Source organism: Eulemur rufifrons, chromosome 21, assembly GCF_041146395.1.
Source record: "Eulemur rufifrons isolate Redbay chromosome 21, OSU_ERuf_1, whole genome shotgun sequence".
NCBI lineage: Eukaryota > Metazoa > Chordata > Mammalia > Primates > Lemuridae > Eulemur > Eulemur rufifrons.
The window spans coordinates 20,033,389-20,177,567 of record NC_091003.1 but is presented as its reverse complement, the minus strand read 5'-3'; the positions used below and the strand labels follow the sequence as shown (position 1 = coordinate 20,177,567).

The 144,179-nt window shown below is 48.5% G+C and overlaps 1 protein-coding gene across 1 annotated transcript; it reads left to right on the top strand.

Annotated features, from left to right (window-relative positions):
- Positions 1-70,871: 70,871 nt before the first annotated feature.
- SEZ6L (seizure related 6 homolog like) lies at positions 70,872-143,923 on the top strand (the record flags this gene model as incomplete). The annotated part of the gene is made up of 16 exons (XM_069497279.1): positions 70,872-71,586; positions 72,360-72,493; positions 74,802-74,994; positions 76,937-77,122; positions 83,379-83,544; positions 87,138-87,304; positions 88,196-88,390; positions 89,844-89,982; positions 112,494-112,690; positions 117,854-118,048; positions 119,371-119,562; positions 131,554-131,748; positions 137,587-137,619; positions 139,637-139,748; positions 141,058-141,160; positions 143,894-143,923. Coding segments are annotated over 16 exons (2,952 nt in total), but the record flags the coding sequence as incomplete, so codon positions are not given.
- Between the last annotated feature and the right edge of the window lie 256 nt (positions 143,924-144,179).

The window sequence follows — 144,179 nt, the reverse complement described above, 5'->3', positions numbered from 1 at the left end:
AATTGCAGTGGCTGGCCAGGGATCACTTCGAATGCGTTCACCCCTGGGGGGAAAGGCCCGTGGGGCCTGGGGAGAGCAGGGATCCGAGGGACACGTCGGGCGTCTGGTCTGATTAGCTGAGCCTTATCTGCAGAGCGCCCGCACGGCCTCGTGCGATGAGCCGGCTTGTAAGGCGCTGAACTGTCCCCGCGTCTCGCTGACACAGGCAGAGCTGAGGTCCCGGCTGCTCCTTATCGCGCGACGGGAACACTTGGTGAAATTGGATTTGAGTGATTCCCGTCCTCCTCTCTCGCTGCCCCCAACCTCGAGCATTCCGAGCCTCCAGCGACCTTAAAGTGACAGCCCCTGTTGGAGACAAAGTGGAGAGGGGGGACACAGAGAAGCCGGGAGGGCCGGGGCCGTGCAGGGTCCCCCGCGGTCAGGGAGTGGAGGGGCTGGAAATGGAATCCGGCCCTTTTGGCTACATCAGTCCTTCCATGGAGTTGCCTTAAAATTCCTCCTGAGAAATCACTTTACCCCTCAGGGCACAGCTGACCTGTCCCCAAGGTCGAGGGTGTTTAATTTATTGTTCTAATTGTTCTAAAAAACGACCCAGCAGGTAGCGGCTCTGTCCTTATTATTATTATATGTGAATAAAACCCATTTGGCCACAATAATGATAATGATGGCCATCATTTAGCAGACTCCATGCTATTAATTTTCATTAAATCCATATAATCACCCCATTATCTATTTCCCTTTATTGCCCTCAGTTTGCATATGAAAAACCTGAGACTTGGACCCCAGATGTCCAGTGTCAACGCCGGAGCTCTTAACCACTGGGCTCTCCCGCCTCCCCGGAGGGTTAAATGGGCAGAACTGGGATTTGAACCCAGGACTCCTGGCTCTTCAGTGCTGTGCTGTTTTGACTAATGATGATAACAATAACTCATTAATTAATTATTATCTCATTTGTTCCACTCAACAGCTTTACACACTGGTGTGATGAGCCACACTTCCCCAGGGTCACACTTGGACTCAGAATAACCCATCCCTCCCTTCCCACCACTATGGTGATATTTCACCACTCATAACCCTCCCACCCTTAAAACCAAACCCAGCCTCCTCCTTGGAACTTACGAGACATGCGTGATCTGGCCCTTGCTGACTTCTGCGTCGCTAACATCCCCCCTTTGCTCTTTCTGCCACCCTGAACTTCCTGTGGCTCTGCCCACCACAGGGCCTTTGCACATCCTGTTCCCTCTTCCTTAGCATCTTTATAAAGCCCTCTCTGCCTTTTGGCCTAGTTAACTTCTACTTCTCTTTTAGCTCTCGGCGTTAAGTGTCACTTCCACAGACGGCTCTTTCTCTTCCTCTTGGGGTATCAATCCACTTGTGATTCCACATTAATGATATAATTATTTAATTAGGTGATTATTTAATGAGTTAATTAATGAAGTCCCTGCTCACCCAATTTCCATCTGCGTCGCCATGAGCAAGTCCTCTCTGCTCTCTGGGCCTCACTCCCCCAATCTGTGAAATGGTTGACTAAGCCCCAGGGTTCTTCCAAGGTGAGCTCCTGTGACTGCAAGTGGGCCTTGCAAACACAGTGTGATCTCCTGTGAGAATCCTCCTCCTCGAGAGATTTCCACTTAGTCCGGCCGCACAGCAGGTTCTAAAATCCTTTTGCCACCTGCTGCGATGGAAGGCGAGGCGCCTGGCTTTGTAAGAGGTGAATTGAATTTCGAAAGTAGATGACACTTCCGAGGCTGGTGTCGACAAGAAATGAACGTAGACGTTCGCTCCTTCTGCAGACAGTTCCTGGAGACCCTTCTCTGTCCTGTCAATCTCCCTGGGTGCTGGAGAGCAGAGGCAAATTGGATATTCTTCCTGCCTTTGATGAACACACAGTTGTGTAGGAAAATGGATGCGGGAATATCAACAACCAACAGGTAGAAAGAAAGAAAAACAACAGCAACGTTTCCCATTTATAGAGGGCGTGTTGTGTGTCAGGCTAGGGCTAAGTACTTTATCAATGCCATTTGCTGTCCCTTTTCAACCCCAACCAGAGCCCTCTGAATATTGTGTGTGTGTGTGTGTTTGTGTGTGTGTACACACTCATTACACATATGCAGCATCTGAAGCTTAAAGGGGTGAAGTAAGTGCCTGGTCTCTGTGAAGAGTAGTGGGCTTTTCTCTGTTTCTTTGCCCCAAATCATCCCCCATCCATAGCCAGAAAATTCTAGATTCAAGTCCTGGTTATGTCCCTAATTAGCACATCACTTCTTTAAGCCTCAGTTCAGCTGGCAGAGTAGGGATACCATCACCTTCCTCCCAGGGTGGTTGTAACATTTAAATAAAGCAAATTCTGTGACCATTCCCGGTTCCTCATCAGAGAAGATGCTCATGAAATACAAAGTTTTCCTCTCTCCTGGCAAACGTTAGTAGAAAAGCAAATAGGAAGGGAATATGCCCACAATGTAAACTTAAAATCAGCTAAGTCTGAGCCCTCTGTACCTTTTACATATAAATATATATATATATATACACACATACACATCCTGTTTATATCTTTTATACATAAAATCTGTTCCATATATGGACAGTTTGAAAGAATTAAGAAATTAGCCCAGCTACTTGGGAGGCTGAGGCAGGAGGATCACTTGAGCCTGGGAGTTTGAGGTTGCTGTGAGCTAGGCTGACGCCATGGCACTCTAGTCCAGGCAACAGAGCGAGACTCTGTCTCAAAAAAAGAAAAGAAAGAAAGAAAAGAAATTAGAAATTTTCACTGAGCAAATTCCAGCACTTGCGTCTTTATTTTCCGCATGGACTCCTGTCTGAGACTTTGAAAACCTGTTTGATGTGAATTCATCTCCTGAGCCGAGGGACCTACTTAAGCCAGTCAATTCACCACTTTCTAAAGCCATGTTTTTAAAACCTCATGCCATGAGGAAAAAAAAAAACAATAAAACGACTAAGAGGAGAAGTCCACGGAGGACCCATTAAAGCCGTGGCTATATGAATAGGGCAGATGTAGCCTCGGCAACAAAAGAGGGACATGCAATGCCCAGTGACAATTGTAATGAAAAGAGCAGTCCATCCAAGAGAGCACCAGGTAGGCGAAGAGGCATCTGGGGTGGTGGTACCAGGGAGCCTTGATGGTGGAATTCAGCCTCGCAGGAAGTGGAAAGACACAGATATTGGAGTCTCATCGCTCTGGTTAGAGCCCTGGGTCTACCACCTACTCACTGTGGGACCGTAGGCAAATGGCTCCACCTTTCTGGGCCACAGATGCCGTATCCGCAAAACAGCAATCATCATACATTCATCATCACCCACTGTGTACCAGGCACTGTTCTGGGCCCTGGGGCTACGTCGATGAGCAAGACTGACAAACGCCTGCCAGTGAAGCTGACATTTGCATAGGATGGTGAGTCAGCAACAGCAATAATTATTATTATTGCTCCCACGGACCTTCTCTCCTCTTCAATCCCCCCACATCCCTTCGAGGCAGGCAGAGCAGCTGCTGTGTCTCTGCCGTACAAATGAGGAGACGGAGATCCAGGAGGTACATTCAGCATTAGGTCACAGGGCTCCCGACTCTCCATTCAGGGCAGTTTCCATTCTGCCAGTCACCTCGGATGAACCAGGTCTCACTGCCGGTGAGATCATGGCACAGGAAGAAGCCTCAGTCTGGAGCTCATCCCCATGCTGCCCACCATAGGCAGCGCCTGCAGAATCTGCCATGGTAATTGCCATGTAGTTCCACAGTCCTCTGCCGGTCTCGCCCCCATTAGACTGTGAGCTCTTCCATGGCAGGCGCCATTGGGTATCCCCAGAGCTTAGCATGGGGTCTTCTACCCAGTAAGCACTCAGGGAACACATATTGAATAAAAGAATGGATGAATGAGGAAGGAAGAAAGGAAAGAAGAAGAGAGGGATGGAAGGAGATAGGGAGGAAGGGGGAATGTCTGGCTCATGTCGCACAAATATTGGATGCAGATGATGGATGGGTGGGTGGTTGAATAAGTGGATGCATGGATACATGGATGGATGGATGGATAAATGGATTGGTGAGTGGATGGAAAGATGGAAGGAAGGGTGTATGGATAAAAGAAGAAAGAAGAGAGGGAGAGGAAGAGGAAAGGAGTAGGAATATAGAGAGAGAGGGACAGGCAAGCTTCCTTCAGAAGAGTCAACGAATGTTGAACAAATAAAGAACAAAACACATCTCAGAGCCCTGCATTCACTCCCACAGCTTACCTCCCGCCCTTGCTCGTCTGACTCTACCCCCTGCCTTCAAGGTGCAATTAAACCTTACTTCCGTTGTCTGTTCCAGCCCTCAGAGACTGGTCTTTTTTTCTAACCTTGTAGTGTTTCCATTGTCTAATTGCCAATTAGCATCTTGGTTACACACTCTCACTTCCTTTAATTGACGCCAACCTTAGCACTTGTTAGCACTGGGCGGTGGTCACCATCACAGGGCTGTAGGAGGAAGACCAGCTGGGAGAATTCTGGCTCTGCCATTCCTAACAAAGTGACTCAGACAGTCACTCCAGCTCCCAGAGCCTCCATTGCCCCAAGTGAGAAATAGACATAGTCACTGCCTTGTAGGAGGGTTAGGAAGACTTACACCATGAGAAGGTGTGCTGTGAGTTTCGTACACACAGCAATTCCTGCACATAGCAATCACTCACTCATCTCAGTACTACCAGTATTATTATCGTTTGACCTGTGATTGTCTCTTCCACCTAACAACACTGTAAGGTTCCAAGAGGCAATCGCCATCTCTCCTCCCCAGTGTGCATGTGCAAACTCACACGCGTGCACAGACACACCCCTAGCATAGGACTGGGTATCCAGAATGTTCATTGATGGATGTTTGCCTGAACCCCAGCCCAAGAAGTTTCATTTCTAAAGATCTACGTTGGGTGAGATTCAATTGTCCCATGGTTTTGTTCAGGTCAACCTTTTAGAAATGACCTTATTGCAGGAAACCAGAGAAGAATGAAAGAGCAATCTAGGTGCAGGTTCTCAACAAGCTTGCGGGGAGCTATGATGCTATTTCCCTCTAGGGTAACCAGTAGGGTAGGAAAGAAGGCAGTATTTCCCAGAGCACAGTCCCAGTGTTCCCTGCATCAGAATCACCTGGGGTGGCGGTGTGTGACTGGTTAAAAATGAAGATTCTGAGGTTCAGCTCAGACGTAATCAGAAACTCTAGAGGCTAGGGTCTCGGGATCTACATTTTAAACCACTCCTTAGGGAACCACTGCCATGCCCAGTCTTGCAGAAACCTAGAATGTAGTACCTAGAGCACCTTTGGGAGTTTCTAGTCCAACTTCCTCACTTTACAGATGGGCAAGTGAGGCTCAGAGAGGGTAAGTGACTTATGCAAAGGCACACAGCAAGACAGAGACAGGGCTAGGACACAAACCAAAGGCCTCACTGCCCAGCTGGCTTTACTCCATTGCATCACCTGCCTCTTCCTCTGGAAGGAGTCCTTGCTGGATCTACAAGGGGAAGAAGGTGACTAGCATTTATTGAGCTCTTCCTGTGCTCTAAGCAGTTGACCTAGGACCTTCTCCCAGTCCTAAAGGCCGGGTACCATCATGCCCATCATTCTGGAGGAGGAAACTCGGAACTGGAGAGAGAAAGCATCATCTTCGCTGAACAGCAACACCTGCTGGTGTCTGAGACAAATCCCAATATCACAGGGGAACTAGAGGGGAGCCCTTGTATCGCTGGTTTACTATGTAAAAAATATATATTTTTTCATTCATGTAAACAGAGTACACTATATACTAGAGCCCAGTAGGAAATCACCCAGTGGCCCATGACTTCTTGTTGCCGTTAGAATTTTATCCACAAAATTTTTTTATCCCCAATTTTGCCCTCCAGTAGACATCTGACAATGTCTGCAGACGTCTTTGGTTGTCACAACAGGGAGGAACTACTGGTTTCTTCTGGGGAGAGGCCAGGGATGCTGCTCTACGTACTACGATGCACAGGACAGCCTTCCAGAACAAAGAGTTACGTGACCCAAAATGTCAACAGCACCTGGGTCGAGAAACCCTGATCTGTCAGATGTGAAGTTCTTACTTCCGTTGCGCTATCCTACGTGGCCACCTCTAGGAGGCAGTATAACCGCTAGTTCCCGGCAGCTCACCCTAAGACGTGACAGTCACAGGATTCTTGCCTTAGGTGTCCTGTCTTCCGTCTGCAAAATGGGCACATTACGATGGCGTTAGATCATGAGGGTGGAAGGAGAGGCAGAACGGCTCATACATGAACCAAGTCTCCTGTCAGAGATCGTGCTACTGCTAAGAAGTGGAATTAGACTTCAAATCCAGGCCTGATTCCGAAGTTAATGATATTTCAAGTATCGTCTCTTGGCTCATAGATGAATCCCACGTGGACTGAGATTTTGCAATATAAGCCACTAAATTCCTTTGCAGTGAGCACAATCTATTTTTAATTATATTGTAGAGTAAATTGAATTTCCCAAGTTTAATTTCGAGCACAACTTGTGGTTCCTCGGCCTCCCTTTCTGCGGGAGGAAGCATTGCTTAGGAGTTGAGAATGCAGGTTTAGGGTCAGCCTGAGTCTGAATCCTGGCGCTGTGGATTATTAGCTGCGCGACCCTGGGAAAGTTCCTTTGTTTCTCTAGGACTCAGTTTCCTCATCTGTAACATGGGGATAAAAACAGAGCCCACTTAAAAACATTATTGTGCATGTTAACTCAGATTAAGCTCTTAGCATAGTGTCTGGTACATGAATACCCTCAACAAATGTTGACAGTAATAATTATATCACCGCTATCATCATTGTCATTATAATTAAGGCCCCAGGATCCGGAGAAGGAGGAAAACTGAGAGTTTGGAGAATATTCAGCATTTGCAAAGCAAAGCTGGTGGAATCTAGGTCTGATAATTCATAGCTTTGACCTGTCTTTTCTGCTTTGAGCGAAAATATATTCAATATTGGAATTAATTACTATTAAAGTGGCCTTGTTATTGAGCATCAAGGGATCAATGGCAGACTCAATGGGTTCTCATCATTGAGTGAAATGTCTTGGAGGGGGGAAGGCTGAATTAATGCGCCATCCTGGATCCAATTGAAAAAATCCCCAATAGCACTGGCTGCTGTTGACAATTAATTCAAGGAGGCTGTAAATCATGAGAGAGCTGAGGGAAGTGATGAGGAATTAAACTTATCCTGGCTTTCTCAGAGGTTTCTAAATGGGTAGTGGTTCTGAAACAAAGGGGAGAGTTGGGGAGATTTGAGGACAGCTGTTACCCCAAGGAGGGGTCATTCTCTGGAGCAGAAAGAGAAGTGGACCAGGAGTCGGAATGGCAGGTGCTGGTCCAACATCTGCTCTCTGTGACCAGGTGTGGTGGTGGAGGGAGAAGAGACATATGACAGAGTAGAAAAGTGGGAGGGACCAGTTATCTAGCACCTTTGAACCCATGGCAAAGAGTCTGGGGTTGCTCTACATGTAATGGGAAGCAGGGAGTGGTTTCATATGATTGTTTAAAACTCACTCTGGCCACTGGCTAAGGGCAAAGTGGGAAACTGGTAGGAAGTTACTGCAGCTGTCTGGATGAGATGAGTGTCTACAGAGGCTTGACATAGGGTTAGGGTGGTGGCAGTGGTGGTGGAGAGAAGCACCCAGATACAAGGTATGTTTTGGAAGTGAAACTGGCAAGAGCTGCTGATGGATTGGATGTGGAGGGTAAAGGATAAGGTAGGCAATCCAGGATGGCTCCCTAGATTACAGCCTAAGTAGCTAGGTGGATATTGATGCCTGCATCAGTCAGCTATTGCCATGATAATGCTGCGTAACAAACCACCCCTCAACTCGAGGACTTAGATCTGCAACAGTATCAGTCTGCAGTCATCTTTAATTCAGCTGAGCTCAGATCCGGAAATCTATTTTAGACATGACACTAGCTATTATTACAAAAATTCTACAATGAACATGTTTTACTTTGGGATCTAAAAAAAAAAAGTTACTAAAACAAATAAGCTCCTCCAAACAAGCAGGGAAAAATCAATGGTTTGAAGAATTTGTGGTGTTATGATGCTAAAGTGACTTGAAAAGATTTGTCGCAGTCATCCTACAACTCACGGCATCTAGAGAGAGGATGTTCCAATTTCTCCCAGGCTCGAGCAATTTCAGTTTTCTGATTAGCTTTGTGCAGCTAGCGAGAACTCTGTCAGGCAGACATCTCGTCACTGGTCAGGAAGCCAACTCAGTCAGAGAGATTGGCTTGCCTCCCCCTAATCGATGCCATCCACATGACACTAAGAATCACAACCATCATCAAGCCAGTCCCTTTTCCTCCAGAACTGGTTTCAAGCAGCGGGATCACTCAGTCTGGCCCCAGCCATTAGACTCTGGGGCTGGCTGATTTTGAGAAGGAGGGTGGGGGTTCTTTTCAAGGACAAGCTGAACACATGGAAGGGAAAATTGACAATGGCCCTGCCCCAGTGTCGGTGGCTGAGGAATTAGATGACTCAAGGAAGGAAGACAACCAGCTTTGAGCCATGTTGGGGTAATGCATTGGGTTTCCTATGGAGAAGGAGGGATTAGGATGTGCTTGAGGAAAATTGTTGCCATCTCAAGTGGCGATTTGCAACCTGGACAGGACGTAAGTAAACAGGACTCCATGAGAAAGCTGAAGAAGCTGCATTTAGGAACAAATTGGGCTGACTGTGGCTGTCTGGAAGGTGAAGGTCTTTGCAAAGAAAGGATGACTCCTGATTCATCACGGCAGCAAACCTTCCCTTGGCTCACACCCCTCCACTCAAGATCCCCCATGCCAGAGACCGGGTCCTCTCTCTGGCATTTGCTGGCTTAGTGAACGCTGCCACCATATGTGTGGGTGAGCAAGACAAAAACTTGGAAGTTATCCGTTACTCCTTGCTCTCCCCCACTCCCCTTATCCATCCATCTCCAAGACCCGTTAATTTTGCCTCCTAGCTATTTCTTAAGGCAGCTCAATTTCCTCCTTCCCTGCTGTCACCAGCCTGATCTGAACCACCATCAGCTCTCATCTGGCCGACTGCAACAGTCCCTCACTGGTCCTCTGGCTTCCAGCTTGTCTTCCTTCCCATCCATTCTCCACACTGCTTACCATAGCGATCTTTTCAAAACCCTTCTGTTTTAAAACCCTTCTGTGGTTCCCCATGGCTTCCAGAATAAAGACCAAAATTATTAACATGATCCACTGTTCCCAGCATGCTCTGGTCCCCTGCCCACCTCTCACCGCTGTGCAAGCTGTTCCATCGGCCCGCGGCATACATCCCTCCAACTATCACCAAATTCGCTCAGTGGTGCCTCAAATTCCAGCTGAAGCATTCTGCATTCTGCAGAGCACCTCTCTGTGGCCCACCACCTGCCTTACATTGGAGACCAAAACCTTAAAATAGACTCAGAGAATCAAATTCTCATAGTTTTCTCTGATTGTTCTGTTTAAATCTGCCTTTTTTTTTTTTTAAGAGACAGGGTCTCACTCTGTCGCCCAAGCTGGAGTGCAGTGGCTCAGTCTAGTTGGAGTAACCTCCAACTCCTGGGCTCAAGCGACCCTCCTGCCTTGGCTTCCCCAAGTAGCTGGGACTACAGGTGTGCACCATCACACCAGGCTAATTTTTCTATTTTTGTAGAGATGGGGTCTTGCTATGTTGCCCAGCCTGACCTTGAACTCTTGGATTCAAGTGATCTTCCCACCTTGGCCTCCCAAAGTGCAGGGATTACAGGAGTGAGCCACCGTGCCTGGCTGAAATCTGTCTTTCTGAGAGCTCTATGGTGGAGACCACAGATGAGTCCCAACCCACTCCTGTCCACTCTAGCCTTTCTCTACTATGGCTGAATTCCCAGCCTTCCTTGCACCTAGGAATGGTCATGTGACACTGTCTGGCCAATGAGATGTAAGCAGAAGGTGCCACTGAGACTTGTGGGAAGGATGTTCAAAAGAAGACAGACTCAACTCGGATGCCCTTTGCCGTTCTGCCCCTTCCCTTTGTTCCTCTCTGAAATACAGAGACAATGCGGACAGCTGTAGCGGCCATCTTTCCACCATGAAGAGGGAAGCCACACGATAGGGAAGGCAGAGCAGAAGGAGGAGCTGTGGTCCTGTTGCCGCTGTTGGGTGACCCGGGCAGCTGTGGTCCACTTACCATGTATGTCTTGTTGCCACTGGTCAGGGTTTCCTGTTACTGGCGGCCGAGTTCAATTCTAACTGATACAAGCCCCACAGGGATGTGACTTGCGTCTATTTTTGCTCCCCTCGCATCCCCAGCACAGTGCCTGGCACATTGTATCTGCTCAGCAAACATCTGTTGAATGAGCAGCTCGAGAGAACACTGTCTTTGGAGTCCTTCAGATCCAGGCTCAGATTCCTGCTCTGCCGCTGATGGCTGTGTGGTCGCACAACCTCTCTGAGCCCTCATTTCCTCAGTGTAAAAACAGGCTAATAATAGCAAGCTCAGGGGATTACTCAGAGAGTGTAATGAGATGACACATAGAAAGTGCCAGTCCCTGACTAGAAGCTCAGCAAATAGTAGCTGTTGATATTATGATTGTTAATGATTGGATCTGTCACCTCCAACTACAGCTCTGAGTGCTTAACTATGTACAAGGGTTTTTGGCAGGCACAGGGTGCTGGGCGGCATCTGCCCTCCAGGACCAGGCAGCTCAGTTGGTGACCAAAGACTTGCGCAAATGGATGGAAAATTCACAACATCTCTCCGTAGAAATGTGCTCGTGGCCACAGAAAGGGGCACGGACCCCCGTGGGGAGTGAAGGAAAGACCCAAATCGTGTGCATATGTTAAGTTGCCCGTGGGGACAACGTGGGCACAGGGAGGCTACTGGCTCTCTGTTCACTTAGTTAACAAACACTTATCAGTCTCCTACCGTGGGGGGCTAAGTGCCAGGATAACAAGGGCTCGCTCCAACAGAGGTGCAGAAATGACGGCGTGAACATGCTTGCCTGCCTGCACAATGGAGTCAGGGAGCCAATGCTTGAATAAATGAACTTCTGAAGAGAGACGAATGAGCTGGAAAATAAAGGTGGGTGTTCCCAAGGAAATAACCATGCCCTGAAAAATGAGAGTCCGGGTCGATGGAGGGCGAGATCACAGTGGGGAAATGCGGGTGGGAAAGAAGGCCAGGGAAGGTGGGGGCTGGAGTCAGGATGGAAAGAGAAGCCTACCACCCACCCCCGGCCCCAATGTCCCGCATGTGATGATATGACATTTGCCATTCCCCCCACCATTTTTTCCGAAAGTCAAGTGAGTGGGCAGTGGGCACCCACTGGAGAAAAAGCAAAACCATTCAGCCTTTTGCGACCTCCCACCCTTCCCAAATCTCTCTCTCCCAGTTCTGCTTCCTCCTCTCAGCCTGCCATCAGGGTCTCGGAGATGACGGTGGATCTAATATCAATGGCAGTTGCCGCTGGTTGGGGCTTACTTAGGGCAAAGCGCTCTCCAAACATCTCCTTTAATGATCTCGATGACACCGTGGGTTAGGGCCATCACAATGAAGAACTGAGACTCAGAGAGGTGGAGCAACTTCCACGGAGCCCCCCAGCTAGCAAACGGCAGAAACCCACGTCTCTCTGAGGCCAAAGGCTGGTCTCTTGTTTACTGCGAGCCAGTGGAGCTCAAAGTTTAAGGTGCATCCAAGGACGCTCTTGGGTGGGGATGGATGTGTCCACTGTCATGACTGTAGTGATGGCGTCACGGTGTGTCAAGTCTCGTCAAACTGTCCTCTTTAAATGTGTAGTTTGTCATATGTCAGTAATACCTCCAATAAGCTATTTTTTTAAAGCAATCAAAATAATTAATGTGCGTAACGATCACCTAGGCTGCTTATTAGAAGATGTAGACTGTCGGGCCCCACTCCCTGCCAGTAGAGACATTGATTCCTGTGATTTAACAAATCTCCCCCAGGTGACACTGACCGTGCTGGCCCAGTGGCTGTGGAGCCAGTGGTCCTTAACGCAGCTGCACCTCTGCATCATTTGGGGGGCTTTTAAAAGGTACCACAGCCTGGAACCCACCCCAGATCGCTGAGACAGGCTCTCTGGGAATGCGAACTGGAAGCAGGTGTATTTGAAGCCTCCCCAGGTGATGTAAACGTGCATCTCGGGCTGAGAGCCACCACTGAGCTACGAAGTCACTTCGTCACATCAGGCTGGGGCTGTGCAAAGGCAGGTGCAGGTGATAATAAACACCCCTGCTCTGCCAGGAAAGGCAAGTCAGGCCCTGCAGATATTCCAGAAGAAATCAGAGGCTCAAACACTTTTTGCTAAATTCAGCCCTCTCTCTCTGCCCTGGAGTTGTTCTTAACACACACAGCACCGTGTTTGCCAGTAATCTGCCGGGCAGTGTCTGAGAAGCCGTGCACGAAGCCCTTGGCTGCCATGAAGACTTCTGCCGTGTAGGAGCTGAGGCTGAGCCGCGGTCCTGGCACTGGCGTCCCCAGGAACAGGCGTCCCCCGGCTCAGCTCACAGGCTGTAGAGCCACAGGTGACTGAGACAAGCAAACCTGCTGTTGCATGAAACCCGCAGGCAGAGCTAGGGGGGCCATGAGAAGGATCTCATTAATCCCACCCCTTTTAACTGGGGAAACTGGGGGAGAAAAATGGTAACCACCTGAGGGTGATTTTTTAATCACAAAGGTGGAAGGGATAGGCAAGATTTTCTCCCCCAGGCAGCCTGCCCTGATTGCACTGTCTCTCACATGCTGTAGGACCTTGGTCGGGTCGTTTAGTCATTCAACAAATACTTATTGAGCACTAACTCTGTGCCAGGCATAGAGCTGGGTGCTGGGATGACAGCTGTGAGCAAGACGAGCAAGGTTCCTGCCTTTATGGCCCATATATTCTAACTGGATAAGTCAGGTGATAAACAGGAAACAGCCAGATGAATAGAAAATGCCACTGGAACAAGGATTTAGAAGACAATCCTCAGGGAAGTGGACTGGAGACCAGTGACCAGAGTGGCCAGGGGAAGCTTCAGTGAGGAGGGGACATTTAAATGTAAGCAGAGGCCTGAGCAGCGGGAGGGAGGAAGCCTCGGGAAGAGCCAGGGAGAATGTTCCAGGGAAGGGAGCTTCAGATGCAAAAATCTTAAAGACGGGACAAGTCTGTTGTCCCCAAGGAGCTGAAAGAGGCCAGTGCAGCTGAAGCATGGTGAGCAATGGAGAGGCGGGTCATCGACGCAGCTGGCGAGGTGACCTAGACACAAGTCACCCAGGGCCTTACAGGCCACGGGGTAGGAGTTAGTTTTCTTCTGAGTACACTGGGAAGTCCATGCAGGGTTTGCTGCTTTTCAGGGGCTCTGCTGTCTGAACTGCAGGGAGACCAGCAGCCTTTGTCCAGTGAGACTATGCATTAGGGGCGCAGTTTCTACCCCACTAGAGAATGACCCTAGAAACAGACCAGTCACCCAGGTGGCATCTCTTCCCTGTTTGGTGCTGCCTTCAAGCTAAAGGCTCGGTGTCAAGGCCCGAGGGACAGGTCATTGATCACCTGCCCTTGGCAGAGACAGAAGCCACTTGGAGCTCCCTAGCCCACCCCCGTGGTGCAGAAACCCCCAGCCTGCTGTGGCTAAGCAAGTGACCGCCGCCGGTCAAAACCCATCCCAACCCAAGCTTTGGCCCCCAGCCCCCACCCTGCGCAGAGGACGACAGTGTGAGTGCCGGGGGCCAGAGCCTTGCTGAGCCAGTCCGTCGTCCTGCAAAGCGGGAGGGGCGATGCACGTGGAGAGGAAGACTGCCTGCCCGGGGTCCCCACACAGCACTCCCCGGGGCAGCGAACCAGCCCTGGGTTTGAATCCCAGCTCCTCCGGCTACTTGCTCCGTCACTCTGAGTGGTGACTTAGCCTCTCTAAGCCTCAGTTTCCTCAGCTATGAAATGGGGCTCCTGGTGCCTTCCTCCTCGTGGGGTGAAGGCCTAACACAGTGGCTGGCACCTAGTAGGAACTTATTCCACCAGCATCTCCATTCTTCTAATTTCAGTGGACGCGGGGTGCCAGGAGGATTCCTTCCCCGCCATGAGCCTCAGTTTCCCCATCTATGAAAGGAAGCAGCCACATGAGCTGACCTCTGAGGACCGCCCTGCCCTGAGAGTCATTAAGTCACACACGCACAAGCACACTTGCACGTGCAGAGAGAACGAGCTCTGAAAACAGGCCGACGTGAGTTCAGATCTCAACCTTCCCCTCCCTGACCGTGTGACCTTGCACAAAATACGGTCACACTCTGCGCAACCATGTTTCAGTCAATGACAGACAGTGTATATGATGGTGGTCTCGTAAGATTATAGTACCACGTTTGTTTTTAGAGACAGGGTCTTGCTCTGCCACCCAGGCTGGAGTGCAGTGGTGTGATCATTGCTCACCGCAGCCTCGAGCTCCTGGACTCAAGTGATCCTCCTGCCTCGGCCTCCCAAACTGCTGGGGTTGCAGGCATGAGCCGTCACTACAGTACCGTATTTTGACTGTACCTTTTCTCTGTTTAGAGATGTTTAGACACATAAATCCTTACAGTTGTGTTATCACTGCCTACAGTATTCAGCACAGTGACGGCTGTGCAGGTTTGCAGCATGGGAGCGATAGGCTGTACTACGCAGCCTAGCTGTGCAGGAGGCTCCGCCGCCTAGGTTTGTGTAAGTGCACTCCATGGTGTTTGCACAATGACGAAATCGTCTGACGACACATTTCTCAGAACACATCCCCGTCGCTAAGCGATGCATGACTGTACTTAACCCCTCTGAGCCTCGGTCTTCTCATCTGTAAAATGGGAACGGCTACGTCGCCTACATCAGAGAGTGGTCTGGGGCTTCCGATGGCTCCTGCAGGTAAGTCCTTGGCACAGAGGTTTTAGAAAAGCTCTACAAATGTCAGCTATCAGACTCTGTCCTCCACGACACAGACACACACACACACACACACACACACACTTGTGTAAGCAGCGGCGCGCCGCCATGGGTTAATCTGAGATCGAGGCAGAAACACAAATTTTCCATTCAAAACCCAAAGACCATTTTCGTTCGGTAATAGATTTAAACAAGGTTTTCTCTCACAGCGATCGTCCCTAATCTCCGATTGTTCCCTTTTTAGAAATGCAGTGTCCTTTCGCATTGCCTGGGGAATACAAATGAGATATTGTCTGAAGCCTTCCTTGTCGCCGGCAGCGTGGCTGCAACAGGAGCCTTTGCTCTCCCCAGAGCCTCCCACGCGCCTCCCCACCCCGTCGCGTATGGCGTGATTCTGCCGGGCACGTCCTTGCAGATGGAAGGTGGACATTTGTCCAGGATCGGGGGCTGAAAAGTGTCCTTCAGGGCCACCCCCCCCCCAAGTCTTCATTCTGCTCTTTCACACCCAGGAAGAAACGACAAACGAGGAGGGCTGCACTGTATTCACAGCACTCGAGCCTCCCAACACCACCACCAGGAAGGCACATCTCTTATGCCCATTTTACAGATGACGACCTGAGGCTCAGAGAAGTCAAGCATTTGGACCAAGGTCACACAGCTTTTCTCTAGTCCCTGATTCTCCAAGCATAGGGAGAATGTGCAAGATCAGAACCCCCATTCCTTCATTCCACGTGTGTTTATTGAGCACTTACTACATACAAGCCTCTTATCTAAACAGGGCACACAGATGACAAACAAGAAACCCCACAAATAAGCAAGGTGGTTTGAGATTGTGACCACTGCTGTGCAAGGGAGTGCCATCGTGAGTGTCAGGGGATGGGTAAATGTGGTCCCCTTGAGAGGAGGTTGGGGCCTCTTAGAAGGTGCCATTTGAGCTGAGACTTGGACCATGGAGAGCTGGGAGCACCGCGTTCCAGGCAAGGGGACACTCCAGAGCGAGGACCAGGCTTGCCCGGCCACTGTGGCTGGGTGTCGGGGAAGAAGACAGGAGTAGCAGGGAGTGAGGCTGGGAAGCCAGGAGGAGCCAGTCCACACGGGCTCTGATGCCAGGGTAGGAGTTTGATCTTATCCTCCATGTGACTGGAAGCCATGGCCACTTGACGATTCAGGGGACCCCTTTGACCACCTTGTGGAGACTGGAGCGTCAGAATCCGGGAGCAGGAGCAGAGAAGCCATTCCTGAGACGTCAAGCTTGTTCCCTGCCGCAACTCGGAGAGCTTCCAGGAAAGACAGGCTGGCCCTAGTGGAGGGAGGGAGTGCAGAGGTGGGGACAGGAGGACAGGAGGGCGGGCGCCTTCCAGGGACTTGTGACAAGGTGAAGGAGAGGCATTTGCAAGGTGTTCCAAGTGCCATGTGCCACAGGAGGCTGGAAGATGGACGTCCACAGTGATCAGTCCGGGCACCGGATAACTCCACTCTCAGTCCACTAATCAGCCAGGAGAGAGGGGACGCAGGCAGTGTGGGGTTGGCGGGGGCTCCATGAGGTATATCTGGGGTCAGGAGAGGCTGTGGGGAGAGCAGAGGCCTAGGGCAGTGGCCCCCAACCTTTTTGGCACCAGGGACCAGTTTCATGGAAGGCCATTTTTTCACGGACCAGGGGCTGGGATAGGCAGAACTCGGGTGACGCTGCGAGTGATGGGGAGCGGCTGTAAATACAGATGAAGCTCCCCCCACTCACCTGCTGCTCACCCCGTGCTGTGCAGCCCAGTTCCTAACAGGCCACGGACTGGTACGGATTGGGGACTGCAGGCTTAGGGGACCTGACTACCCTGTTCTTTTAGGGTTGCTATTCGGTCTCTCTGCTCCCCCTTCTCTCCCCTCCCTCCTCCCCCCCGCTTGCTGTCCCTCCCCCTTCTCCCCTCCCCTCCCCTCCTCCCCCTCCCTCCCCCTTTCCCTCTTGGACAGATAACATCAAACCACCGGAAGCCAAGTGTACAGTAGCCTGTGGATTGAGGGGTGGGGCCTATTGATCCCCACCTTCTGGGTTTGAATCCCAGCTCCACCACTTACTAGCTGGGTGACCCTAACCTCTCTGAGCCTCAGTTTACTCTTTTGTAAAATAGGGGTGCAACAGTATATAGCACAGAGAGGGTTTTTTTTTTAACAGCTTTATTAAGATATTCTTGGCTATCTCTAAACTGTACGTGTTTAAAATGTACAGTTTGATAAGTTTATATATATATGTGTGAAACCATCACCACAATCAGATACTGAACACATTCATTACCCTGGAAAGTGCTCACGCTCCTTTGTAATTCCTCCCTCTCCCCCCCTCCACTCCTCCGACCATCCCCAGGCTGCTGATGATTTGCCTGCCGTCACTATACATTAGTTTATATTTTCTAGAATTTTATATAAATGGAATCATGTAGAATGAACTCTGTTTTTTTTTGGTCTGGCGTCTTTCACTCAGTATAATATCTTTTGAGATTCATCCATGGTGTTGTGTGTGTCAAATAATTAACCTCTTTCTGTGGGTGGGATCTACCCCATGTGTGAACGTACCAGCATGTGTTCATGCACTTATCCATCGATGGACATTTGGGGTGTCCCCACTTTTTGGCTTATGAACAGAGCTGCTGTGAACGTTCCAGTCCAGTCTTCGTGGGGGTAAATGTTTTCCTTTCCATTAAGTAAATACCTAGGAGTAGAATTTCTCATAGATAAAAGTTTAACTTTTCGGGAAACTTTCAAATTGTTTTCCAAAGTGGTTGTAGCGTTGTACCTTCCCACCAGACACGAATGAGAGTTCCAGCTCTTCCTCATCCTCACCAGCACTTGCTATTGCCTGTCTTTTCAATTTTAGCCATTCCAACAGGTATGTCGGGGCGTCTCCTGGTGAGATTAATTTGCATTTCCCTAATGATCAGTGACACTGAGCACCTTTTCATGGACCTATTTGCCATGTATCTATCTTTTGGGAGCGGTGTCTCTTTAAATATCTTGCCCACTTTGGGGGGTTGCCTGTTTTGTTACTGACTTTGGGGAATTATCCATGTATTCTGGATACAAGTCTTCTATCAGCTATGAGATTTGCAAATACTTTCTCTCCATCTGTGGTTTGCCTTTTCATTTTCTTAACAGTGTCTTTCAAAGAGCAGAAGTTCTTAATTTTAATGAGGTTTGCTTTATTCATGCCTCCTTTTATGGGTGTTTCTTTTTCCTCGTAGGGTATTAAGACAATGCAGTAGTGCCTGGCACATTACTAAGCATGTGATAAACGGCAGATGCTATTGTTGTTACCATGAAGGAGAAAACACAGCACACCAAATGGGGTCTGGGCCTCTCCGCCTCGGTCTGGGGGGGCCAGCTGAGGTCCCTTCTCCTCTCTGGGCCTCAGTTTCCTCGTGCAGGCAGTGGGGGAGTTGCACGATGGGATGATGTTTGAGAACCCTTTATCTCCACCGGGTCATAGTGTTAATATTCCCAGGAGGAAAAGGGATTGGGATTGGGAGCGGGGGATGGGGAGGCTCCTTTGCAGGGATTTGAAGTCCTGCCTCCCTTTCGAATCACCCTGCAGGGTGATGTCAGTGATGCTCTTGTGGGCACCTGGGAGAGGGTAGAGTGGAAGGCACAGGAGAACCTCTCGCCCCAAAGGCCTACATGCTTCCTGAACTGCCCAGAAGCTGGGATTGTACAGGTGGAGGCGCTGAGGCTCCCAGACACAAGGTCAAGGCTACAAGGTCAAGGCTCCGAGAGACAAGGTCAAGAAGCAACAGAGCCAGATGAGAACCCAGGTCTTTGTGATCCCAAAGCCCACACACCCCTGGTTCCAACCAGGCTGGACCCCGGAGGAGGGAAATCATGGAGCAGGCAGCGAGAGGGGAACGTAAGCCAAAGAAATGTTCCATCTGAAAGTCACAGTGCATTCCCTCCCGAGCAGCTGCGAGTAAAAAATAGAGTGGGTTGGAATTAGCAGACCTTTTTTTTTTTTTTTTTTTTTTTTTTTCGCTTTTTAATTTATAGCTCGCTGGTTGACGTGCTCATTGGGAGAACGTCTTGCTCTCTGGCTTGGCAGCCAAGTCAATGACAAAGTACTGACAGCCCAGAACACCCTTCCTCCTCTGAGCGAGGTCACAGCTGAGGCCGGGGGCTCATCTTCGTGCCCGGGCATCTCGGCAGAAGTGGTCCTTACACAGGTGCTCCCCAGGTTCCAGAAGGGGGGGACCCAACTGTTGGCCTGACAGTCACAATAGCCACTATTTCTGATGTTCCTTTCCCCAAACATTTAGTAAACTGCTTACTATTCTCTAGGCGCTGGAGAAATAAAGACAAATTGAGCACAGCTTCTGTCCTCAAGTCTGGAGGGGAGACAGTCACATGTACAAGTAATCGCAGGACAGTGTGATGGAAACTGCAGTAGCAGAGAGAAGGGGAAGATTGAGCCTGGGTTGGGGCATCAAGGAAGCCTTCCTGGAGGAGGTGATATTTAAGCTGGGTCTTGAAGGATGAGTAGAAGGTCAACAGTGCCTGGTACTAGGGAGTGCTCATTAAATGTTAGCGTTCTGTTCTGTTTTCTAGTGTTTTCTCAGATGTTGCCTCACCAGATTTCATGCTGACTGGGAGGAGGAACTATGCCTTTGCCTTCTCGTCCATTCCCTTTGGCAGTGAACACAGAACCTAGTCACAGAACCAAGTCTCTCAACCTTGGCGCTATTGGCATGTTGGGTTGGATATTTCTTTATTTGAGGTCGGGTGGTGAGCGGCACATCCTGTTTGTTGCAGGCTGTTTAATAGCATCCCTGGCCTCTACTCTCCAGATGCCAGTAGCACCTCCCCACTTTTCCTAAACAAAAGGGTCTCCAAACAGGGCCAAATGTCCCCCTGGGGGCAAAATCACCCTTGGCAGAGAACCACTATCACAGGATATTCATGTGGTCATTCATTCATTTATTTAATATTTTTGTTCATACATTCAACAAACATTTACCGGATGCTCATTGCAAACCAGACACATCGCTAGGCAGTAGGAACATAACGATGTATAACATACAGCCACGGCGACTGCGCTCAGGGGAGTGCCAGGCGGGAGAGGTGAGGAGACAGACAAGAGGTGCCATGGGAGGCACTGAGTCCGTGAGAGCATGTAGGGTGGTGGACAGAGCTGAGAGATGGATGTATTCCAGGAAGGCTCCCTGGAGGAGGAGACAAACAGAAATTAGCCAGGGAAAAGAGAAGGCAGGCATCTAAGCCAAGGAAGAAAGAGAAGACATTCTAAGCCAAGAAAATGGCTTAGGCAGAGACCTCCAGACTTGGGCCAATGTGACCCTTCTGGGGGGTGGAGGGGGCAGGGCCAGCAATCTGCATGCCTGGAGCACGCATCTCCAGGGTGGCTACAAGGGTGGTAGAGAAGGCCTCTGGTGTCATTGAGAACAGTCTTTGCTTTATCCTGACGGCCATGAGGGAGCTATGGGAAGCTTCAAAGCAGAGAAAGAAGAAATACGATCAGCTCCAGTCAGAGCAATACTCTCAGGCTGCAAAGTGGCAGAGAGGCCCCATAACTGAGCTGCGTAAGTCACTGGGCTCGCGGCCTGCGAAGATGCTCTCAGAACATCAGAGGCACCTCCTGACCTTGGCCAGCCTCGGCCTGCCCTCTGGGCTGGCTCTCGCCCCCTGCCTTGGGCAGCTAGGCTGCATCTCAGACCGCCACCCCCGCGGAGGCCTTTTCCCCGTCCAGCGCTTTCTCAGCCTGACAGCCGTCCAGGCTGATGTGGGGAAGCGTTTTATCTGCGCGTGCCATTAACCCTGCCACTGAGCCCCGATTACGTCTGGACTTTGAAGGCGGACGCGGGTGCAGTGCGCAGCTCGGCGCCGCAGACTCGGAACCGCCGGCCCGTTAGGTCGCCCAGAGCTGAACAGAGAGGGACCGACCCTCTAATTGCTCGAGGACTTTGGTGTTATTGAAACCCCCTCATGCCTGAATGATGCATGACTCACAGCGCGGCTCGGGCATTTCCAGCGGCTCTCCAAAACACACCACGTCTCATTTCTTATTCCATTTATTTATGCGTTTGGTTGCTCTCTCTGGGAAGGAAGGTAAGTTTATTAAATATCGGGAATGGAAGTGGGAGATAGCGAAACTTTTTGAGCCTGCGGACTTGATTAATTCCGGTCGTGACATTAATTTCCAAAGGGCTCTTCAAAACGATAGTTATCCACGAAACCACCAGTTTCCCATCTGGGGTCCACCAATCCTAATAGTCTTTGAAAGGAGGGATGGGCTGGTGGGGAAGGGGGCTGAGAGAGAGGCCAGGGGGTTGAAAGCCCTAATGGGGAATTCTGCACTTAGCAGAACTAAGGCTGGAGCTGCGGACAGGTCAGCGTTTTCTAGCTTGAAATGTATCGGTTACACCTGCAGCATGATGTCCTCACTCTGGCCTCCGAGACCCAGGCTGGTGTGGTCACTGCCATCCTCCCCTCTGCCCTCTGGCCACGCAGAACCCCGGACACAACAGTCCTCCAAACACACCCGCCTCTTGCACATCCAGAACCCTCTAGCAGAATCCCTCTCTACTCCCCCCTCATTCTCTGCCTCACCTAGGACTCTGCCCGGCATCTCCCCTTCCAGAAGCTGCCATCGACCACCCAGGCGGGGCCGGCTGCCAGGGGCTCTCTAGGTGGTGGGATATGGAGTCACACAGACCTGGGCTAAAGTCCAGGCTTGGCCACTTAACTGGAGGCAAGACTTCACTTCCCTGAGCCTCAGTTTCTCCGTGTGTCAAACAAGGATAACCAGGTTTCTACCTTAGACGGCTGTCATGAGAATTCTCACTGCAAAGGCTCTTAGCACTGACTTCCCACCAGGTAAGTCCCAGTTCATAACAGGAGCTGTGTCATGTCTTCATTTGCATATCTGCTTCCTACAGCGTCTCAAAAAGGACAGGGACCCCGTCTTTCGTCCCTCATCCTCAGATGCTGATGCCACACCTCACAGATAGGACCCTCCCAGTGACCATTTGCGTGAGGGAGTGCGAAGAAGTCAGGGTGGGAGCCAGAGCCACCGACACGCTGGGTAAACCCGGGCAAGTTATTTCCCCTTTTCTGTGCCTCGGTTTCCTCATCTGTAAAATGGGTATCCTGAGAGTACCTACCTGTAGGGTCGCCGGGAGGATGAAATGAGTTCATCCTCCAATGAGCACATGCAAAGTGCGTGACACAAGGTAAACACTCCCTGAGTGTTACTCTTATTACTCGATTCATAAAACCAAGAAGCTGAATGATTTATTAGTTCGCCGATGCAGCGTGGAAGACAGAACACATTTCATTGTGCATCATGCAAGATGGGGGTGGAGGGGAGGCTATTAATGATGAAATGGCTACAGCCACTGAGGCAGCCTCATCTGCCACCCATCCCACCCCACCCGCTCTCGGGCCACCCCCAAGCCTGTGACAGTGGGGAATCATGATTTGGTTGCTTTTTTTTTTTTTTTTTTTTTCTTTTCCTAATCAGCAGAGTGCGGGCGTGCTATTTCACAGGCCGGCTGTTTAAGTGTATACCTAGTTACAGATGACTGCCTTGGATGATGGGTTCAGGGGGCTGAGTTTTCCGTGTGTCCCTAATCAATCTGGAAACTGAAAAGCAGCCAGAATATTCATTTTCCACCATCGGGCCCACACCCTGGGATTATCTTCACGGAGGAGCTGTCGGCCCGAGTGCCCGGGGGGAAGGTGAGAGGACAAAGGTCCACCTGGCATCCCAGGGCAGGAGACGGTGGGCAGAGCCCAGGGCTTGAGCAAACCATGTCCCCATGGTCCATAAAGAGCAGGACATTGTTCAGAGAGGCAGGAGGGGCTGGGGGCTGAGGAGCGGGTCCCATGAGGTCGATGCCAAGGTTGCGTCCTAGACCTGAGTTAGGCTGAAGGGCGGGGCAGGCATTCAGGCTGGTATTCCACAAGCACCTACTGTGTGTGAGCCGCCACGGGGCAGAGCACTCGGGAGGGGAAACACAGGCAGACGTGCGAGAGCTAAAAATACGCCTTCCATCTGGAAGAAGCTAAACGTCGGGGAACCGTGTTTATAACGATGGCCCCGTGACAAGATGGCATTCATTCATTCAGTCACCCCCTCATCCACTTCGAAACTGTTTATTAGCACCCACGACGAGCCAGGCATGGTTCCGCTCTCTCGCAGATGCCAACTAGGAGTAAAACGCAGGCCCTGCTTCCCAGGAGGCAGCCGCGTAAGGGGCCAGATAAAGAAAGCACGTAAATAACAACAGCACCAGCAATAGCAAGAACGGCAGAAAATAGCCATACCTGCTGTTTATTGGGCACCGGCAACGAGCCGGGCTGCGCATCCGTTATTTCGTTTAATTCTCACCATAGCTCAATGAGAAAATGGGTCCTATTTTTACGCTGGGTTTGCAGATGACGAGCCCCGGGCTCAGAGAGGGTGAGTCGCTTGACTTGGGCTCGTGTAGTTGGGAAGGAACCAAAATTCCAACCAGTTCCTTCCAACCCAAACCCCTGCTGGTAACCGCCAGGCTGCTCTGCCCCTTAAAATACCCGGAGCACAACATTCTGACGGCTGGGTCAGAGCCACAGAATGTCCAGGGGGACTTCTAGAAGTGGGACTGTCCACCCAGCTAGGGGGGTGGGGTGAGCCTCCGGCAGTGACTTTAGGTCCCCCACCCCCAGCTCATGCCTTAGCGTTTGCACACAGTAGGTGGTCAGCAAGCACTTGCTGGGTGACCGACAAGTTCTTCTCAAGCCTTTCCAAGCATCACCAGGCAGGTTCCTGCTCCCTCTTCCTTCGTGTCACTCACAGAGCATCATTTTGTCTGTTTTGTCCGTGAAAAGGGATCGTGCTAATCCTTATCTCGTAGAGGGGAAAACTAAAGCTCACGAGAAGTGAAATCCACACCTGAACCCAAGCCCCCTCCCAGACTCCGAAACTCCAGTTCTTCCCCTCAGTCTTAAGTCAGCAGGGGGACTGACTTAAGATGTGACCCCAGGCCCCCACCCACCCCAAATCCTTCTAGCTCCACGTCCTGCCTCTTTCTCAGATCCGAGGGGCAATTTATCTCGCTCTGGAGCCTTATCAGCATGCAATGGCTGTGGTTTTCGGACTCCTAGAGCCACTGGGGTTGTAAAACATTCTCTTTTCACTTTCCACGCTGGCAAAATGCATCCTGAACCTGCTGGTGTGACTTCGGGCTGCCGCGGGCAGACCCGAACACAAAGCCATTGATTTCACCTCATTCTCTACCCTCCCCAGCTCCCGACAGACCCCCGGCCCCCACCTACAGCCCATTCTCATCATAACTCAGGGAGTTCCGGTTTCCCCAGCCAGGCGAGGGCTGGGGCTTCTTGCTCCGCAAAGATTCATTAAATTGTGGAATTTGTTTTTCTTTTATCGTTCGCTGGGTGTTTCATGGGCACTGCTCCACCCCACCACCGCCACACACACACGCGCACACACACACACACACACACACCCTGCTCCCTCTCCAAGGCAGGGAAGCATCTCTTTGTGTTTTCTTCCCATTGCATCTTGCCCGGGGCTGGGCACATAGTAGATGCACAAGAAATACATCTAGACAACCCCACAGCTTTGCTCATGCTGTTCCTTCTGTCTCATACACCCTTTTCCCTTCTCTTGTGTTTGACTATTTTTTTTGCAAAGGCTCAAACCACGCAACTTCTCCTCTTTAAGGGAAGGGCAGTCCGTTTCCTCAGGTGCCTACTACGTTCAGGCACCAGGTGAACAGGGCTGCTCCTACATGGAGGGTGATGCAGAATCAGCCCCTTGCCTCTTGTCAACCGTAGGAACATGGGCAATGCACTTCACCTCCCTGAGCCTCCATCACATGGGAATGATAATAGTACCTGCCTTGCTCGGTTGTCGGGAGGACAAAGAGGGTAATTATTCAACAGCAGCTGGTCCTGATCACACCTGACAGACAGTAGACACTTAATTGCTTGAGGCGATTTAATAATAGATAATAACTTAGATGCTACCATTGATTGAGTTACTGCTGTGTCGTGGGCACTAGGCTAGGTCTTCTACCTACATCACTTGTTCACTATGAATTGAGCACCTACTGGGTGCCAGGCACTGTTCTGGACACTTGGGGTCCATCACTGAAAGAAAAAGGACAGGCCATAATTTCTTGCCCTCATGGAGCTTAAAATGTAATAAGAAGAGACAGATGATAGCAAAAATGCTCAACATCTCTGATCATCAGGGAAATGCAAATCAAAACCACAATGAGGTATCATTTAACTCCAGTGAGAATGGCCTTTATCAAAAAGTCCCAAAACAACACATGTTGGCACGGATGCGGAGAGACAGGAACACTCATACACTGCTGGTGGGACTGCAAACTAGTGCAACCCCTGTGGAAAGCAATGTGGAGATACCTTAAACAGATTCAAGTAGACCTGCCATTCGATCCAGCAATCCCATTATTGGGCATCTACCCAGAAGAACAAAAGTCATTCTGTAAAAAAGACACCTGCACCCGAATGTTTATAGCAGCACAATTCACAATTGCAAAGATGTGGAAACAACCCAAATGCCCATCAATTCATGAACGGATTAGTAAAATGTGGTATATGTATACCATGGAGTATTACTCAGCTATAAGAAATAACAGGGATACAGAATCCCTTTGGTTCTCCTGGAGAGAGTTGGAACCCATTCTATTAAGTGAAGTATCCCAAGAATGGAAAAATAAGCACCACATGTACTCACCAGCAAACTGGTTTCCCTGATCATCACCTAAGTGCACATTTGGGAATAACACCAATTGGGTATTGGACAGAGGTGGGGGGTGGGGGGAAGGGATGGGTGTATACCTACATGATGAGTGCAATGCGCACCGCACCGTCTGGGGAATGGACACGCTTGAAGCTCAGACTCCAGGGGATGGGGGGGCATGGGCAATATACATAACCTGAACTTTTGTACCGCCATAATAAGCTGAAATAAAAAAAAAAATACTATAAAAAAAAAGTAAGTTGCATAGAGTGTTCTGGAAGGTGTGAGGTGCTGTGGAAGAAACGTGGAATGTGTCAAGGCAGAGAGCAGGCAACAGGGTGGTCAGGGAAGGCTGGTGACATTTGACCTCGACGTCCACCAACTCGCAGAACAAAGGACTTGCCGGAGGCAGACAGGGGAGCTCGCCGTGTGGCAGGGGCCCACGCACCCACGCGAGGGAACAAGCCCTGTGGACACTTCAGAGAAGAGCATCCGGGCAGGGAACAGGCGTGTTCATTCATCTTTTCATCCTCTCGCGCTGGGTTGGGTATGGTCCTCCCCATTGGAGAGCTGATGAAGCTGAGACCAGAGAGGTTAAACTCCCATGTGAGGGTCACAGAGCTAGCAAGGGACGGTCCTGTCTGATTGCAAATCCAAGCAAAATATAAAACCTTGTCATGACTCGGGGGTTGGTGCCCCACGTGATAAGGAGCTTAAGAGGGACTGTCATGCCTCATTGCTGCCCCGGCCGGTTTCGCGACCTCCCATCAGCTCTGCCTCCAGGAATCTAGTGCTGATTGTGTCTCACCTGGCTTTGCCTGGTAGCCTCCAGGGGACCTGGCACTGGACAGAGGCGAAAGAAAGGGAAGCGTCACCTTGTCCTTCTGGGCTTGGCTCCTCCATCTCGGAAAGCGCGTCTCGGAACATCTGCTAAACCAAGCCCCGGCATATTAAACAGCCGCCGAAATGTATTGTTGCCACCTTCAATACATAGCAATTACATGGCGTGTTTTGCTCATTAGCGGGAAATTGACACAGAGGCAATCCTGCTTTTTAAATTACCACTAATCTCACTGCACCTGTTTGGGAAGACGGCAGGAGGAGAAAGAAAAAAAAAGTTGGTAATAGCCATTTCATGATATTTTAAAAACAAACACTTCTAGAACTCCCTTAAAAATAGCTTTTGGGCTTTTCGGGCTCCCGTCTTATTTTAGGAGGTGCCCCTTGGCCTCATGCCACAGGCTGGTGTGACTGTCATTGTCACAGGCTGGAATGGCACGTGTGTCCGGGCACGAGGGAGACCCAGGGACAGGCCAGGCTTCCTCAAGGGTTATTAAAAGTGAGATGCCGTGATTAACTATGCGTTATGAGACCTGGGGCATGTTGATGACAACCGTCACACCTAAGAGGCTGATGGAAAACTGACTTCTTTGGGGCATGGTGGGGGGTGTGGATGCCTTCACAGGTGTCCCCAAAGCTCAGAGAGAGAGAGTCACTTGGCCAAATCTCACAGCTCTCCCTGAAGCTGGCGTTCAGACTTGCTGCTCAAGCTGGTTGCTGGGACCACAATCCCTGTTCCCTTATTTCTGTCTCAGTACACAGGGCCACATGTTATGCCCACCTCAGCGGCTGGCTGCATACAGTAGTCACTCAATAAACACATCCTAACACTGCCTCTGTGTTGCTTCCTGAGACCCTCCTTCACTGACATCCTCTGGGTCTCAGGGTCTGACTCATTCTGTATGAAGCAGACTGCCCTGGGTTCAAGACCCTCTCCAGCTGGGTGATCTTGGACAAACCTCTCTACCTCTCTGAGCCTTCGCTTCCTTGTTTGGCTTGTGTTGTCTTGTTGGCAAGAGCCACATGTGATAATGGGGCTGAAAGTGCTTGAGGAGCTGGAAAAGTAGTTAAGGAACCACAACTGCTATTCTGAGTTGATCACCCCTTGGAGAAAGAGGTGCCACATCTTAACTCGATTACATCTGCAAAGACCCAATTTCCAAAAAAGGTCGCATTCATAGGTACAGGGAGTTAGGACTTGGACACATCTCTTTGAGGGAGGCAATTTGACCCACTACAAGGAGACATATGGTAAACAAATACCCACTGAATATTGGGTGGGTACCATGAAGAAAATTCAGCAGGGTTAAGAAGGATTCCAAATAATGAATGAGCAAGGAAGGTCTCTGGGAGGAGGTGACATTGAGCAGAGAGAGCTAAATGAATGAGATAAGTGGGGGGACAGCATTCAGGTTGCCAGAAGAGCACATGCAAAGGCCCTGAGGCAGTTCCTGAACTCCCAGGATGTTCCAGGGACAGCAAGGAGGCCATAGTGCTGGAGTGGGATAAGTGAGGGGAGGGAGGAGATGCTTCAGGATGATCATCTTAGAGGCTGAGGGTCTCTACCAGAGAGAGCATGCCAATGGAGGCTTCTGAGCCATAGAGTGACCTTATGCCTTACATTTTATAAAGATCACTCTCTCTGATGCATGGAGAATGGGTTGTAAAGAGGTCAAGAACGGGAGCAAGGAAGGGATCATCCAAGTTGCGTGTGCGTCGAAGCTGTGAACCTAGCAATACCATGAGCCCGCCTTAGAAGTCCTGGAATGATGGAAAATCACAGTGGCCTCTGATGCAAAAGAATTCGAAGCTTGTTTACTGAGAATGCCATAGTGTTCAGTCCTAGCCACTGGCGGGGCCAGGAGTGAAGAACACAGGCTCCCTACATTCCAGGGACTTACAGAGGAGAGGGAAAGGAGCTCTGTGCAGGCAGGGCTCAGCCACAGTGAGCTCTAGATCAGAGAGCATTTGTTCTAAATGGAGCATCTGCAAAGTCTTATGGGAGGAGGTGGCACCTGAGTTGGACCTTCTAAAGATGGGTAGGATTTGGCAGGAGGAGTTGAGGTTGTGCACCTACCTGGGCTTGGAGAGGCACCTTGAGGAAGGATGTCAGACTCCAATCTGTGTCCTGGGAATCTGAAGCAAAGGGTATATTGAGGGTAGGAAAAGTTGGCATTTTTCATTGCTCCCTTCTTTTCTTTTCTTTTCTTTATTTCCTTCCCCAGTGCCTGTTACGGGCTAGGAGCCGTGCCAGGCATCAGGGAAACAACGATGAAAAAGACCATCACATTCCCTCTGGGAGACCAGGGACTGGTGGGGTTTTCATGCCTGTGTGCAGCTGTATTAGGGAAGGGAGAGAAACTTAAATACCAGAACAAGGGGGCTGGGCTTACTCCTTCAGGCAATGGGGGGCCATGGAAGGTTTTGAGCAGGGGAATGACATGATTTGAACTGGACAAGAGACCATCATTTGCACAGCATGTAGAGGAGGGATTTGAAGGAGGCTGGAGGCAGGGGAGCAGGCTTGCATGCAAAGGAAGACCTGAGGTGCACCTGTCTTTGTTGGGGCTCTCTGGTCTCCCCTGCCCCTGTGCAGAGCGAGGCGGGGATAGAGCATGCATCAGAGGAGGGAAAGCAGGCTGCAGGTCTGGGAAGGGATGAAGGGTTTCCATGGCAACCTTTTGCTTGCTGGTAGCCAAGGTAGCTATGCAAATCCCCCAGGCACTGTTCCTGTGGACCTTGAAGCCCACATCCCTGGCAGCGGAGAGCCTGACTTTGGAAAGACGGGAATGTCACAGAATTGAATGGGAAGAAAGAGAGAGAGGAAATACAAAGCCGTTTTGCTGGAACAGGGGTGCAGGCTCCCAGGGAGCCCTTAGAACTCCCTCGTACCCGTTCTGCAGGCTCCTTCTCCCTCCTCCAGGCAGGGACTCCCCCAAGCCCACCCTTCCCGCCTTGGCATGCATCCCACACCACCACGGGGGCCTGGGCCATCTGGAAAATGGGCTGATCTGACGGTGCCTCTTCTCAGGGCTACCGTGATGACTTGCAATGTTGTTTGCCAAGCTCCCCACACAATGCCTGAGCCAGGGTAGGCAGGTCACAATGCCGTCCCTGTTACTGTTCTCTGTGGCATCGTTATGAAATAATGCTGGCTGGTCCTTAGAGCACCAGATCCTTCTTTCAGACTGGCTGCCGACTGGCATGTGACCTTGAGCTTGACCTTGACCTTCCCTTCTCCTTAATCTCCCTGTTCTTCCATGCGAGATGGGGCTGCTGGCCCCTCTCCAAAGCCCTGTGGGCTGTTTACACTTATCATTATTTTGTTGTTGCTGCCGCTGTCACCATTATTATCATAACTATTATTGCTGTTAGCATTACTACCATAACCCCGGTACGGTTGATCCTTGCTACAAAGGGCAAAGATGATGTGTCCTGTTAAATACTCCACTTAGTTGAGAACGTGAAACTATTGTACCAAAGAAGACAACGCCATGCCCTTCTTCTTCCCTTTTTCAGACATAGTTATACGAAAAGAATTCATGGAAATTAAATACTGTATTATGCATATAGGAAGACAGGATTTTTTTTGTGGGTGTTGAGACTTATTAGGCGAGCTAGTGCTTAAATGTTCACTTGTGTTACTTAGTCTTCATAACTGACTAAATCTCCTGTCCCTAAGTTCCCACATTGGATCGGGGTTGTACATCCATTTGCGTCCTCGATGACCCTAAGTTCAATTGAGAATCCTGAGTTCAGACCCTAATGAGACACAGCCCTTCCTCCTGTAGAAAGACACATTCACCTGGACTGGGTTTAGTTCACCACTGTGTTCCTAACCCAGTCTGAGTACTTGGCATGTAGTAGACACTCATATTTGTTGGAAGGAAAAAGAGGAGAGGAGGAAAGGGAGGGAGGGAAGGAAGAGAGGGGGCCACGTTGTTTTCTGAGCCCAACACCCCCCAGCCATTAATCTGGAGAAAAAGGTAGAAGCAGACCCTCTCATACTTGTGTAGTGGAATAGCCCACTTTTTCTCCTCTGGCCCCAGACATTCTCTCTTCCCTTTTACTCACCAATGTCCAAAGAAGAAAAAAATAATATTTCTAAGTTGCAAGAATAGCAGCCAAAGTTTCAAATCTGCTAGCGCTCTTCCTGACAACAGAGTCAATTAATCCCACAACATTTCTCCCGGGTTGCTGTCGTTAATTGAATTAAATGAGATGATATTTGCTGAGCACTTAGCACCGCGCCCGGAAATGTTTATTGCATAGCATTGAATCTGTAATGGGTAGCGACTATTAGTGTTGTTGTTGCTGCTCTTAATTAGGGTTATTAATAACCCCCTTCATTAGCAAAAAGTACTTTGGAACTTCTAGCAAATTTGCCAATGCATTCCCTCCTGACACCGTCTGGGTCTCAATTTTCCCATCGGACAAATGGGGGTGACAATGGGAACCAGGTGAAATTGTTGGGAGGCCGTTCACACCGTGCCGTGTGTGAATGTGCTTTGCAGACCCCGAAGAGCTTTGCAAACAGTGAGAATGTGCTATGTTATTGCTGTCTGAGTTGAGAGGTAGAGATAGGCTCTGTCTATAGGAAGACCCCAGATCTTCACCCTGTAGTGTGCAATGACTGCCTGTCTGTGCTCTTTTTGCCTATACCAGGCACACACAAGGCCCAGGTAACTATGGGGCATTTATAGGGCAGAGAGGCCCCAATTATGTTATTAGGGAAATCACTAAGGGCATAGACTCGGGCTTTACAGAAACTGGATTCAACTCTGAGCTCTGCTACTTCCTCAGACGAGTCCCTCCTCCTCCGTAAGGGATTGCATAGTGTCCCTCCCAAAATTCACATCTACACACACCCTCAGAATGTAACCTTATTTGGAAATAGGATCTTTGCAGATAGGATTGGTTGAGATGGGATCATTTTGGATTAGGGAGAGCCCTAGATCCCATAACTGGTTTCTTCCTAAGAAGGTCATGTGAAGATGCGGAGAGACACATTCAAGGAAGACTGCCGTGCTGCCGTGTGACAATGGGGGCAGAGACTGGAGTGATGCAGCTGCGAGGAACTTCAGGGAAGGCCAGGAGCCACCAGAGCTGGAAGAGGCAAGGAGGAAGTCCCCCTAGAGCCCTTGAGAGCGCACGACCCTGCTGACACCTTGATTTTGGACTTCCAGCCTCCAGAACTGTGCGAGAATAAATTTCTATTATTTAAACCCCCCAGTTGGCTGTTTTTTTGTTATGGCAGCCCTAAGAAACTAACACACCCTCTCGAGGCCTCCATTTCTATAAAATGGGGAGAATATAGTAGAAATCTCACATCTTGCTGGGAGGATTCTGTGAGATGATCCATGCAAAGCTCGTGGAACAGTGCTGGGGATATAAATGGTCTCCCAATGATCACATATTATTAACTCCATCCTCGGTAGGACCCAGGCTGACTTGGGCGTCTCTCCCATTGATGTCTCTGTCTCCTCTCAGCCTCCGTGGAGTGTCCAGACAGTCACCTGACTCCAATCACAAAGGCCAGAGCTCTGTCTGCACCTCCATCACAGAGCACCAGCCTGGACAGAAAGTTCCCTGTGCATTTGTGGAATTGCAGGGCAGGGACAAGGAGAAGCTGCAGTCCCAGCCCCTGAGGACTTCCCAGCATCAGGACCTACTGTTCACCGGGCACTTGGTAGAAGTCACACCAAATATTCAGAAGACCCTCCAGTGTCAATGTCACTGAACTACCTCCCTAATCACAACGTCTTCATCTGTAAAATGCGAGTGGTGACCTTCCCACATCACAGAGTCACGATGAGGATTAACGAAGGAAACATCATGCCTTGCCCATAAGTAGTTAATAAGTGGGGTCTGTTATTGGTATTTTGATCGTTACAATTTCCTCTGTTTCACAGTTGAGAAACTGAGGTACAGAGAGGTAAAGTAACTGGCCCATGGTTGCACAGCCATGAAGCACTTGATCCAGGACTTGGACCTGGGATTCTGATGCTGACCTCATGCAGCTCAGGTCCTCTGCAGAGGCAACCTCCTGGCGGCTTTGAGCAAGGAGGTGGGATGGTTGAACTGGAGGTGTGGTTTTCAACTCCGAAACGTTAGGCTGATGTTGCATAAAAGGCCGGCCCCATTTTACCTGGTGTAGAAGGAATCTGGTTTTGTGGCCAAGAAGCTCATGGGGTGGATCCTACTGCAAACTTGGTATGAGTTTGGTACACGTAGCAGTGGCAGAAGCTGCCATGTGAGGCCACCTCCTCTGGGGACCCTCTCCACGCCTCATGCATTTTTCTTTTTTTTTCCTCTTTTGATGAAAATTGTCTTTCAGTATTTTGGAATTATAAACCTAAAGTGGTAAGATTCAAAAAGAGTCATCTCCTGGATGCACCAAACTTTCTCTTTCCTAAAGTTTTTTTATTATGATTTTAATTGACACATAATTGTATATATTTATGGGGTATGTGTGATATTTCAATTCATGTATGCAATAGGTAATGATCAACTCAGGGTAATTAGCGTATCCATCATCTCAAACATTTATCATTTATTTGTGATGGGAACATTCAAAATCTGCTCTTCTAGCTATTTGAAAATATTCTTGTTAATTATAATCACCCTATAGTGCTATGGAACACTAGAACTTATTCTTCCTGTCTAGCTGTGATTTTGTGCCTGTTACCAACCTCTCACCATCTCCCTTCCCTCTTCCCTTCCTACCCTTTAGTAGCTACTATTCTACTCTCTGTACTTCTGTGAGATCAACATTTTTAGCTTTTGCAGATGAGTGAGAACATGTGGTATTTATCTTTCCGTGCCTGGCTTATTTCAGTTAATATAATGTCCTCCAGAATTATCCACGTTGCCTCAAATGACAAGATTTCATTCTTTCTTATGGCTGAATAGTATTCCATTTTGTGTACGTGACCTGTTTTCTTTATTCTTCCATTGATGGACATTTAGGTTGACTCCGTGTGTTGGCTATCGCGAATAATGCTGCAATAAACACAAGAGTGCAGACATCTCTTCAGCACGCTGATTTCCCTTCCTTTGGATATATACCTAGTAGTGGGATTGCTGGATCATATGGTAGTGCTAGTTTTAGCTTTCTGAGGGGCATCCATACTGTTTCCCATAAGGGATGTACTAATTTACATTCCTACTACCAGTCTATAGCAGTTCGTTCTCTGCATTCTCACCAGCATTTGTTACTTTTTGTCTTTTTGGCAGTAGCCATTCTAACCGGCATGAGATGATATCTCATGGTGGTTTCCATATGCATTTCCCTAATGGTTAGTGATGTTGAATATTTTTTTCATATATCTGTTGGCCAGTTGTATGTCTCCTGAGAGATGTCCATGCAGCTCATTTACCCATTGTCTAATAGGATTAGTTGTTTTGTTGCTGTAGAGTTGTTTGAGTTCCTTATACATTTGAGATATTAATCCCTTGTTGGATGAATACTTTGCAAATATTTTCTCCCATTTTGTAGGTTGTCTCTTCACTCTGTTGATTGTTTCCTTTGCTGTGAAGATTTTTAGTTGGATATCATCCCATTTGCCTATTTTTGCTTTTGTTGCCTGTGCTTTTGAGGTCTTACTCAAACAATCTTTGCCCAGACGAATATCCTAAGGCATTTTCCCTATGTTTTCTTCTAGTAGTTTTATAGTTTGGGGTCTTATATTCAAATCTTTAATCGCTTCTGAGTTGATTTTCATATATGGTGAGAGACAGGGGTCTAGTTTCATTTGGATATCCAGTTTTCCCGGCACCATTTATTGCTAAGACTATCTTTCTCCTCCCTCCCCAGTGAACGTTCACGGTGCCTTTGTGAAAAATTAGTTGGCTATAAATACATGGATTTATTCTGGGTTGTCTATTCTGTTCCATTGGCCTATGTATAATGTACCATGCTGTTTTGTTTACTATAGCTTTGTAGTATATTTTGAAGTCAAGTAATGTGGCGCCTCCAGCTTTGTTCTTTTTGCTCAGGATTGCTTTGGCTATTCAGGGTCTTTTGTGTTTCCATATAACTTTGGGGTTTTTTTTTTTTCTCATTTATGAAGAATGTCATTGGTATTTCATAGGAATTACATTAAATCTATAGATCACTTTTGGTAGTATGATACTGTTTATAATATTAACTCTTACAAGTAATTCATGACTATAGGATGTCTTTCCATTTTTTTTGTTTGTCCTCTTCAATTTCTTTCATCAGTGTTTTATAATTTTCCTTGTAGAGATCTTTCATCTCCTTGGTTAAATTTATTCCTAGGTATTTTATATATTATTTGTTGCTATTATACAAAACACAAATAACTATAAATGGCATTGCTTTCTTGATTTCTTTTTCAGCTAGTTTATTGTCAGTGTACAGAAACATTACTGATTTTTGTATGCTGATTTTGTATCCTGCAACTCCACCGAATTTGTTTCTCAGTTCTAAGAGTTGTTTTGTGGGGTTTTGGGGGTTTTCTATATATAAGATCACGTCATCAGGGACCGCTGGATGTCCTCCTTTCCAATTTGGATGCCCTTCCTTTCTTGCTTTTGCCTAATTGCTCTGGCTGGGACTTCTAATGCTATGTTGAATAAGAGCGGCGAGAGTGGGCACCCTTGTCTCATTCTAGTTCTTAGAGGAAAAGCTTTTAGCTTTTACCCACTCAGCGTGATGTTAGTTGTGTATGGCCTCTATTGTGTTGAGGTGTGTTACTTCTACACCTAATTTGTTGAAAGTTTTTTTTTCTTTTTGTCAAGAAGCGATGTTGAATTTTATCAAATGCTTTTGCTGCATCTGTTGAGATTATAATGAGATTTTTGTCCTTCGTTCTGTTGATGTGGTCTGTCACATTTATTGATTTGTGCATGTTGAATCATCAATGCTGCATCCCCCAGAAGCTACTTCAGGGCCTGCGAAGACCGGAGGGGGGGTGTCGAGGGTCAGGCATCCTGGGTGTGTGTGCTTGGGGGGTATCAGCTCTGCATTCAAGTCCCATCTCAGTTAGCTCAGGGCTGCTGCGTGGACCCTTGCTAAGGCAGCAAAGTGCCTGCACAGAGGCAATGTCCCCTGAAGAGGAACTGTCATTACAGGCACTGCTCAGTGGTGTTTGTGGAGTGGGAAAGCCTCCCCCCACAGCCAGGCAGACTCACAGCCCCTGGGCTAGAGTGGGCATCTGTCTCCCAGCACACATTCAGGTCTTGCCTGTTAGAGCAAATAGGTTAGACCGGGGTGGAGCCATTCATACCCCTGGCAGTAAGTGGGGATCTGCTGTCCGCTCCCGTTCATCTCCCTGGGAGATCACCTCTACCCCTGCCCACCCACCTCCCCCCGACCTAAACCCACCAGGACAGCATAACTCCAGGGTGATCTGTGCTAAGCAGCAGCATCACCTGGGAGCGCACTGTCTAGGGGATGGACACGTCTGAAGCTCTGACTCGGGGGGTCGGGGGGGGGGGCAAGGGCAATATACATAACCTAAACTTTTGCACCCCCACAATATGCTGAAATAAGAATAAGAAAAAAAGAAAGGCAGAATCTTGGACCCCGTCTTAGACCTACTGAGTCAGAATCTGCACTTCAGCAAGATCCCCAGGTGACTCATGGTGCACATCCAAGCTCAAGAAGCTGGGATAGAGAATAAAAAAGGAAAGGGTTGGTGAGAAAAGAACCCTGGGAAGGAAATAATTTATTTTTTCAGTGATTTATGCACTTATTTTTGGTTATCCATCTAAAGGTCACACTGTAACTGAGACCCTTGAAAAAACACTTTGGCAGAATCATCCCTCACCCCCAAATATCTGACAGCCTGCAGACAACTTCCTCAAGATAGGCAAAGTAATATCAATAATGATAGCAAACAGTCTTTGAGCCCTACCTCTGGGCCAGTACTGTGCTAAGAGTTCAGGGAGAATTATTTCATTTAATCCTCACCCCTGTTTGGAGAGGTGGGTGTCATTATTCTCCCTCATTTTTTCAGATTTAGAATCTGAAATAATGGGGCTGGCCCAGAGTCCCTGTGCAAGTAAATTACAGGTTTGGCTTTGAACCGGGTCTTCTGCTCCTAGACCCCCCTTTGGCCTCCAGGCTGCTGTTCCTTATGCACTAGAAGGACGTCCCCAGAATGGTCTTTGGCCTCAGCGCTCTGCTTCTGTGCAAAACACACCTGCTCACCCACTTCTTGCATTCTTTGTTGCTGCTGACCCGCTGCTATTGCTGCTCAGTGGGTTGTTTTAACTGTCCCCAGACCTCCCTTCAGGGTGGCCCCCGACTTGCAATGTCCTTTCTCAGCTTTCTCATCTGTCTGCATTAAAAGTGCCAGAAGAAAAGATATCAGGGCCCTGGACTGCTTCATTGTTTAATCTACAGGGTCTAGCTCATTGCTTGTACATAACAGATGCCCAGAAAACACTTGTCAAGTTACTTATTTGATTCAATCATCATTTAGTTCATTAGCATTAGCTCGTCATTACCTAGTTGGACTCTTCAGTTGAAATTAGTTTACTGCACACATTCTCAATGAGGGCAATACTGCCCCCCAAGGGGACCAAAATTGGTTCTTGGGTTCCTGTGTATGTATAAAGCACAGATCTACATATAGTGTGTAAATAGATACTTAGTATATCTGCAGTATTAAATTTTCATGAAAAAAAAATCTTAAAAGGCTCCTGGGATGGGTAACAACGAAAAAAAAAACACAAAAAACACAGATTTTATAAACATGGGTGTATCATATAATTCAATCAGAGTTTTAATTTTAAAGATCCTGACCACAAAAACACAAAGAGACAGAGTGCATAGTTAAATAATTCACCAAGGGTGAAACGCAAGTAGAAAACCCATGGGACACTGTTCATCCTTCACAGAAGTCAAGTGAATGCACCTACAAGTATCCTTGAGGGACCACATTAAACTAACTAAATTAGCTTAGAATGTTTAAACCAATAACACTCAGTGCTGGCAAGGTTATTGTAACATCAGTAAGCTTAGGTGTTTTGTAATTTGAAAGACCCCTTAGGAAAGCAATATGGCAATTCCATCCAGCTAGAGCTATAAAAATCTCCGTACCCTTTGACCAAAGGATTTCATTCCAGGTAATTTCTGCTGGAAGATAGATTTGATGGTCGAAAAAGTTGTATGCATGAGGTTGCTCATTAGCTATAGTTAGCACTGGGGAAAAAAAGAGGAAAGAACACAGGGAGGGAAGGGGCTACGTCCAATAAAATGAAGACATGTAAAACCCCCAGCAGAGTGCTGAGCTCTGGGTGAGTGCTCCGAAGATAACAGCATCCCTCTTAATTTTCCCTCTCAACTAGCAGCATGCTTAAAAGAATTGAGCATCTGTCTTGCACTGGGGGCTTCAGGAAAGAGGGTGAGTGTTGGGGTCATAATGAGAAAGGTCTAGAACACAACTCCCGAAAGCTAAGACAGTGAACTGCTAACGACGGAGGCGGGGCGGGGGGGGGGTGCGGAATCCTACACACCCCTCTTTGTCAGTGGGTGGGTGTTTCCAGGCATGAATTTGAGAGTTGTTTCCTGTTGTCGGAATTCTATTACTTGGTTCTAGCTCATTGCTGTTGGGAAAGCCAGTGCTTCTAGCTTCCATGGTTACCTTGCATTGGCTAAAGGGGCCTCCAATGGAACCAACCAACCAACTGTGCAGACCAGTTCTAAAGAATACTTCGGAATTCTCTGTCCTTGTTTAACCACTTGATTGAGGTATAACTGGCATACAAAAAGGTGTAGATACTTGACATACGCAACCGGTTGAATTTGGAGATGAGTATACACCCATGAAACCATCACCTCGAAGCCACCACTGCTCATTTCCCTCTGGCCTAGGGATGCGAAGGGACCCTAAGACTTACCCATCTAAGCCCAGGCTCCTGCATGTACGCACTTGCCCTTTGTTTCTCCTCAAGAGTCTGGCTAATGCTTTGAGTAGGTCTGGGCTAATTCCCTAAGTGTTCCCACTTGGGGAAGCCTTGACGGATAAGGAGATTGTTACCCAAAAAATGGAGGTTCCTTCGCTCGTTGAGTAACAAACAACTCTCCACCATACTGTGGGTCTTATTACTTGTAACAAGCGAGGAGCGCACCGGGAGTATTCTCCAAAGCGGTGTCTCCCAGAGGGAAAGTGCTGTAGAGGTTTTATGGAGCAACAGAGAAAGAAGAAGATGTATCATCACACGTAGGGGAGGGTTTCCACTTGCACGGGCATAGTGGGTCCTCGTGCTAGTGCATGCATCACATGTTATGGCGATGAAGCCATAGCCCCTGCTTGGGGTGGAGACTTTAGCATGGTAACGAGAAAAATTCACTCAAGATCATCTAGAAGCCGCCAGCATCTGCCAGGGGCTGGGTTTAGATGGCTGGGTGGCTGCAGGCCTCACAGCAATTCTGCAAAACAACAAGCTGCAACACAGGCTGATCGCTCAAACTGGTTGAATTCTCATAGTCCCCGGAGACTCTCCCTTCCTACTTACAAGATTACACACCCTCCACTGTGTAAATATTAGACAATTTGGGATTTCGAAGTTTGAATGGTGCCCCAGACAATAAAGATGGCTAACACCAACCTCCCTCCCCCCAGTACATGGATGACAAGGACTTTCTGGGGGGTTTGTGAGCCTGGGTCAAAATGCCAGCTCTTGAGGCCAGCCTGAGAATCAGTCATGACTACGGAGGATAACTTTTGCCAAGCTAGTGGGAATTAGATATTTCTCTGTACTGGAAAATCTCCGAATCCATCCCTGCCCATAATTGCTGGGGAAAGAGTCCTGGGACCGTCACCTCCATGGTCACCTGCCCCAGCACAGCCCCAGCAGCCCCAGAGGCAGACAAGGGAAGGTGAGCTGCAGCAGGTGTCTATGCAGCCTCGCCTGTCTATGAGCGCTGACTCCGGGCAGGCATCGTGCCCGTCACTGGGAATCCCATGAGAGTGACCGACAGGGCCTCTGCCCTCACGGAGCACAGTCACATGAGATGGACAAGCAGAAATCATCTCACATAAAAATCATTATACACTTACATCTGTGAGCTCTGGGCTGATGTAAGAGCACAGGAGGGGGTTTGAATCCATCTGGGAGATCGAGGGAGTGATGGTTAAGCTGAAGTTCCAAAAAGGATTAGGAGGGAAGGGAGAGGGGAGGAGAGGAGGGGAAGAGAGTTCCACCAGCAAAGTCCTGTTGTCTTAGTCAAGCTTCTCCTGCCCTCTCTGTGCACAAAAGGAGATGGGAAAATAAATGAGCAAAGATAAAAATGGGGAGGAGGATGAGCAAACAGGTGGAGACGCGAGGAAATGAAGAAGAGACCAGATGAGGGATGAGAAGCAGGGGAGCGAGTGGGGTATTCAGGGGTGAGAGGAGGAGCACGTGAAAGAATAAACTAACAAAGGACTGTGGGGACGAGGAATGAGCTGGCGAGTGAACAAAGGAAGTGGATAAGAGGCCACCTGAGTGAGGAGGAAACCAACAGCTGAAGGAAAGGTGGGCTTCCTCCATTCCAACATTCCCCCATGGCCGAGATGGTCTCAGGGCTCTTTCTGAATGAACAGAATGTAGAAAACACAGAAGTGACATTCATGGCTCTCTCTCTTTGCCATAGGATAGAGGTTCTCAGCCCTGTCTGCGATGTTGGAATCACCTAAAGAGCTTTAAAAGACGCTGGTCTCTTGGTGCCGCCCCAGAGAGGCTCACGTAGTGGGCTGGGCCATAGCCTGGACGTATAGGGGTTGTTAAAAGTTCCCCAGGTGACTCTTGTGGACTTCCAGGACTGGGAACCACTGCCATAGGGCCCTGGTTCCATAGTCTGGTGCCAGGACCAGCAGAACCAGTGTCACCTGGGCCCTTGTTAGAAATACGAAATCTTGGACCTTCCCCAGACCTCCGGAATCAGAAACTGTGGGGCAGGGCCAGGCAACCTGTGCCTTGACAAGCCCTCCCCGGGGGGTTCTGATACTCACTCAGGCCTGATAGCCAAAGCCATGGAGGGCGTTTGTCATCTGCTGAGATTCCTTCCAGGGGAAACCTGCTCCTGTTGCAGCAGAGGAGTTCAGGTTGGATGCAAAGAGGGACAAAGTCTAGGGTCCTTGGCATGATTATCAGACACGCCATGGTCTGGGACAGTGGTTCTCAATAGGGCTGGGGAGCAATTTTGCTCTCCAAGGGACATCTGGCAATGTCTGGAGACGTTTTGGGTTGTCACCACCCAGTGGGAGTGGAGTTACTACAGGCATCTAGTGGGTGGAGATCAAAGATGCTGTTAAACGTCCTACAACGCACAGGACAGTCCCCCATCACAAAGAATCATCCAGTCCAAATTTCAAGAGTGCTGGGGTTAAAGAACTCCAGTCTAGGTAGATGCCCCTGGCAAGGTTCTAGTCTTAGAAAAGAAGCACCCAATACTAAATGCTTTCTTCCTGATTTCATTTCGATAAGTTCATAGATAATGGGCCTGGAAGGAACCTTGCAAAAATCCCACTGAACTCCTTCATCTTACAGGACAGGAAATAAGCCAGAGAAACAAAGTTATCTCCTAAGGTCTTGCAACACTCTTAATTCCTACCGGTTCATTTGTTCCTTAACTATTCATTGAAGATGTATTGTGTGCCAGATACTATGTTGACTTGAAGGATACAATGACAGACTAGACAAGTGATTCCTGCCCTCATGGAGCGCATGGTAAACAAGGACATCAGTGACATTTACAGGACTTTTTAATTTAAGGTGGCTGGAGATGGCCCTTCTGAGGAGATGGCATTTATGCTGAGATCTGAGGGCTGAGGGGGGACAGCCATGGGCAGAGGGCACAGGTGGCACAGAGGCTGGCTCCTCTTAGTTATTCCAGTCTGCAAGGAAAACCTGGCTTTTTCCTGCAGCCGGGTGTCTGCTTGCTGCTGACTGATCTGGAGGGAGTTGCCAGAGCTCGGAGGAGAGCAGGCATTTAACTCCAGCCAGCATTCAGAGTCGTATAGAAACCCCAGGGAGTTTATCACATCTAAGACCCCGATAGCATCTGTATTAGAAACGAGAATCCAACCGGGCTGCTTATGAAAGATTAGCTTTAGTTCTTTCAGGAGAATAAATGGCTTATACCAACTCTGGCCGGCGTTATCTGCCTGCACCTGCCAGCCAGCCGCCCTCTCCCTCCATCAAGATGGCCACGCGAGGACTTCTGGAATGAGTCTGTCATTTCTAATTCACTCAAACTAAACAGGCTTTTGTGAGCATCCACTCAGCCCAGATCTGTGGAGGGGGAACCAGCAGAGAAGCTACGGCCTCTACCTTTGAAACACACAGGCTCACAGGAGAGTAAGTTTCTTGTAGATCCATTCATTCAGCAGGTGCTACTTGAGTGTAACCCCCTATGCCAGGCACTGTGCCCAGTGCTGAGGATGGAGGAAGGACAGACTCAACCCACACTCACAGGGTGTGTATCAGATGCACAAATGGCTACAGGGCAGTGTGAGAAGTGAGCAGGGAGTCATTAACCCAGCCCAAGAATCCAGAAGGGCTTCCTGGAGGAGGTCATGCCTGAACCGAGATTTGAAGAGGAGTTAGCAGTTAACCAGATGCAGAAGAGAGGCAAAAGCACCAGTATGAACCAAGCACAGATAAGACGGCACATTTGACAATAAGGAAAACGGCAGTATGTTAAGATTATTGTGTGAATTATCTCATTTACACTGCAACAACCTTTTCAAGTAGGCACTGCTATAGTTTTTTTTCCCGTGTTTAAATGAGAAAACTTGGGTACAAGGATGTTACATACAGTTAGAAAATTGTGGAACTGGATCCAAACTCAGGCAGTCTAACTTTTGGACTTATATTTCTAACTGCTATGCCGTATACCACATCTATCTAGAAAATGCTATGTAATTCTATATAATTGAATGGTTAGATTATAAAGGGTCTAGGGTAAGGAGGGGAGTGGGGAAATTGAGACTATAAATTTAGGCCTGGACTAGATTTGAAGAGCCTTATACACAATGTTTGAAAAAGTCAGACCTTATTCTAAGGGAAAAGTCTGAAGGATTTTAAGTTAGGGGAGTAATATGGTCATATTTGAATTTTGGAAAAATTGCCATGAGAGCGGGATCTTTTGGAGGGAGAGATTGGGGTCAGCGCAACCTCAGTGAGGAAGCTGTTGTGATCGTCTAAGGCAAGAGATGATTGTACCTTGGACCAGTAGGCACATCTTTCTGGGGGTAAAGGAAGTGATACAGTTAAAAGAATGAACAAAACCTTGTGATTGACTGGCTATGGAAGAAGAAGAAATGGGAGAATTTTAGATTTCCAGCTTGAGCTAGGACTACCACAAGAGCTGAAATGAGAAGAAAAAAAAAATTTATCCCAAATGAGAGAAAGAAAAGCACTTTGGAGTATGGTTGGTTTGAGAAGGTGAGGAAGAAATGGCTGGCACCAAGTGAGATAGGATATCGATTTGCCTATCTCTCTATCCTTGGCAATCTCAGAAAGAATTGAAGCAAATAGCATGCGTATGCCTACATTGATGATTTCAAAATAGAGTTTTGCCTTGAAGGACAATCTGGGGAGTAGATAAAGGTGAGGAACACAAGTAATTGCAGCTGGAACACTACTCTGCTTTCACTAGGTCTCCTTCTTAACTCAGCCTACCAGGAAAGAGCAAAAACACAGATCCAAAGCAGTCAGGAAGAGGAAAAGCTGAGTACAAATAATGAAACAGCAGGAGAGATCATGGGAGAATAAAGGGATCAGGAGGGCAGAGAGGAGACTAAACTTGGAGAGATACCCTGAGATGTCTTAACACAGATGTAGGAGCTCTTAAGGGCACAATCTCTTCAGGTAGCTATGCACCACAGAAATCACGCCAATGGAGATGCCCTTGTAGGCTGCTGTCCATAGTGCTGAAGTTCCATTGTGCTCCAGGCTGCTTACAGTGCCTTCTTCTATCCTAGAATGCTGGTCATATCTGTCATATCTCGCCCAGTGCTCATAGCATCTCTTAATTTCTTGATGAAAAGTTTGTGATTTATGTGCTATCAAAGAAGAAAATGAGCCATGGCTTATGTGTGACCATGTAGGTCTCTAATTTTATGAATGTCTGATTATGTTTTCAACAATTACAAAATGATTTTCCCTTGGGGAAATTGAGTGGGGAAATAATTACCCCTTTCCATATCCTGATTTGACGTACTTAAGTTTGTCATGAATCTAAGGGAGAGAATTATTGTGTAAATTATATACACTCCAAAGATAAACATCAGTTTGAGGCATGTTTTTGGTGTGTATACCCAACAAACATTTATTGAGCATTTACTATACTGCAAGGAATCAGGTTCAAGGGGTGTATTGATGAATCATGGTCCCCACCATTATGAAACTTACAATCTAACAGGGATGACTGACATCGAACAAGGAGTTCCAGAAGAAATGATTGTCACACATGGGAGACAGGTAGTGTGTGCCTACTGAGCATAAGGTATGGGTACTCTAAGAATACAAAGTTGGTCAAGGCAAGGTCTTCTGCCCTTCCAAAGAATACAGTTTGGAAGGTAGGGCAGGCACAGATAAAACAAGGATAAATAACAGACAGAGTGGTTCAGACAAAATGTATACAAGTATTTCAGAGAACTCAGATTGGAGTGGAGTGATTAGGAGTGGTTTTAAGGAGGAGGTAGGATTAGTCAAGAGGGAGCAATTGAGGGGGACTCATGGCCTTCAGAAGTGAGCATCTCACAGATGAAGAAGAGAGAGCCCACATGGTCAGGAATCAGAGAGATAAGGTTGCAGAGGTTAGTTTGATCCAGTCCTGGAGGGTCTTAAAAATCTAGTCAAATCATTTGGATTTTCTTTTGTTTCCAGGGCAGGAAGTGAGTTGTTCTAGATAAAAGAAGAATTCTGGGACTAATAGTCTGGTGGCCAGGTGTATCATAGAAGAGATATTAAAAAAAAAAAAGAAAGAAAGAAAGAAATCCACAATCCTTCTTGGGGGAAGAGGCACATGTGTGCTAGGGATGGGATTCAACCACACATCTCCTCGTGTCAATCTGCAGAGTTCCCCAGGGAAAGGGTAAAAAAGAGATGAATCCAGATGTGGTAAGGAACTAGGATGCAACACATAAACTCAATCATCCATTCATTCATTCAAGTGTTTATTCAGCCTCCTCTATATACCTATATCATAGCTGCTGGTACTAGTTTTACAAACACAGACATTATTGCCACACTCAGGCTTCCTTTCTAGTAGGAAGGACAGATTTAGATGGTACAAGCACAGGGAGATGAGGGAGCAGGTAATGGGAGAACTGAACTAGTCTAGAAAGCTGCGGAGGTGATGCTTAAGCCAAGAACCTGAAATCCAGGTAAGAAAGACTAGGCAATGGAGACAAGGAGGACCAACAGGTGCACAGGTTGGTGGGGGAGCTGCTGAAAGCCTAGGATGTGAAACCCAAAGTATTTATCAAGAGAAAGCTTGGTCCTTAAAGAGAGACCAACATGAGGTCACTAGAGTCTCAAAGCAAATCAAAAATAAGAGCAAATGGTTTGAGCATAAGATGGCGAACTTTGGTTTCTTTTCAATCCACAAATACTGACTAAGCTCATATTTTGGGCTGCCACATGCACTTTCCCTTCTTCCCATAGACCTGCCCTCCTAGACTGACTCCTATTCAGTCTTGGAATTGATGCCATCTCCTCCAGGAAGCCTCCCTGTTCCCCTAAATTCCTATAGAAAGGATTCTTGTACCACTCAGCACTTCCATGCTGCCCATGGTCTACTGGATGCCAAACATCACATTAGCTCTTCCCTTGGTCTCATTCCCACAACCAAGAGGCAGATGTTATTCCCTGGATACTATAATAATTGCAGAGTCCCCAGTCCTGTATTCTAAAGTCAGCCCACTGCTTGCTGTGCAACCTGGGGCAAGTATGTTTACCCCCCTCAGCTTCCTTGTCCTCATATGTAAAATAAGGCTGGCAGGAGTAGCCCCTACCTGTCGGAGGGCAAGGGAGGGTTAACGGAGACATGTGATTCAGTCACCTAGCACAGTGCCTGTTCATCCATGCCTCCATGTCACTGGATGAGGAGCCAAGACTTAGACAAGCAAAATAAGGCATCCAAGGTCACTTAGTGCATAAGTGACAAACCCTGGATTTGAACCGAAGTCTCTGACTCCAGAACCCACATTCTGTCCATCCTGCTGTGATGCCTTTGTTAGTATCATTTCATCTTCTTAAACCATACATTTATGGGACACAGACTATATGTTCAGCTCTGCACAAACATTATTTCACTTAATCCTTCCCAACAACCATCTGAGATAGACAGTTTCCGCTCTCTGCAGTGGCCTGTATGACAAATCTGATCTTCCCTCCCAAACTGGCCCTCACTCAGCATTTTCTATCTCAGGAAAGCTCCACTCCCTAGCTGGTTGCTCAAGCAGAAACGTGGTGTCGTCCTTGACCCTTCAGGCATTCTCAATCCACTCCCCTCACCATATCCAGTCCAATCCCAAGACCTCCTGACTCTAAATGGAATCTATCCTAAATCTTTTTTTTAATTTCTTTTTGTTTATTTTTTTATTTCAGAATATTATGGGGGTACAAATATTTAGGTTACATATATTGCCTTTGCCCCGCCTGAGTCAGAGCTTCAAGCATGCCCATCCCCCAGACAGTGTGCACTGCACCCATTAGGTGTGAATATACCCATCCCCTTCTCCCTCCTCAGCCTCCCAAAAGTGCCAGGATTACAAGAGCGAGACACTGCGCCTGCCAGCCTCCTTTCTTAGTGACGTCATGGACAGTGCAGCAGGGCCCCACAAGTTCCCCTCCCAGAAGCTCCCCCCTGTGGCTGGGTCCCCTGGAACCTTACCCTGGGAGGAGGTTAAGGGTGGTGTAGCTGGGGCGAGCTTCCCCTCAGATCACTCTTTGCACCCCTCTTGTTGACCCGAGTTGCCTTAGCTCACACTCTGTCCTAGTCCAGTAACCCGGAAAGGTCCTCTGAGCCTGATACGAATTCAGATCTGCCTTGCGTGAACAGAACCTCCCGCGTGTGAGTTCTGAGCCGGGAAGGAAATGAATGCTTGCACCAAATTAGGCCAAGTAATACCCGTCTCCTCTAGGGGGAAATTATTTAAATAGCATCCAAATCAATTTCCGTGCCATTAAATATTCTGGTCTGTGTTTTAATTGAGACGATTACATATTCCCCAAAAAGAGAAGAGCTATTTGAAGAATCCTGTCTTTTCTCTCTCCCTCTCCCTGGAACTGACAAGGAAAGCACCTCGGAGAGCCGCAGACCACCCGTCAGCCCGCCTCGGTTCCTATCCGTCTTCTTTAGCGCTAACCTGGTTTATCATTTTTCTTTAAGAAATAAAAACGGAGCTCTGGGAGGCACCCAGGGCACCGGGAACTCTGAGTTCTTCAAATAGAATAAACCAGGTCATTCTCTCTTCTCTTCCTTAAGGGCTCAGGCTTGCAGCTGGTGGCAAGTGGTAGCCGCCACTTTTCATGTCCCAGTAGCAGGCAGGTATGTTTGGTTAAGGGGGCCGGGGAGATGAGGGTCACCCTCAACCTTGGCTGCTCCCAGGCCCTCTCCCTAGGCATCAAACATTTCAGGAGCATCTTGTGTGATGCAGGCAGTCGCTCCGGCTCCCTGGAGGAGCTCCCCGCCTGGTGGGGAGATGTGCCTGAAAACAAGTCATTAAAATGCAACATACTAAGCTCTCCACCCTGCTGCCACCCACTCTGCCATCACGGACATGAGCCGTGCTCAGCCTCTCAAGCTGGCCGGGGTTACCAAAGTGCTGGGCAGGGCGGCCTGCAGAGACAGCGCACGCAGGTGTGCATGGAATTTATGGACGACACGAGCTGCTCCATCATCTGCAACGTGACAGGCCCCAAGTGAGTGGGCGATGTGCTTGCCCTGTCAGAGCCAGAGCGAGAGCGCAGAGACGGTGCTAAACTTGGCTTCTGAGTCCTAGATGTCAGGGTTGACCACTTCGCCCATGGGGATGACCTGTGACTATTAATAAAGCATTTGTATTTTATGTTAAAAAAAAAAAGCAACATAACCAGGAGCAAGAATAGAGACCAGGGCCCTGGGAAGTGTCCCCATAGATCTCATCCTGGTTGCAACAGTTCATTATCTGTGTCATTCTGGCTTTCATTCTAGACTTAGGCCAGGTCAGTCCTATTTCCACTGTGTCTCCAGTGCCTAGAAGAGTGGCCAGCACAGAGCAGGGGCTCAATCAAAACGAAATGAACAAAGCAATGAATTAATGAATCAATGCAAAGGTGCTACCAGAGCATGTGAAGATGGCTCTACAGAGTGGAGATGTCGGAATGGAGATGAGTAGAGGTTCACCAAATGCCCAGTGAGATGGACGGTCTTACCAGCAGAGGGAACCATGCATGTAAAGTCATAATAATATAATTAAATCAAAAGCTAACATTTATTGAGCATTTACTATGTTCTAGGCTCTTTATATGCACCTGCTCGCTGAATTCTCACAACTGCCGTATGAGGTGGTACTCTAATACCCATTTCGCAGGTGAGGAGACTGAGGCATGGAGGTGAACTCACTAAGCTCACGCTGCTAAAAAAAATGGCAAAAATGTGATCCAGTGGCTGTAGAGATTCTGCGACTCCAGGCTTGGCTGTAACCACTAGGTTTTCCTTCCTGCTCTTCCAAAACATGGGGCTTGGAAAATGTCAAGGGATTTCATATGGCTGTAGGGTGAGTGCTAGAAAGTAGGACATAAGGTTGGCAATACACTTCAGGAGAGCTTTAAATGCCAGGCTGAAGACTTTCCACTTCCTTTTATAGGTTGGTGTTCCCCAAGCTGGAATTCTGTGAAATGCTATTTTACAAGATATAAACAAGCGAGATGTGGCTAAAGGGAGGAGCAGGAGGGGAATTTATGTGCAAATGGTTTGGAAAACATGGTTTCCATCGAGCTGAACACATTTCCTTTTCGCTGCAGGGCTTGTCAGAGCCTTTACCATGAAGGTGGGCATTTTAATTGTGCAAGAGGAGCAATCATCTTCCAACTTACTTTTGTGGAGTATTTCCCAATAGCCCATAGAATGATGAACTTGGGGACTGCTGGCATGGATGACAGAGGTCCATGGAGAGAATTGAAGGGATGGGGTGGCATGGTCAGATGAGAGGGCTCCCTGTGACTTTAGGAGTTAGAGTTGGAGGGTTTGCTGAATTCAAGTCCCTCCCAGGCAGAATATGCTGAAGGCCATTGGGGTTGGGGGGACTCTGGACCCGCATCTGGCCCACTGACATCAAAGACCGGCTTCTACTCACAGTGGGTCCAGTGGGGAAGACGCTGAATTCATATACATGGCATTATCCAAACAAAGCCATGTTGCTTCTGTATAGAACAATGGGCTGGCTTTTCAGGGCAATTTAATGACTGTGGCAAATCACCCGGGCCATCAATTAAATTCCAATCCAATTTCCTTCCAAAGCACTCTCTGCCTTGGGAGTTCCTTTTTAACGTAGAACAAATCTGGCTGATGAAGCAGGAAGATGGATCGGCCAAGATACACGATGACTTTGTCTTCCACGAGGGCGGCCAGCCTCTCAGATCTCGTGTCTCGTCTTCCAAAGGAGGACGCCCAGTATGAACAGAAAATCAGATCGCAGAACATTTTTAAAGTGATGACAGGTGTCTCGTTTAGCCTAACTCCTACACGCATGTTGTCTCTAAGGGGAAACTGAGGCTCAGCAAGGAGGGGCAACATGGCCGAGGTCACCCAACTGTTAAATCAGCTTCCTAAACTGGTTTCCCAGTTTTACGCTTTCTCCAGTTAGTACACTCCCCGTTCAGCAGCCAGAGGTACCGGCCGTTTAATGCAATCGTGTGGATCCTTGTGCTAAAAACTCTCTAAGCATCCCGGTCAACTCAGAGTAAAATCTGACGGGTGGGAGCAGGGTGCTCATAGACCAAGGGTCTCCACCTCAGCACTGCTGACATTTGCACTGCTGAGTTCTCTGTTTCGGGGGGCAGGGGGGGATGCCTGTGCTGTGCACTGCAGGGTGTTCAGCAGCATCTGAGGCCTCTACCCGCTACGTGTCTATAGCCCCCCTGCCTCAGCTGTGACAACTAAAATTGTCCTCCAACATTGCCAAGTGTCCCCTGGGAGGGAGGGCGTGAGCAAAATTACCCCCAGTTGAGAACCACTGACCAAGGGAAAATTCTAAAAAGCAAGATGTGTTTAGAGGAGGGTTAGGGAATAAATGTGGGCTGGTTTGTTGACCGAATATGAGGCCTTTTGCACAGCGCTGTATCTTCCCCAAGCCTCAGTTTTCTCATCTATAAGATGGGAAGGATAATTTCTCTTCCAGAAGGTTTTTATTCCAGGGGGCACCATATGTGGGAAAGTGCTATAAAATATCACGTGATTAACTATTACGCGGTTCAATGCAATTGTACTGATGTAACGGCATAGTTGGGGGCCGGGGTGGATTCTGGGATATAATTTGCTCCATGCCCAGAACTCCCAAAGGCAGTGGTTCTTAAATGTCAGCAGGAGCTGGGCACAGTGGCTCATACCTGTAATCCCCACACTTCGGGAGGCTGAGGCAGAAGGATCGTTTGAGGCCAGGAAGCTTGAGACCAGCCTGGGCAATATAGTGAGATCCCATCTCTAAAAAAAAAAAAAAAAAAAAAATTAAGTCCATAGGCACATGACTCACCTGGAATACTTCATAAAAATGTAGACTCCTTGTTCTCATCTCCCAAAATTCTACTTCAAGGAGTCGAAATGAAGCCTAGGAATCTGCATTTTTAAAATCAGCCCGGGAGATTCTGCTGCAAGTGGTCTTTTGAAAAACACTGGTCTCGGGGAAATCTCCCCCAGAGCCTGCACAAGCTCTCTAGAGGCCCCTGAAATGCACACACAAACCTGCAGTATGGGGAGAAGAAGGTGTCACCCACACTGTCCCAGGGTCAGCACTGGACCCCCAACCTCACCATTTGGGGCTCTGATCATTCATTGCATTTCCTGTTTCCTCTTGGAAATTTGAGGTTAACATCAATGTCTCCTCTCCCCCCAGCCCCCACCATTGACTTTATTTTTCATTTGCTACTTACACAGCATGGCTGCCTCCCAAATGTATTGTGATGCTACCATCGCCCAGTCTCTGATCAAAAATTATGGCAAAACATTGTCTTGTCATGAGGCTAATAAAGCATGTTATCCTGCCCGTCACAGAAGCTACCTTACAGATGCTGTTTGCTGTCCGCCAGGGCCCTACATTAATCTCCCTTCTCTTCGGCTACAAGGAACAGAGTCTACCGTGGGAAGATCAATATTGCATTATCTCGGCCACCAGTGTTGTACCAGCTGTGGCAGATGAGTTGTCATTCTCGTGTTACAAGCCCAGGGCAAAAGGGGAGATGACCGGAAAAAAAGGGAAGAGAGACCATCCCAGTAGGGGACAAGAAAGATAGTATCGTGGAGAAAGAGCCAGAGGACCAAGGATGCAAGAAGTGATAAAGGCCACCTACCCTGGCATTGGACAGCTCCGGGGCAGTGCTGAGCCTGCTCTCAGAAGTTTCATGATGATGATTTCATTTTTCTGAACCTCAGTTTTCATATCTATAAAGTGGACCCCAAAAATAGCACCTGACACATGGCAGAATGTCTAGCCCAATTCATGGCACATTAGTAAGAGCTCAACTATTATTACTGAGATGTTACTCTCGTTAGTGTTGTCGTCATCTTCATTACTTCCTGGGTAACGCTGGACAAGTCACTTTCCCTCCCTAGAGCCTCAATTTCCCCAATTCTAAAATAAGAATTCTTTTGCATCTCTAAAAAAAAAAAAAAAACCCAAGAAACAAAAACAAAAGGCTTAAATTGTAATAGCACAATTATCAGAGATTTTGAAAGAGATGTTAGTGCTGACAGATGTGATGTGTGTCGTGTGTGTGTGTGTGTTTCTGAGTATCAGAGAGTTAAGCTGGTGGAAGAACCAGTATATGCAAAGATATGTTGGCAAAAAAGTAAGAGGTATATTTGTAGAACAGGAGTTATGGATGTGTCCTGGAGAGAGGATGTGGATACAGACCTTGTAGAGATTTAAATTCTGACTGTTGCAAAATTGCCCACTTCATTCTTTGTGCTTCTCTTTTATCTCTTCCTCATCAAGGTCAGGTTGGCGAGGGGAGGTTGCAGGACCCCCAGCTTAAAGGCTGGTTGCCTAAGTCTGGCTCCGTGGGAAAAGCCCTCCCTGATGTCTACAGGGACCCTTGTCTTTCCTCCCCTCTTCCCGGACTCCCGTCCGTGGGCAACCATATTGAAACCTCCTTACAGGGGCACCCAGGCCCCCAGGTTCATTTCATGCTTAGTTAAAGTAGGCGCTGTGAGAAGCAATCCCCACTCAAGGATGTAATGAGGTGTCCAGTAATGATCCCGACACCAAAATAAGGATGAAGCGTGGGCAGTCGACCCTTGGAAAATGACATTTTGTGTTGGAATAATGTCTGATTGGCCTCTTTGGATGTTCGTGGGTTTGCGATTGTTCATTGGTTTGCGGTTTTATCCAAGCTATTCATTTGGTGCTTAGCGCATACCTTCATCTCCAAGTCCTTGAAGGATAGGAACCATAGAACAGCAATGAAAATAGTAATTAGTATTTATATAAACAACATTAGGTTTCCGGCGGTCTGCTAGTTACTGCATCATAGGAAAGCAGCTGAATAGATTTTTTTTCTCAAAATTGGAAGATGTGCACTCAATCTTTGGCAGGATCTACTAAATATAAAACTGCCATATCCTGTGATGGGCATCCTGTTGGAAATATACCTAACAGAAATGGGTATACATGTACACCAAAACCATGCAATAAAATATCTACAGTTGTACTACTCCTGGTAGACAAATGCAACCCAAATGCCCATCAGCAGCAAGATGGATGAACTGTGGGGTGGTCACACAGTGGAATACCACGCAGCCGTATAAAAGGAATGAACTGCCACTGCACGCAACGCCATAGATAAATCTCACACATACAATGTTGAGCGAAAGAAGCAGGATACAAAAGGTAACATGTTGCATGATTATCCAATGCATTCATAAGTAGTCAAAACTAATCCTCAGCTATGGAATGCAAAACAAGGGTTACCCTCGAAGGGAGTGGACCAGAGGTAGAGTGTGTGCTGCAGTATTTTGCTTCCTGACCTGGCTGCTAGTTTCCCAGTTGTGTCCAGTTTGAGAAAGTTCTACTACGTGTATGTTTCGTTCAATAAAAGTTCGTGAAAAACATGAAAAGATACGTTTGGGACCAAGAGACTCTAAAGAGGGTCTGCATGACATTCCTTGCTTTGGGTGTTGGACACCCAAACATCGGGTTTGTGTTGGGGACACGGGAGACCTGAATTCTTCCCCAGTGCTCTTGTCATTGGGCCAGGCTGCATCTGGTTGCCGTGTGCTCAGCAGAAAACCCAGACCTTGCAGGCAGGGGTGAAGGACAAACTTTGGGGCACACCTTGCTCCTGGTTCCCCAGCCTCGGAGAGATCTGGTGCCTTACAGAGGGAAACAAAATGGCTCTGGAGTTAGCTCACCTTCGTTCCTTTCATTCCTCACCACCTGCCAAGAACAAATCTGTTTCCAACGTATCTTATACCTTCTTCCCCATTCCCTAACAAAGTGCCTGGCAGCCACTGGGTTCTCATTAAGTGTTTGTTGTATGACTATATGAATGTATGGATAAATGAATGAATTAGTGAGTGAATAAATGAGTGAATTTTCATTGTGAAAATTAAATAATGTACTTAGAATACTTTTAACAGCACCTAAAATCAAGTAGAGCTAGTAGCTAAGGGGCTCAGGGATCAGACAGTCCTGGGTGTGAGTCCCAGGCTCACTAACCTCTCCCATTGTGTTCATGGGTAAGTGAATTTTCCTCTCTGAGCCTCAGTTTCCACACCTGCAAAATGGAGAAAGTAATAATCTTCACATCACAGAGCAGCTTTGAGGATTTTTATTTTTATTTTTTTTTTTAAGGACAGGGTCTCGGTCTGTTGCCTGGGCTAAAGTGCAGTGGCATCATAGCTCACTGCAACCTCAAACTTCTGGGCTCAAGCAATCCTCCTGCCTCAGCCTCCTGAGTAGCTGGGACTACAGGTGTGCACCACCCACACCCAGCTAATTTTTCTATTTTTTGTAGAGACAGGACCTCGCTCTTGCTCACGCTGGTCTCAAACTCCTCCCGCCGCAGCCTCCCACAGTGGTAGGATTATAGGCACAAGCCACTGCTCCCGGCACAGTTTTGAGGATTATATGAGACAATGCCTGTAAAACACTCAGCACCATCATGAGGCTCAAAAAGTGGTAGCCACGATTGTCATCATGAAAAAGTTATTAGTGATGCTGTGAGTGAAGCCAGTCATTGCTCATGGGAAAGGGAGACAGGCGTCTTTGCTTCTCCGCCTTTCTGCGCCCCGGCCCCTTCTCTGTGTCACGAGCTGCATGTGTGCTGAGCCAACCTTGGCAGAGCTGGCTGCTCAGTCAATGAAAGGACATCCTTCCCCCGCCCCAGGGAGATGGCCTGGTGCCACCGTGTGTGGGCACCATGCCTGCGAAGGGGGCCAGGTGGGCGCCGGGGCACTGAGGCGCTCTGTGTAGCCCCCGCCAGGTGGGGGCTGACCATAGCCTCTGTGATGACCATCAGATCCGCCCCTCCTCTGCTCCCCCCAGGCCTTGTGCCCGGCACCTGCCCACTGGGCAGGCCCTCGAGTGAAGGCGGGCTCTGTGCACCGCCTCGGCCAGAGGCCCACGCACATCCGAGCCGTTGCTCCTGCTGGCTGCCCGAGCTCGTTAGGCTCTGGGCAGAGGCTAGCTGGACTTCAAGAGGCAGACATCAAGGCCCACAAGTCAGAGAATGGAGGAGCTGGGGCTTGGCATCCAGGATTGCCAGCCCCTCCCCAGCATGCACCGGGGCTCTGCTGTCTGGTGAGGATGCTGATGGGGGAGGCGGAGGGCAGAGGTGGTGTGTCGTGTGTCCCTGAGTCCGCCTAGCACAAGACAGTGCTCAGCACCTGATCAAGCGATGACTGGGCTGGGGTGAGATGGGGCGGAGTGGGATGCAGTGGAACAGAATGAAATAGACTCCAGACATTGACTTCTCCTGTTTGAGACCCAAGTCCTTGTCCTAACGCTGGCAGGTGTAGACCTGGGAGAGCAGGGAGAAGTGGAGATGAGCAGAAATGATTTCCCCCTCCAAGCCCCAGAATTCTCAGCCAGGGCCCCGAAAGAGAAATTGTACTTTCAAATTGCCTATCCGTAAGACATCAGGTCTGGAAGGCGTATTACAAACCATTCTGCCCAGGGCTTTTCAAAATATGTTCAAATCCCAGCCCCAACATCTGCTAGCTGTGTTGCTTTGAGCAAGTGACTAAACTTCTCTTGGCCTCCATTTCCTCGTCTGTAAAATGGGGGTAATAATATTATCTACCTCTCAGGGGTGGTGAGAGGAGTAAATGAGATGACCCATGGATCTAGAATCACGGATCTAGAACGACGGATATAGAACCACAGACCTAGAACCACAGATATAGGACGCAGGACCTGGCATGCGGTAGGCACTTATCATCATTAGCTTCCATCACCCCCCATCACCATCATCAAAGGTGACTCAGGTAAGAGGAAGATTTAGGGGGCAGCTCTCAGCCTTCTCCTGATTCAATCCATGTGCTCCCTTTTTTAAACCAATTATTGGGGTTCAATGGTCCCCAAGACCACCTCAGTTTCAATCATTTGCCAGGATCCACAGAACTCAGAAAAGCCACCAGAGTTATGGTTCGTTACAGGAAAAGGACTCAGAGTAACATCAGCAAGGGGAAGAGGCACACGGGCAGAGTCCAGGAGAGACGGGGCACAAGCTCCCGGTTGTTCTGTCCCCGCAGAGCCCTGTGGTCGGCGCTTCCTTCTCCCAGCACCCGTGTAGTGGCAACACCTGTAGAGTGCTACCAGCCAGGGAAACTTACCTGCCCCTTGGTGTCCAGGGTCTTTATTGAAGGTTGGTGACATAGCTATAACTGGCCATCCGTGTGGCTGACCTTGGTCTCCAGCCTCTCCAGAGGTCAATCTGATACCAAGTCCAAACCCCCCACCCACATAAATCACAATGTTAGCATCAAATATCTGGCATCGCCCATGGCCCCCAGGTAAAAAAAAAAAAAAAAAAAAAAGACACTTTTATCTGGCAGGGTATTCCAAGGGTTTTGAGGTTACCTCTCTGGAGCCAAGGTCAAGGGCCAAACCTTTCTTCAGAGTGTGCAGGGTGTGGACAACCCAGAGCTGCTGAGTTAACCCTTTACTGCACAGATATATACAGATGGTCCCCAACCTGCAATGGTTTGACTTACGATTTTTCAACTTTATGGTGGTACAAAAATGATACTCATTCAGTACTTCTAATTTTGAACTTTGATTCAAAATTCTTTATAGTAACTTTATTATATAGTAGGCTTTGTGTTAGATGATTTTGCCCAACTAATGTATTAATAAGTGTTCCGAGAGCATTTAAGGTAGGCGAGGCTAAGCTGTGAGAGGTTAGGTGTATTAAATGCATTTTCAACTTAAGTTATTTTCAACTTAAGATGGGTTTAGTGGGATTCAGAGGCCACGTGGAGGAGTGACAAGGAAAAAATACAGCCGTTTCCCTTGCCCCATGGGGGCATAGGTTTGGGGGTCTGACATCCTTGCTTCAAATCCTGCCTTTGCCACTTTCCAACGGCGGCACCTACCCCTGAGCCTCAGTTTTCTCACCATGAAAATGAAAATAACAATAGTTACTTCTCGGGAATGTTCTGCACGTCTCCAGCCAATAAAGCCACCGTTGTCCGTGTTATGTCTAAAGAGAGGACAGCTCCCATCTCTCAAATGGTGCAAATTTGTAAAACCGCTTCCAGCATCTTGAAAGTCAACCATACACGTAACCCCCCTTGCCTTGCCCCAGTTTTTGTTTCTTAAAGGTCGACCAGGCAAAGATGACTGTTGGAGCTTTGCAAAGTAAGAAAATGAGGCCTTGAGAGACAGGACTTACTCAAGGTCACATTGCGATTTAGGGGCAAAACCGGTGCTTGAACTCAGGTCTCTGGATTTCTCAAATCTTTTCCACCTCTGAGCATGCCCTTGGAAGCATCCTTAAAGACCGATCCCATCTTTATTCCTGTCTGTGAATCCGAGCAAACAGGTGAAGAGAAATTGTGAACTTACCCGTGATGTTTTTTACACTCACTGGCAAACTGGATTCACCCCCAAGTCTCGTATCTGTCTACATGAGCACATAGGTAATTGAATCTAGATGCATTTCCCACCCTGAGCTTCCTCTCTGGGCTGTCTGGTGCGTCAATGACTCACTGATTTTCTGTACACATATACATCACACTGCATTCCTCTCCCACTCGCTCGCTACCTGCAAGAATTCACAAAGTCGCACCAGGAGGTATGAAGGGAGCAGGGGTGCGTGGGGGTGGAGGGGGAGGCAGAGATGGAGGAGGGAAGGGAGAGGAGAGTTTAAATGCTAATCAGCTGGCGCTGATATCAGCCTCGGTCAATCAGATTGTTAAAGATACAAGGGCAAGATATACGCCCCTGCGCCAACGGCTCTCCCGGCTCATTCAGGGGAGATGGATGCAGCGTCCGGCCCACGCTCTGATGAGACGTAACTGGACATGAAAGGATGTTCAAGGCTTTCTGAAGCCAACACGAGTTACAAAGGAGGCCCATTTGTGGGAGAGAAGCCAGCTCACAAAAGATAATTATTGGATAATCACTCTTGCAGCGGAAACACTGATGAAAGAGTCTTCTCTTGCCCTTGGAAGCCCACTTAGCACCTGCTACACGCACCCCGTGGCCCCGGAATTCCTGCAGCAGACTCAGGAGGGGTCCGGGGTGCCGGTTCATGTGCTCATTTTGGTGCAATATTTGGGGTAGCAAAATCTCCCCTCCATCCATACGACCGTGGCATACGCCGGAAAATGAAGGCACCAACAAGCGAATTCTGCAGTTGGGCTTCTGTCTGCCCCCCTGGTACTAAAGCAAACCGTGTGGTTTAGGTGGATGGGCTGCTTTCATGCTTTCTGCTTGTAAACCAAAGCACATTTATCTAGGATTCGGTTGACCAAGGTTTAACCTTTGTAATGACCACTAGTGTAAACCATCCACAGATCTATAATCCGTCACTTAGAGCGGTGGGCTTTGCCTGACCCAGCGAGTCTCATTCTTAACACTGCAGACATAGTCACGATTCACTAAATAGATATTTATTGGGGGGGGGGGCGCTACAGTGTGTCAGATCCACAGCCACGGAGTAGGTTCTAGGGAGATGGTGATGGAGAAGAGATGTGATCCCCGTCCTCCAGAAACTTCCTCCTAGCAGGGAAGACAGGAGAAAAGCCAGGCAATTATGACAGTGCGATTAATGCCTGGACTTACCTCTCTGGTGTTGTTAAGGGTTAAGGAAGGAGAGTAAGTCCAAGTCCAAGCAGGGGTCACAGCGCATGCAGCTGTTGCAGACACTGGAGGGGCGGGAAGGAGGCAGACATTGATTGATCCAACTAAGCAGGACTGAAACAAGTTGGTTGCCATGGGGGGGGGCAGTGAGAAATAAGGACGGGGAAACTTTCTGGAACCTTCCAGGGAAAGGTAGGGAGCGTGAAGTTTATCAGACAGGTACACCAGCCACGGAGGAGGGGTGGTTTAAAGGGATCTCTCGGAGAGCTGCGGCTGGGATGAGCCGGGCAGCCCAGGGAGGGGCCCGCGCAGGTTATGGAGCAAAGCCCAGGTGAGCAGCAGGGCTTTCCTAGCAATGCTGCGGGGATGCTAGGAGACCTTTAAAAATGTCCTTTTAAGGTACAACTTCCCTTCCTTGCTTCTCGCACAACGGGACCCAGGGTCTTGGGTGGACCGTAAAAGTGAACAGCGGAACTCATCCCACTCCCCATCCAACTGCGTTGATTGGAACCCCCTGCCTCCACCTCCCGTGGCTTTGGCTGCCTTGGACACTACCGGTGCTCTGTCCGTGACCGCCACCACCCCGTAAGTGATTACCTCGGACAGTTTCTATCAGAGTGATGGGCCGAGCCTAGGGCGTGATCACTGGATGATCTCCTGGTGTAGGCAGATCCGGTATTGAGGGGGGTTGCCCGTCTCCCCGAATGTGATGGGCTTTGCTTCCGCCTCACTTTCCCATCCGGCCACCGGCTCTGAGAGTAGGAGGAGGGCTGGGCGGCTTGGGGTTTTCCTACGCCGTCGAATGGGGGTGTTGCTGAATCACAGGGAGTCAATCGATGATCCCAGTCCCCTCCTCTCTCCCATCTCTCATCTTACTGCCCGTGGGCTCCTCTCTGGGTGCAGGGAGAATGTGGGCTAGAGATCCGTCCACTGGAGTCCTGAGGAGCAAACTGGGTGGAAAGGGAGGAAGTTAGAACCACCGACCCGGGAGAAGCCCGAGGACCGGACTGTAGTAGCTTTCATGAGGACGGGGTCTGGGCACTCGGTCTTGTGAGTAATGTCTGCACTCGGCTCCCTGCCACCCAGGCACAGAATTATAGAATTTCTGGAAACCTCATTAGCTCCTCAGCATTTGCTAATCATCCTCAAATGCCCCTTCTCTCCCTTTCCTTCAATATTCCTTGGGTGTCTAGTGTGTGCTAGGCATTGTGGGAAATGCAAAGATGAATGATGTGTCTCCCGTCCTAACCTCCCTTCCATCCTTCCTCCCCCCCCCCCCGCCCCGTCCTCTGTTTTTCTCTCTCTCCTGCCTTCCTTCTCTGGTGAATTCAACAAATATTTATTGGATTTCTCAGACATGGAAGATATTATTGCAAGTGGTAGTAGATACAGCAGTGAACTAAATAAATAGAGTGTATCTACTTTTTTTTTATTCTTATTTCAGCATATTGTGGGGGTAAAAATGTTTGGGTTACATATATTGCCCTTGCTCCCCCACCCCCACCCCCGCGTCAGAGCTTCAAACGTGTCCATCCCCTAGACAGTGCGCATCGCACTCATTACTTGGATGGGAGTGTATCTGCTTTTACTTCCCACTCAGTAGTACCTTAACTTAGCTTTAAGAGAGGACCCGGGGCAGATTGCGATGCAGCATATTCAGGACAACAGCATAAGGGATCTTGAGCCTCCCAGACAGCTTCCAAACTTCCCGGTCATTCTGTGCTTGGGATACATGTGGTCATGAGAAGTGACACTGCATGGGTGAGGACAATCTTGTGGAGACAGGAGGTGAGGAAGGAAGCAAATCACCAAGATTAATTTTGATTGACATAAGGTCTTTGAAGGGAATGAGATAGCAAGTGACAAGGGTGATCTTGGAGGTGAATTGAGACCTGAAGGACCAGAAGGAGCCAGCCAAGCAAAGAGGTAAAGGGAGAAGAGTTCTGGACAAAGAGAGCAGCATGTGCAAAGGCCCTGGGGTGCAGAATGAATTCGAAAGGCTTAAGGGGCAAGAAGAAAAGCGTGTGTGATTGACTGGGGGTCAATTCTGGATATCTAGTGGGAAATCTGCAGGGCCTGGTGTCCCACCCATGTAGGAAGAGTCCCCCCTGTCTTGCCCGTGGTGGAGGACCATCAGAGGCCATTTGATGCAAGTGCAAAGTCAGTGCTCCCTGGAAGAGTGTGATGTGCCGGGTGAAATGCAGGTTACTCGTGCTTAACCTAAGCATAATAAACAAGACAACGAGCCCCATTTAGAAGTTCCCTTGATGCTCTGGGCTCTCCTTAGCCAGCTTTGGGATGGAAATGGTCATGATTCACCTCACTGGTCCTCACCTTTGATTTCAACCAGCTGAACCAGACAGGACCAGCTCTATTAGTGGTGATGAGGTGCTGCAGATCACAGCCGGACACCTGTGTGCTCCCCAGCTGACTTTGATTTGGGGACCCAGCCGCAAGCAGAGAAGCCTGGAACCTGGAGGCGGAGAGAGACAGAGAGAGAGACTGGTTCTCACACTGCCAACTTTTCCGTCCAGTGGCCCTGCCCTGGCAGTAGGATTCACAGTGGATACCAGCAACTCCCTGATCCCTGATCCCTCCAATCAGATAGTCCCTCCTTCCCCTGGGGAAGGGAAGGAGGGAGGGAGACAGGAAAGAGGCGTAGAGCAGTGTTGATTCTTGAGGACTCCCTGCTGGAGGAAAGCAGATTTTCCCACTCCCCATAGAAACGTGAGAGCAGTTAGAACCCCTGAAAAGGGCTGGGGTTTGTTCTGGGCTCTCCTCTGAAATCGGGGTCACAAAGGGAGTTAATTATTATTTTTTAATTATTGCTATAAAAATAGCACACACGTGGCAAAATTATCAAAGTGTATAAAATGATACACAATAAAAAGTGATTTTCTCTCTCTCCCACCCAAAACCTCAGTGCTACCCTGCTGAGACAATCCCCATGACCTGGTTCCAATGCACCCCTTTTATACACACGGGGGCTAGTACACACACCACTCTACCGCCATTGTTTCCACACCACACCGAACTGTGTTGGCGCATAGCTCTGCCAGTCTTTTTATTTTTCAACTTGTTACATAGTTTTTGAACAAGTAATGTCCTCTCTCTAGACACATACATATATACATACACATACGTATAAACATATGTGTACATACATGCATATACACATACATGTATACATACATATGTGTGCATACATAGGAAGATCTATAGGGAAATTTTTTCTTTCCACCTTTACTCCCCATCATCCTATTTCCAATGCCCCATCGCCTCTTCCACAAGCATAATTAGTTTCTTGTCTGTCCTTTCAAAGTCTCTCTATGCCCATATAAGCAAATGCAAATAGACATAGTCCCATTTCTCTTTCCTGTTTTTACATGAAAAGTACCACATCACACATTCTGCACACCATTCTCCAACTTGCTTTTTTTATTTAGGAAAAAGACGACTTCCTGATTGCTACTAGGACTGAGCAGCCAGATCGTTCATGTGGTCTGGAGACACCATTCCTAACACCTCCGCCCCTCCCCGCCCCACCCCTGCGAACACGGAGCTGTCATGACAGTTCATTTCCGAGTTACTCACCTTCCCTGCACCCGTATTGACATGGAGTTGGACCCAAGTGAAGCTTGGTGCTCAGAAAACTCATTTTTCTAATTTATTTAATTTTTAATTGGCAAACAAAATGTATAAATTTATCATACACAACATGATGTTTTAAAATATGTAGACCTTGTGGAATGGCTAAATCAAGCTAATTTGCATATGCATTATCCATCTACTTATTTTTTGTGGTCAGAACACTTATAATCTATTCTCTTGGCAATATTTAAGAAGATAAGGCATTGTTATTAACTACAGTCACCATGTTGTACGATAGATCTCTTGAACTTATTTATTCCTCCTGTGCTGTGGTTTGAGTATCTGTCCCCTCTAAAAGTCATGTTGAACTTTAATCCCCAATCTGGCCGTATTGAGAGGTGGGACCTCAAAGAGGCAATTGGATCACAGGGGCTCTGCCCTTATGGGCTAATCCATTCATGAACTGATGGATTAATGGGTTATCTTGGGAGTGAGACTCATGGCTTTATAGAAGAGGAAAAGAGATCTGCACCTGTTAGCAAGCTCATCCCTCTTGCCATGTGACGCCCTGTGCCACCTCGGGTCCCTGCGGAGTCCCCACCAGGAAGAAGGCCCTCACCCCGTGTCGAGTCATGCCCTTGGACTTCCCAGCCTCCAGAATTGTAAGAAATAAATTTCTTCCCTTTATAAATTACCCAGTTTCATGTGTTCTTTTATAACCAACAGAACACAAACTAAAAAATTCTTTCTAACTGGAATTGTATGACCAACATCTCCCTAACCCTTCCCCTCCCCCCAGTCCCTGGTAACCACCATTCTACTCTCTCCTTCCATGAACTCAACTTATTTAGATGCAACTTTTTAAGATTCAGCTTTTTGAGACTGCATCTTGTTTTTTAACATAACAGAAACCTTGGGCCTCTCGCCTCTTCAGTCCGTAGAGAGCTTCTTCTTGCTCTTCTCTAGCTTCATGGCACTCCGCCTGCATGTTCCATAATTGATTTCACCTTACTGATGGATACTTAATTTGTCTTCTCGTCTTTTGCTACTGCAAACAGCACTGCCTTGCTTAACCTTGTATACACATCATTTTGCACACGGGCAAATATCTCTCTGCAGGATAAATTCCCAGACATTTATGGACTCAGAAATGGACTTCTGAGTCAAAGGGGAGATGGACTTGTAATCTTGAAAGTTCTTGCCATGTCATACTCTATGTTATTCACCAGTGACTTCACCTCCTCCCTATAAACCCTGCATGTATTCCAGTGTGTGTTTCTACAATCATTTAACCAGTTCCGTGTAGATGGGCATGTAAGTTGTTTCTAGATTTTTGCTAATACAAACAATACTTGCACTGTGAACACTTTGCACCACCCTAGTGGGTGTCAGTGACCACAAAAGTCTCTGTGCTTTGGGACATGACCAGGCAGCCCATTTACCTAGAAATCTACTGCTGTTTAAATGAAGCTTCCTTTGCTCTCAGGCCAGTGAACCCACACTTTCTTCGTAGCCTTCATTTGCCACGAATCCCTAGTCCGGTCTGTTACATAAACTCTGGCTGACATGGGGTGACCCTGCAAAGCACCCTAGAATGGGTTTCCTGGCTGCTTTGGAGCAAAACGGGGGGCACTTATTAAAAGCGCACTGTGCCTACATCCAGCTGCCCTAGATTCCAATTTAGACGATCTAGTTAAAATCACCAGAAGTGAAGTGCTGACCTCACTGTGGAGAAGCCACAGCACTCTTGAGTAGAAGTGGCAGCAGGGTCGATAGGTTCAGATTATTCTGGAAGGCAATTCTTTCACGCCAATCAAAGTTTTAAATAGGTAAACCTTTTGGCTGAGCAATGCAACTTCTAGGGTACTTTCCTGAAGAGATTACCTGAACGTCTTCACAAAGATATGTATTAATTCCAGGGTTATTTGGAAGAAGAGGAATGGCAACAACCCAAATATGAACTGATAGGGGACTGGTTCAATAACATATATGTTTACATTTTAATGTAGCCATTTAGAAAAGATTGACGTGATATGCATGTGCTAACATGAAAAGATATCCGTGATGGCTGCTAAGTAAAAAGTTGGTAGTGGAATACAGATGTAGTGGAATACTATACAGCAGTGAAAATGAACCCATTAGAACCAAAGGTATCAACATGGACTACTCCCATAAAATGTTGAGCAAAAAATAAAAAACCAGGCCGGGCGCGGTGGCTCACGCCTGTAATCCTAGCACTCTGGGAGGCCGAGGCGGGTGGATGGTTTGAGCTCAGGAGTTCAAGATCAGCCTGAGCAAGAGCGAGACCCCCGTCTCTACTAAAAATAGAAAGAAACTATCTGGACAACTAAAAATATATAGAAAAAATTAGCCGGGCATGGTGGCGCATGCCTGTAGTCCCAGCTACTGGGGAAGCTGAGGCAGGAGGATCCCTTGAGCTCAGGAGTTTGAGGTTGCTGTGAGCTAGGCTGACGCCACGGCACTCTAGCCCGGGCAACAGAGTGAGACTCTGTCTCAAAAAAAAAAAAAACAGAAAAGAAAAAAAAACAGTTTGGAGGATAATTCATATGGCATGACAGCATTTATATAAAGTTTTAAAAGGTGCCACACAATGCCATGTATTGTTGGCAGAGAGTGATATCTATAATAAATAAATGCACACAATAAACAATACTAAAAGTACACGTAATAAACGAGAAAGCTATGTGCCAAATTCAGGACAATGGTTCCTTCTGGAGGGTGGAGAACGAGATGAAGCTAAGGGAAGAAGAAGAAACGGGGCTTGGGCTGCGTCAGGAGTGTTCTATTTCTCAGGAGGAAGGCGTACGTACCTGGGTATGGGTTGCTGTCTTTAACTCTTTATGAATGACTGAAATATTTCAAAATATGTTACTTAGTGAGTGACAGAGCAATCTATGCCATGTGCTCACTCCGTGAATGTTCAGATAGACAGAGAGTGACAGCGGTGCTGGTGACGGCTGACAGGCTGCTGGGGGAGCTCTGTGTTTTCCGGGCACGATTTCGTTTTACTCTCTAGGGACCCCAAGAGACGGAGCTGGTGTAGCCCAGCCCTTACAGGTGAGAGCAGCGAGCTCCAGGGAGGGGGAGGGGCCGGCCAGGGTTTTACCCGCAGTGAGCAGCGGGCTGAGTCCAGAACACAAACAGTTCTCACTCCCAGTCCCGCACTCCTAGGTGCTACTGCGCGTTTTAAAATAAAAATACTTTATTGTTTTTCTATCAATACATTTTAGTTAGAGATTAAAGACCCTATTAACACTGATTCCTTTTAGAAGACAGGCTTGGTGAATGGAGGGACTGCGTGTGTTTTGTACTTTTGATATTCTACCTTTTGGGTGTTCTTGCATTTTTTGAATACACTGTTGTATAGGAAAAAAATATCTGAAGATGAGGGAAAGAGGAGAGAGCACAAAAAACAATGTCAGAGAGCGTCTAACCCTACCCCAATTTGCTCTATGATCTTGGGCAAGTCGATTCCCCTCTCTAAGCCTTCATTTTTTTTCTTTTTTACCTATAAAATGGGGAAAACAAAATATCAACCTCACAGTATCATCTGTAGGTTAGAAGGAGGTCACAGGTAGGAATCCACTTTGTAGAGTGTACATCGCCCTCTGATACCGGTTTTATCGGCACAGGCACGCATGCAGAGAGCGACAACTGAGCCAGTAGATGAGACCCCTGCTGCCCCCAAGCCCACTCCCACCTCTGTCCTTTGTCTCAGAAAGTTTTCTCAGAGTCCAGATGGGATCAATGCCATGAATCTTTCCAAGGGTCCTCATTCCCACGGGACCAGGTGAGCCGGGTGAGCCGGGTCCTCTCTTGCTGCAAATAGCTGTGTGTCAGCTGTGGCCATTCACATCCAAGGCGGCCATCTGGGCGCCAGCACCTGTTGCCCGGCCCAGCGACTGGCACGTAGTAAGTGTGGAATGAAGGGATGAATGATTGGATAAATGCATGGATGGATACATGAATGAATAAAGCAATGAGCACATGTGAATGGGACAAGGAAACTCAGCCCTCACTCAATTCAACTTCCGTATCCATAAATTGGGAATTATGCAAAGACTTTCTCCAACCCTACAATTCAATGATACGAGCAAAAGAAAGCTGATCAGCTCTGGGAGTAGGAAGGAACATTGGCTCAGTTCTGAGCGCAGTGCCAGCTCACCTTTGTTTTGTTCACTGTGGTTAACCCCGTGGTCCTCAATCGAGGTGATTTTGCCACCCAGGGGACATCTGGCAATGTCTGGAATCGCTCTGGGTTGTCACACTGGGGGTTGGTGAGGGGGGAGGTTTGCTACTGGCATCTGGTGGGAAGAAGCCGGCCATGCTCAACTCCTACAACAGGACAGGCCCCTGCCCCCCAGCAAAAGGGACCCAGCCCAGCCACAGAAGGCTTGGAATTAACTGACAGTATTCAAAGTGGTCCAGATGATGCTGGTTTTGTTTGTTATTTTGTTTGATGTGCTTTAGTGTGGCCTTTCAAGCCTCAAATAGCCTTATTTTGTCACTGCTTACCGATGTGCTGTGTCACCCCGGGCAGCCAATTCTTCTCTCCAGACCTCAAGCTCCGTCTCTGGGCAGCTTGTAACCATAATCTCCAGGAGTCTTTTGATCTTTAAGACGTGATATTTCCTTTTTGGGTTTTGTCCCCATTGGGGTCAAACAAACCAACCAAGGTAGACTGGGTAAGTCCTCACTGTGGAGTCTGAAGGTACAAGGAATAACCACTCGATCGGGTGTTCATAATGATGATAAGATTAGGGACTGGTGTTTTTGTAGTACCTTTTACAAAAAATACACCCATCGATTCACCTGCCAGTCCTGCCTGACTACGAAGGTGGTCATTGGAAACAGTCCTATGAAGGGAAAATTAGCATCGCCCCTACCAGGAAACTGCATTCCAAAGCAGCCCCGTGACTCTGCCAGTCCACGAAATGCTTCCGGGATTACAAACGTGTCTCCGCCTTCCCTCGACCTCTCAACCACTAGGTGCCAGAGCCAGCGTCTAAACTCAGCTCTTTTTTCATTTAAGAAAGTACTAAATGCTTATTACACATATTTTTGGAAAATGCCCAAAAGTCGAGGGAATAAATAACATCACCCACAACGGTCCCCACGCCCAGAGCCCACCAGGGCCACCATCCCCGTGCCGCTCTTCAATTCGACACACGGCTCTCTGCGTTGCAATTTGTTTTCCTTGGTTGTTTCTAGCTGTTTTCATACACACCATATAATTTTATATCTCGCTCTTTTCGTTGAACATTATGGCAGACGCATTCCCCAGCTCTCGCTCCTTCCCTCGTGACGCACTGCGCCCGCGTGATCACAGGCTACTGCTTGCCACTCCGTGCCTTTCCCAGCCCTTGTGCTGCGGCTGGGCATTTCAGATAGAAACCTCCAGCCTCGGAACTCGAGCTTTCTGCACTTTCCTGGGATGCCCCCCAGTCTAATCTCCCATCATGCCATCCAAGCTACAAAAAAGGTAGAGAGCGAGAAAGAGAGAGAGATGTTGCCTCCCCAACTTGGATGGCAGAAGTGACGCTCAGGTGACTTCTGCGTGGCTGGGCTCTGTCCCTACAGAGAAGAGCGACATCAGGTTGCATTTAATTAAAGCTTTGTCTCTCCTGTTTGACTCTGTGTTTGGTTACCGGTGTGCGTCTGTTGTCCCAACTCCTTGAGGGCAAGAGCCAGGTCTCAGAGTGTTGACGCTCTCATGCTTGCTCAGTGTCAGCCAGAGAAGAAACTCAGCACCCAACACTGTCATTGATTGACTGGTTGACCGACTTTGAGTCGGGCGCTGAAGGTATGTGATAAAGGAAGCCTCGGCCAGATGGGACTACCGTGACTGAAATTTTTGAGTGCTCTGAGCAAAAGGAATTTATTTAACTCAGTGGTCATTGAAGTACCTAGAAAAAAATCATCCTGTTACAGCAAGTGATGATGTTGCTGGATCTCTGAGGCCCTGGAATCCCACTTTGACTCATGCTCGGCGGGATTGGGTTTTGCACGGCGCCCGCCTGACCGACGCCCTGTAAGGCCTGCGGGCTGCATACGTGGCAGGCCACAGATGCACGTTCATCTGGGTGGAACTTGGCCTTAAGTTTGGAGCCAGCCAGCAAGATCCCAGCTCCTATATGATCTGAGGAGGAGGGGACGGTGGGGACAAGGAGGGGACTTTATCTGGTGGATACAAAACTCTGCTTGACGGTCAGGTTTTCAGTAGGAAATGGCTAACTCTGAACCCAATGGGATTTACTTTCTCCGGTGCTTTGTAGCTGCTGCAGTGAGAACCCTTTCACCCTGTGGCCCCGGAGAGTGGGAGCAGCCACCGTGGAGAGGAAGCCGGTTAGGGAATCCCGTTTTCTTGCACTTCCTTCTGCCCCTGTTGGCTGTATTCGGGTCTTGGAGGGCAGGAATCACTAAGGAGATCACAGGCCTTGGAAAGAGTCAAAAGATCACCACCGGCTGCACAAACCCACACCTGTTTCCTGCCTCCTGCAACCTCAGGCACCTAGAAGGCAAAATGAATAAGGAACACGTAGAAAGTCAGGCAGGGTCACACATTCCCAAACTTCTCTGGTAACCCTGATAATAAAAGTCTCCGAAGGGGCTTTTCAGCTTCCCAAGACCCACCCCTGGAGACTCAGATGTGGTGGATCTGGGTTCAAGGTGTAGGAGTTTATCATCTGGTTAAGTTAGAAAGGCACTATAGCCCACCCGGCAGAAACACAAACCAAATGAGAGGGAAGGGGGAAGAGACGGCTTCAAGCTGAAGAGGCGGATGCCAAGGGACAGTGATGCCCCCTTTTCCTTAAGAGAACTAGTGGCATGCTCTTTGGGGTCAGGAAAACCTAGTTCTGAAACTCAGCTTTGCTGTGTGACCTTGAAAAGTTACTTACTATCCCAAAGCCTCAGTTTGCTCATCCATAAAATAGGAATAATCATTTCTACCTAATGAGGTTGAGAAAGAATTCAATGAATGCAAAGCACCTATTCAGCACTCAGCAAAGCCATCGAAAATGAAATGTGATAAATATCACTAGTATTATGGCCAAGGGGCATGGGTGTACTTTTTGTCTCCTCGCTCTGAGTAGACACTTGTTGCCCTAGTGTGCTTGCATGCGTGTTCTCTCTCTTTCTCTCTTTCTCTCTCTCTCTCTCCCCCTCATCCTCCCCGTGATCATGGGGCCATGTTTGTGAAGAGACCCTGGCTGACCGCAGGACCCAACAAAGCTCACCAGCCAGTGTCAGGATTTAGCTGTCACTTAGCCTTATTTAGCAAGGTTAACAAATGGCTCCAAGAATAATTGTCAATTACCTGCTCATTTCAAAAACCAACAGTGTCAGAGCCAGGGGGGCCCTTCCACCATGTCTAGTCCACCTGCCCATTTTGACACAGGGAGAGAGAAGACAGCAGAGGAGACCTGTGCAAAGGTATGACAGCGAGCAGTGGCCAAGATAGGACAACCACCCAGGTCCCCCACCCCCTGGCTGCGTCCAAGCTCGTTGCACCAAACCACAGCTGGGTCTCGGGAACTGGATGTCCCTACCCGTCACCCTCTGCTCTTTTTGTCCCATTCTCCTCTTCTCACTCTGCAGCCTACAAAGACGGTCGACATCAGTCATTTTATAAAAGTGACAGTGAGCATAGAATCCACGCTTTGGGGCAGATCCACATCTATCTGATCCTATGAGGGAGACAGAATATCTCTGTTATACGAAAGAGGCCGCGAAGCCTCAGTGAGGTTGATGGACTTGTTCAGGCTCACTCAGCTCGTAATGTAACAGCAGGATTTGAACCCGGGTCTACCTCTGAAGCCTCAGTGCTGCCCACCTTGCACCAGGAAACCCGAACGACCTTGACCTGCCCTTGGGTCATGCACATACCTGCTCCTCCCCGTACCCACTCCTGCCCCAGTGCCACCAGCGGCCTGGAAGGAACGCTGGCTGCTAATCGATGTTACACAACAGGAACATTTGTTGGCGCCAGTTGCAAACTGTTGCAGTCTATATAGATTAAGCCACTGCCACCAACTCCATGAAAGTAAATGAGCCTTTCCAACGGCTGCTGAAATAAATTTCAATGACAGCACTGAAGGGCCCGGAGACTGTGGCTGAGCAAGTGTCTCTCTGCAGAAAATCGACAAGGACAGCTATCAGTCTGAGCGCCTTTGTCCCCACGATGTCACTCCTCTCTATCTGGAGATCATCACCGGGGATGTTCAGACTGCTCCGGCTTCCCGTTGAGGGGCCATGATTGCAATGACGACAGTAAAAACCGTGACAGCAGCTGGCATGTACTGCGCACTCACTATGGGCGAGGCGCCGTCCTAAGTGCTTTGCGTACGTCAGCTTGGCGAGCGATGACAACCCTAGGAAACAGGGACGGACAGCCCCCTCCGACAGCTCAGGGAACTGAGGCTCAGACAGTGAAGCCGTTCACCAGCCATCAGCAGAACTGGGTCTTTAAAAAGTAGACAAAGCTGATTGCAGGCACCATTCTGCCAGACAGCTGCCTGGGCCGGCCCTTCTTTAAAATTGCTGGATGGTTCTATTTTCAAGACAAAAATAAGTCACAAGGAATCAGCAAGGTATAGGAGGCCTGGCCCTACCCCCCTACCTCCCCAGCTTTGTCCCTAAGCACCCCGCCTTGTGCTCCCTGCCCCCTCGCAATTTCTCTTTTGCACCTACTTCAGCCCAGCCTCCATAGGTCTTCACAGATTCCTCTGCTCCTGATCTGCCTCATGACTCTAAATCCTCAAATCTTTCTGTGTCTCTCACAAGGTCACTTTTACATTATTTTATTTATAAAAAAAAAAAAGTATCTGCCCCCCTCAAAAGCCCAGGACAATATAACCATGAGCCAGAGCACATGGCTTAAAGAAGAGAATGTGGCCTGGTTTACATCCTCACTCATTCTCTTAGCTGGATATCTTTGTATAATGAACAACCTGTGCAACTGTACGTGGCAGTCCTGTCCTGAACTGGGTTAGGGGCCCATCCTCTCTGTCCTGTTAGCACACAAGCCTTTCACTTTCCAAGCATTTATCATATCCAATAGGATTGTTTCTACTTTCCTGTCCCTGCCGCCCCACCCCTCACTGTACATATAAAACTGGACCTTGTGCCCTCGGCTTCTGTGGTCCTAATGCTTAGCTCAGCCCTGGCATGATCAACCCCAAGTCTTCAGGAAAAGGAAGGGAGGTAGGAAGGGAGGGCGGAAAGGTAAAGGGACTTAGAGTCCCGCCTGGCAAGCCGGGGCCACCCTGGAGTCTGGCAGAAGGTGGAGGTCCTAAACCCCCCAAGCTAACTGGTGTCTTCTCTCCTCTTCCAAGATGCCGGCCCCGAGGGAGACGCTGGCCCCTCCGGCCCTTACCTCCTGCCCTCGGGAGCGCTGGAGAGCAGCGGTCTGGGCCGAGAGAGCCCCAGAGAGAGAGTGGCGACGGCCCCCCCGCACCCCACGCAGTCGGGGGAAGAGCTGGGCCAGCCCGAGCTGGAAGGGACAGCCCACTCCGCGCACCACGAAGCCCCGGCCCTGTCGCCGCTGCTCCCAGAGGAGCCCAGCACCAAGCACACCTTGTCCCCCACGAAGAAGCCGCCTTCTCTCAAGCAGGTGAACTCGGCCAGGAAGCAGCTGAAGCCGAAAGCCACCTCCGCCGCCACCGCGGTCCAGACGGCGGGGTCCCAGCCAGCGCCCTCGGGCCTGGGTCTCCTCTCCTCGTCCACAGGGAAGCCCCGCCCCCCGGGGGACCCGGACCTTGTCGTCGCCTCCCAGGAGGCATCGGAGGTGCCCGTCTGGCCGGAGCAGGAGGGTGCGGCCCCCACGACGCCCGCGCCCCTGCAGATCGCCCCGTTCACCTCGCAGCCCTACGTGGCCCAGACCCTCCCCCAGGAGGCCCCCCCGGAGGACGCCAGCGCCATGACCCTGCCCGACAAAGGTGAGAACGAGCTGACCGGGTCCGCCTCGGAGGAGAGCCAGGAGACCACCACGTCCACCATCATCACCACCACGGTCATCACCACCGAGCAGGCCCCAGGTACGCACACCCCCTGCCAGCACCCCCCGGGCCTGGGCTTCCCCGCATTAGTTGCCACCTATTGAGCACTGACTATCGGCTTGGCTTGTGGCTCCGAATTAATATCCCCATTTTAGAGATGAGACAAGCGAGACCTTGAGACCCCAAGCAACCTGCCCAAGGCCACACAGCTAATAAGAGAGACCCTAAACCTTTTAATCTTGGAACAGAATGTTCACCTGCTTAGAAGGGACATGCCTTGTCAAAGTGCTTTGGCTTTTACCATGAGAGGTATTTCTCTAGACTTAATAAAACGCACTCCCGTGATCCAGTCTTTCTTCTCCTGTCTCCTGTCCCATCTTCAAATGTGACAGAGGGACCCCCGACAGTCAAGCATACATGGATTTTGGACAAATGCCATGTGGCCGCCCAGGAACGAACGTGAGGCCTGGGTCTGCGGCCCGCTCACTGTGTGACCTTGGCCCAGACGCCGCCCCTCTCTGGGCTTCCGTTTACCTCCCTCCGAAACGGGGATGAAACGCCAGTCCCGCAAGGACAGATGAGTCACCCCCATAGCCTGGCTAGAGGGTGCCTAGCAGGGCATAGTCAGGGATCATTCCGTGTCATTTGTTATTTTTATTATGTCGATTCTGGAGCTGAAGAATTAACAGCAGTGGGAGAAGCAGGGACAGGAAAGTACAGGTCCCCCTAGAGACCCCGTCCCGCCCTGCAGCCCACCTGCGAGCTTACCTCTGAGCTGTTCCCGGTGTCCTAATTAGAGTGCTTCCGTCCAGCTCCCTGCAGTGTGAGCTTCTCCGACCCCGAGGGCTACATCGACTCCAGCGACTACCCGCCGCTGCCCCTCAGCAACTTCCTGGAGTGCACGTACAACGTGACGGTCTACACTGGCTATGGGGTGGAGCTCCAGGTAACCCCGGGAAGGTGCCCCGCAGCGGTTGCCTCTCCCAGCAGGGAGCCTGTGGAGGATTGTCCGAGTCAGGCTTCCTGGGATCCTCCTAACCAGTTTGGTTTTCTCTTTTCTCTAACCAGGGCAATTTTAACTGGGTTTTGGTGTATGAGTAGGTGTTCCCGACTCAGTGCACCTCTGAAATAGCTTGGAATGCATGGAGGGGACATGTTGATAAATTGGGAGGCATTACACACAAGAGGAAGGTCCCTCGATGCCCTGCTTGTGTGTGTGTGTGTGTGTGTCTATCTCTCTCTCTCACACGCACACACACACACACACACACACTCGCACACACTCTAGGAAGCCCCACTTGGTTCATTTAATTCTTAAAATTTTGCCTGTAAGCTAAGAAAAAAAACAAAAAGCAGGGTGGCACGGCACTCACACATCTGGGTTTTAAGTCCTACCTCTTGCAGTTAAAGTTGCATGACTTTGAATAAGGAACTTCAACTCTCTGAGCCTCAGTTTCCCCATAAGTAAAACAGAAATAGTGTTACTACTTTAGAGTTCCAGGGAGCAAAAATACGACAGTGCAGAGAGCAGAGAACACCTGGCCAGCGCCCAGCAGAGCGAGAGAGCAAGCACTCCATGCATGTCACCAGTTACCCCAGCGAGCTAATCGCCCTAGTTCCGTCTTCCCCAACTGACCACCCCGTCTTTACAAGTCATTTTGACATGGACAAAGAAGACGCACCTGGGCGTGGGGAGCTCACTGTCCCACAGAGGAGGGGAGGGAGGTAAAGCTGGAAAAGGAGGCTGGTACCACGTAGTGTCAGATCCTTCTGGGCAAAGACCTAGATGTGTTCCTTTTTCTAATGAGCACCAAAGAGCCACCAAAAGTTTTTTGAGCTGGGACAGTATGACCTTACTGGAACTTTATTTATTTAAGAAAGTTTTTTTTTTTTTCTTACTTGTACAAGAAGGATTAAGCCCCTCAGCAGCAGAACCTGTGGTCTTTGCAGTCCCCCAAGCTATGCACAGTGGGTGGCACATCGTAGGTGCTTAATAAATGTTCACAGAATTAAAATAAACTGGAGAAAATTTGTAGTCCAACGGCTTCTGGTGCTTAATGAACCCTTTCCTCCATACCACGAAGAGACCTGCTATGTGTCTAACAGTGTAAGGAGCCCTTTATCAGACACAGTAGAATTCATTCATTGAACACTTACTACACACTAGGCAAAGCTGTCAACAGAGGGGGATACGGGTTGTGCAAAATGATGCAATGTCTTCCCTAAGAATTCACAGATCGAGACAGAAATACATAGGATGTTATTCGATAAGAACTCTAATAGGTGTTTATAGAGGAGGTTGTGGAATCACAGTGGAGGCATGGGCAAGCTCCTAGGAAGTCAGGGAAGATCTCACAGATGAGGGCAATTTGGGTGGGGCTTTGGCAAATGAATAGGAGTTTATCAAGGAGAAATGGAAGATGTGTGGCCTGAAAAGGGAAGGGCTGCAGGTGAGGCTTGCCCCACTTAGATGAGGGGCAGAGGGGATAGAATCCCAATCCCTACTCATAAAGGTATAAACCTTCAAATTGGACACCAGGAACTGACCAAGGACCACCATGCACACATACTCACTCCATTTGCTCAACCTCACTGTGTACAATTAAAGTATCTCCCTTCTTTCCTCTTCAAGCCTAGAGGGTGGAAATGGCAACGCCAGTGCCCAGTTCTTTGAAGAAAGGATGGATTGCTCTGGAGTTGTAGCCACCGTTTGGGAGGTTGACAGAGTGGCCCGAGAGTCCCCTAGAAGTGAAGCCCTCCCCCCCCCCCTTATCCGCCAGCTCATGCAGAAGGGGAAAGAATGCATTCAACCATTTTATAAACATTGACTGAGCACCTACTGTGTGCCAGACACTATGCCAGGCACAGGGGACACGGGATACCACGGAGCTTACACTCTGGTGGACTCCTTCTCCTGTCTCCTGCTTGGAGCTCAAGCCCAAGTGGAGCAGACCCCTGCCTCCACTCGCCAGCCCCAGGAGAACCTATCTCGACCACCACCAGCCAGAGCCTCTGTCGGGGGCCTCTCTCAGGGGTCACAGCTGCGGGGTCCGCACAGACTGCAGGCTCCTCGCAATGCCTACCCTGCAGCTTGGTTTCACCGTCCCCTCAGTCTTTGGAGGGATGACCTCCATGCTCTGAGGGCCCCCGGGTCCCACTGACAAGGGGCCGGTTGGCGGTGCTGCACTGGTGCCCTCGCGGCCTGGGAGGGCCCCGTCTCAAGCACGACTCAGAGCTCCTCCCTCTGTCCCCAGGTGAAGAGCGTGAACCTGTCCGAGGGGGAACTGCTCTCCATCCGCGGGGTGGACGGGCCCACCCTGACCGTCCTGGCCAACCAGACGCTGCTGGTGGAGGGACAGGTAATCCGAAGCCCCACCAACACCATCTCTGTCTACTTCCGGACCTTCCAGGACGACGGCCTTGGGACCTTCCAGCTGCACTACCAGGGTAGGCTCGGGCCAAGGCTTACGAGATAGAGGCGTTTGCCTCAGTTTCCCTCTGGAGCCAGCGATTCTCAAACTTTTGGTACCAGGGACCCCTCTGGCAGGTTGCTAAAACCTACGAATCCCCTTCTCAGAATAATGTTTTTAAAAGCATAAGATAAAATATACACAATTTTAAAAAGAAGCCAGTCATATGGAACTACAGTTGTCAAAATATTGTTCTAATCTAGGATCTCATAATCTATGTGCTTCCATATGAAGTCATTAAATAGTAATATCTCTTAGCAGTTCTGATAATTACTGTAATTTCAAAGCACTGACGAGCATAAGAAATATGTCAAGATATTCATTATGATATGGGAAATATCTGGGATTTTTCTCTTGGCGACAAAGTCGCAAGTTCTAGTAATATGCTGCAGTTTGGTGCCTGCATTCCTCATGGAAGGAAATACCATGGTTCAGTTGGAGGTTAATGACAATAAACCAGCCACGTGTCTGCAGTCAAGTTCACGGCCCCCGAATTCAGTGCGTGGATCCAGTGCGAGTTCATGGACGGAGGGCCTGACCCACTGGGGGCGTCCCCGTGTCCTTCCTCTGAAACGTTTCTTTCTTTTCTTTTAGTCTGTTTCTAAGTCTCCTCTGTTCTGCTTTCTGTTCATCCCTCTCTTCCCTCCTCTCTTCCCTCCTTTCTCCTTTCCTTCTCTCTGCCTCCCTCTTCCATGCTTCTTCTATTTCTTCCTCTGCTCCTCTTCCTCTCTTCCTTCCCACCCTCCATTCTCTCTTCCTTCCTCTTCCTTTTCCTTCCTCCTCTTCTTCTCCCTCCCTCCCCTTTCCTCGTGGGCAGATCTCAGGTCTCCCTTCCCCCAACCAGGAGTCCCCCCTCAGATACGCGCCAGCCGCCAAAATATCTGAATGGAGCGTGGAGGTGTGAGCCACACATCTGGATGCTGGGGACCATCACGCTGACGTCAAATTAACCAGACATCCGAAAAAACAAGTCATTTTTTAACTTCCCCTTCACCTGTTTCTGAAGCCGGTGGATGGCTGTAGGTGGCTGTGTCCACTTTGTCACGGCGTTTCACTATCGGGACTGCTCTAAATTTGCTGTTGTTGTAAATTTAAAAATGAAAAAATAATAACTTGTTGAACCACGGACTTGAATTTATTCCTCCTGATTAATCCCAGGTATACAGACATTCTAGGCTGCAGGAGGGGTCAGACCACGGTCTGGGGTGGGGCTAGGATGAATTTCACGACCCGCATCTAGTGGGCACCAGGGACGAGCCAGGCGTTGTGCGAGGAGGCACTTTCTCGGCATGACATCATTCGATTCCCAAAACCACCTGCCAGGTGGGGCCATTCTCAGCTCCGCCGAGAGATGAGGACAGCGACCTTCAGGGCGCTGAGCCCCTGTCTCAAGGTCGCATTGTCTCCAAGTGATAGAGAAAGAATGTCAGCTGACCTTGGTCCCCTCCGAAGCCCAAGCCTCACTCCCCCAGGCCAGTCGTTTTGAGCTTTCACGTCCCTGGGCATTTCCTGAAGAGCTGGCCCAAATGCCTGAATTTTTAACGAACACCCAAGACGTGCAAGCAGGTGGGGTTAACCTACTGGCGTGATCCTGCCCCTCCTGTTTCCAAAGAGAAGGCCATTCTATGTCCCTGTGGAGAGAGGCTCAAAAGAGGTTTGGGAACTCATTTTTCTCCCCAAACCTGCTATCCCTGGTTAGGCAGGGTGGGGAGTTTTGGACCTGGGGGAAGTGCTAACCGGGCAGCTTCAGCACCGTGTGATCAACGAGAGTCGCAAAAATTCCACCGCCCTCCAGCGCTCTGGAATCCCCGGGGGCCTCCTCTTTTCTCCCCAGCACAAACTGGCTCCCAGAATGTGGGCCACGTTCTCGATCTCATGCTCCGAGGGGTGACCCGGTCTGCCTTTGCGTTTCTCCCCAGCCTTCATGCTGAGCTGCAACTTTCCCCGCCGGCCCAACTCCGGGGATGTCACGGTGATGGACCTGCACTCGGGCGGGGTGGCCCACTTCCACTGCCACCTGGGCTACGAGCTCCAGGGCGCCAAGACGCTGACGTGCATCAACGCCTCCAAGCCCCACTGGAGCAGCCAGGAGCCCATCTGCTCAGGTATCCCCCAGCCTCGGCTGGACCAGGTTTGATGGTCCAACTGCTGGGGGAGAGACCAACCCCCAGGCCATCAGGAGTGACCCCAGGGAATGGCCCTCAGCCCAGGGGAAGAGACTGCTCCAAATACACATGACTGGTGCCATTGAAATATTTTGATTGGAGCAAAATACACGTACCATTAAACTGACCATTAGAGACATTTCATACATTCACAATAGTGGGCAACCAACACCACTGCTTGCTCTAGAATATCTTTATCACCCCAAACAGAAACCTTGTACCCACCTGCTTTCTGCCTCTTGGAATTTGCCTATGGTGCATTGCATGGAAATAGCATCATACAATATGTGAGTTTTATGTCAGCTTCTTTCACTTCCCATAATGTTTCCAAGGTTCATCCATGTTGCAGCATGTGTCAGTACTTAATTCCTTTTCGTGGCCGACTAATATTCTATTGTGCCACATTGTGTTTATCTGTTCATTCGTTGGTGGGCATTTGAGTCGTTTCTACTATTAAGCTTTGTGAACGGTACTGCTGGGAACACTCACATGCAAGTATTTGTGTGGGCAGAAGTTTTCATTTCTCTTAGGTGTATGGAATTGCTGGATCATCTGGTCATTCTGTGTTTAACTTTTTGAGGAACCATCAAAATGTTTTCCACAGCGGGTGCGCCATTTTATTTTCCCACCAGCAATGCACGAGAACACCGATTTCTCCACGTCCTTGCCAACACTTGCTATTTTCCATGTTGCTGTTTTCATTATAGCCATCCTAGTGGGTATGAAGGTGTCTCATTGTGGTTTTGATTTGCATTTCTCTGATGACTCACGATGTCAGGAGTCTTTTCACAGGCTTGTTGGCCATTTGTATGTCTTCTTTGCGGAAATGTCTATTCAAGTCCTTTGTCCATTTTTTGCATTGGGTTGTTTGTCTTTTCGTTGTTGGGTTGTAAACCTTCTTTACATATTCTGGACGATTTGCAAAGATTTTCACCCATTCTGTAGGTCGTCTTTTCACTTCTTGACAGTATCGTTTGATGCAAAAAGGTTTTAATTTTGATGAAATTAATGATTTTTTTTCTTATGTTTCTTGTGCTTTGGGTGTGACTGCTGCCATTGTCTGAGCCCAGCCAATATGTGCTGAGCACCATACTAGGGGCTGCACTTAATCCTCACAGCAATCCTATATGATGCGAGCCATTATCCCCATTTTACAGATGAGGCTCATGGAGGTAGAGTCACTTGCCCAAAGACTCCAGATAGAGATCACTGACAGTAGCCTGCTAACGCAGTCTGGTGCTCTCAGTAAAGACAAGTGGGCCTTCTGGACAGGCAGGTAGAATCTGAGACTTCAAGGACAGAGGGAATTTTAAGGGCCTGTTGGTGGTTCTTTGATATCAGAGCCTTTCCCGCCCGTGTAGGAAAATCCACTGGGTGACTGCCGTGTGCTGGGCCCTGCACGTGGTTCCACAGCTCCTGCAGGGACCCTGACCCGGTTCCTGCCCTCACGGAGTTTCTAGTCTAGGTGAGGACGCAGCGTGCAAATGAGTAAACAAGGAGGCAAATGTAACGCCAACAGACTGTGTTAAGTACCAGGAAAGAAATTCACAGGGCGGAACGCGGCAGCATACGGGGGCACGGAGGAGACATCCGTTGTGAGGCTGAGAGGTGTCGCAATGGAGAAAAGGTACACAGGGAAGTGTGACCGAGGACCTCACCTGGGACAAGGGCACGGACGGGTGAGGGGTCAGGGAAGGATGATCTGACGACAAGACTCTTAAACCAAGATCTGGAAGTTGAGTCAGAGATAATTAGACTGGACACCAGGTGCAGAATGGAAAAGAGTAATCCAGGCAGGAGAATGGCAGGCAGGAGGCTGGGGCGGTGGTCAGCAACCGTATTGCTGAAAGTCTTTAGGGCATGAGAAGGCGCGTGCAGCAGGCAGGAGACGTCTGTGACAATGTAGGCGCAGGAGTGACCGCTCCGGCTGCCACGTGGCAAACGAAGTGTTGGGGGTGGTCAGCATGGACCCACGGAAATCAGTTAGGGCAACGTCTGCTATTTCCCTGGAGCCCGGGAGGTAGGGTTACCATTTGACAGGCGAAGAGAATGAGGCTTAGAGAGAGGACGTCACATGCTTGAAGCGGCAGAACTCAGTCCCGAATCCTTGTGTCCTGAGTTCTTTCCCTCACACCTTCACTGCTCTGCGTGGTCCTCCCACCAGTGAGGTTATTAGAGATGCACAGTCCTAGCCCCCGTGAAAGACCAACTGAATTAGGCCACTTCATTTTATTTTATTTTATTTTATTTTATTTTATTTTATTTATTTTTAGAGACAGGGTCTTGCTCTGTCACCAAGGCTATAGTACGGTGGCAGGATCTGCAGCCTTGAACTCCTGGGCTCAAGCGAACCTCCTGCCTCGCCCTTCCGAGTAGCTGCGACTATAGGCACATGCCATCACTCCTGAATAATTTTTCTTATTTTTTTTTTTTAATTCTTTTTGAAGAGACAGAGTCTCGCTGTGTTGCCCAGGCTGGCCTGGAACCCCTGGCCTCAAGCAATCTTTCTGCCTCGGTCTCCCAAAGTGCTTCGATTCCAGACCTAAGCCACTGCGCCCAGCCGGGATATTTATTTGAACAAGCCCCTTGGATGATTCATGTGTACACTGCAGTTTGAGAAGCAGTGGGCTGTAGCAAACTATCCCTGCCCCAGTGGGCGCACCCTTGACCATCTTCAGCTATCAAGAGAGTAAAAACCCTTTTAGATTTTCAAAAGTCCTGATAGGTTGGGAGAATATAGGCTGCGCATATTAACTGAGCACCTACTATGTGCCAGGCTATGATGCACGTACAAAGAGAACACTGGAAACAATGAAACACGATTCCTGCCCTCCAGGCACTCACAGTCAGGTGGAATTCCAAAAGCAATGAGAGCTGATGATAAACTCTGAGATTTCACTGTTACAGTATCGTTTCCCCTAAGGTCCTTCAGAATTTTTCTTCTTTTTTTTTTAAACAAAAAAGCAAACGCAAACCATAGGGCAGTTGATCTCCACGCCTCTCTCACGCTAATTTTTATCTATGTGTGAAATCAGAGAGGAATTAAGCCTCAGTTTGTGCTAAGAAAGACGGATGGGGAGCCATGGCTTGCCAACCAGAGCCAGACAGAGCCATCAGTCGGCTTAATAAGGCAGAGAAGGGGAGCAGAAAGGCAGGATACGATCAGCAGCCGGGGAGGACAGATGGCTGGCACCCCCCACCAGGGACAGTGTCCTCCATCTTCAGCTCCCGAGCCACAGGGCGATGGTGCTGGCCGCAGTCTGAGCAGCTCCTCTGCGCCAGAAACGGCATCGAGCTCTCTCTTTGCACGTCGCTGCATTGATCTCTCGCTACAGTCCTGTAAGGAAGGTGGAATTACTACCACCATCTTACCCACTCAGAGAACAGGAGTGGCTTGTCCTGCAGCCACAGCAGATAACTGGCACGAGCAAGGCCTGAACCTAGAACCAGCTTACTCGAGAGGACAATCTCTCCGCCATAAGACAGAAAGCTGGGGTGAGGAGCTAACCTAGTGCCTCTGTCTGTGGTTCCGAAAGGAGTGTGGTGCTTCTTGGCAACGTCTTTGCTGTATGTCACAGCAGGGTTCTGAGCAGAGAGGACAGCTATCTACCCTTCCCTCCTACCACAAGTCCTATTCGGTCATATAGTCATTCAACAAACATTTAATGAGTACCTGCCGTGTGTCAAGCTTTGAGCTGATGCCAGAAATTAAAAAAAGGAAAAAAAATAATTCATTTTTTCAATCAGGAAACATTTATCAAACACCAGCTATGTTCCCTGCATCCTTCTGGATCAACAGAACATCATCATAAGACATAGGGTGGAGCAGAGGCCTCAACAGCAGATTCTGGAGTGAGACAGTCTGAGCTCAAGTCCCAACTGCTCCACTCATTCGCTGTGTGTCCTTGAGCAAGTGGCTTAACACCTCTGATCTTCTTTTTCCTCTTTTTTTCAAAATGAATGGTTTCTGTTTATTTAATAAGTATTTCCATATCACATACTATACACCAGGAGCTCTTCTGGTTGCTGGTGGTAGGATGAAAACACACAAAAAATAGTCCCAGCTCTGGCGGAACCCACAAACTCTTCAGCCCTCTGTGGGCTGACTCCAAACTACCTGCCCGACTTTTGCTTTCTGTCCTTCTATTCCTCTGAAAATGGAGGGGTACCCAAGGGACTTGTTTTGGGGCAGGAAAGATTGCTTAAGCTTCTTTGGTTTAAAAGATAGGAATGGCTCTCAAGACTTGGAATCCTGGTCTCGGTCTGGGGCTTTCCCCAATGATGACCCCCGGCTATACTGGACATCCCCCCTGGACTGATTGCCGACCTCTGTGAGGGTGTCTTGCTGCCCACCAGCTCTCCCCAGGTTCAGAAAATTCAGAATAGCTCCCCCAAACAGTGCGTGAGAAAACACTTTCCCAAGGACCAAATATCTCCTAAGAATACGACTAAGAACACCTCCTTATTTGTGAACTAGAAAGAGTGCTTTCCTGTGCACAAATCACTTTTTAATATTTCTTTATTAGATTTTTATGATAAAAGTAATATATGATTCTGGTAAAAAAATATTTTAAGAAATACAAAAGTGTAGAAGATAGAAACAAATCAGTTTTATATTCGTGGTCTCAACTGATCTTTGCAAACAGCGCATTAAAATAGGTATGACAGACCATTTTCTAACTTGCTTTTTTTTTTCACTTAAAAAATAGTGAACATGTTCCTATATTCTTTTTCTTTTTTTCTTTGACATTTTTCTTTGAGATTGAGTCTTAACTCTGTTGCCCAGGCTGGAGTTCAGTAGCACAACCGTAGCTCACTATAGCCTCGATCTCCTGGGCTCAAGCGATCCTCCTGTCTCAACCTCCAGAGTAGCTGGGACTACAGGCATGTCTCACCATGCCTGGCTAGTTTTTTGTTGGTTTTTTGTTGTTGTTGTTTTGGTTTGGTTTTTTTGGTTCTTGTTTTTGTTTTGTAGAGACAGGATCTCCCTATGTTTCCCAGCCTGCTCTTGAACTCCTGGTCTCAAGCAATCCTCCTGCCTTGGCCTTCCAAGGAATCCTATATTCTTAAGTATTCTTTGAGAACACAATCTTTAATAACTAAATGGGTGACATTATTTGCAGTTATGCATCATTTAACAGGGATGCATTCTGAGAAAAGTGTCCTTAGGCAATTTTGTCATTGTGCAAACATTGTAGAGTGCACTTACACAAACCTATATGGTATGGCCTACTACACACTTGGGCTATATAGCCTATGGCTCAAAGGCTACACACCTGTACAGCGTGTGACTGTACTGAATACTGTAGGTAGCTGTAACACAATGGTAAGTATTTGTGTATCTAAACATAGAAAAGGCACAGTAAAAGTACTCTATTTATAATCTTATGGGACCAGTGCTGTACATGGGGTCCGTCATTGACTGAAACATCATTATGTGTGCGTGACTATTTCACCAAACTTCTGGGAGCGGACGTTCATGTTGTTTCTCATTTTCTACTCTTGGAAACAAGATCGCAGTGAATATCCTCGTTGCTAAATCTTTGTGCAACTCCCTAAATCTTTTCTTAGGTTAAATTTCCAAAGCCATAATTACTAGGTCAACGTGTTTGAACGTATTTTCTAGACTTTTTCATGAAATAGCTCTCTTGAAAGCTCATGACAGTCTGCATTCTAACCAGTCGTGAACGAGAGAGAGCGTTTCCCGTCACTTTTACCATCTCCAGATTTTATTACTGCTTTCTACCTTGGCCAATTAGGTGGATAGAAGTAGAATGTAGTTTAGATTGGCATTTCTTTTATTACTAGCAAGGCTGAATTTTTTTAGTGCTTACTAAGTACTCAAAATATATTTCTTCTTTTGTGAACTGCCTATTTATATCCTTCTCAATTACCATTTTATAATTAAAGCCAGCGTCATGCCGGAGTCCTTAAGTGGCCGTCATTCCCCAACATGAAATGCACACGCTGATGTTTCCAATTGCGGAATGACAGCTTCTGTCAAACAGGGTGACTTCCTCCCAGGAGGACAGGGTCCTCCAAGCTTTCCTCTCCCAGCCCTGCTTTCTCCCACGGCCGGTCTCTGGTGTTCCAGTCTAGCTTAGGGGCAGGGGTGTGGGGCAGGGGAGAATGAAACACTAACTTGCCCTGTCTCTGCCCTCCCCCTCACGCTCCCACCCCTACTGGCTGGACCCAGCCCCTTGCGGAGGGGCAGTGTACAATGCCACCATCGGCCGCGTCCTCTCCCCAAGTTACCCCGGAAATTCCAACGGGAGCCAGTTCTGCGTGTGGACGATCGAAGCTCCGGAGGGCCAGAAGCTGCACCTGCACTTTGAGAGGCTGTCGCTGCGCGAGAAGGACAGGTAACCCTCCAAAGCTCTGCCCCCGCCCCACTCCCGCCCCGAGTGTTAGAATGCGGCCCGGGACTTGGAGTTCTGAAACGGCTGATGCTTTGACTCATGGAATTCAAGAAAGGAAGAGCTGGGGTGGATGGCAAGGACCTCAGAGACCACCAGCTTCAATCTCTTCTTTTCACAGATAAGGGAGCTAGGGCACACAGAGAGGGAAAGGGACTTGCCCAAGGTCACACAGCAGGGTGGGGGGAAAACCAGGAAGGGCATCCGGGCCCCGGATTGCACTGCCTGCTTCCTCCTCTTGCACGTCCCTGTCTGCGGGTGAACAAGGAGGAACTCTTTACTGATCCCTGCTCTGTGCCCAGCCCTGTGTTGGGCACCATGGAGAACAGGAGAGAATTAAAGAACATTGCTTCCTGGTATGACAGAAAGTTGAGATGGGAAAATTAGACAATGCGCGTGAAAGGACTAGAAAGAAGTTACAAGGCAACATCTAGGCAAGAGCATGTCTGTAGACCTAAGTAATAGGCATAGAATCCAGAATCTTAAAACGTTAATATTCTAGGACCTTATTCTGAGTAACGCATGCCTTCATAGACAGAGGGCTGGTGGGAAGGCTGGGGTTCTGTCCACTGGGGACCTCTGGGGGACTGTGTCGAGCACACCCCAGAGTGGTCTTATTGGGAGAGTGAGGGAGCTGGGGTATTTATCCACCAGCGATGGGTGAGGATGCTCCTGGGCACAGTAACTCCCCTACGTTGCCTGCCACCCTTTGAGCTGGCTGAGCAGCTGATCCTCGGACACTTGGGGTAGGAAGCCGGCAGAAAGTTTGGGAGCAGCAAGTGCTGAGGGGATCAGAGGGGTGGGGCACTGGCACCATTTATTACACCTCCAGGATGCCAGCACCCTAGAGTTCTGGAGTCCAACAAACTGTGATCCTAGAATTCTAGTGTTTTGGCTTCTTCGATGCTCCAAACCTAGACTATTAAGTCTTTCGGTTGGAAAGGATTCTTATTTTAAAAAAACACCAGACAACTAAATGATTTTTCTATCTCTTGGGTTCCCTTTTTTCTAAGTAGCCCAGCGATACCCACGACAACTCTGTTACCGATGAATCACTGTCTTAAAGTGTGAGGTATCAAACACAGGCTCCCAAAGGTGGCTTTGCAGTGGCACTAGAAAAACCCGGGTGACCCTTTAAAAACCAGATTCGCAATCCTTCCTTCTGGCAACTCCGAGAAGCCAGGTACGGGAACCGGCCAGGTGAGGGACACTTTGCAAATCTTAGAGATCGGGTCTCCCTCTTCCGAGTGGTGTTGGAGATGAAACTGGCTTAAGTTTACACCAGACAACAAGAGTGAGAAGAGAGCAGGGGGGAAAGTTAACCAAGAGGAGGATTTTTCTGAAGGGTATTGAAATTGCAATAGGTCCAACACGGGCTGTACCCGCTCGCGGTTTCTACGGGGCCCTGCAAAGGTCTCTGAAAGGTGTGCGTTGGCACTCCCCAGGGAAAACTCATTCTCAAGTGTGTCAGTAGGGAAAGAAGTTGGTAGCAGTTCATCAAGGTTAAAGGTCAACACAAAAGAAAGATAAGATATTCCCTTATCTTCTTGCTAAGAAGAGGAGAAAAATTAACTTTATCTGTCCCTTGCACTTTATTGAGGGAAAAACAGCAAAAAAACAAACAAAATAAAAAAAAAAAAAAAACGCAGTATGTCAGTTGCAAGAACTCAGAGCTAGACAAGACCGCACATAAGCGATGAGACTTTGATCTAAACCTTGGAAAGAGATTGGATAGTGGAGCCCAAAAATACAATGGGAGGAATATTCTAAGCCTGGGGAATTGGGGGTGATGGGTAGGCACCAAGATGTAGAGGAAAGAAGTAGCAAGCGAGCTGGGGGGCTGCCACAGAGGTTCTCATGGGGAACAGGAGGATATAAAGCTGGGAAGGTAAATTGGGGTCATATCCTGAAGGGCTTTGAATGCCAGGCTACTTATACAGGCAATAGACATGTAAGGTTGTTTTGTAAAGGAGAGACATGAAGAAAGCTCTTCTAAACTCCAGTCCCATAAGATGCAGCATAAAAGGTGGGTTCTCTGATCAGACGTGTTTAGGGACATGCCCTATCCTTGTCTTATAATATAGGTTAGCCAAAAAAGGCACTGACAAGTCCTACAGGGAAAAAAATTTAGTTTTTGTTTAACCCAGAATTTTCCAAACCCAGTGGACCACAGACTATGTAAGGATTTGAGATAAAACTTATTACCATTGTGGACATTCTAGAGAACATAGCTAGAAAATTGCTATTTTGAAAAGATTAATAGACGACAGAGATTTTGAGATCTTTGGGTTTTCCTCCAGAATGACCCTGTTTGCCGAAGCCTTCTGTTCTTTGAAAGAGGAGTCCTGGCACACAGCCCCCAAGACGTAACAGAGTCAGCTGGGATTAGAAGACTCCCCACGCTTGGGGTGGCCCCTGGCCTCCACTGCAGCCCCCCTCCTTGTCTCAGCTCCACTGGACACACGGCAGAATGAACAAACTGTTGCTCCAACATTTATGCATCTTGATGACATTAGAAATTGATCTGGGCAACATAAACCGTTTTTATGAGTCATAGTAAAAAGCTCAAAGGATTAAACATGTGTGTTTACGACTGCATAAAAGAAACTTCTCTAATTTGTGTACTATTTTTCTTCCTCGCTTTTGTATAATTTCTCTAAAAATACCAGGACTAGCAAGGAGTCAAGTATCAAATGGTTTTAATAACCATAAAAATAAATACCCAACATTTTGTCTAATAAATCTTATTTTTTTCAGGGCACTTTATTTTAAAATATTCTCAAAGCCTACCCATAAGATAGGTCAGAAAGACATTGTCATCTCTCCTTTCATGACTGGGGAAACTGAGGCCCGATGATGTTTTGAGACTTATGCAAACTCAGTGGATGGGGAGTTGGGGGCTGGAAATCAAGACTCCTGACTACTCCCCACACAGTGCTCTTAGGAAAACCAAAGTCAGGGCCTGCTAGGGATCAAATGCTCAGTAACTGTGACTTACATACCTCCTCTGTCCTGGACACTTCATATTCATGGTCTCTAATCCCCGCACTTGGATGTGAGTCTGATCGTGCTCGTTTTACAGATAAGTAAACAGAGGCTCAGAGAGGAGAATTTCTCTTCTCCAAAGTCACACAACTTGGATGTTACAGAATCGGGACTCAAGCCCAGGTCTGCCTGACTTATATATGCCACTGTTCCTGCAATGCTGTTTGTCCGTCAATCCCAACTTCTCAATAATAATTAAAAACATCCGTGGATTCGTTCATTAATTGGTTTATTACATCATACCCACGTCACTTTCCCTACAACCTCAGAGTAAATCCGTAAAGAATCCAGGGCGAGCATTTGTTCCCATTCTACAGAAGAGGAAACAGGTTCGCCAAGGTGACGCAGATCGTCTGGGCAAGGAAGGGGCAAAGTCAGGTTTCAGATCCGAGAATGAGACTCCGGAGGTGGCAGCGGCAGCACAGCCCTTTGTCTGCTGTGTCACTGGCCCAGGAAAGTGGCTCAGCGTCCACGCTCTCCTTTCCTCCTGCCAGGATGACGGTCCACAGCGGGCAGAGCAACAGGTCGGCGCTTCTCTACGACTCGCTTCAGACCGACAGCGTCCCCTTCGAGGGCCTCCTCAGCGAAGACAACACCATCCGCATCGAGTTCACGGCCAGCCAGGCCCGGGCGGCCTCCACCTTCAACATCCGATTTGAGGGTGAGGGTCCCTGGGGGCCTCCCCTTCTCTTGGGGTGGGGGTCTGGGGGCACGAGAAGCACAGGGTGGGCAGGGGCTGGGTCCTGGGAGGTAGAAACCTGGGCTGCTGAGGATGGGGGAGACCCAGTGGCCATAGGGATCCTTTAACCTCCAAAGACAGACTCGACTCCTGGTTTCATCAGTAACATCGCCTGCCATTTACCAAGTGCTTACTCTCTGCCTGGTGCCTTGTGTAGCTTGTCTGTTTGATCCCAACCACACTGAAATGTTAGAACTATTATTATTGCCGATTTTAGATGAGGAAACTGAGGATTAGGAAACTTGGGTCAATTGCCCAAGGCCACCAGTGAACAAGAATGGAGCTAAGATTTCAGTCCAGACTCAAGTTCTGCTCTATTCCACCCCGTGGACCTCTTAGAGTCCAGCCACCTCTTCCCCTAACAAGAATTAGCAAGGGCCTCTCCTGCTCAGACCGTGACGCTCTGAGAAAGGGCACTCTGGATGCTACATGTGTATTGGGGGACTTTCTGTTCTGGCATCCCCAAGAAAAGCTGACCATTATATCATAGACAAACTTATGGTTTCCGGTGGCAGAAAGCAGGACTTGAAGTTGCGGGAACCCTATGGGATATGGAAAGGAATTAAAACATGAAAACTCTGTAGGGTTGAGAAGGCAGAGATTCTTATAACCATTTTAGATATGAAAAAAATGAGGCCCCAAGGAGCCAAGTGGATGGTCCAAAGGTTCAGCTGGAACCAGGACACGTGGTCTGGTGCTTGTGTTCCTTGGGGCTTTTCTAAACAGCAAGAGGGGACCAGTCTTCTGGGATGCAGCATGTGGGGCGGCCCTGACTCACCTGAGAGGATGTCTCTCTCTGTACTCCCACCCCAGCATTTGAGAAAGGCCACTGCTACGAACCCTATATTCAGAATGGGAACTTCACCACATCTGACCCAACCTACAACATTGGGACCATAGTGGAGTTCACCTGCGACCCTGGCCACTCCCTGGAGCAGGGCCCGGCCATCATCGAGTGCATCAACGTGCGGGACCCTTACTGGAATGACACAGAGCCCCTGTGCAGAGGTGAGTGTGCAGCCTTCAGAGACGAAGACTAAAGCCCCAGCTTAGAGGCGTGTCCCAGTTTACACACCAGTATTAGGAATAGGACCCTTTCCAGGGCTCACTACCCGTTAGATCAGGGTTGCTGCTGGCCTCAAGAAAATCACAAAATGGATAAAATTTAAAAGGTGTCTCTTCCTCCAAGGATAGGCCCCATAGTGCACAGCTTGGTGAGGCAATCACTGCATGGATTTCAGCTCCTACATCCTCCCTCTTGCTATGCACACTTGTGCAGTGCACAACCCACCCAATGACCCTTGGCAGCCCTGAATCTCATTAATATTATAGTAATGATAATAATAGTTGTTAATTGGTGTGTAATAACTGCTATAGCCACTCTGCCAAGGGCTGTATGTGCATTATCTGATTTCATCCTCTCCAAACCATTAGAAAGCAGATATTATTAGCCCCATTTGCAGATGAGGGAACTGATGCTATGACGTAACCTGCCTGCGAACACACTGAGGTCATTGGCAGAGGCAGAAATGGGACTCGGGTCTCTTTGTTCTCAGAGAGCTGTGCTCTGGGCCCCTCTGGACGAGGTCGGCTGTGTAGAGCCCTTATCTACACAGGCTCCCAGCGTCCGGCCTGCCTGTGTGCCCACATTCAAGGCCACCGAGCTACCTCGAGCTTGGATCTCCCGGTGGCATATGGACTAAGGAAAGGTGCTCCCGCTCCTGGCAGCCACCACCTGGATGGCAGCTGGCGTGAAATCACAGCCTTGCCACGGTGAGGGATTGATCCCTATATTAAATGTGCTGGTTTAACAGAGTGGAATTTATTGGTGCTTTGGCCTCTGCCACGTTGAGAACTTTCCAAAGCAGTAAACACAAAATGGAATTTAAAGGGCACCAGCCATGGCCACATCTCTGCTTCCAGTAGGGCCGGAAACTGTCACAGTAAACTATTGAGCACCTGCCACGTGCCAGGCACTGTGCTGGACGTTTGACATTCGTGGACTCAGTCAAGCCTCAGAATAACCCAGTGACGTCAGCAGTTACCCCAATTTTATAGAGAAAGTGAGCCGAGGTTCCAGGAAGTTCCAAACCTTGGCCTACAGCCTACTGGTGGCAGAGACAAGACTGAACCCCGGCCCATCTGTCTCTTAGCCATTACTCGCCCTGCGCAAGGGCAGAGCTGTTGAGGATTCATTCCGACCTTTGTGCTCTGTCCTTGGTCCTGAAAGAGCCATGGCGCCCGTAGCCCAACTTCCCCCAACCCTCAGCGAAAGAGGAGGCAGGTGGCCGGCTCTCGTTTAATCATCCCACGCACACACGCTGACTGCCTGAAGTGAAAACACCTGTCCATACTATCCAGAGATCCATGGCGGTCCAACTTCATAGCCCACAACTCTGAGCCACTGTGCCATATTGGCTTCCTTATAAACAAAATCTGTCTGTCTGTCTTTCTTTTACAGCCATGTGTGGTGGGGAGCTCTCTGCTGTAGCTGGGGTGGTGCTGTCCCCAAACTGGCCGGAGCCTTACGTGGAAGGTGAAGATTGTATCTGGAAGATCCACGTGGGGGAAGAAAAACGGATCTTCTTAGACATCCAGTTGTGAGTGTTTACAATGGGTGACCCCCCAATCCAGCCAGATTTGGGAGATGGGGGAAGAAGTCACTCCTGCTTTATTTTTTCAACCAATATTATTTAATAATTAAGCATCTATAATGTGCCAGGGACTGTGCAAAGAACCGGTGTCCCCACGGTGAGACCAACACCAGCAGCTGCTGCTGGTGCAAACACATATACACAAAGTCCCTGTCTTTGAGAAATTCAGTCTACTAAGGAACCAGACATTAGATGAGGATATGCACAAATGATTTCATGCTGTAATTTTGATAAGCAACGTAAGGAAAGGTTTATGGTACTATGAGATTCTATATGGGGATTTGGAATTAAGAGGAAGATCAGAAAAGGCTTCCCAAGACCTGCTACTAAAGCTCAGAGCTAAAGGATGAGTTGGAGTGATGCATTTAAAAGGAACAGAATGTGCAAAGGCCCTGTGGCAAGAGCAAACACATCATTTTCAAAGGACTAAATGGCCAATGATGCTGGCGGGGGGGTGGGGTGGAGGGCACTATAACACATACTCACTGTGTTACCAGTAGTTTGTTTTCCTATTTGTCTCCCACGACTAGACCAGAAGTTTCTTGCTGTCAGGGTTTGGTCTGACTTACCCTCTGTTCTCAGGGTTTAACACAGAGCCTGATGCATAGGAGGCACTCAGAAAATGATTGCTGAATGAAAAAGTGTTTTAATGAATGGATGTACCTGGCTGTGTGGCTGTGTTTCCTGTACTCAGAGGGGTAACCATTAGATGCTCCATCCAGAACTTTCCCCCAGACGAACGACACTCACAGAAAGTACGGAAGCATCTGCTTCCGAATACAACAGTGACTGCTCTAAGCATTTATATCTTATGTAATTCTCACATAGGACCCTGCCTGGGAAGCAATTGTCCCCACGGTCTGGATAGGACAGCCCAAGTGCAGGGAGGCCACCCAGCTAGCCAGCCACAGAGCTGAAATCCAAGCTTTTGTGGCCTCTCAGCCATGCTCTTTCCACTGTCCCATGTGAGAAGAGGGTGAGAAGGGGACAAAGACAGATGGTGGCGTCTGGAGAAAGCAAAATAAACAGGCTTCCTGGCAGACCCAGGTGGCTGAGGGTGAGGCGGCAATGCCAAAACCCAGCAGGCTGGGAGCAGCAGAGGAGCCTTGAGAGAGAGAGGGAAGTTATTTGCAAATTATTAGTGACTGGCTTTTGAGGCTGTTTTTAGAGGCAGCAGAGGTGTTCTCCGAGGTGGTCCCAGAACCTCCTACTCCAGCTGAGTCAAAAACTTCCAGCTCCTGAACAATTGCTCCTGTGGACCTGGAGCCAGACCAACCTGGGAAAGAATCCCTTCACCTCCCAGCTGTGTGGCTTTGGCTTTGGGCTTCTCTCTGGGCCTCCGTTTTTCTCATCTACAATGGAGGTCTCGGAATGGCTGTGTTTTGTGGCTGCCAGAGACAGATTTTATGTGCCCCTACCCCCTGCCTCCGTCACTCACTCCTCAGTTAAAGCGCATCCTCTCTCCCCTGTTCCCTCCTCTCTGACTTCCAGAGTCTGGAAAAAGATGCTCCTTCTTCCATTCAAGACATATTCTTTGAGTGTCTGCTATGAGCCAAGCACAATTTTAGGTGCTGGAAAGGTTCTGTTAGTTGTCTCTTCAGCAGGAAAATCTATTTTGGCCAAGAATGTAACGGATCATCTCTCTTAACTCTAGAGGGGAAGACGGCTGTGTACCTACTGTGTGCCAGCACTAGGCTGGAGGCTGGAGATACAGCCTCCACCCTCTGTGTCTGGTGGGTGAGGCAGCTGTGATGGGGGGAGGACAGACAGCCGAGGGTGCCAGAGTGACATCGCGGGGAGGGACCATTCCAGGAGGAAGGGGCTTCTACTGTTTCCACTGCTAAGCACACATTAGAAGAGGTGACAATCTGGGAACCTTAAGCAATTACGGCTTCCCCAAAGCCAGGCCAGCAGCATTAGCATCAAGAAGGCAGAAAGGGAACGCTTGCAGAGGGCCGACTTTCTTCTGATCATTTTTGGCAACTTTAGATGTGAGCATTGACTGGGAGAGAGGAGCCCCCTCTCCATGCCCTCAGCAGCCCTGAACCCAACACTAGGCCTCTCCTCTGCAGAATGACAGCTGCCTTCAGCCAAGGGCAGTGCAAACTCTAACCCCTACAGAGCCAGGCAAGTAACAAACATGAGAATCGGGGCTGGTGTGAGACAATATGGATTGCAGCAGCCTGTGATGAACTGGGAAGTACATTCTCCACCTAAAACCATCTGCATTCAATTTTTTAAGATAACAGCCCCCCCCCCCAAAAAAGTGTCTACTGACTAGATTCAAGCTGAGGGCCACCAGTTTGCAACCCTTGCTCTAGGTAGCAATGAAGGTCCTTTCTCGTTGCAGTGATGAAGAAATTTACATTATTGAGCATTTACTATTGGCAAGGTCTTTACTAACATGAATTTTTTATTTTTATAAGTAAAAAATAAATTTTATTATTTGCTTTTCAGAATAATCCTATAAGGATTATGTTACTATTATTTTTTTTTTAATTTATAAAGAATAGAAATTTATTTCTCACAGTTCTAGAGGCTGGCAAGTCAAATTATATCCACTTGCTTCCTCGCCGCTCCACTTGGATGTCCAAGCATCATCTCAAACGAAATGCATCCAAAGTAAAACTCCTGGTTCTCCTCCTGTCTCATCTCAGCAAGGAGTAATCCACTCTACCAGCTGCTCAGGCAAAAAATAAATAAAAATTTAATTAAAAAATTTTTAGGCCGGGCGCGGTGGCTCACGCCTGTAATCCTAGCACTCTGGGAGGCCGAGGCGGGTGGATCGCTCAAGGTCAGGAGTTCGAGACCAGCCTGAGCAAGAGCGAGACCCCGTCTCTACTAAAAATAGAAAGAAATTATATGGACAGCTAAAAATATATATAGAAAAATTAGCCGGGCATAGTGGCGCATGCCTGTAGTCCCAGCTACTCGGGAGGCTGAGGCAATAGGATCGCTTAAGCCCAGGAGTCTGAGGTTGCTGTGAGCTAAGCTGACGCCACGGCACTCACTCTAGCCTGGGCAACAAAGTGAGACTCTGTCTCAAAAAAAAAAAAAAAAAAAAAAATTTTAAATAACACCTTGAAGTTACTCTGGCCCAGTGGGGTACTAGTAAAAGCTCAACACGTGGCTTTCTCAGCGAGAGGGGGAGGGGTGGGCCATTCCCTGATCTGTAGCCTTTGCCAATTTCCATGGTGTAAATGCTCCCACCATGGCCAATTTCAGGCTACCCACGTGATGACAATAGGCTCACCAAATGCCTAGACGTTAAATCAGCTCTCAAGCCAGTACGAGCTGGCTCCAGCACACTCACTTCGAACTGGATTTTTCTCTTTCTCTCACGCCCTGTATCCAAATCCTCAGTAAAGCCTGTGGATTCTACTCAAAAGTTAAAACATTCCCAGAGTCCCATTGCTTCTGGCACCTGCACTGCTGCCTCCAGGGTCCAAGACACCCCCGTTGTGACATCCTCCTCTCTGGGATCCCTGTTTCCACCTTTGCCCCCTTCGGGCTATTTTTAACCCAATACCATGAGGGATCCTGTTAAAACCTAAGTCAAATTGCATCATGGTCTGCTCAAAACTACAATAGCTCTGCATTTTATTCAAAGTTAGAGCCAAAATTCTTACAAAAGGCCCTACATGATCCGGCTCTCTCTCCTCCTTGCTCTCTTCATTTGACTACACTGGCCTCCTCACTGTTCCACAAACATACCTCAGGGCCTTTGCACTGCTGTCTCCTCTCCCTTGGAATGCTCTGCCCCAAATGCTGCATAGCTCACTTCCTATCTCTCCATTCTCTGAGCTCACCTCACACCTCCCATGGCTCTTCCCACCACCTGGCGCACTACATATCGCTGTATCTATTGAAGTGTTTTAACTCCTACCTCCTCCACTTGGAATGTCACCTCCATGAGGACAGAAGGAATTTTTTCTGCTCTATTCACTGCTGTAACCCCAGCATAGAGACAATTTCCTAGCCCATATTAGGTGCTCAATAAATAAAAGCCAATGAAATAAGGGTAGTGTGTCATGGTCACACAGCCACAAAGTTTCAAAGCCAGAATTTGAATGCAAATCCTTGTCCAGCTGGCTATAATGCACAAGGGTGGGGGAGGTCAGACAAATATGGGAAGCCCTTCTGGGGACATGGTCTCCATTTGTCAATAAACTCACACTTACTATACCATAAGAAACCTGGTTGATAAGAAATAACATCTTGGCTTAAAATTACCAGGTACAGTAACAGTAGTAGTGAGACCATCAAGAGAAGATTTTATCCTTATAGTATCAAAGGATTCACATCACGAACCTCAGAATTAGAATATCTAGTGTGGGAGGACTTCAGAGGTCCCCGAATCCAGTGATGCTCAAATCCGCTGGTAGAGTTTGGAAACCCAGTGGGGTGGAGTTTGGGGAGGTCACACTGCTCTTCTGGATGTTCTGGGCACAGAATGCCAAGCCAAGGTGAAAGTGGTGGTGGAACCACAGACAGGCTCAGGATGGGGCCAATGAGGAGGGCACTGCCCTCCCCAAGGAGAAGCAGCCAGCACAGTCCCAGAGCCTCGGGACTTGCAGTGACATCAGATCAATTCAGTCCCAGTTTCAATCATCATAGACAGGTTGTGAGGGCCATGATTTTTGTCATTAGGCAAGTTCAATTCTATTCCACAAATAATTTTGAGCACCCACTATGTGCATGAGAGCAGGCATCATGGGCAGGCTCTGGTGGTAAGCAAGGCACAGGCAGCCCGGCCCTGGGAGACCCACATTTTAAGCTGAAAAATGCCTGGGCTCTGTCCTTGGTCCTGAAACAGCTATGGCGCCCTTAGCCCAACTTTCACCAGCCCTCAGCTAAAGGGGAGGCAGGGGGCCAGCTCCCGTTTAAGCTCAAGGGCAAGGGGAAATACAGGGCCCTCGAGGCCCAGACAGGGGAAAGGTGAGCCTGGCAGAGAACACAAGACTTTCCTGAGAAAGCAATATCTACATCAGTGGCTCTTGATTTTGCCCCAGGGTCACTTGCCGATGTCTGAAGGCATTTCTGGTTGTGACAATTGGAGGATGGAGTAGAGGGTGCTCCTGGCATCTAGCAGGTAGAGGCCAGGGATGCCACTAAGCATCGAGCACTACACAGGACAGGCCCCACCACAAAGAATGAGCTGACCCAAAATTTCAACAGTGCTGAAGTAGAAAAACCCTGCTCTGTACTGAGACCTGAAAAATAGAGAGGAGATGGGCCAAGATGGAGGGGAACAGGGTTCTAGCCAAAAAGAATAGTATGTGCTAAGGTCCAGAGGCAGGAAAGCACAGCTTTCTTCTTATTTGTCTGTGACATTTAATGTTTGCTGACACTTAAGACATCCCAGGCACCTGCATCTTAGGCATCTTCACAGCAAGCACACACAGTGGGTTCTATTAATATTATCACCATTTTACAGATGAGTAAACTGAGGCTCAGGGAAGCTAGCAGAGCTTGGATTTGAACCCTGCTTGCTGTGTCCCCAGGGTCCTGTGTGTCTGGTGCTCGATGATGCATCAATGACACAGGACACCTGGGCAGTTAGTGGGATTCAGCGAGGCCTGGGAAGCCACATCAGGGAGTCTGGGCTTCCCCAAATTGGGCAGCAGGAAAAGGGTTTTAAGCACTTAAAGGGATTAAAGCTTTGCAAAAGGGAGCCGAGTCCTCTGGTCACCAGCCCGAGGCTGTCTCCGACAGGCTCTGGCACACACTTGGCATAGTGGCATCTGGACTTGGCACCTCCTCCCTCCCACAGAGGGAGTGAAAATAGCATCTCACCAGCCAAGGTTACGTGAGGCCCGAGAGCTGCTGGGTTTAATTTATCTTGCTTGGTTTCCACTGACAGTTTTAGTAAACCAACTTGGGTTTGATAGTAAAAATAATTCCGTCCTCCGGGCCCCTCAGCCTCCTAAGTGTTTGCAATTGTTATTTATCATGCCGACGAGGGGGAATGAGCTTGCACGGCAGGCTGAGCTGGGTAGGTGGCCCGTAGTAGGCGCTGGGCGACGTTTGCTGAGTCATAAATGAGGACGTGAGCCACGTGGGCCCGGGCAAAAGGGGCCCTTTTTCCCCTCCTCATCTACTGGGCAGTAGTCTGTTACTGCTGTGGGCATGAAAACAACCGTTCCAATTAGTCACCTTTTAAGAACTTACTATGTGCTGGGTCCTACCTAAGCTGTATAGGTTTATGTCCATGAGCAATAATGAATGTGAATATTATTATGTAGAGATAATAATTACATAAATTAGAGCTAATGTGAGTAGAGATAATTACAGAAGAGCAATTACCCAAATTAGAGATAATGTATGCAAAGCACATCGCCTGGTATCTGGCACGTAGTTGGTGCTTCATAAATGGAGACTACAATTATCAGGAATCCTCTGACAAGGAAGATATTATCGCTGCCACTTTATGGATTGGGGGGAGACAGCACAGAGAGGGTAAGCAGCTTCCTCGGGTCACACAGCCAGTAAAGGTTGAGCATACACCACAGCTTCCACTTTCATTGACTTGCACAGGCTTTGGGGGGGAACATCTGTACAACTCAGCAACAATGCAAGGAGGCTCAAAGCTCAGGAAGGGAAGCAGAGCCATGAATAGACAGCCTGGGAAAAACGTAAGCAAATTGCTGTGGCTTGGAGGGTGGGGTGGGGAGATAGAGAGGCACTGGACTTACCTGTGTGTGAAAATGTCACAGAGAGGGTGACATCCAGGCAAAATCTTGAAGAAAGTCAGCTGGCCAAGCTGTGATGGGGGAAGGGTATTCCAGGAGTGGGGGTGGGGGTGGAGGTGGGGAGGGTCATGTGAGCAAAGGATTCAGGCAGTGAAGACAGTGGTCATTAGGCATGGGATGGGTGCTCTGAATTGCAGCATTAATTAAGAACCAGCCACCTTGCATTGCTGGTGTGGGAGGTGAGAAGAGGGGATGTATAATCTTGAGATGAGTCAGGGACCCCCAGGCTAAACTTCCTTCACACCATAAATGATTTCCTAACCCATCCTGTACCCCCCAGCTTCATCAGCAGTCTGCCTCTTACCCTAAAAACACAACTGAACATAAGCCTTTTAAATCCTAAAGATATCTCTCTCTCTCTCTCTCTCTCTCTCTATATATATATATATATATATCTATATATATCTATATATATCTGTCTCCACTCTCCTCACCAAGAAAATAAATCATGGGAAGGAAAATAAGGAAACTAAGGAATTATTGGTGAAGGTATCATAGAATGGAAAAGCTAGGAGGGGCCCAGAGAGGGGAGGTAACTTGCCAAGCATCACACAGAAAGAGTTAGGACCCAAAAGACGACCTGTACGTGGCTGCAAGAGCTCAGCACAGGGGCCACAACCTTGAAGACGCCATGTGGCAGAAGAGACATAAAAGCTTCTAGAGTCAAAAAGAGCTGCATGTAAATCCTTATCCTACTACTCGCCAGCTCTGTGGCTTTGGTCACGTTATTGACAGCGGGTAAGGCCTGCCTCACAATGGGGTATTTTGCTCACTTTATCCCCAGTGTTTGGTACATAGAAAAGGCTCAATCCATACGTGTCAAAAGAGAGAGAGAGAGTATGTAAATTAATTAAATAATATAAAATTAAATAACATAAAAAACTAAAATAGCATAAAAAGCATAAGGTTTCTGGCATAAAACAGGCAGATAATAATCAGCTAAAACTATCTTCACCCCTACTATATGCCAGGCTCTATGCTACATATTTGGCAAACATCATCTCATTGATAAAAGTCAATGTCTAACATTCATTGAGCACTTACAATGTGCCAGGCACTAAGTGCTTCACCTATATTAACTCCTTTAACTCTCCAGTGCGACATCAGTACCCTATGTATTATCTATGTAATATCAGTCTGACTACCCCTTTTTACAGAGGAGGAAGTGGAGGCTGAGAGAGACGAAATTGCTTGTCCAAGGCCACACAGCTAGGAAGTGGCCACGAACCCAGGTGTCCAAGGCCAAAGCCAGTGTTACCACACAGTAAATGGTAGTGAGGTGCTCCACAAGGGAAAAATTCCTAGCCTCGTCTTACAGAAGAAGAAATTGAGGCTCACAGAGGTGCCCCCTCCCATTTCCTGGGAATTTACTGCAAACATACCTATATCTCTAAAGAGTCTGGACCGAGCTCCAGCCTTCCTTGGCTCTGATGCAGAGCCTTAGCCCCAACATCGCTTCCCAGTTAGGGGCCCCAGCACAAATCTCTAGCCAGGAAATGAAAGGACCTAATAACAAACCCCAGTAACCCTATGATTGATAGCTTCAGAATATTTCCCTTCAGCTGCTGCCAACCTGTTCTGTGCTAAGTTAATTCCAAGCCCTAAAAATTAAGTGCCTTGTCCAGAGGCACTTCAGTTCTTCAAACAGAGATACAGCTGCTCTAGGGCTGCAAGAATTCTACCTGAGAGCCAGGCAAGCAGAAGGGAGATTCAAGAGCTGAGGGCAGCATTGGCCCCGAGAGAACAGATTTCCAGATATCAGCAGAAATTATGGGAGAAATGGCCACGATAAAAGTAAAACTGGCTGAACCCAGATTTCCAGCCCGTTAGTGGAGAGAGACAGGATTTCCCCAGAGTCAAAAGTTCTAAGGAGTTAGAGAAGGAACAGAAAAGTTCATGGAAACCCAATTCCATCATGTTGCAGATGAGGAAACTGAGGCCCAGAGATGGGAAGAGACTGCCCTAGCACCACTCTATCAGTCAGCTTTTGCTGCATAACAAACGATCCCAAATTCAATGGCATAAACAGCAAGTATGTGTCATTGCACACGAGTCTACAGGTCAGCATGGTTCTGCTCTCAGCTGGGCTCACTCAGGGGTCCGTGGCAGCTACTGGTTGGGTAGTTGGCTGTGCTGATCTTGGTTGGCCTTTCTCGTGCATTCGGGGGTAGGTTGTCTGTCAGGTGGTGCTAGCTTGGGCTTGTTCCCATGGTGACGCATTGAAGGTTTCTTGAGCCTAGACTAGGAACTAGCACAGCATCGTGTCTGCCACACCCTACAGCAAGTCACAAAGCAAGGGCCAGCTCAGACGTATGGTGTGGATAAAGACAGGGGCCAAGCTTTGGGACCATTTTTGCCCTCGAGCTACAATAATCACAGAGAGTGAGGATTAGAAATCAGGTATCCTGGTTCTAGTTCAAGGCTCCAAATGACATCACTGTACGATGATCCTGTGAGATGGACATAATTATCCCCATTACACAGATGAGGAAACTGAGCCTCAGAGAGAGGAAGGAACTTGACTATGATCCCACAGCTAGGAAGAGGAAGAGGCAAGATCTGTACCTAGGGCTTGGTGCCTGGCATATAGAAGGCTCAGAAAATGTTTCTTCCTCTACACGACACCTTCAACATGTGGGAGACACTCTGGAAAGACACTGATTTTGCTCAGGGAGAGGAAATGGCCTTTGCCAACAGGAGGAAGCCTTGGGTTCAAGTCCCAAATCTTTCACTTATTGGCTGTGTGACCCTGGATAAGTTACTTGACTTCTCTGAACCTCAGTTTTTTGTCTTTCAAATGAAAATAATAATAGAACCCATCTCTTAAGAGTTCTTGAGAGGAGGAAATGAGGCCACGTGCAGAAGCACTCAGCAATTTAATTGGCAGCTGTCATGATGATGATGATTAATCCCTTCCACCACCCATGAGCTCCTTTACACAATCACAATCACACACACACTCACACATGCACAAAGGTTGATTCCTCTGAGCTTGCAGTTTGAGTGTGACTGTAGGAATGATTCATACACAGGTACTACCCGGGTACCCACCTGATACATTACCTGCCGCCTCCCCTACAATTTGCAGGGGATCGTGGTGGTAACTTGGAAACGCAAACACCAGGGAGAGGCCCTCCCCCAACACATGCCTGTTTTCCGCTCCTCTGCCACGCCACGCTCTTCTCAGCCTTGGTGATCACAACAGCAGCTGGGGGAGGGGCCCGCTGCCTGGCTGAGCTGGGACGTTGCCTTCCTGATGCACACCTACACGCTCCAGGCATTCGGATGCAATTAGACCTGACATCTTAGGGAGCCACCACTGCTTGTCTTATGAATCCCTGACATGCTCTGTGCTCGGGCACTTACTATTCAACAAGTGTTTATTACGGGCCCACCATGCGGCTATTACTGCATTCAATTATCAGAGGTCTAGAGATAACAATAACTCACAGGGATTACTACTGTGCAAAATACGAATGTGCCCTTGCTCCATGCCAGACTCTGCTCTAAGCACGTTACCTCTTGCAGCCTATTTAATTCTCAAAACAACCTAGGAGATTCACACTATTATGTTTGTTCCCCATGTTATGGATGAGGACAGAGATCATCTGAGGCCCACCCGTGGGACACAGGTTCAGACCTGGCTGTCTGACGCTGAGCCCATGCCCCTTGTCACCCCCAAGCCTCCTTCACTAAGTGGAACTGACTTTGTCCTGAGGGCAGCCAGCCTCCCCTGAGAGCTTTGAGCAGGTGAGCGGCGCGGGCAGACCCGTGGCTTAGACCCCCTGGCAAGAAGGCAGAGGGTGGGACGGAGGCGTCAGGAAGCCAGGCAGGAGGCAGAGGGACTGTGACTGAGGCCCTGGCCTTGGTCCTGTGACAGTCAAGGCCTGGGGAAGCCCCTGGACGCCCCCCGGGGGCCTCCCAGAGAGAGCTCTGCATAAGCCGTCCAGGTTCCAAAGGGTTTGTTTTTCCCTAGAGGAGTTCTTACGCCAGGTCGGGGTGGACCCCTGGGTGGGCTCACTGGGAGGAGCCACACGGAGGCGCACAAGGTGAAGCCTTCAGGGACACACGTCACTGTGGGGACGCTGAGGACAGGAGTCACAGACACAGCTGTCGGCCTCTGAGCCCTGGGCCCCACCTCTGCACACGTGCTGGGGGGGGGGCACACGCTCAGATATCACACACACATCACACCACCACACACACATCACACCACCACACACACACACACCACACACACATCACACCACACACACACACCACACCACCCCACACACACACCACACCACATACCACACCACAGCACACCACACCACACCATATACAGACACACACCACACACACACATCACACACACATCCCACACCACAGCACACCACATACACACCACATAAACACAGACACACACCACACACACCACACACACATTACACATACATCACACCACACCACACACACATCATGCCACACCACGCACACATCACATACCACACACACACCACAGCACACATATACAGACACACACACCACACACACATCACACCGCACCACGCACACACCACATACACACATACACACAGACACACACCACACACACACATATCACACCACACCACACACACCCCCCACACCACATACCACACCACACCATATACACACAGACACACACCACACACACACGGACACATGTACCACACTCACATACATGATGCCACACCCACACACCACAGCACACTCACACACACCACTGCACACTCACACACCACACACACAGCCATACAGAACGCACACCACACAAACGCACACATACACACCACGATACGCAAACCCAGCTTCACCCTCTGGTCATGCTTCCCTCGAGGTCAGCTCTGAGCTGGAGCCGGGTCGGGGGTGTGGAAAGCAGGGACAGTGTGAGCAGCCCGTGGGGTGGCCCCAGAGCGACGCATGCCCGGCCCGGAGTCTCCTCCCTGCTCTCTCTCCTTGGGAATTAGAGGGACATTGACTGAGAAGGGGAGACAGGTGGAGGCGGAGGAGAGAAGAAGGGAAGCAGGAGGGGACCGAGGTCCATCTGAAGTGGGGACCGGGTCCCACCCAGGCTGGAACTTCAGACAGCGGCTCTCGGTCCCGGCTGCCCGGCGGAGCCTCCTGGGGAGTTTTAAGTGACACCGATGCCTGTTCCCACCCCCAGACTGTCCGAGGGTCTGACCAGTCGGGGTGCAGTTTTTAAACATCCCCAGGGGTTCCGCTGTGCACCCGGTGCTGACTGAGAACCACCGGGCAGGGGTTCTGAGTGTGACACGGACACTTGGAAGAGAGGAAGGGAGGGAGGGAGGGAGGAAGGAAAGGAAGAAGGAAAGAACAAAGAAAGGAATTAGAAAACTGTTCATTTTTCATGTTTTCCTTTTAGGGAGCCACAGAGATTGGTTTTCTGTGTCCTCCCTGGAGCTGACATGGTTTCTTGTTCTTTCTGCCATTTTATCAAATTAAATTGAAACCAAATTAGCACTGGGCCAAAGGGCCCCTCGGCAGTTCCCCGGTGCCGAGAAGCGCCTGGTGCGGGCCGTGTGGCATCGCGAAGGAGCACAGAGGCCTCGGGGGCTGGGCCTTTGGGGGCTCAGTTCACCCCTCTGTAAAATGGGATTGACCAGGTTTTCTCTGATCACCGCACTATGCAGTTGAGGGGATCAGAGGAGAAAACTGATACACAGGAACGCTAAACGGGTCTTTTTTTTTTAAAGGCCTTCAAGAAAAAATATAAATGGTTTAGAAAAGTTTTATTGCACCTACAATTGCATTTATGAGTTTTGATTCGCTTTTTTCCCTTCTTTAAATCCAATGGTTTATTTAACCGTGACCTCTGCTGTCCCGGGAAGAGCCTGCCTTAAGTGCACGGCAGTGTTTTCTTGGCAAAGTCATTTAAGTCCTCTGAGCCTCAGCTTCCTCATCTGGAAAACGAAGATAAAGTCACCATAATCCATTCATTTAATGACATTGATTTCACCTGTGGCCAGCCCTGTGTGGGCTCCAGGGATTGTGGTGAAAAGCGTGTGTCCTCAGGCAGCCGACACAGGCAGATGGGGATTAGTGATTCATTCCTCAGCTTCTGTCTTCCAACCACAGGTCTGTGGATCCTGGCGCTCCTGTTTGGCCAGCTGTTTGAGCTTGAGCATGTTTCTTTGTCCCTGGGTGCCTCAGTTTGCTTATCTGTGAAATGGGGGAGAATAGCAGCATGTATAGGGTTAGTCTGAGAATAAGATGAAATCGTAGATTCAAAGGTGCTTAAACAGCTCCTGACATAGGGGAAGCCTTTCAAAAACCTTGGCTAATTATGTATACAGCCATAAATGCAGGGTGGAGTAGGGAGCACAGAGTGACCTTGAAGAATTAGTAAGATGTTGTCCAGCAGAGAAGAGAGGAGACGGAATTCCAGGTAGAAGGATCAGCGTGGGCTAAGGCTCAGAAGCACGGAGGCAGGTCTAGGAGCCACCACGGATACTGGACATTTGAGACAGCAAAGGGTGGGTTAGGACCCCCGCTGCAGACCTCCTGGAAGGAACCAGACTTTATTTTGTGAACTAAATGTTGCTATTTCCACAGTCTCATTCTGTTATCAGCTACTTCTTTTTTGTTGTTGTTCTTACTAGAACTACGTATAAATTGGCTTGCCTTTTTTCACTTGGCTTACGCTAAGCAAAATAATGTCCATGAAATTAGAAGTTTGATGTGCAAACCTTATGCTTATATGTTTTTCCAATTAGCATTTAAATAAATGCATAACCATTAGACATTTTAAAATATGTTTGTCTGCCTAGAATTATCTCGTGAATACCACTCGAGGAAGCCTCTTAAAGGCAAGATTTCTAAGCAAGGGTCAAATGTTTATTTAGAAAAGGATAAAGAAAAGCAAAGTAGTTCGCTCACCGTTTCTTTCTCCACCCTCTGTGGAATGTTGATTCCCGCTCAATAGTTACAAACCTCACCTACCTCCGTCTCCCCAAATCCTGATTGCTTGGGGTAAGGGCGCCTGCTGGGGTGATGGGGGGGGGCATCAGAGACCACGCTTAAGCATGCACTGCCCTCTGCTGGTGAGGAGAAGAACTACCAAACAGAAGAAGAGTTTGCTGGTCTGCGTCAGATTTTAATTTGCATTCTCTTCTCACCTCTTCCACTCTCTAGATCCCAGTGAAAGCAATAATGAGGGTCCCTTAGGCTGTTTTTATCCTTTTTGAAGAGGTAATACATTCACATAATTCAAATGCAAAGGTACGAAAGTGTCCACGGTGAAAATCGTTTCCCACCTTTCTCCAGCAAACAGCCCCCTCCCCGGAGGCAACACTGTAACCACTTTCTTATGTATCTTTCCCCAGCTCCTCCCGATATTTCAAAAACCATAACAGAAATCCCTTATCTACCAAAGTAAAGCCACCCAGACTAAGTAACAAGTTTAACACCGATTTTATTGCAGACTCTGCTATACGTGATCAATAATAACGAAAACAAAATGAAATAAATTTGTTACCGAGACATGTACAATGTTTAGGAGACAAGATCTTTTTAAAACAGGGAGTCTATAACACAAAATTACAGCTAGATAGGAGGAATCATTTCTGGTACTCTGTAACACCAAGAGGCGACTATGGTTTTTTGTGTACGTATATATAGAGAGAGAGAACAATAACTTGGTGTATATATATTTCCAAACAGCTAAAAGAGAGGATCTTGAATGTCCCCAACACAAAGAAATGGTAAATGTTTGAGGTGATGATAGGCTAATTACCCTGAATTGATCATTGCATATTGTACCCATATATCAAAAGATCACTTTGTACCCCGTAAGTATGTACAATTATTACGTGTCTACTAAAACTATAAATAAATAAATTTTTTAAAGAACTTAATTAAAAAATACAAAAAGAAACAAGGAGTCATAGAGAGAAGGAATATTACCTTGGTGGGGGGGAAAGAGAGTTGGAAATCACAGGTCAAACCAAATTGTTCGCAATGACGTCATAAGGACACCAGGCACGCCGGGATTGGATGGATGGTGAAATGGGGCGTTCTCATCCTGCAGATTTTATTTGTAATTTTTTATTCACATTTGCTAATACAGGACTGCACCCAGGCCAGACACAATTCTTGGAAACATGTATATGTGGCTTTCATAGGACTTCGTATAAAATAGTGGTTCAGATCTCAGGTTTGGGCATCGACAGACCTAGGTTTGAGTCTTGGGTTTGATTCCTATGTGACCTGGAACAAGTGGTTTGTCCTGGTTGAGCCTCAGTTTCCTTATCTGTAAAATGGAGACAATCGTAAGTCTCATTTTATGAAGCTGTTTGAATGTTTAATGCTTAGTGGGCAGCATGGTTGTTATTCAAAAGCTAAATGCGGGCCCCAGGAAATCCTGTCCCAGATATCTGATGGGACCGGTGTTTTCACTGCCCTGCGACAGGGAGGTGCTGAAAGGAGCAGCAGGTGGGGGAGCCCTGGGGAGCATGTCCACACATGGCGGCTCAGGCCCTCGAAGGGGCTGTGGGATGTGCCCAGAGAAGGATCAAGGTGGGGGAGGAGAGGAGGCTAGAGCCCAGGGGGAGAAGGCTCTGGGTTGGCCTTGGAGTGGCCTCTCAGTCGTGCAGGGGTGTCAGGTGGTATCAGACTTGACTCTGGTGACATGCGTGTCCAAGAAGAGCAGAGGGCATGGGCAACGGGAGCCCTGAGGCAGGCAGGGCAGAAATCGTTTGGGGCAGCCACCCTCCAGCACTGAGGTTTTCAACTTACCCCTTGGGGAGCGAGAGCTGAAAGCAGGCAGGGCACTGGATGAGCGGAGTCCCCCTCCCAAGGCTGGAGCAGGTGACAGTCCCGTCGAGGTCAGGGCCCCGTCTACTCTGAGTGGCAGCCGAGGCTGAGACCTGGCCACCTGCCGTGGGCTGGCACCCGGCACACACTCGGCACGGTGCGCAGGGCTGGGGATGCGGCAGTGAGTGAGACGGGGTTAGGGGTTGCACGGGGAGCTCCTGGTCTCAGGCAGACGCGTCCCCAGAAAGCTGGAGCACCGAGTGCTGAGCTCCACGTGAGCGGTGAGCACGGACAGGCTGTAGCCCAGACTCAGAGGGAACGATGGGGCCTCTGTGTGTGACCGAATCCTGGAAGACCGAGACCAAGGGACAGGCGGGAGCTACCCAGGTCTAGAGAAAGAAGGCTACGGCAGCTATTCAGGGTGGAGGGGAGGCATGCAGAAAGCTCCAGAGGTTTACAAAAGCATCATTCTTCGGAGAGATGGACAGGGAATGCAGTCTGGCTGGAGGTAAAATAGTGGCTTGGGAGGGAGAGTCAGAGATTGAGGCTGCAGGGAGATAAGGGGGTATGAAAGAGCTATACAGAGCCTTGAAGCCGGGATTAAAAGTTTGCACTCTACCCTGAGATGAGGTGGCGGTGGTTGTTTCTTTAACTGAGGTGAAATTCACATGACATACAGTTAGCCATTTTAACATAGACCATATGTGTGTGTGTATGTGTGTACTTAGTGCACTCACAATGTTGTGATCAACCAACACCTCTATCTAGTTCCAAAACATTTTCATCACCCCAAAAGAAAACTCCACACCCATTAAGCAGTCATCCCCCCAGTCTCCTCTGCCTCCAGCCCCTGGCCAGTGCCAATCTGCATTCTGTCTCTGTGGATTTACTTCTTCTGGACATTTGCTATAAGAGGAATTGTACAATACTGCATGGGACCTTTGGGGTCTGGCTTCTTTCACTGGGCATGTGTTTGGGGTTCACTGGTGTTGTGGCATGCATCTGTCCTTCATTCCTTTCTGTGGCTGAGTAATAGTCCATCGTATGGATGGACCCCATGGTAGTTACCATTCATCTGTTGAGCGAAGCGACCAGATTTAGGTTCTGCAAGGATTCGCCTGGCCGCAGAGAGGAGGCAGGCTTGGGGCCAGGCGAGGATGGAGTCAGAGGGCAGTGAGGTTCTGTGCAGCTGTCCAACTGAAAGATGAGAGTGATCTGAGCAGGTCTGGCGACAGTGACCAAGGAGAAAGGGGGCGTTGTAGAGGGAGACGTGGAAGCTGAGTCTCCTGAGAGCTCACGCCCTGTGCCTGTTGAACACCCTCACTCTGGCCACTGAGAGAGGCTGGAGCAGGCAGCGTCTGGCCTTGGAAAGCTCCCTTGCCCTGCAGAATCCTCCCTAAGGGGATCCCACTGTGCCCACGTCCAGTCGGACCAAAGCTGCCTGCCTGTCACCGCCTCCGTCTCCCCTCGTCCTGGAGTCAAACTGACATCCCCATTTCTCAGCGACGCCCTGGACTGGATCTGGGTGACATCTCAATTCAGACCTCAGCTGAAAGCCCAGTCTGCCCTGTGGCCAGACTCCCTTGTGGTCCATGCTCCACATTTTCGTCTCGGTGGCTCAGGATGGTCCAAAGCCAGGACCCTGAGTACACTCCGTGAATACAAGGGTGAGCAAGTGAAGAGGCGGGTTCGTCTCTGGATCGGGGGGATTAAAAACTAAATTGCCAGCATCCGTATATGTAATTTGGACCTGTCTGTCTAAAAGGCAGATTCGGAGGGATGCGGCGGAGAGTAACTTTGTTCATTCTCCCAACGCCCCTTGGGCATGTTCCCCGTCATTTCTCTTCTCGGGTGAAAGCCGCATTTTCATAGGTCTTCTGGTCACAAGACGTGCAGTTCAGCCTAATAATCATAGAACTCTAAGCTTTATCCATTTCAAAACTTCACCTCTTCCTTGGGGTTCCTCTGGCTGCGAATTTTGCTGTGAGGAAGGACCAGGGGGAAAGGGCAAGGGAGCCTAGATTGCCTGTGTTGTTGTGTTATGGAATGTATAGAATGCTGATTTCTTTCCCCTTTCACAAGGTACTAATTGTGGCCAAAGTCTCCTAAGCCTGTCTGCTCTTGACTTTCCCCCTTTGCTGGGTTCTTATCAGCGAAGTTCTATCTCTTCTGGGGTGCGGACACTTCTAAGGGGACCTATTGTTGTCTTCTGCCTACAGGGTACACAACCTGGGAAACAGGAATCTTTCCCCACCCTCATCCATCACAGAAAGCTTGCTCTCAATACCCTCTTTTTCTCTCTTTGCTCTGCTCCCAGGCAAGCAAGCAGAGCCCAATCTGATCTTCCTGTTACTCTTCTATTGGTGAGCATCAAATCCAGCCACTCTGCCCCAAGCCGCAAAGGAAAGACACCTGCCAGATCCCCAAAAGTTCCCTCGAAGCTCTCCTCTCTCTGCCTGAAGTGAGGATGATACACTTTCTCCCCTCCCTATGGTACCCACAGTGACAGCTCTTCCTTCCCCGCCAGGGCAGTCCTTCCTGCCAGCTTTCCCGACAGCCCAGTGGATTCTTTGCCTTCTCTCCTATGAGCTAGAGGTGGGGGAAGGGCTCAAACTGGAAGAGTTATGTAGATGGCGGTAGATGGTGCCATTGGTACCCTCTCCAAGGCCTGCAGCACTCGCCACTGTGTGCCCGTGATGACTTTCTGCTGCAAGCCCCTGCCCACCTCTTCACCTGAAGCCTTTCTCTGGCGCCACGTGGGCAGGCCAGAGTGCTGAAGATGCAATATACCTGGGGGCAGCCCTCAGCCAACAAGGGATGGGAGTTGGAGGATAAAAAGCCCAGCTCCCTCTCTCCCCAGGTGTGCTCTGCACTCTCTCTCTAAAAGTCCCTGCAGGACGGCACCCGGCATGCACGGTGAAGCCTTTCCCTCAATGCACTCGGCATCCATTCCTTCCCTTGCTCCTGCTTCACTTTCCCACCAGTGCAGCCTGGGGCCGCCTCCCAGACAAGCCAGACTTCAAGAGACACTCGTAGCTTTGCTTGGCCTCTACTTCTGCAGAATCCACTCTGAATCAACAGCCAAGTATCTCCCTTTAGAAAGCGGGAATGTTCAATGCCTATTGTCTGGTTCGTAGCTTAGGGGACCTCTGATGAAATCCCAGGACCACAAAAGAAGTCGAATTCAATCGTTTGTTGCACACTATTTACAAAGTGCATTTACGTAAGTCAGGGCTTCTCAGCCTTAGCACTAGTGACATGTTGCACTAGATATTTCTCTGGGGTGGGGGCTGTCTTGTGCAATGTACAATGTTTAACAGCATCTCTGGCTTCTACTCGTGAGGGGTACCCACCTAGTTGGGACAATCATGTCTCCAGACATTGCAGATGTCTCCTGGGGGGCAAAACTGCCCCTCGTTGGGAACCACTGATGTAAATCATCTGCCATCCTTTAGCGTAAACAGAAATCCAAAGAGAGAATGATGACGATGACGATGACGATGATGATGGTGGTGATGACGATGATGATGGTGGTGATGACAATAATGACGATGATGATGATGGTGATGACGATGATGATGATGGTGATGACGATGATGATGGTGGTGGTGACGATCATGACGATGATGATGGTGGTGATGACGATGATGATGGTGGTGATGATGATGACGACGATGATGATGATGGTGATGACGATGATGATGGTGGTGATGACGATGATGATGGTGGTGATGACAATGATGACGATGATGATGATGGTGATGATGATGATGATGGTGGTGATGATGATGACAGTGATGATGGTGGTGATGACGATGATGATGGTGGTGGTGATGATGATGGTGGTGATCGCGATGATGATGATGGTGATGATGATGATGATGGTGGTGATGACGATGATGATGGTGGTGGTGATGATGATGGTGGTGGTGATGACGATGATGATGATGGTGATGATGATGATGATGGTGGTGATGATGATGACAGTGATGATGGTGGTGATGACGATGATGATGATGGTGATGATGATGATGATGGTGGTGATGACGATGATGATGATGGTGATGATGATGATGATGGTGGTGATGACGATGATGATGGTGGTGGTGATGATGATGGTGGTGATCGCGATGCCCATAATGAAACTGGAACATAATGACCTAACATTCAAACCATGTGGCCAGACTTGCCCAGGTGCTGATGGTGGGCCTGGGATTTGATTCCAGACTTGACCTCATTCCCAAAGCTCATGACATAGACTAGAAACTTCAGAAAAACCACAGGCCCTCCCTGAAAGTGACAGAGCTGAGAATGAAACTGATCAGACCTTCCTGGTTTCCAAGCCAGGTGCCTTCCTAGTGCATCGCTCCTTCCTGCTTTGTGGAGAACGAAGGGCTGTGGGACGGTTTTTAAATGAAAGCTACTTGCACCCTTGAAGATGCTACTGTTGCATTTAGATCGCTGCAGTGAACGACAGAATAAAGCCGGGTTGTGCAGGGTCTGGAACCCGCCGTTGCCAGCGGATCGGCTTAAGGAGTAAACACCTGCCATCGACCACGTCTCACAGCAGCCCAGCCCGGGACGTGCAGGGACGACGGATGCTCTCGCGGTACTGAGAGCTAAAGCGGCTCTTCCCTACCACAGGTCAAGAGCTGACATCAGCCCCAGTATTTCTGCTGTCAAATAGACTCTCTGGCAGGTTCTTGCACACCGTAGCACGTACTGAGCACCTACTGTGTGCAAGAGAAAGTGGCAACTAGAGCATTTCAACATAGCAGGGATTTAGGGGCTCAGTGTAATTGGAAACCGGTAAGGGGCAGGCGGAGTTTGGGGGCTTTATCTTGAAGCCGTGTGTGAAAAGCAGGCAGACAGCTTTTATTAGGAAAGGCTGTTTGGGGGTGGTGAGGAAGAAACTGATGGAGATTATGGTGGGGGCATTTAAAGCTTTACATGAGGAAAAATGGGAGGTCCAAAGGGGTGAAGAAAATGCAGTCCCTGCCCTCCAGAGGCAAACCTTCGACAGCGTCCCTTGTGCTTCTGTGGTTTTGTTCTCACCACTTGAAACACCAACGTGGGTAGTTGGCGCTCCTCCTGCCCCTCCCAGACGAGCAGCACGTGCGGCTGGGCCTTGGATGAAGCTGTCAGTGGGGAGGGTGCTGTCAGCCGGAATCCGTTCCAGGAACTTCGCTCAGGGCCATTTCCTGGAATGCCTCTCCTCTGTCGCTGAATTGCTCAGTCATGCGGCTCCTTTTTAAAACACGTCCCTGTCGCTCTGTCTCCAGCAAAATGATGTCCAGACACCTAAGCTGGGCTCTTTGAGTCCTTCATGGTCTGGTCCCTGCAGAGCTCTGCAGCCTCGCGTGCCTATCCCCAACCCTGTGCACAGTGACCACCGGCCGAGTTCCTTCAGGAACCATAACCTCTCTCCCTTCTTCCCTCCGCCTCATGCTTTGCCTTCTCCTCACTCACTGTTTACCTGCCTCGAGCTCCTCTGCTCTTTCTTAAGGCTTCAGAGCAAGAAGCATCACCTCCTCCAGGGAGGCCTCCAGGATGCCGTCAGTCTGACTTTGACGTCCCTTCTCTGCACTTACCTTGATCATCATTCCTGCCACAATCTCTGGCTTACAAGTCTAGATATAGCACTACGCTGCAACTCCTCTGAGTGCAACACAATGACTGGCACATAGTAGGTGCTCAGGAAAAAAATGTTAGGGACAGGGAGTTATAAAGGAAGAGAAAGATGTAGAGAGAAAGAGAAGAAAGAGAAAGGGGGAACGAAGAAAGGAAAGAAAGGAGCACGAGTTAACAGCTGACCATGACTGACACCGCCCAAGCTGAACTGTCTGGCATTCTTTCACTCAGATCAATTTCATCCAGCACACCTAAGACGGCACGCGTTTCTGTGGTATATTGAAGTGCTGTCCAGATTATTAACTGTCCATTGTTGTCCAATTATTTAGTGTCAAGGTGCTTTCTTGCACTCAAGTCTTTGAAAATGTGTCATTCTTTAATGCTATGAACAGTGACAGCAGGTTTGAGCCTATTTCATGAATAAGGTACCTCTGTCCCACCCTCTGCCCGTCTTAAACGTACACGGTGACTCAGTCGACTTTGAGGAATTTGCAACATGATAAATGAAAAGATCATTTCGCCTTCCGTGAAAAGGCGAGCTATAATTAGCAAGCTGTCAGCATGTTCTGCATCGAAGAAGAATGAAAGGCCCATGTTACAAACCCAACACATAGTTGTCACCCAAGAAATGGTTGTTGATAACGGGGGTGTTAGCGCGATTCTTCCTACAATGCAGTGTCTGACTTTGCGATGGGTCCCGTGTAGGCAAGACCGTTTCATAAACGTATCTTCAAAAATTCGATTCATCAGCACATCTGTGTGTCGTGTCTGTAGGAAGGAACAGCATGTCCTGGTCACATTTGTAGTCTCAGCCTACCTCACTCCCAATTATGTGTTAGGCCTGGGAGCTAACACATAGTATATCTTAAGAAATTGTATGTTGGCCTGGCGCAGTGGCTCACACCTGTAATCCTAGCACTCTGGGAGGCCGAGGTGGGAGGATTGCTTGAGCTCAGGAGTTTGAGACCAGCCTGAGCAAGAGTGAGGCCCCACCTCTACTAAAAATAGAAAAATTAGCCACACGTGGTGGCACATGCCTGTAGTCCCAGTCATTTGGGAGGCTGAGGCAGGAGCACCACTTGAGCCCAGGAGTTTGAGGTTGCAGTGAGCTATGATGATGCCACTGCACTCTAGCCAGGGTGACAGAGTGAGACCCTGTCTGAAAAAAAAAAGAAAAGAAAAGAAATTATATGTTGCCTGAAAAAAAAAGAATCAAAGCCTTATTGAATGTCTATATTTTGTTTCATGTGACTCCTCCTTTTCTCCCTGCCCTCCAAGCTTGAACCTGAGCAACAGTGACATCTTAACCATCTATGACGGCGACGAGGTCATGCCTCACATCCTGGGGCAGTACCTCGGGAACAGTGGCCCCCAGAAGCTGTACTCCTCCACGCCGGACCTCACCATCCAGTTCCACTCGGACCCCGCCGGCCTCATCTTTGGAAAGGGCCAGGGATTTATCATGAACTACATAGGTAGGTGCCTTATCTCGTTGATTTCGTGTGTGTGTTTAGATACAGGTTAAGACTATTTCCTCTAGATGTGTCTATTTGGAGGTTTGGTGCTACACTGGCCTTTTTATGTATCGGTGCAGTTAACAGATGTGGTTTTTAAGTATCTGTGCTCTCTAGTTAGGAGGACCAGGGTTTGAGTCCTAGTACTGTCACCAATGGCTGTGTGACCTTGGGCAAGTCACTGAACTTCTCTGAGCCTTTTTTTTAACCATCTGTAAAATGGAAATAGTGAGATCTATTCCACAAGTTTGATATGAGGATTTAGTAGACGATATCTTTGAGATTCATCGTGTGTCCTTTGAAGTGAGCGGAGATTTTGTATCATCAACACACTCTCAAAGCGTGATCTTCCCCTTCTTGCCTGAACTGAAGCTCGGCTCTCTTTTGAGGACTTTTCTTTTCCTGTAGCCTCATCAAACAGGAACAGCTCCCACTGCGTGTACTTTAGGATTTACAGATACAAGAGATATCTTTTCTGATCCTCAATATGGCTGCCAAACCATTTCTCTCCTGCTCATCTTAAAATGAAACGAAACCTGCGCTTAAGTCCAGAGCTAAGTTCACACACTCCAATACCCACTCGTGCCTTCAGCCATTCACGTCCTTCCCTCCTCATTCCCCACCCCTGTAACTCTCCCTCATTCATCACTGGGTCTACCACCGTCGCCTAAGCTGCCAACGTCCCCAGCGCTCAGAGGGCTGGGACACCGTGAAGTCCCGCGGACCCCGGGAAGAGACTTGCACTAACAGAGCGTCTGGGGGAACCCTGTCGTATCACAGCAGAAGCAGCTCCGGCCCGGCAAGGAGGAGGGATTGCTCGGCGGCGGCAGAGCGGTGCTCACATCCAGGCTTCCTCACTTCCAGCTGCAAGCTCTCCTCCACCCCCAGTATTCTTGGCAGTAGCAGAGAACCCGGGAGACACAGGGGGGTGATTTCAGGGTTTCAATGGGCAGGATTCAGCCAGCAATTAGGGGATGTGCTTGCACTTCCCAGGAACTTGGCTGGCATCTTGACTTCTAGGATGGAGCAGGGAAAAGGAGGATTCATGCTACCAAGCCCTCCGTCACCGCCACCAAAGCCCCTCTGGCTACAGCAAGACTCCACGTCTTCTGTTCTTTCTTCCCCTTGGCTTGATGAATTACCTGCCTGTACCTAGTATAAATTGTCCTCTCTCTACCACCCCTTGCATCTAAAATACAAGCCACCCCTCAGACGATCAGCTGTCTCAAGAAGCCTCATGCGTGCTGAAATACGTTCCTTGCGTTTTTTTATTTCCAGCTGGTGAACATTTTTCATCCCTGCCTGCTGCATGTCCACCTCTCAGAGAAGCTAACCCAAGCATTGATCTTCTTTTTTTATGTTTCTCGGAGGCCTTTTTACCTTTGATTGCGCTGCTAAATATTTTCAGAGTGTTGTTGCTACGACTTTCTTTGGGTTCCCCATTCTTTACTGGGCAGTGTCCTCGCTGTCAGTGGATAACTCACGTTGTCTGTCTGGGCGAGGAGCCCTCCGGAGGTGGACGCCTTTGGGAGGACAGTTTCTGGTGGCATGGCTTCAGTCTCTCTCCTTGGACTTCCTCTCCCTCCCAGCTGAAAGATGAGGTCATAGTTTTGCTCATTTGTCTCCTCTGGTGTCGAAGTCAGTCTTCCAAAACTGCATTCAGCCCGATGACAAAAATCTGACTCTACGCAAGGCTGATCGAGGTTAACGGGAAAGTTTGGCCAATGTTCAGTTTGGCAACATCGTGAAGAAAGACGTGTTCTTGTTCATTGCACTTGAAACTTAGATTTGTGTGACCACGTGCAGTGGGCAAACACTGTTACATATGTTATTTTATTTCATCTGCAAATACATTAATTCTGTTTTCCAGAGACTGTGGTTCACAAAAATCTCTTGACACCTCCTATATGCCAGCCTGTGCACAGGGCACCAGGACACAGGAATGACTAGAATACTCTCCCCGCCCTTGAGCCTGGCCGGTGAAAATGGGACAGGCCAGTCCCATTGACAGACAAGGTCGGGATGACGTGCTGATGCTAGGGGAAAGGCAAGCACAGGATTGCAGAGAATGCTTCCCAGGAACACACAGCCTGGCTAGTTTGGATACCAAAAAAAAAAAGAGAACAGTTCCCATTTATTTCTGTTAAGGAAACACACAGTTAATTTTACAAGGATGGCAAATGGACCACTGTGTTTAATTTTGATGCAATCAATTGCTTTTGCCTACTTATGTTGAAGACCATGTTTAAAAAAACTCAGGCCAGGTGTGGTGGCTCACGCCTGTAATCCTAGCACTTTGGGAGGCTGAGGCGGGAGGATCACTTGAAGCCAGGAGTTCAAGACCAGCCTGAGCAAAAGCAAAACCTCTGTCTGACTCTACAAAAAATAGAAAAATTAACCGGGCATGGTGGCGCGTGCCTGTAGTCCCAGCTACTCAGGAGGCTGAGGCAGGAGGATCACTTAAGCCCAGGAGTTTGAGGTTGCAGTGAGCTATGATGAGGTCACTGTGAGATCCTGTCTCAAAGAAACAAAGAAACAAATAAAGGAAAAAACTCAGGAGAGGTCATGCCTGAAGTCAACAGAAAAGAATGTCATGATTTATTAGTGATGTCGCCATGGGCATGGGAGAGATATTTGCTCTTCTGAGTCTAGATTTTACCATATACTGATGTAACTTCCATTCAATGGAGGGATCAGATGGTAGGGTCAGGGGTTTCTGTGGTCATCTAGAGAATTCTGAGGCTCCTAGACTGACCTAAAGGCCTAAATCCAGCTCTGGAGGGTGGCCAAGGCTTACCTGCTATTCTTGCAGTCAGCGCCTTCCATGGGAAGACTCTGGGCCTATGTGGTTCTGACCTTCCAGAATTCTGCTTGGCTCAGAGAGATGCAAAGACCCATTGTCCTTGCTGCTTCCTGTGTCTTGCCCAGGGTTTGTGGCCACGTGCATGGGAAGGAAGGGATAAAAAAAACAAAACAGGGATGAACAAGCAGTGCCTTTTGAAGAGGTACTGGTCACTTGTTACGTGTTTATTCCTCTAATCCTAGGATAATAAACAAGCTCCAATAAAATAACAGCAGCTCCCTGGAGTGCTGTATTGAGAAGGATTGGGAGGTTTCGGCTGCAATCAAAGAAAGAGAGGGCTGTGATTGATTAGTGATGTCTGTCATGAGCATGAAACTGGTAGATGGTGGTGTGTATTCAGTGCGGTTGAGCATTTATTTTTCCCAAAATTTGGACTTCGGTGCTAATCTTGACTAAGAGACTGAGATCTTGACTTCAGATCCCTGTATTCCTGGTGTCTGCTAAGATCCTCACCAAACCTTAGTCAAACAAGTAAATGAATCCACCTAACTCATCTTAGTGTTCACACCACACCGTCACATCCCGCATATTAATTAGCTTTCACATTGCCCTTGGGGCTGGACAGGATTCTTGATCCTACTCCACAGATGAGGACAATCAGGCTTAGAGCAGTTAATTGACATGACTGGAGTCACACCGCTTCTTCAACAAAGAAAGAGGAGCAGAAGAGAAGTTGTCTGACTCCTAGGCCGGTTTACTCATTCTTGGCAAAGTTAACCAAGGCCCCTGGGGACAGATTATTCCAGAACCTCCACTTAGGGTGCTTTGTAAAAATGAACCAGGGTCTCCGGGGTACAGTCTGGGAACCAAAGAAAAGGAAGGTTAAGTGATTCAGCCAAGGCCACCCAGTTAGTGGACAGCGAGGACAAGATTCAAGCCGAGGCTCCGCTACCTGTGGGCAACGACTGAGTAATTACAAATGCAATGAGCAGCACAAAGGAGACAGGAGGTCCCGCGGGGGCTGTGCCGCCGGCTCGGCTCATATTGCAAAGCTGGACGAGCAGACCCTTCTCAGTCCCAGAGCATTCGGCACAAGGCAGACCACATCCCCAGTGCTTGCTGCCATTTCCCCGCTTTCATCTGTGGCTCGTGGATTTGCAGCTGCGTCCCAGATCCAGGGCTTGGCTGATTTTTTTTTTCAAAGGCCTAAAAATAGAGGCTCCTGCTCCCCACCAAGCAATTCCAGAAGCCATTTCCCTGCCCCTTCGTCTTGCAGACACCCATGAGATCTCCCTTCCCCAAATAAAATCATGATGAAATCCCGGGAAAAGCCATTGCTCGCTCCTCGGAACGGTTTTCCGACAGACAACGGAGGTGCTTTGCTTTCCCCAAAAGCACATAAGAGCTGCAGATTAATTATACGGCATAATTAGCTCTCTTCTCCAAATCTGTGCGGTGGGCACTTTGAAGCAAGAATAAGAACCGTGGGCTTTGGATTGCTACCTTAGTAACAAGACTTTGTGGGAGGAAAACAAATATGTCACAGAAAGACCCTGGCAGAAGCTGTGAGTAGCACTTTCTGGAGAATGGCTCGTGTTCACTGACAGCAAGCAATCGGGTTTGAAGAATAGACTGACGGTTATTTTCATTTTAATAGTTAATTGTTTATCTTAGTGTGTATTACAAATGTGTATATGACTAACTCACCGAACCCATGGATTTACAGATATTCTTAGAACGAGGCTGAGTGTATCATCTATTGCTGTGTAATAGATTACACCCCAAATCAGCAATAAACATTTATTATCTCACAGTTCCTGTGGGTCAGGAATTCAGAAGCCGCATTAGCTGGGTGGCTGTGTCCTGGGATCTATCTCGAGGTTGCAGTCAAGATATCCACTGGGGCTGCAGTTGTCTGATGGCTTGACTGGCACCAGGTGCTCCTCTTCCAAATGGCTCACACCTGTGACTGGCAAATCGATGCCAGCTGTTGATAAGAGGTCTCAGTTTCTCTGCATGCAGAGCTCGCCAGAGAGGGCTGCTTGAGCTTCCTTACAACATGGCTGCTGCCTCCTCCAGAGCAGGTGATCCAAGCGAGAGCAAGGACAGAGCCTCAGTGTTTTTATGGCATTGCGGCCCATTGAGAGAGGTAACTGTAAAATGTCGCCATAGAAGAGGTCTTGCCATTTAAAGGATTTCAGGAGTGTGTCACTTATTTCTGGAGGCTTTTCTTCTATTCGCTCTCTCCACGAGCGTTCCTAAAGGGACACCCGCACAAAAAGGCCACCTCCCCACCTAAGGATGATGTTTTTGTTTTAAAGAGGTGTCAAGGAACGACTCCTGCTCAGACTTGCCTGAGATCCAGAACGGGTGGAAAACCACTTCTCACACGGAGCTCGTGAGGGGAGCCAGAATCACCTACCAGTGTGACCCCGGCTATGACATCGTGGGGAGTGACACCCTCACCTGCCAGTGGGACCTCAGCTGGAGCAGCGACCCCCCGTTCTGTGAGAAAAGTAAGAATAGTCTCGTTTCCTCTCTCTAAGCCACTGGGTGGTGAATCCTCCCAGTGGCATCTTTTGGGCAGAAACAGTGGAGTTGTTTCACATAGACTCTGGCCTCCCCCCTCCCCCACCGACTCATTGGTTTTGTTCACAAGTGTCATTTTGTAGCGCTCAGTGGGATCTCAGACTCAAGTGCCTTCGGAAGCCTGGCAGATAATGTAAAGGAGTGAAAGAGGGTGAGTGTGAGACAATAGGGAGTGGTGTGGACTGTGGAGAATGGGAGTGTGTCAGTCACTGGGGGACATTAGCTCAGTGGCTCTGTCCTGGGAAAGAAAAAAGAACATTCAAAATTCATTTCTTTAAAATACCTGGCCGGGCGCGGTGGCTCACGCCTGTAGTCCCAGCACTCTGGGAGGCCAAGGCAGGTGGATCGTTTGAGCTCAGGAGTTTGAGACCAGCCTGAGCAAGAGTGAGACCCCGTCTCTACTAAAAATAGAAAGAAGTTAACTGGACAACTAAAAATATATAGAAAAAATTAGCCGGGCATGGTGGCACATGCCTGTAGTCCCAGCTACTTGGGAGGCTGAGGCAGAAGGATTGCTTGAGCCCAGGAGTTTGAGGTTGCTGTGAGCTAGGCTGACGCCATGGCACTCACTCTAGCCCAGGCAACAGAGTGAGACTCTGTCTCAAAAAAAAAAAAAAAAAAAGGAAAGAAAGAAAGAAAGAAAAGAAAAGAAATAGCTGCAGAGATAATTGACCACAGAAGGAGTTGTCTTTTTTTCCGACCCATAAATATTGACATCTTTTCATAGCACACATGTTGTCCACTTTTAATTGGTTCATTGCTTTCCTTTTATCTGTATTGATTTTTTGATTAAAAAAATAATAGAGGCTTGTTTTACTATATTCAAGCACTACATGGAAAGCAGTGGAGGCTGCTCGGTCTGGTGTCATCAGCAGTTGCTCGGGATGTTGCGGAATGGTTGTTCCACGATATTTAATTCTTCCCCCATTAAGGGATTTGCTGTTGAAGGATTTGCACTGTTCGCTTTACATTTTTCATTGTTACACATAATGGTGCGATATACAACCTTATACATAGGTCTTTGGACCCTGATGCAAATTCTCTGCGCACATTCCTAAAAGAGGAAATCAATTCGAGTCTCTTTCCCCCAGCCGATTCCCCAGCCACCTTTAATGAGCAAAAGATGCATTTTCTTCCAACAGGGAAAAGTACTGAGTTCAAAGACTTGCTAGATCATTCTCTAATTCTGAGCAAACCCATGATCATCAATACCTCTGACCCCCGCTTGGTCTGATCTCGTTCCGTGTAGTCATGTACTGCACCGACCCCGGAGAGGTGGACCACTCGACCCGCTTAATTTCGGACCCTGTGCTGCTGGTGGGGACCACCATCCAATACACCTGCAACTCCGGCTTTGTGCTCGAAGGGAGCTCTCTGCTGACCTGCTACAGCCGCGAGACGGGGACTCCCATCTGGACGTCTCGCCTGCCCCACTGTGTCTGTGAGTCCTGTTCACTGCCTTGGGCCCCCGGTGTAGACGCAGGCTCATGTCCTCCTGTTCACGTGCAGGGCTGAGCTGCTAGGAGGGGGGCGTTCTACTCTGGGGCGGTGCCTTTATTGTCCCTACTACCACGCAGCAATAGCTAACACTGATTGGGAGCACTGCTACTATAACATTTACGGTAAGTTTATCACGCATTGCGCTAAGTCCTTCACCAAATGGCCCTCGTCTCTTCCTCGAATACCCCTGGGAGCGTGTATATCATTGTCTTCATTTTAAAAAGAGGATACTGAAGTTCAGAGAGGTGAAATCACGGCCCGGGTCACACAGCTAGTTAGTGGCAGAGGCCTCATGCAAACCCAGGCCCTTTTAAAAGCCCCTGCCCCCAAGGGATTTGGATGTACAGCCAGGGTTCACAACCACTGCTTCAAGAAAGATGAGGTTATATGGAAAGAATGGAGCTTTCAACAGTATTCAGGGTTTGGAAACTGTCAGCTGCGCTCAGAGTTTAAATTAGTGTACCGTGAGCAGCTCCATCAGGGGCACAGCCAGCTCGAACTCCGGAAGCCACACTGAGGTCTTGACAGCGTTGGAGAATGAAGAGTTTCAGTTTAGGGAAAAAAAGAAATAGAATTGCAGGAGGTTTCTGGTACGTTCACCTGTGTCTGATATGAGTGACACCGAGTACGGTTTGTGGACTTGGCGTTCTCCCGCGGTGGCTGTTTCACACCTGCCCACACCTGCCCACGACGGGCTTCACAAACGTCGCTGGCGTCACGGACAGTGGGGCACCGTGGACATGGGCAAAAGCCACCATGGTTGGAAAGCAAGGAAGTCCTTGTCCTTTTCCATTAGGTAAGCTGGTACTTGCTGAGCACTTGCTGTATGCCAGACACATTGCTGAGCACATTCTATGCATTCATAAACATGTGTGTGCATGTATGCATATACACTTTTATGTGTATATATGCATATGTGTATATTAAGGAAACCAAGGTTCAGAGAGGAATATGGACGGCAACAGTTATTCACTGATTGTGTAAGACACACTTATAAAAACACAGTTTATATATCTGTGAACGTGTATATGTGTGTAGACACCATCTACAGCTATATCTATATTTAGTATAAACTGAGATTCAGAGAGAAATGTGATGTTGGTCACAACACTCCTTCGTGGACAGGACTAGGATTCAACCTTAGGATGAATCCAAGTCTCCAAGTCCACTGTCCCTATGCCAGCCACACCCCCACCATCATTTAAGCACTGGTGACAGGGTACAAACCCATACAGGGACACCCCAGTGGAATTTTAGCCTATGGCCCTGATCCCTTAACCACCGCGACGCCTGTCCCCAATCCCCAGACTCTGGGGCCGAGTCCACACTGGCTGGTTCCCGCTGTGGGTTGAATGATATTCCCAAAAGGGTATGTTGACGTCGTAACCTCCCCCCCCCCACTACCTGTAACTGTGACCCTGATTGGAAATAGGGTCTTTGCAGGGGCAACCAAGTTAAGATGAGGTCATGCTGGATTAAGATGACTGGTGTCTTTGCAAGAAGAGGGAAATCTGGGCACAGAGGGAGACACGGACGTAGGGAGAACGCCGGGAGATGACAGAGGCGCCTACTGCAGCCAGCAAGGCGCACCGTGGGTTGCTGGAAGGTTCTAGCACACCCCCGGATGGACGAGGGGAGGAAGGATCCTCCCCTACAGGCGCCAAAGGGAGTGTGGCCCTGCACCCGCCTTGTTTTTGGACTTGCAAGCCCTGGAACTGTGAGACAATAAGTTTCTGTTGTTCTAAGCCCCGCCCCCTCCCCAAATCCTTGTCCTGCGTTAATGGCAGCCTTAGGCAATGAGCAGAGTCCCCACCTCCTTCTGGTGACTGTGAGAGTGATCAGAGGCGGCTTTGGCAACTCCAGCTGCTAGAGACCCAGAGATGAAAAGCTAAAAATAAAAGCTTATCTAAAAATGCTGAAAGGTGGAGGTCTCATTTTTTAAAAAGAAAAGACACTTCACTAATGACGCACAGCCTCCGAAGACCCTCCGGGCTGCGGCAGCCGCCTGAAATCTCAGCGTTGGCTCTGCGGTGCTGAGCCGAGACGGCTTCCCTGACACCCATGCTAATGAGTTCACGAGCCAAGTGGCGTGTCAGGAGACACACGGGCCTCCCGAAAGCCGGGAGAAGAACCCGGCGTGTGGCTGTAGTGGCGTTACGAGCAGGCAAGGCTGATGGGAGACCACGCAGGGGACGCAGCATGGCACTCGAGTGAGAGGGAGGCTGCGGTGTGGGTTCAGAAGGTATTTTTAAGGATGAGGTTGTTAGGCATAAAACAGCTTTGAGATGTTTCGCCAACTGAACAAAGGAAACAGACCCCATTTGATGAGCGCCTTTGGTGTGCCAACCCTTCCCCAACATTTACATGCTCACCTTCACTAAACTACACAGGTGGCATGTGTATCCACTTAAAAGTAGGCAAAGAAGGCCCAGAGAGGGTGAGTAGCTTCCCTGAGGTCACACAGCACAAAAGAGGACCAGGATTCTAACTCAATCCTGATTAAACCCAAAAGCATCTTCCCACCCCATTACTTTGCAGTTCAGCTTTTGTGCAAAGCTCCGGGGCTTTACAGTTGGCAAAGATCTTCCACCCACAACTCATGAAACAGGCAGAAAATTGTGTAAGTTCTGGTTGTCTGCAGAGTGTTGCCCAGTCACTTGCCCAAGGCCATGCTTTGGCCACGCTGGGACTCAAGGCCATGTCTTTTCACTCCTAGTCCACTTCCCCCAGGGCGCTTCAAGAACAGACAGTTCAGTCTACGGCCGTACCACCCCGAACGCGCCCAATCTCACCTGATCTTGGAAGCTCAGCAGGGTCAGGCCTGGTCAGTACCAGGATGGGAAGAACAGACAGTTCAGGCATAGACAGACCTGTCTATGTCAGCACTGTCTGGGTTTCGCAGTCAGACACCCCCAGCTCTGCTGGGTGATCTTGGGCAAGTAACTTGCCCTCTCTGGGCCTCAGAGCCCTCATCTGTGAAAAGGAATGATGCTTTCTAGCAGGAAGGGTTGTTGAGCGCAACTCAGTCACTCAACAAGGCCTCCTATGGGCCAGCATGTGCTAGGACAGAAGTTCCCAAAGGTTCTCAACTCACGGCACCCAGATGTCCTACGCCAAAGTACCTAACACTTCCATTCATTAAACAGTTAGGTCCAAACAGCTTAATGAGCAGTTACATCTTGACAATTAGTAGCCGTTTGAAAAAGTAACGCATGTAAATGGAAAGAAAAATAATGTTTTTCATTCTTAACTACTGTGACTGCTCCAGGGATGTGTGTACCTGTTGAGCCAGGCAAAATCTCTCAAACTTTGGGGTCGGGTTGGACTCCTCCACCCTAATTTCCTGTTCCACGTTGATTTTGTCTCAATTCTTGCTTTTTAGCATAGCAACCACAGAAAACCCAGCTTGGCAAAGATGGGGCATCACTGGAAAAAAAAAAAAAAAAAAGATAGCTCTACTTAATGTTGAACCTGTGAACTATCTCAAGCTAGTAGTTCACAAGGGTCCAACAGATGTCACTGTGCTTCCTCAAAAGTTTTCAAAGTCCTGCAACACCTCTGTGAGTTCCTGGTGGCACCCTGGGGCATGTTGGTACACAGTTTGGGAACCATGTGGTAATCACTGGAAATACAGTAATGTATAAACAGATATGACTCACATTCTTGTGGAGCCTGGAGTCTATTGAGGAAGGGGTATGTGGGAAAGACGGGTCTAGGAAGGAAATAACAATGAATTTTCAGCATCACCTCCTCCAGGAAGTCCTCCCTGATTCCCTAGACTAGGTTGTGTTTCTCTTCCCAGAGTTCCCATGGAACCTAGAGTTCTATCCTTCACAGCACTCCCTGCAGCTGATTGAAATGATCTGTTTATATGTTCATAGAATCAAACACATAACTCACTTGCTAGAATTGTATCCAGTGGAGCTTTGAATCCCCCAGGCCCCAGCAGACTCCACAAATGACAGTATGTGTTACTGTTACTGTCATCGTTATTGTTAACAAAACCAATGTTGTCTTCACTGCAACCTCCCCACGTTGTTGCAACTTCCCCTCTTGCACGGTGGATGGTTCCTGAGGTTCCCATCCCGAAAACATAAACCACACCACCAAAAGGAATGAGAATGTGACAAAATCCAGTGGGGGGTTTACGGTTCGCTCTCCAGGGAGGCACTTACCTTGCTAAGGGACAGCGACTCCCTGAGAGGCCTGGCCCTTCACAGCGCGGTCCCCAGAACACCCCGGATATGAGACACAGGGATTTCCCAGCCCGGACAGAGCCCACGCACGCTTGTGGCCAGGTTGTGGCCGCGGTAAAAGCTTTGCTGATGAGCTATCCGCAGTGGCCACACCTGGGCCAGCACATCCGATTCTAGCTGCGTGCCCGTCCTCATTTAGAAATTCCTGTCTCCGAGAAAGCAATAGCTCAGAGAAATCCATGGTAGCCCCAAGGGATGTGGGTACAACAAGGGCCCTTGGATATAACAAGCATTAAACGCACAGGTCTCAGGCTCCAACGTGTCCAGGTTTGCGTCCCAGCCCTGTCGCTCAGCAGCACAATGACTTTGGACAAGCCAGTTTGCTCACCAAAAAGACTGAAAAATGAACGTGCCAACCATAAACATAAAAGCTTATAACGATGTGCCTGGCATATAGTAAGTGCTCAATTAAGGTTGGTGGCTGATTACTGCTCAGTGTCAATGCTCCGCCACTTGTGGGGTGTTTTAGGGAACCTGATTTTTGGCACTTCGCTCAAATGCATTCCATTAATGTACAAGGTTTTTCCTATGGTTAAAGAGAGCAGGAAAGTAGGGGGGGAAATAGAAATGAGGGTAGGTTTGGGATTATGTCTATAAGATCATCAGTCCAATTCACCTGAATTCCTGAGAGAGAAGAGGATGGAGTCACACCATTTGCAATCACCTTAGACCAGTGGTTTTCACCCAGGGGAGATTTTGTTCCCTTGGGGACATCTGTTAATACAATTTCTGGAGACATGATTGGTTGTCACAACTTGCGGAAGGTGCTACTGGCACCGAGTGGGGAGGGGCCGGAGATGCTACAAGGCGCAGGACGGCCTTCACCACAGCGCATTGCCCGGCCCAGATGGGAACAGCATGTGGGTTGAGATCACCTGAGTTAGAGGAACTTATTTCAAAGTATGACAACATGTCACTACGCAGCCACGTCTCAGCTCAGAACAGGTTCCTGGTCCAGCCCATTTACAGGCAGGAAAAATAAAGCCCAGAGACATAAGGTGATTCACCCAAGGTCACACAGCGACCCGAGCTTCCAGTTCCAAATTCAGGTCACTTTCCATATCACTCTCCTGCCATCTTCTGGGCACCGAAGAAACATACATAGGCCTTCCAAGGGCTGGTTCCTGCCAGGGAAAATTTCCATGAGACATTTTCTCAAACGCTTACGGATGGTGGGGTCAGCATTGAATCAGACTGACTTGATAGCCACAGAATCCTAAGCTCCCGTCACAGCTCAGCCATTGCCTTCTTGTGGGATTGTCACAGTAAGCTCGCCTGAGCCTCGGTTGCCCCATCTGCAAAATGGCTGCATGCGCGGTAGTTAGCACAGGGCTTGGACCACCTGGATCCGAATCCCACCTCTGCCACTCACTAGCTTGTGACCTTTGACAGATCACCCAGCAGTTTTGTGCTTCCTTTGTCTCAGACATAAGATGGGGTTGATGATGACATCTGTGTCTTGGGGGTGTTGTGATAATTAAACGAGTTCATGCAAATTCACACCATTCAAAACAGTATCTGGCTCAGAGGACGCTCTCAGTCAGTGTTGGCTATTTCGGTCATGACTGCTGTCACCTTCAAGGATTTGGGGAAGGATTAGAAATAATGTATGCAAATTATCTACCACAGAATGGCTGTTCAAATATTTTGGAAATTAATGAATTAAGCGATTAATTAATTTATTAACCATGCCAAGACACCCAAGCAGCGGTTCTGAGGCCAAGCTGAACTTTAGAATTTCCTGGAGAGTTTTAAACGCATACACTGGGGAACTAATTAAGTTAAAATACCTTAGGAGGGCAGGGCCAGGGCCCTACATACCCTAGGGGAATTCTAGCACCTGGCCCGGGGTCCCGTCGCCTCTTCCTAGACCTGCTGTCAACACCCTTCTTGACATACAGGTCTCATAATTCGTCCTTTGTCCCCTTTCTGTCTCCCCAGGGCCAGGACGGTGCCTGGCACAGGACTGGGGTGCCAGGAGATATTTGTGGCATACATGCATGAATAAATTGTGGTTAAGTTACTTGAAGGCAGGGACCATGTCAGTCTTGCTGCTCATTGTATGCCCAGGGCCAAGAACAGTGCTTGGCCCATGGAAGGTGCTCAATAAATATTCATGGTATTAATTAATCTGTTAATGTATGAAAGAAAATTTCAGGGAATCCTTCCCAGTCGCCACTGCCACCTGCTGGTCATTTTGCTGCACTGCAGGTACTACATGGGATTTGCGTTCCCTTAAGGGTCACTTTGAAGCCACCAAGTCCGTAATAGGAAACCTCCTCCGCCCAGGGGCAGGGAGGGGGAGGCTTCTCCTCTGTGCTCCTCCAGCACAGCTGTTGTCTCATTGGGCTGCCATGACCAGACAGCTGTTCTCTGTTCCCCACTGGACTGAGTTCTGGGAGAAGAGAAACTATGATTCTCAAGTTCACCACTCGATACCCAGCTCCTAGCACAGGCCTGGCGCAAAAGAGGTGCAGAGTCTACAGGACTGAAAAAAAAAAAAACCCAGACACTGAATTCTGGATACTGAGACTTCCTAAACTGTAAGTGCATGCACTGGGCTGCAGTTCCCAAAGAGCATTCATTATATCCACTACTGGGGGTACCCACCTGGCTTTAAACAGTGCCCAGATGATGTTACCTATGATTGTTAACTTTGTCTTGCCAGAAGATTCTCTGTTACTGTCTTTGGTGAAGCAGCTCTGTAGCTGCCCTGTGGAAAGGGCCACGTGGCAGGCAAGGAACTGAGGGTGGCTTCTGGCCACAGCTGGGCAGGAACTGAATCCTGAATACAACCAAGTGAGCCTGGAAGTGGATCCTTGCTTTCTTTGGCTAAGAAAATGAGAAAAATTAAGACTGACCATTGAAACCTGTGATTATAGAAGTATTATTATTTAGGGTGAGGCTAAATGATATAGCGCAATTTAAATGGAAGAACAAGTCAATAGAAATTTGTAAAAATTAAGGAAACAATAGTACGGGTGATAGGAGAATAAGACAAGAATTATAAAGGCCATAAAAATAATGAGCGCTTTCTGGGTACTCACTCCATGCTGCTTGTCTCACAGGCGTGAGCTTGTGTGAGCCCCATATCAGCCTTACGAGATAGCCCATTTTACAGGTGAGGAAGTTGAGGCTCAGAGAGGTCAGTTACGCTCGCAGACACACAACTAGGATATGAATCTTGAGCTCTTGGACCCTTGAGCCCAAGCACGTCTACTCTGTAACCTTCCTTTCATCAAAATGATATAAGTAAGGTCTTTCAAGAAACATATATTAGGCACCTACTAGGTACCGGGCTGCCAAGAGCGCAGCAGTGAGCTCAGCCGGGCTGAGGACCAAAGACTTTTCCGGAATATTTTCCAAGGAAGCATTTGAACACCATCAGCACTGGGTCCTGTTCACAATGCCATCCGTGTTTATTCTAAAAGGAATATAAGCCCACCCTGCTTAAAAAACCATATATCAAAACATAGGCTGGAAAAAAATAAAAGTGAAATTCTACCCTTCCCACAGCCCCTTCACCCCCAGGCACACTGTGCCGGTTAATTGTTCCAGCCCCCGAGGTCTCCTGCAGGAACACAGAGCAGGGCCCTGCCCTGCCAGGACCTGCACGACTGGTTTGAGGGAGGCCTGGTGATTCCATTCTGAGCTCAGATACAGCAGCCTTGGCGAATGTCCAGGCTGATCTGACATGCCAGGGGGTGAAGTTCAAGTACACGGATGGCCTTCATTAAACGGAAGGATTAGCCTTGGCCAAGTACCAGCTGAGCCACTTGGAGCCTCATATCTGGGAGTCGTGTGCAAAGGGAACCATACTCAACATCTCAGCCTGTCTTGCTCAACTATTCTAACAGCCCCTCCCCTCGGCTACATTAGGGGCCTCCTCCGGGCACCCGGGGTCCTCTGAGTTTCTTTCTCTGTAGCACCTGCCATTTTTAATTAAATGGCCCATTTACACATTCACTTGGCCCCCTAGAGCACCAGGCCGTGAGCTCTGGAGGGCAGCAGTGGTGTCTGATTCGCCTCCTGACCCTCCGCTGGACGCGCTGCAGTAGATTTTCTGAATAAATGCATGAGTGCCCGCCACAGCATATCTCTGTTGTCATAGAAGACACAACTCCAATGGAACGGTGACCTGGAAAGTTCCTTTCCACAGGGTAACTTCTGGGCTGGTTGGATTTCAAGGGTGGGAAGAAGATAGTTCTGAAGTCCGAGTGAAGACTGCTATTGCAGTACACGGGAAGATCCTTTAATCCCAAGAGCAGGAGGCAGGTTCCTACGGACCCCTCCATTGGAGGAGACCAAAGCCCACGTTCTTATCAGTGGTGATCACTTATACTAAAACATATTCATTCACTGATTCATTCATTTTTTTCATTGGAAAGGTGATACATTTAAATGCTTACCGGGCCAGGCAAGTGCTATGTGAAAGGCAATAGGGAGTGGTAGGGATTGTGGCTAAAATAAAATACAGCCCTAGTCTAAGGGGGATAGCCACTGCTCAACTCCAGCTGATCATTGCCATGTGACTATGTGACCACAGGATGGTCCAATCTTCCAGAGTCTCAAAAGAAGCCAGAAATATAGATTATTACATGAAATATCCTGATTTGCAAAAGCTCAGTAACTATTCTTTGTAATTTATATTGCACTAGCTAAATATATCATATTCACAGAGAAAAGAGTTCCAGTTGGGACCTCCATTATACTATGTTCCTCAAACCACGAGTTCAGTGGGGCCAGAGGTTATATCTGTATTATTCACCTCTGTGTCCTCGGTGCTACCTATGTCCTGGCACATAATAATTGCTCAATAAACATTTGTGGACTGAATCAATGAATGCTTCCTATGAATTGGGCATTGTGCTGGGCAGTGGGATTCCTGGCATGAGCATACAGTGAGTGCCCAACCTGGGAAAGAGGTGTGGAGGTGAGAACCAAACAATGCCAGAGAGGATTCTGAGACTGTAATCGAGGGATAGAGGTCTGTGCAGGTTGCAGAACACAGGTCCAAGGACAGAGGAATTCATGCCATTGGGGTCCAAGCTGGGTCTTGAGGAAATTCTTGAGATTCCTCCTGCAAAATAAGATGCTCCAAACTATATGTATTTATTATCTTACAGTTTCTGTGGTCAGGACGCTGGGCACACCTTAATTGGGTCCTCTGGTTGGAGATCTCCCATAAGACAGACCCTGGGGTTGGGGTCGCATCTGAAGGTTTGTCTGGGGAAGGATCCACTTCCAGGCTCACTTGGTTGTATTCAGGATTCGGTTCCTGCCCAGCTGTGGCCAGAAGCCACCCTCAGTTCCTTGCCTGCCACGTGGCCCTTTCCACGGGGCAGCTACAGAGCTGCTTCACCAAAGACAGTAACAGAGAATCTTCCGGCAAGACAAAGTTAACAATCGTACGTAACATCATCGCGGAAGTGACGTCCCGTCCCCTTTGCCGTATTCTGTTGCCTAGAAGCAAGTCACAGTTCCCGCCCACACTCAGAGAGAGGGAGTCCCAGGAGGTTATTAGGGGGTGTCTTAGAGTATGTCTACCACAGCCCCCATGAGATGAGAGGAGAAAGGACGTTCCAGGCAGAGGGAACAGCACAGACCAAAGCACCACGGTGAAACAGTGTCATCCACCTGGCAAAATGCAGTTAGTCCAACGTGCGTTAAGGATCCATCACGGAGGGAGGCAGGAGATGAAACAAAGCCTTCAAAGCCAAATCTGGAGAAACGGTGTCCCCTGAAGGCACATCGGAATCATCAGGCAAGATATCAGCCCCCCACCTGCTCCAAGCCCTGAACTGAGGATCTGCAGGGTCGAGACTCTGACAAGCTGGGAATGACACTAGTAAGTTGCAAAACGCCCTCAGACGTTGCAGGAATACTTCGGGTAAAAGACACAGCAGGCCAGATCTTCAGAGAGTTTTGCTAATCCAGCGGGTGTTGGAAGCTGAGGACGGGAAGCTCTTTGCATCTGGTGTCTCTGAGCCGCCGATGGCAGGTGCCGGATGTGATGTTTGAAGACCTGGAACTTCTTAAGCCAAAGCAAGGTCAACTGTTTTAGGATTCAATATAGAGCAGTTGGAACCCTGTGCACCGTTGGTGGGAATGGAAAATGGTGCAGCCATTGTGGAAAGCAACGTGGCAGGTTTTCAAAAATTTAAAAATGGAATTGCTATTAATATACGATCCAGCAAGTTCTCTTCTGGGTATATACACAAAAGAACTGAAATAAGGGTCTCGAAGAGAGACTTGTGCACCCACGTTCATAGCAGCCTTGTTCACAGTAGCCGAAAGGTGAAGCAACCCCAGTGTGCGTCGCTGGATGAATGGGAAAAGCAGTATGTGGCATAAACCCACAGTGGAATGTCGTTCTGCCTTAAAGAAGAAGGAAATTCAGACACATGCTACAACATGGATGAGCCTTAGAAACATTACGCTAAGCGACGTAAGCCAATCACAAAATGACAAATACTGTATGACTCCACCTTTGCTAGGTCTCTAGAGCAGCCAATTCGTGGAGACAGGAAGTAGGACGATGGCTGCCAGGGGCCGAGGGGAGGGGCAGATGCAAAGTTGTTTAACTCGTCTAGGGTTTCAGATCTGCAAGATGAAAGGAATTCTGGACATTGATTGCACAACAGTGTAAATGTGCATAATACTCTCGAACTGTCCACCTAAAACGGTTCAGATGGGAAATTTCATGTGACATGGATTTTACAATTTTTAAGTTTTCTAAAATTAATAAATTTTTTAGATGTTTTAGGATTTGTAGTCCTGTGCGCAAAGCAGTGTTTGCTGGCTGTCCATTCCAGCTGAGTACAGAAAAAGAACTAGATCCCATGCAGGGCCTGGAATGAGTTAAACCGGTAGGTTCGACTCTCCAATAGGTCTCCGGCTACCGGGAACTTTGTGCCTGCAGCTGAGTAGAGCAGCCACCAGATGGCAGTGTGGGCCAATTATAATAGTGGGGGGTATTTATTGTGCTGTTTGTTACTGTATCCCAAGCCCTGATCGTCAAGCTTGCCTTAACAGGCTCATCTCCAGTGAGTGAAACAAATATTTAATAGTTCAATACAATACAGTATGTGAAGTGCTGGTGTGGAGGAAGAACTTAAAAGGCTGGTGACTCAGTTGGTGGTAGGAGGCATCATGGTGGGCTTCCTGGAGGAGAAATAAGGACTGAGTATTGAAATACAAGCCCTACCAGGTTAGATGTAAGGTGGGACGCAGGAAGACTATTTGATAACTAAACACCACCACCATCCATCATTTACTGAGCATCTATGACATGCCATGAACATCCTAAGCATTCTCTTCTTTATTTTATTTAGCCTCCAAATCCCTATGAGATTGGTCCTATTATTCCTATTTTGCTGATGAAGCAACTGACACCCAGAGAGGTTATGCCACTTGCTGGCGGTCACACAGCTAATAAATAGCAGAACCCAGATTTTAACCCAGATTCCACAGCCCAGTTCCTTGTACCATGACCATGTATAATCTGCCCCCGAGATGGGAGAGAGAAAGGTGTGTTTGGGGAATGGCCATGAGTCCGAAGCCAGGTGGGGCTGTAGAGAGAGGAAACCGGCCAAAGCTAGACCAGACAGGCCACGAGTAGGAGCCCCCAGAGATTCGCATCATCTCACCAGAGCTCCTTTTGGCTTGGATTTCAGCGGAGGAGTCCCTGGCATGTGACAATCCAGGATTGCCTGAAAACGGATACCAAATCCTGTACAAGCGACTCTACCTGCCAGGGGAGTCCCTCACCTTCATGTGCTACGAAGGCTTCGAGCTCATGGGCGAAGTGACCATTCGCTGCATCCTGGGACAGCCGTCCCACTGGAACGGTCCACTGCCCGTCTGTAAAGGTAAAGAGACCTGCTGTCCCCGCGGGGTCCAAGGAGCCGGAGATGTCAGGACTGGCTCACAGGGATTCTAAACTTGCTCTGAAAAACTGGGCCACTGTACCTCCTTACAGCTAAGAGGCCACCATCACTTTATGCGCTACTGAAAAAGGACAAAATTACTGCCAGTTAAACTATGACACGATGTCTTCTCCTTGCTTAGCCTTTTTATTTTTACTTTCTAAAAGAGTTCTTTCGAGCTTAGATTTTTATCATCTATGACACTTTTGAAAATGTTAAAATGAAAATATGAGCGAAATCAGTTGGATCCGGTGTCTTTAAACTTCCCCACCTTCGGGGTCTGGCACTTTGGAATCGTTTGTGACTCAGAGTCTCCAGTGTCCTTCCATATCACCTCTGTCCCATCAAAAGCTTCAGAGATGCAGAATTCCTTAGGAGAGTCTGTTAAAAAAAAAACCTGAAGTCTTTGGTGCTAAGGGTTTGCAATTATGTAGAGGCGGAGCTGGGACTTGGGGAGGCAAGACAGGTGGCCAACCTTAAGAAAGAATCTCCTCTTTAACCCTTTGTGCCCTGGACGCCTGTTTTGCCTCACCGAGTACCGGCCCTGAGAGCCAGCCTGCTCTGACTCCAGCTTGGAGAACGTGGCGTAAACATTTCCCACCTCCTGCACCCACTTGCCACGACCACTCGTTCCCGTGCGTTACGAGCGCGCCCCTATAGCTGCAAGGTGCTCGCTCGCCCACGTTTGCGCGCACAGGGACTCATGCGCGCCACCTAGTGGCAGCGATTAGAACACACCATTGATTGACGACACGCCCCCATCTCTCAGATGGTAGAAAAGTAGGGAAATTGCACCTTAGAATCAATGAAATTAAGTCGTGACATCCCAAGTGGAATTTGGATCGGTTGATCTGGGCCTTTGCGGTGTAAAATCAATAATAATTATAATAGCGCGAATAGCGTCAATGTTTTAGACCAGTGGATCTTAACCTTCTATGGTGTGAATACACCTTTGAGAAACAGGCTTTTTGCTCTGAATTCACTTCCCAGGGGGGACAGAAACATGAAGTTTCACATTTCTTCTTGGGAATCCGTAACTTCAGTGGATCCCCAAATGCCTTATTCATGACCCGCAGCTTTAAGGCTTAAAAATGCTTTCTCACTGGCTTTTCCACGCCTAGGTGTATGTCCAAAAGAAATGAAAACAGGTATTCAAACACTCGTACAATAATGTTTATAGTAGCATCATTCATAACAGCCAGCAGATGGAAACATTCTAAATGTCCATCGGCTGAATGAGTAAGCAAAACTCTGGCGCATGCGTCCAATGGAAGATCATGCGGTCACAAAAAGAAATGAAGTACTGATACATGCTACAACATAGATGCACATCAAAAACTTTATGCTGAGTGAAAAAAGCCGGACACAAAAGGTCGTATGTCCATTATATGAAATATCCAGAATAGGTACATCCATAGAGTCGGCAAGCAAACTAGTGGTTGCCCCGGGCTGCGTAATGAGTACAGAGTTCCTTTGGGGGTGATGAACAGGTTTTGGAACTGTTCATAACATTGCGAATGTGCTCCATGCCACTGAATTGTAACATTTTTAAATGGTTAATTTCATGTTTTGTGAATTTTACCTATTCAAAAAAATTCCCCTGAATCACCTCATTTAAGCCTCATGATCACAGCCCACAGGTGGGTGAGACAGCCTACCCATTTTACAGATGTGGAAAGAGAAGCTCTGAGAAGTTAAATGACTTTTCCAAAGCCACACAGCTAGTATGAAACAAAGCTAGGATTTGAACTCACATCTTCTGACTGTACATCCCCTGCCTCTTCTACAGCAGGCTTACCTGCAGGTGGGCTTCAGGCTGTTAGGGAAGCCCCCAACCAGCCCGTCACCCCAGCATCAGAAGCACCCAGGATATTCATTAGAAACGTATCCCTGAGTCTGCCCCAGAATCCCCCCAGAGTAATTCTACAAAAGCAGAGTCATTGGCAGGAGGACCCTGGAATAAACATTCTAACAAGCTGTCGTTGTTCAAATGCCCTTTGACTTTGAGAACCATTTATGCGCTTTCCAAATATAGGATGCAAACATAAACAGAGTTCTGGGCACATTCCATAGAGATTCTGATTCACTGTGGCCAAGACAGGACCCAGAGACTAATCTAACTGGCACCACAGGTGTATCATGTCATCAGCCCACTGATATAAGGAATGCAATTTAATCTCATCTACCTGGTATTGAGCGAGGACTTACCATATGAATGACAATGGCTTGTACAAGCAGTCATTTTTTTTTTTTTTGAGACAGTGTCTTGCTCTATTACCCAGGCTAGAGTGCAGTGACATCATCAAAGCTCATGCAACCTCAAACTCCTGGACTCAAGCCATCCTCCTGCCTCAGCCTCCCAAGTAGCTGGGACTACAGGCATCCGCCACCATGCCCGGCTAATTTTTCTAGTTTTAGTAGAGGTGGGGTCTCACTCTTGCTCAGCCCGGTCTTGAACAAGCAGTTCTTTTTTTAATTATTATTTCAGCATATTATGGGAGGTACAAATGTTTAGGTTATGTATATTGCCCTTTCCCCTACTCCCCGCCCCCCAAGTCAGAGTTTCAAGCGTGTCCATCCTCCAGATGGTGCACATCGCACTCATTAGAATAAGCAGTTCTTAATAAGAGAACAAGAGGTCCTTTTGAAGAGCAGAGAACATTAAGAAAGCATGCGTTAGCATTTAAGACAGATGCCTTATTTTATTCCCCCATAATTTGATTAAGTCCAGCCCTATAATTGAATCTATTTTTGATGGCACAGGAAACCTACTTTGTAGAGTTAAAATATGGGGAAGCTTTCCTGAGTGAAGATTTCCTGTAAACCCTCTAACTGTTACATGGACGTTAATAGAAGTTAGTGTGATGTTGTCAGTAAGTTTCCTGTGGGGAAGAAAAATTAACAGCATTTGGTTTTTTAGAAAAATGTAAGTAAGGATACCATGAGAAGGGCCATTTTGTACTCTACATGTTTTATCTGCCCAATGACTTTTTTTGTTGTTGTTGTTGAGACAGAGTCTCACTTTGTTGCCCAGGCTAGGGTGAGTGCCGTGGCGTCAGCTTAGCTCACAGCAACCTCAAACTCCTGGGCTTAAGCGATCCTACTGCCTCAGCCTCCCGAGTAGCTGGGATTACAGGCATGCGCCACTATGCCCGGCTAATTTTTTCTATATAGATTTTTAGTTGTCCATATAATTTCTTTCTATTTTTAGTAGAGACGGGGTCTCGCTCTTGCTCTAGGCTGGTCTCGAACTCCTGACCTCAAGCGATCCACCCGCCTCGGCCTCCCAGAGAGCTAGGATTACAGGCGTGAGCCACCGCGCCCGCCCCTGCCCAATGACTTTTTAAATTCTTCTTGGATTAATTACAAAAGTATTGCACAGAACAAGTAGAAAAAAAAAATCAAGAGTTGCAAATAAAGCGTTAGAGAATTTTTCCTCCCTTCCTCCACCCCTTCCCTTCCTCTCTGGAAGCCAATACTAATCACCTGAGTTTCCAGTGTCATCTTTCCATGGATTTATACAAATAGACGTATTTGGAAAGAGGGGCAGGAGTTGTTTATCTTTTACAAAAAAAAAAAAGTCATGCCATACTATATTCTGTGTTTTGCTTTTACTCTGCTTGGCAGAGACATTTAAAAAATGTTTTTAAAAATGTAGCTCCATCTTAATTTTTTTTAATGACTCCCTATCATTTCACACTATGGTATGTTTCTTGATACATCAGTCTTTACTCTGTTGATGGAGCTACCAAATTTCTTCTGGGTGGTGTTTTTTTTTTTTTTTTTTTTTTTTTTGTCATGTTTTGTTTTGCTAAAAACATCCTTGCCCATGAATCCCTGGATGCTGGCACCTTTCATCCTGCAGAACAGATTCCTCAAAGTGGGATTGACGGTGTGGCAAGGATCTGTGGATGTTGAGCTGTTGTGGACGTTGCCACATTGTTTCCCAGAACTGGAGTCATCCACACTCCCCCGGTGATGTGTGATAATGCCCATTTCTCCACATCCTCGCCAGCACTGGATGTTATCGATTTATTTTTAGTGTTGCCCATCTGATAGGAAAATGCAACTACCGTCAGAAAATACACAAATGACCAAAAAACCGGAAAAGATTTAAAATGCTCAGTTTTGCAGGTTATTCCTGAAACCTCTATTTTCCATCTACTAGTATCCCTTGAAGCCCCACCAGGTGAATCAGCTCGCTGCCCCTCACCTTCTTCCACAAATACGGCAGAATTCCCAGCAGGAAAGGCTCTCGGGAGACCCCTGCACCTCTCTCCCCTGTCTGTTTCCACTCCTGGGATCCCCCTCTCCCACCACTGACTCTGCAAGGAAATAATAAGTCACTTCCTCTTCTGAAAAAAAGTGGAGTCCATGACTTTGTGGTCTGGAGTTGGGGACGCGGTTCACTGCCAATGTGAGGCCACCCGACTAGGACTCAGGGGCTCTGGACTCCAGCCTGGCTCTGCTGTGGACCATCTGTGTCACCTTGGGCGAGCCACTGTCCCTCTCTGACCTTGGTTTCCCTTTGTATGAAATAACTGGGAGAGTCCAGATCAGTGTTTCCAAGGAAGAATCAATAGACCTGCCTGCTTCATCAGAATCACTGGGGAGTGGGTGAGACCTGGAGGAGTCCACCCCAAAAAACGCCACCCTGGCAGGTCCCAGCAAGGGCTCAGGAATCTGCATTTTAACATGCTCCCCAGGGGACCGTGGACACAGGGCTCCAAGGGACGTAAGAGTCAATGCCTCCTTCTAGTCCTAAGATGCCTTGGATGGTCACGAGCTCCCAGACCCTCCACCGCGGTCCAGCTCCTGTCTTGGGTGGGCAGCATCTGCCTCAATCTTTCCATTTTCTTGATGTCAGAGCTCAGAGATGCCTGCACTCGGGTAGCCAGTCAGCTTTTCAACTGGTTTTATTGTCATCACATTATGGTGACATAGATCAGAGAATCACATTAACCAGGCACTAATTAGGAAGTCCTGGGGTTCCTGGAAGAAACACTCGTCCTTGTGAGTGTGTTTTAGTGCTCAGCCACTGAGATGACTGATGCAGGGGCTGCCAGCCCCCATCACTTGGAACCTCCAGAGAAGTTTTCCAGAAAATATAAATGAACGAACATAGTTTTACAGGCAACACAAAGAGCCTAGTCACATAAATATGGAATGAAAAGGAGATTAGAACGGTTTACATAAACATATACCTCGAAGTAGGAAAATAGTTTCACCTCTGGGTGAATTTTGTATAAAGGTCTTGAACCTCGTGCTTCATCATGAGGTTGGTCTGCACGACAACCTTGAAAAGACCCTAAGCACATAGTTCAGAGCAGAGAAAAGAGAGCGTGGAGAAGTCCCCATTTAAATCCTGCCTGCATCTAGAAGCTGTGTGATGTCAGAGAAGTCGCTTTACTTCTCTGAACCTCTGTTTGCTCATCTGTAAAATGGGGATGATAATAGCATCGCCCTAATGAGATCGTTGTGACGGTTAAAGGAGCGAATGTATATACCACTCGTGGCACGATATCGGACACATGGTGAGTGTTTAGTAACTATCTGCTAGCACTATTTTTACTCAGTTCGTCTTCTTTTGGGAACTTAGGAAGTGAACATGTCCAGGCATTTCCACCGGCTGCAGTAGCCCAAGATAAGCAAACACACAGCACTAACTTCAGCGAAGTGTGGCGCGGGTTTTCACATCCACACTGGGGTGGGGGGCTCCATTTCATGCAAACAGAGCGAATTCACCGTGCGTTGACCAGCGCTTCCCGATTTCTCTTTCAGTTAATCAAGACAGTTTCGAACACGCTTTAGAAGGTGAGTTCCAGGATGACGCACACCCAGTGAATCAATCTAACAGCAGAACACAAGGGCAGGCCCTCGAATATCTTTATCCACGCGCTTCAAAATAATAAATAATAAACGTTGCCTTGACACTGTCAAAGATCATTTCCAAAGAAATGATATCGTAAGGGGGAAAAAAATAATGGAATTTGCAAGTTAGGGTCCTAAATATAACCTGAAGGGGATTTGACACCAGTTCTATACGTGACAATGACAACGAGGTGGGGAAAGCTGAGAGTCTGTAGGAAAGAAAAAAACTGAGAGAGACGCAACGCTTTTGTCAAACTTTTTATGATGCTGAATCTAGAGGCATCTTGCCTCCCGTACTGAGCATGCTCGTGGTTTCTGGAGGGAGAAGTTTGCCCTGGGAGTGTCCTATGGTCCATTTTCCATTGAGGCTTTTTTCTTCCCCAAGATACCAGTCCCTTCTCCCCTCTCCTCCTTGCTTCTCTTCTCCTTTTATTGGTAATTCCCAAGTGAGGTTTATTCATGTGCACCAGATCTTTAAAACTCTCCAGGATTTTATTTTTGTTTTCGTTTTCATTCTGCAATTCTTTCCCAGAACCCTCTGTGTTCTGTGTCACCTCTATTAAATTTGGTATAAAACCATTCACATAAAACATATATATGCCTTAATATATCATTTCGGTTTTTTTTTTTTAATGTTTCAACCAATTAAGCAGCTGTGATGATTATTGCTGGAGCCATCTTTAGCTTTCTGACAATAATGAGTGAACTCAGAAGCAGAGGCTATGTGAATTACATTTCATTAGCAGCTGTTCCTGGTAACAGACAATGTTTTAATCCAAGCAGGTAGAGCCAGGGCTCTGATATAAGTGACAGGAGGAGCATGGATTAGTCCCTCCACTTGGAAAACAGAGGGCGTTCCGTGTCGCTCTCCATTCAGAGCATCCTTCCTCTGCCTTTTGCCAACCAATGAACCATGGGGGTGTCTCAAAGGGCTGGGGTTGCTCAGAGATTATGAGCGCCATCGTAACGTTTTGTGCCCGGGCATTTATCCTGGGCATTAGGATTGATTTTTCAGACCCCATAAAGTGGCAGTTAATGGATTATAGATTGGTGTACAGCTAAACTCTATTAGATGTGGCCATGGAGAATGGCGGAGGAAACCTGGAGGCCAAGATTCTAGAAGAGATGTGGGGTTCTCCCTTCAAGCTGCGCTGGGGAAAATGCCCCCAGACACTTCAACAACTGTCGTAGTTCTTGCAATTGCCACAAACATCAGGAGGTAGCAGGAGCCTCCAGGAGAGACGGAGAGGGTAGCCCAAGGAGGTGCAGGGGTGGCCTCTTAGAGTCAAAACTGGGTCTTCGCCGTTGGGTATCACTGGGGTGTGCAGAATTGACAGCTGTCCCAGCTGCCGTCCTGGCTGCTCAGAGATGGCTCCTGGGGAGTCTGACTCAGTAGTTCTGGGAGGAGCCCACCAGTCTGGGTGCAATGAGCTCCCCCTCCCCGGGTGAGCAGCCAGGCTTGGGGACCCCTGCTTGGAAACCCGGTGGCTGGTCCCCAGCACCATCCAACTCATGGCCATACAGGCAGCCTGTCCCTGCCCACCACTCCTGAATCTCGGGTCCGGACCCTTCCTAATTCTCCTTCCACTCCATGAAATGTCCAGTAAATCTGCCTTCCCAGCTGCTGCCTTTGGGATTTTCTCCTAGTCTTCCTTTGAATTGGATTTTAACCAGATTTCAACTGTAGCCCCTCAAAAATGGGCATGGTGTGAGCAGGCTTCCAAAGTATAATGTTCGGCTGTCCCTATGGCCATCCCACCCAAGCATGAGTCTGGGCTCCGTCACAAAGAACCAGCCCTCTTTCCTCCCCTGGAGATGGTTCTCTACGGTCTAAGGCTCTGTGATGGCAGCTCTTGAGTGGGTGCAGAACTGGGAAGGCGGGTGCTCACCTGGGAGCCAGGTCCCCGTGTGAGTCGCGCGTGTGAAGAATGAGGACCTCACTGGCCCTTGTGTTCAGTAGCAGAAGCGGCAGCCGAGTCGTCTCTGGAAGGCGGGAACATGGCCCTGGCTGTCTTCATCCCGGTCCTCATCATCTCCTTACTGCTGGGAGGAGCCTACATTTACATCACAAGGTAGGGAGCCACCAGCAGCCCTGGGGACGGGGCGGCTCACCTGCGACCGAGGGTCTCCACCTGTGGCTTGGGGACAGCGGCGTTGGTGTGATCATAGAGACGGTGTGATGCAGCTCAGCTGGGTGGGATGAATATTTGCACTTTGCACCCACCAAGCCTCCACGGTGGGACGGCTGAGCACACGGCAGCAGATAAGACTCAGAGAGCTGATGGTTGAGGGGGACATAGACATTACACGTCCCCAGGCACCCTGACTCGTTCACTCACTCGCTCATTCACGCATTTATTCAACAAAACGTGTGGACAACCTAACGTGTGCCAGACATCGTCCCAGGAATTGAGGATCGTAGAACTTGATAAAGAAGGAAGGCAGGAAACTATAGCTAGGATTGTCACTAATTCATTCAAATTCACAGTTATCAAGCACCTCCTATGTGCCAGGCAGTTTTCTGGGCTCTAGAAACATTGTCTGAGAACAAAATAGAAGGAAATCTTTGCCCTCCCAGGGCTCAGATTCTAATGGGGGAAGATAGACAATATGCAAAGTATATAAGAAAAGCATATAGTATATAGAAGGTTATAAATGCAGCAAGGAAGAGAAAGTTGGGAAGAGAGAGAAAAGGGTTCTGGAATAGAAGTGGGGGCTGCATTTTAAATGAGGTAAGTAGAGAAGGCCCCACTGGGAAATGACATTTCAGCAAGGACTTGAAAGGGATCATGAGTCACCCATGCAGATAGGTGGGAGAGGAATGTTTCAGGCAGAGCAATAGCATGTGCAAAGGTCCTGAGGCAGGCATATGCCTAACATAAGTTGCTCCTGCCCCTGTGGAGCTCATAGTTTAGTGGGGCGGGAGGAGAGTAAGTACAGAAATAAATTATAACACACCGAGATAAACACAGTGGAGGAAAGAGATAGGGTGTAGTGAGTAACAGAGAAGCCACCTTTAAATCGGTGGTCACAGAAGACTGCTCTAAGGCAACATGGCATATAGAAGGTGCTCAATAAATGCTCATTATTGTTGTTGTTGCCCTTTGCATTAAAGAGGAACTCGAATCACCTTACAGGTGAAAACAAATTAAGTTCCACCCCCTCCCCAGTAAGGGGAGGTCCCAAGGCTTTAGTCGTCACTGGCCGGGTTAGGAGCTGAGAGCAATTACGATTTGTTTTCACCTCGCTAGGATTCGCGCCTCACACTTCCTCGTTATCACTCATGGAGGCTCCGCTGCTTGGGAAGTGGCGCCACTCTTCACATTCGGTGTTGTAATATGTCAGAAAGTAACTTCTCTCTCCCTCCGTCCCCCCCCCCAGATGTCGCTACTACTCCAGCCTCCGCCTGCCGCTGATGTACTCCCACCCCTACAGCCAGATCACTGTCGAAACCGAGTTTGACAACCCCATCTACGAGACAGGAGTGAGTTCCTTCCTCTTTGCTCTGAATTCGTTTCCTTTTGCTCGCAAGAGGCACAGCCACTGGCCCTGTCTCAAGCCCGCCAAGACCCCTGTGGGGCTAACTGCTGGGAGAACCCAGCTGTCTTTGCAAGTGACGGAGGCTGATGACGAGCCCGTACGTGAGGCTCCTCTCTCTCCGCAGAAGGCGCACAGAAGGAGGGGTCTGCACCCAACACCCGCGGAGACAGGGCCAAGAGGGGTCAGTGTCCCCAGTGCAGCACATCCTACTGCCACATTGCCACTCCTTATGGCATGGCAGTGTGCAACGTGCCTACGCATTCAAGTGGCAGGCCCTGGCCGGGCGCGGTGGCTCACGCCTGTAATCCCAGCACTCTGGGAGGCCGAGGCGGGAGGATAGTTTGAGCTCAGGAGTTCGAGACCAGCCTGGGCAAGAGCGAGACCCCATTTCTACTAAAAATAAAAAGAAATGATCTGGACAGCTAAAAATATATATAGAAGAAAATTAGCCAGGCATGGTGGTGCATGCCTGTAGTCCCAGCTACTCAGGAAGCTGAGGCAGGAGGATCGCTTAAGCCCAGGAGTTTGAGGTTGCTGTGAGCTAGGCTGACGCCACGGCACTCTAGCCCGGACAAAAGAGCGAGACTCTGTCTCAAAAAAAAAAAAAAAAAGGTGGCAGGCCCTGTGTTGGGTACTGGAGACACAGTCATGAGTCAAATAGACAAGGATCCTGCCAGCAATGAGCTTACAGCCTTGCAATATCTATCTTATTGAAAGATATCAGTAATGATAATAATAATATGTACCATGTGCTGAGCACTTTCAATGCATAATCTCCTTGAATCCTTGCAGCTCTTTGCAATAGGTTCCACAGTTATCTCTGATTGGTTAATGAGGACATTGAGTCCCAGAGTGAGGACAAAATGATTTGGCCAAGGTGGCACACAGCCTGGAGCCAGGGTGCAACCCAACCTGGTCCCCTAAATCATTATACTATCCTGCTTCCTTTGGACCTCAAATGATCAGATGTGCCCATGAATATCTTGGTTACAATAAATCATGATTTTTAAGGACTGTGAAAAAAACTGGAAAGGGTGTTACGAGGGCATATGTTGGGGGACACTTGGAGAGGGTTGGGGAAGACATCTTTGAGAAAGTGATAGTAAAGCTGAGATGTAGGAGGTGGGCTGAAGAGGGTACCAGGCAAAAGGGAGAGCACGTGCAAAGGCCCAGAGGCACATGTGAGAAACCAAATGGCTGGACATGACTTTGCAAAACCACAATCCTTCAAATTCACTGTGTAACGATGTGCAATCATCTCCCAGTGTTTGGGGGACATAAACTTGGCTTCTTCCTTGTCCCTGCTAGCTTCCCCTCACCCCCACCTGCTCTGATCTGTGTTAGTTATCTATTGATGTGCAACTATATGATTGCAAATTCAGGGACCTACAACACCACATGTTTATCATCTCACAGTTTCTGTGGGTCAGGAATGCAGGCACAGCTGAGCTCCGTCCTCTGCTTCAGGGCTCACAGGCTCTGATCTAGGCATCAGCTGGGGCTGCAGTCTCGTCTGAGGCGCGACCAGGGAAGGGTCCGTCCCCCAGGCTCACGTGGTTGTTGACGGCATTCAGTTCTTTGCAGGTGGCTGGAATGAGCGCTTCATTTTCTAGCAGGCTGTCACCAGGAGGCCTTTCCATGTGGGCCTCTCTACAGAGCAGCTCACAGCCTTGCAGCTTGCTTTGTCAAAGTGAAAGAGAGAGAGAGAGAGACTCCTCGCAAGACAAAGTCAGAATCCTGGGTCACATAAACACGGAAGTGAGATCCTAACACCTTTGTATTCTATTGGTTAGAATCAAATCACAGGTCCCACCCTCCCTTAAATGGAGGGGACCACACAAGGATGTGAACCCCGTGGTGGGGGGTTCATGGGGACCACCTCAGAGTCTTCCCACCACATTCCCATCTACCGTGGAGCATAGATGGGATGGCATGTCTGTGTTGGCTCAGCAGGGCCTGGAGACCTCTGTTAAAGCATGTGACAATGACCACTTCCAGGGCTGAGCCTATGACTTCTTATATCTCTCTGTCCTTTGTCCCGGGGGCCTGGCATACATTATGCATACTCCATAAATATTGGAGAAAGCAAACCTGTTTCTACCCACACGTTGCCATCCTTGCAGATGGCACTGGTGAGCAAGGGCATGTGTCATTTTGCATTCTACGTAGCTTGCTTACAAATCATGAAAAAAGGTCAGGCTGATGAAAAGGGGCATTTTTAGAGACCAGATGTTATTAATACTTAGTAGGGCATATCGGTGACCTAGAGGTATAATGATAATTAAGTAAAAAACAATCCCAAAACTCAATGGCTTAGAACAACAAGCATTAATTCACTCATCAGCCGGTGGGGCAGTATTTGAAGCTAGTTTCAGCTGGGTGGTAGCCCTGGCATCGGCTGCTTGGTGGCTGGGTGACTCAGCCCTGTTCTCTGTTTGTCCTTCATCTCACTGCAAGGTCTAAAAGCCACCAGGATGTGTCCTGCTCATGGTGATGGCAGAGGGGCAGGACACAAGAACAAGCACCTGTTGTGTGCCATCTTCCTATAAACCATTGGCAAAAGCAAGGCCGGGTCACGGCCAAGGGCATGGACACAGGAAGGCGTGAAGCACTGGAACCATCAGTGTATCCCTCTACTACACGAGATCTAACAAATCTGTGCTTCTCTCTCTTGCAGGAAACCAGGGAGTACGAGGTTTCCATCTAAAGAGAGCTACACTTGAGAAGGGAACTTACAGATATGAACGCAACTACAACCTCCTCGAGACATTCATCCAGAGACCGCGTGGCATTTGATGGCAACCCCAGAGTGTCAACTGTCTTTTCTTTAGACTCTTTCTTGAAGATTTACTGTTTTTCTTCACTGTATTTATTATATTTAAAAAAGCGAAACAGGTGTGGTTTGGATGTATTGCGGCCGTAGCCAAATTCACGTTACAGCCTCGGTCCTGGAGGCGGGTGGA